This window comes from Salmo salar, chromosome 26, assembly GCF_965601325.2.
Source record: "Salmo salar chromosome 26, fSalSal1, whole genome shotgun sequence".
In the NCBI taxonomy this organism is placed as follows: domain Eukaryota; kingdom Metazoa; phylum Chordata; class Actinopteri; order Salmoniformes; family Salmonidae; genus Salmo; species Salmo salar.
This window is the reverse complement of record NC_138316.1, coordinates 15,453,843-15,595,622: the sequence shown is the minus strand read 5'-3', so window position 1 is coordinate 15,595,622 and position 141,780 is coordinate 15,453,843. Positions and strand designations below refer to the sequence as shown.

The following is a 141,780-nucleotide window of genomic DNA, read 5'->3' as shown; positions in this document are numbered from 1 at the left end:
GTTCAGTTTAAGAACATTGATAACTTAATTCATGTAACAGCGATGGTCTTGTAGCCCATTCCAGCCTTGTGTAGGTCTACAATCTTGTCCCTGACATCCTTGGAGAGCTCTTTGGTCTTGGCCATGGTGGAATCTGATTGATTGATTGCTTCTGTGGACAGGTGTCTTTTTTACAGGTAACAAGCTGCGGTTAGGAGCACTCCCTTTAAGAGTGTGCTCCTAATCTCAGCTCGTTACCTGTATAAAAGACACCTGGGAGCCAGAAATCTTTCTGATTGAGAGCGGGTCAAATACTTATTTCCCTCATTAAAATGCAAATCAATTTATAACATTTTTTACATGCGTTTTTCTGGATTTTTTTTGTTGGCATTTCTTTGGAGGGCCGCACAGCCCTCCATGTGCTCGCCAGAGGTAGCCTGACTGCCATTAGGTACCGAGATGAGATCCTCAGACCCCTTGTGAGACCATATGCTGGTGCGGTTGGCCCTGGGTTCCTCCTAATGCAAGACAATGCTAGACCTCATGTGGCTGGAGTGTGTCAGCAGTTCCTGCAAGAGGAAGGCATTGATGCTATGGACTGGCCCGCCCGTTCACCAGACCTGAATCCAATTGAGCACATCTGGGACATCATGTCTCGCTCCATCCACCAACGCCACGTTGCACAACAGACTGTCCAGGAGTTGGCGGATGCTTTAGTCCAGGTCTGGGAGGAGATCCCTCAGGAGACCATCCGCCACCTCATCAGGAGCATGCCCAGGCGTTGTAGGGAGGTCATACAGGCACGTGGAGGCCACACACACTACTGAGCCTCATTTTGACTTGTTTTAAGGACATTACATCAAAGTTGGATCAGCCGTCTTTGTATCAAAGATAATTGTGTTGTTTAGAGTAATTAGAGTAATTAGAGTAAATATCGAGGCTAGCTATCTTCGTCCTCCTAACGTAGTCAACACTGCTAGCTGCTAGCTAGCTAGTCATCACTGCTAGCTAGCCAACTTCTACCGACTAGCAGCACTGCAGAAACTATTACATTACAACGTAACGACTTGATTAGTGTGGTGTTAGTGTTAGTTAGCCAGCTACTTAGTTGTCTTTGCTGTCTCTGTATCTAAGATAATTGTGTAGTTTGAGTAATTATCGAGGTGAGCTAGCCAGCCGCGACGCGGCGCCAGACTTAGTCAACACACCTAGTCATCATTAACCCACTGCTAGCTAGCCAACCGTTACCGACTAGCAGCGCTGTAGATACTAATACTTTACAACGGAACGATTTGACTAGTGCAGTGTTAGCTAGCTAGCTACTTAGTTGTCTTTGTCATAGCTTGATAATTGTGTAGTTTATTAATTACCGAGGTTAGCTAGCCAGCCATCGAGGTCAGCTAGCCAGCTATTTCCGTCCCCCGCGACACCTTTTTTTCCTAACCCAGCCAACTATTACCGACGAGCAGCATTGTAGAAACTAAATACATTACAAGGAACGTCTTGATTAGTGTTATGTTAGCTAGCTAGCTACAAAGTTGCTTTGTATCATGACAAGGGGTAGTACTGAAACTATCGAGGTTACCTAGCCAGCTACACGTTCAAAGTCAACAACGCAGCCACTGCTAGCTAGCCTACTCCACCAGCCAGCAGTACTGTATCATTTTCGTCATTTTAGTCAATAAGATTTTTGCAACGTAAGCTTAACTTTCTGAACAATCGAGACGTGTAGTCCACTTGTCATTCCAATCTCCTTTGCATTAGCGTAGCCTCTTCTGTAGCTTGTCTACTATGTGTCTGTCTATCCCTGTTCTCTCCCCTCTGCAACAGGCCATACAAACGCTCCACACCGCGTGGCCGCTGCCACTCTAACCTGGTGGTCCCAGCGCGCACGACCCACGTGGAGTTCCAGGTCTCCGGCAGCCTCTGGAACTGCCGGTCTGCGGCCAACAAGGCTGAGTTCATCTCAGCCTATGCTACCCTCCAGTCCCTAGACTTCCTGGCGCTGACGGAAACATGGATTACCACAGAGAACACTGCTACTCCTACTGCTCTCTCCTCGTCTGCCTACGTGTTCTCGCATACCCCTAGAGCATCGAGCCAGCGGGGTGGTGGCACTGGAATCCTCATCTCTCCCAAGTGGACATTCTCTCTTTCTCCCCTGACCCATCTGTCTATCTCCTCATTTGAATTCCATGCTGTCACAGTTACCAGCCCTTTCAAGCTTAACATCCTTATCATTTATCGCCCTCCAGGTTCCCTTGGAGAGTTCATCAATGAGCTTGACGCCTTGATAAGTTCCTTTCCTGAGGATGGCTCACCTCTCACAGTTCTGGGTGACTTTAACCTCCCCACGTCTACCTTTGACTCATTCCTCTCTGCCTCCTTTTTTCCACTCCTCTCCTCTTTTGACCTCACCCTCTCACCTTCCCCCCCTACTCACAAGGCAGGCAATACGCTTGACCTCATCTTTACTAGATGCTGTTCTTCCACTAATCTCATTGCAACTCCCCTCCAAGTCTCCGACCACTACCTTGTATCCTTTTCTCTCTCGCTCTCATCCAACACTTCTCACTCTGCCCCTACTCGGATGGTATTGCGCCGTCCCAACCTTCGCTCTCTCTCTCCCGCTACTCTCTCCTCTTCCATCCTATCATCTCTTCCCTATGCTCAAACCTTCTCCAACCTATCTCCTGATTCTGCCTCCTCAACCCTCCTCTCCTCCCTCTCCGCATCCTTTGATTTCCTCTGTCCCCTATCCTCCAGGCCGGCTCGGTCCCCCCCTCCTGCTCCGTGGCTCGACGACTCACTGCGAGCTCACAGAACAGGCCTCCGGGCAGCCGAGCGGAAATGGAGGAAAACTCGCCTCCCTGCGGACCTGGCATCCTTTCACTCCCTCCTCTCTACATTTTCCTCTTCTGTCTCTGCTGCTAAAGCCACTTTCTACCACTCTAAACTCCAAGCATCTGCCTCTAACCCTAGGAAGCTCTTCGCTACCTTCTCCTCCCTCCTGAATCCTCCTCCCCCTCCCCCCCCCCCCCCTCCTCCCTCTCTGCGGATGACTTCGTCAACCATTTTGAAAAGAAGGTTGACGACATCCGATCCTCGTTTGCTAAGTCAAACGACACCGCTGGTCCTGCTCACACTGCCCTACCCTATGCTTTGACCTCTTTCTCCCCTCTCTCTCCAGATGAAATCTCGCGTCTTGTGACGGCCGGCCGCCCAACAACCTGCCCACTTGACCCTATCCCCTCCTCTCTTCTCCAGACCATTTCCGGAGACCTTCTCCCCTACCTCACCTCGCTCATCAACTCATCCTTGACCGCTGGCTACGTCCCTTCCGTCTTCAAGAGAGCGAGAGTTGCACCCCTTCTGAAAAAACCTACACTCGATCCCTCCGATGTCAACAACTACAGACCAGTATCCCTTCTTTCCTTTCTCTCTAAAACTCTTGAACGTGCCGTCCTTGGCCAGCTCTCTTGCTATCTCTCTCAGAATGACCTTCTTGATCCTAATCAGTCAGGTTTCAAGACTGGGCATTCAACTGAGACTGCTCTTCTCTGTGTCACGGACTGCTAAAGCTAACTCTCTCTCCTCTGCTCTCATCCTTCTAGACCTATCTGCTGCCTTTGATACTGTGAACCATCAGATCCTCCTCTCCACCCTCTCCGACCTGGGCATCTCCGGCGCGGCCCACGCTTGGATTGCGTCCTACCTGACAGGTCGCTCCTACCAGGTGGCGTGGCGAGAATCTGTCTCCGCACCACGTGCTCTCACCACTGGTGTCCCCCAGGGCTCTGTTCTAGGCCCTCTCCTATTCTCGCTATACACCAAGTCACTTGGCTCTGTCGTATCCTCACATGGTCTCTCATATCATTGCTATGCAGATGACACACAATTAATCTTCTCCTTTCCCCCTTCTGACAACCAGGTGGCGAATCGCATCTCTGCATGTCTGGCAGACATATCAGTGTGGATGACGGATCACCACCTCAAGCTGAACCTCGGCAAGACGGAGCTGCTCTTCCTCCCGGGGAAGGACTGCCCGTTCCATGATCTCGCCATCACGGTTGACAACTCCCTTGTGTCCTCCTCCCAGAGTGCTAAGAGCCTCGGCGTGACCCTGGACAACACCCTGTCGTTCTCCACTAACATCAAGGCGGTGACCCGATCCTGTAGGTTCATGCTCTACAACATTCGCAGAGTACGACCCTGCCTCACACTGGATATTATAAGGTGAATGCACCAATTTGTAAGTCGCTCTGGATAAGAGCGTCTGCTAAATGACTTAAATGTAAATGTAAATGTAGTGTGGTTTTCCACTTTAATTTTGAGTGTGACTCCAAATCCAGACCTCCATGGGTTGATAAATTGGATTACCATTGATTATTTTTGTGTGATTTTGTTGTCAGCACATTCAACTATGTAAAGAAAAAAGTATTTAATAAGATTATTTATTTCATTCAGATCTAGGATGTGTTGTTTAAGTGTTCCCTTTATTTTTTTGAGCAGTGTATATTTTTTTCTTCTAATAGTTTGAAGATTTTTATTAGAAATGTATCTTTTTTTTGGTATGGTATGTGAAGAATCCAATTCATACACAATTTTACACATTTTCTGTGCTTAAGATGCCGGACGTCATTTTTAAAGGACCCCACCCCAGAGGAAGTTGCCGCCATTATTTCAACATAATTTCCTGTCCTAGAGATGAAATGCACGTTTAGGTTCCACCCCTCCGAAGAATGACAAAGGCTACTTATACATATTCAACAATTGGGTGTGAGAATTTCCACATGGTGTTGATGAACATCAACAAATAGGGCACTGACAGCTGTCAGTATAGCTAGCTAGCTATCTTGATAACCTTATTTAGCTAGCTAATGTTATCTGTAGTTGCTGTTGTACACTGTATTCAAAGGATTAGCCAGCTGGCTATGGCTGATTCTGGAGCTGAATTTGTTGTAAGCATTGATTTGGGGATAACTTCGACACAGATGGAAACCACTGGCCTATCTTTGACTTCGCCATCTATTGTTATCTCCAAAGTTTTGGCATCTTCCATAAATTGCGGCTGCAAATCCGCCATAGAAATAGTTAGAAAGAATAAGATGAAGCTCTGATAATATGGATAAGTATAAAGATGGCTGATATGCATTTTTTTACATTGTAATGGGAAGGGTGCGAACTTTGGTAGGCTGCTGGCAGGCTTCGGCTGCTGTACAGCAAAGCCAAGTCAGCCTGTGCTCATGGTTTTCATAGGGGAAGTGAAATGATAGACTACAATGACTTTGCTCATGATCATGCCGCAAATGGCATGTAACTATAAGCAGTGGTGTAAAGTACTTAAGTGAAAATACTTTAAAGTACTACTTAAGTCGTTTTTTGGTGTATCTGTACTTTACTATTTATATTTTTGCTACTTTTACTTCACTACATTCCTGATGCCCAAAAATACTCGTTACATTTTGACACGAAAATGTCACAATGGTACAGCGATGGGTGGGCCTGGGAGGGCATAGGCCCATCCACATCCACATAGGAACGAGGCCTAGGCAACCATAATTCGTTTTTAGAGTGGCCTTTTATTGTCCCCAGCACAAGGTGCAGCTGTGTAATGATCATGCTATTGAATCAGCTTCTTGATATGCCACACCTGTCAGGTGGATGGATTATCTTGACAAATAATAAAATGCTCACTAACAGGGATGTAAACAAATTTGCAGTGGTGGAAAAAGTACCCAATTGTGATACTTGAGTAAAAGTATAGATACCTTTAATAGAAAGTATATTTACTTAAGTACTTTACACCACTACAAATCTGTGCCCAAAATTTGAAATAAGCTTTTTGTGTGTATGGAACATTTATTTTATTTCAGCTCATGAAACATGGCACCAGCACTTTATATGTTGTTTTTATATATTTGTTTAGTGTAGTTTTAGTCTTAGGTACAGAAAGAAACCTATGCGTGGGAAGCTCGGAGCCAGTTTTTGTTTTTTGGGATGTTACTTTTTGCCACTGTGGGGCAGTAATGCGTAAGGTGATGGGTCAGGCCATAGGATAGGTTCGGTTTAAAGAGTGACTGCCACTAACAACCAACTAATCCCTTTGAAAACGGCCCATGTGGCATTGATATGAGTTAGAAAAATGTATTATCAAAATAGACTACAAAGTGTAAATAGGATCATTTTGGTCACAAAGTCAGTCTCGTCTAAAATGGAGTTTGGAACCTGAGTGCGTCACAATTAGTAAATTAAGGTTCATACCTGTACATAGCCCATCTGTAAATAGCCCATCCAACTACCTCATCCCCATACTGTTACTTATTTATTTTTTGCTCCTTTGCACCCTCTACTTGCACATTCATCTTCTGCACATCTATCACTCCTGTGTTTAATTGCTAAATTGTAATTATTTCGCCACTATGGCCTATTTATTGCCTTACCTCATTTGCACACACTGTATATAGACTTTTTCTCTATTGTGTTATTGACTGTATGTTTGTTTATTCCATGTGTAACTCTGTGTTGTTGTTTGTGTCGCACTGCTTTGCTTTATCTTGGCCAGGTCGCAGTTGTAAATGAGAACTTGTTCTCAACTAGCCTACCTGGTTAAATAAAGGTGAAATAAATGTAAATTTAAAAAAGGTTGCGTTTAGTTAAAATGATGTCAACAAATCGCCCTTCCACGTGCAAATCGCCCCCTCCGCCCACATCACGTCCCTTCATTGAAAGGAACACGGTTGTTCCTTTGCCACCAACCAACGCTTTCAAAGGGGCCGTTTGAGACTGAAAAGCCATACACAGATTGTTTTATGTAATTACATTTAAAAAAAAATCCACCTTTGTTTGATCATGCAATGCATGCTTCCAGAAGGATACACAGCCAACAACTATGGCATGCCCTGCCAAAGGAACCTATCACGTGGAGTAGGTGGTTGGAGTTCGTTGGTCCCCAGTGGTGGTGAATCTACCAGTAGCTAGACCATAGATTGCTGGTTATGTATATTGATAATCATTATCACTAACATCGCTAGCATAGCTGACATTAGCTAGCTAGCTAGCTACCTAACTAGCTCACTAGCTAGCTGACTGTTAGCCTACCTCAATACAACTCGGATTTGGCTTGGAAACACGATAACATTTCAAAAGAAGGCAAATAATTAGTAGGGAAACCTGTTGTCATTGTGCTATGGTGGTACTAGCTAACTCATGTCTGACTACAACAGTGTACTAACTAGCAGCAACAAACTCAAACCAACCCAGGGCCATAGCAAAACATGTCACAGTTGGTTGCATAGTGTAACGGCGTCACCGGACTGAATCTAATCCAATCTGGAACAAGTCAGTCTACATCTGTAAAGCATAGAATTAGCTTCCAAACGAGGTTACATTATTTTTCGAGCTATGTTTATAATTGAGGGATGACAACAATCGTCAACAGTGTTTTTCTGTTAGACAAAGTGCACAGTTGGGTGCCAGACCGATCTTCTGGTCATGAACAGATGCCAGGACCTACCAGAGGGAGCAAAGGTTGGCATCATAACATGTCCAGCAATGTGATTGCAGTGGTTTAGCGACCTTAAACTCCTTTCCTTTACTGTTCACTAGCTATTTTCACTGCTTGTCAGGCAAGACCTCAAAATAAAAGTTTGTCTTGCAACACAAGTACCCTTAACTCCTATGAAAGTCTCCCTCGATTTCTATTAAAAGGACATGCAATCATGAGGCCTCTGATAGTGACCCGAGTTAATGCCCTGATGGCTTCATCAACAATGACAGGTAATGTGTGTTATGTGAAAAGATATTTAAAAAAAACCTGGTTCATAAACTAGTAGGCTAATTCCCCAGCTAAGCAGATACAACTAGTAGAGTCATATTGGTTGGGAAGTGCATTAGCAAAAAGCTTTGTCTTTTCTTTAGAACAAAATGCAATTTACCACTTGGCTGCCTATTATATCACCCTGTTACAGGCCCTCCCAGTCAACACCACCTCGTAAGATTCCCAAGTGGCACAGTGGTCTAAGGCACTGCATCGCAGTGCTAGAGGTGTCACTACAGAGCCGGGTTTGATCCCGGGCTGTGTCGCAGCCATTTGCGACCGGGAGACCTGAGACCCGTATAATTGGCCCAGCATCGTCCGGGTTAGTGGAGGGTTTGGCTGGCCGGGATGTCCTTGTCTCATCTTGCTCAAGTGACTACTGTGGTGGGCTGGGTGCATGCACATGGTCGCCAGTTGGACGGTGTTGGATGGGCAGTGCGTCAAAAAGCAGTGCGGCTTGGCAGGGTTGTGTTTCGGAGGACGCATGGCTCTCGAACTTCGCCTCTCCCGAGTCCGTACGGGAGTTGCAGCGATGGGACAAGACTGTAACTACAAATTGGATTTAATGAAAATTGGGGAGGAAAAGGGGTATAAAAATGACATAATAAAAGATTGCCTGTTGAAGGTGTTTTGAGATATGACCAGTTTGAAGCCGAACATGCATTATAAAGAAGACCAGCAAGATAGCCCTGTTCAGCATCATGCAGACAGGCCCTTGCTGTGAGTATTCCTATGAATAGAACAGTCAGCCACATGTTGGCAAGTATCCGGCCAGCAACCTTCACCTGTCAGCGGCAACAGCTTTCACAGGCTCATCATTTGTACAAATACAGAAGGTAACCCTCTTCATTACTTTGATACATTTGATAACCCAATTGTGAAACATAAATTATGTAACCTGACGTTATTTGTTGCTTATTTTCTACTTCTTAGTTGCATATAATGTCCAGGGCATATCTTAGCCTGGTGGAACCAGCCTGATCGCTGTTTTCACCATTCTATTTCACTTCACATTTTATGATATCTGAAGTAAAGTAAAAAGGTGATCAGGTTGGTTCCATCAGGCAATCATAACCACCTTTGATAATGTAATCAGTGATCTCTCTCTCTCTGTGTGTGTGTGTGTGTGTGTGTGTGTGTGTGTGTGTGTGTGTGTGTGTGTGTGTGTGTGTGTGTGTGTGTGTGTGTGTGTGTGTGTGTGTGTGTGCGTGTGCGTGTGTGTGTGTGTGCGTGCGAGAGACTGACCGGTATCTTTGAGGGGCCAGGAGCTGATTTGCGCTTCTATGCCCATGGCTCTGGCAAAGACCTCCCCTCCAGCCTCACCTATTGCCTGCTTACCAACGATTGTTGATGGGGAGAACAGAATTAGGTAGGTTTACTCTGACCTGTTCCAACTTCAATATAGTACCTGTTTGTGTGTCAGATATTACTGTACCTATCCTAACTGCCAATGGTAATAAAACAGTGACTATGGGTTCACAGAAACATGTATAGAGCCAGCACAGCCAAACTTGCAAGATGATGTCCAGACTGACAGACAGGCTTGATACTGATGTCTCGGAATGGAGAGAGAGCTCGCACTCGGCATTAAATTTTTACTAGACACAACTTTTATTATTGAATGGTATCAGTCAATACGGGGAGGGAGAAACCCTGTGTATTCTGGATCAGGGAACTGCTGTTGTATATGGGACTCCACACATGTAGGTATGACCACTCTGACATTTTGGCCAGCCTGGTCTCATAGACTAGACATAACATAGTAAATGTAAATCCGGGACGCTCAAATTATATGTTATGTTTATTTAATTTTAGGCAAAAACGAAAGGAGGTTGGTTGGTCATGATGGGTGGGAGTATAAAGCGAACGTTTAGCAACCCAAAGGTTGCATGTTACAATCTCATCGCGGACAACCTGAGCATTTTAGATAATTATCTACTTTGCAACTACCCTTCCCCTAACATTAACTGTAACTTTAACCTAACTCCTAACATTAACCCTAACCCCTAGCCTAGCTAATGTTAGCTACCTAGCTAGCATTAAGAACAACAAATTGGAATTCGTAACATATCATTCGTTTTGCAAAATCGTAACATATTGTCCAAATTGCAATTCATAACATATCATACGCATTGTAATTAGTAACATATTATACAAAATGGATGTTGGACATCCACAAATTAATACATACTAAATGAGGTATCTAGGATATACGTACAGAATAATACGAAATGTTTTAAGACCAAGTTGGTTTGCCAAGGTAGCCCCATTACCACCAGACAAAATGCAGATAGGCACAGTACCTGTATCGGCTGGGAATGACAATGAAAGATGAACGGTGCACATTGTTATATTAGCAGAACATTGCTTCTTTGGTGTTATGAAAAGGGTTGTTTATTTTATATGGACCTGTTACTACATTTGAAAGTTATTAAAACTCTTTGTTTGGAATATCTACAATACCAGTCAAAAGTTTGGACACACCTACTCATTCAGGGGTTTTTCTTTATTTTTACTATTTTCTACATCAGTTGTTTTGAACACGCATTCATCCTGCAGCCATCTCCTGCATTGTGGGAGGCTCTATTGTCAACCAATCATGAGGGTGTTTTGACCTATGTGAACGTGACCAAAGAGATGACAGAAACAGGAACTGTTGTGATTTATGTGCAGTGGTGGAAAAAGTACTCAATTCTCATAAATGACTCAAGTAAAAGTGAAAGTCACCCAGTAAAATACTACTTGAGTAAAAGTCTTAAAGTATTTGGTTTTAAATATACTTAAGTATCAAAAGTAAATGTAGTTGCTAAAATATACTTAGTTATCAAAAGTAAAAATATGAATCATTTAAAATTCCTTATATTAAGTAAATCAGACAACACAATTTTATTTTGTTTAGTGGGTCCGCCAGATCAGAGGCAGTAGGGATGATCAGGGATGTTCTCTTGAAAATGTGTGATTTGGACCATTTTCTGTCCTGCTAAGCATTCAAAATGTAAAGAGTACTTTTGGGTGTCAAAATGTATGGAGTAAAAAGTACACAATTTTCTTTAGGAATGTAGTGAAGTAAAAGTAAAAGTAGTCAAAAATATAAATAGTCAAGTAAAGTACAGATACCCCCCAAAACTACTTAAGTAGTACTTGAAAATATTTTTACTTAAGTACTTTACACTACTGTTTATGTGTGCAGGTTGTCGAGATTTATGTGCAGGGGTGAAAGTACAATTCATTTAAGGGACCTCCTATATGTATTTTTTATGGGCCTAATCATAGAATTACATATAGAATCCCTATGAATTCAATAGGATCTCCGTGGGCCTAGTCCTAAAGACTTGTCATTTAACTTTTAAAATGTATTACCTTTTATTGTGGCATAAACACACCCAGTCATAATGTTTTCATCTGATTCTCAAACATTCACTTCAAAGGGCTCATTTACTAGGCTACTCATTAACATTTATCCACTCGCAACATATTTCCAGCCTCCAAACTGTGGTGAATGGAAAGAGACATACACAAAACAAGTGCAATGACATTTGGCTATTGTCATTAGGCCATAATGTATGCGTTCACTGCTGTCTCGGTGTCGTCACGCATCTCTGCCTTGGAAAAATGTCAGTGTTCTCGCGGAACCACATCTCATTTTGGAGCGTAGGCTATACCACCTGTTCAAGTCCATTCCCACATTTTTCATGCCTCTGACATGTGGCAATGATAAAAAAGTGGTGTAATAGGCTACAGTTTTTGTGACATTTTGTTTTAATTATTGTGATAGGATTCCACTTTTACCGATACAGTGTACCCCCACTATTTATTTTGCCGGGACGCCGTACCGGGCCATACCGCCTTACTTTCACCCCTGTTTATGTGTGCTCTATCACTAATTCATTTTACAATGTACACACATATTATATTATGATTTCAGTTTGTGAGTGTGTAATATGGGGGTTAGATACATGTTTATTTCAAAATTATATAAACAATGGCAACACTGCCATGTTGATCTGAGTCTTGCTGTTGGAAAACCACATTGGTTTCCGACTTTCGTTCCAACTTCATTCCTCGACTTTGACTTTCGTCTACAGTCGGTGGCTTTAGCCTTTCCACTGAAACGCGCACAATATCTACAGGGCAGCCCGTGGCGTCGTCATCTCGCTGAGTCTACCTATAGATTAAGTAAATCTCAATGTGACCCGCCAGATTCAGAAGCTTGAAAACCCCATTGAAATACCCAATTTGATTTTTGCCCCCCCCCCCAAAATTAAAACTAAACATAATTCATGATGGTTTTTATTTTAGTTAGTTATGGAGTCAACGTTCATAGTTTCAGTATAGTTTTTCCAATGGGTTTGTTCATTATTTTATTTCAGTTTACTAAATTGTCATGATTCGTTTTTGTTTCAGTTTTCGTTTACTATAATAACCTTAACACGCAGACAGAAACGTGCACACACACATGGATGGGCCCTGACTATGAGTGCCCTTGCCCTGGGCCTGAAAACACTCCCTGCTACCTCCTGCAGCCCTTCTGCTCCCAGAGATAGTGGTCTCTTTGGTAGGGAGGCTGTCTAAATGCTTTATGTGTGCTATAACAGAGTAATCATTGTCAAATAGAAAAAGATTTGTCAACATGGTGATACCCAAGGCAATTTTCCAGTATATATGGATATTGGCCCATCCTGGGCCTATTTGTGGTTTCCTTTCTGGGAAAAGATAGTACTCCTGTTGATTTCTCCCCCCTCTCTTAGATTGCCTCGGCTCTGTTTTATCCTCCTCCATGCGGTTTGAAAACAATAAAAGAAAAGTGATGTGTCTTGTTCAGCCACTAAATAGCTGTCTCGTTCCCCCCCCCCCTGAGGTGGCTGCACATCACTGCCTGCCCCATTTATCAGGTCCACGCAGGGCCCTCAAACTTCCAGGAATAAAGATGATAAATACCTCACCCACTTCTGCCTGTACAGAGGTAAAGGGCAAGGAGAGATGGAGGGAGAGAAGGAGAGTGGGAGGGAAAGAGAAATGGAGATAGAGAGAGACCCTGAAAGTGGAACTAAAATGTCCTTAAAGCACACCTGCCTCCCCAGCGCTCAGCCTCCCTCTTCCTCCCCCTCCTCCCCCTTTTGATTAAATAGCATTTTCTCCCTCCTTATCTGTCGCTGTTCCTGCATGAGCGAGCTATCTGCAGCCTGACTGACAGACGCCTGGCTGCTTGCTCTGATAGGATTCCACTTTGGTTAGATAAATAGGAATTTAACTGAACTGAAACAATTTAAACAGTCTAAATGCAGAGATTAAAACTGGTCAAACAGTGACTGAGCACACGGCAGCATCATTTTCAGGGCGGTTGCAGCATTGCCCGAGAGAAACACAAACATAGATACACTCTGACAGAACCAAAACCAGAATAGCCTGGGAGACCTTGGATGTTTTTGAAGCCCTAGTGCCCCCTGATCCGGGTCCACTCCACTTCATCCCCATGCCTGTCCTTGTTCACCACCCCCATGCCTGTCCATGTCCACCACCCCCATGCCCAAACACACAAAGGGAGAGGGGCAGGCAGGATGGACCACAAGACAAGTTTCCGCTTGGACGCCCCACCACAGCCAGCTCTACCCAGAGGCCTTCCCAGACAGCCCACTCGAGTGAGCGACCTACCCTGACTCTAACACTGTGTGGCAGGGGGACCGAAAGACAGATGTTCTCTGCCACTGGCATGGTACTGGAGAGGAGATTTCAGCATGTGTGAGTGTGTGTGTACATGTCTGTGTTGCTTGGCTTTGTGCTTGAATGGCAGTGTGGTGAAGGGGGATGGTGGTGGTATAAGCAGGAGAAATAAATCAAGTCAAAGCAATTTGTGCCCAGGACGGCTGCAGTGTCATTAGAAATCCTGTCATGCAGCCTTACTGACAGATCACGCTGCTTACGCAGGTCGACAGTGGGCCAAAGAGGAATTTTAATTTCCCCTCCAACACTGCCATTCCTCTGCATTAAAGATGTCATGGGCTAGATGGATGGGGTTGTGGAGACAGTGTTATTCAGAGATATGCATCTATATATCAAAGATTGATCTATTATATATAACGCGTACGTACAAAAACCAACATACACAGATACAGGAATGCACATACACACGAACAGTACCGAAACACAGGAGATGAGATTTACCAAAACCTTTGTTCCATCAGTGCTCTGGTACTCTGTCTGTCTGTCTGTCTGTCTGTCTGTCTGTCTGTCTGTCTGTCTGTCTGTCTGTCTGTCTGTCTGTCTGTCTGTCTGTCTGTCTGTCTGTCTGTCTGTCTGTCTGTCTGTCTGTCTGTCTGTCTGTCTGTCTGTCTGTCTGTCTGTCTGTCTGTCTGTCTGTCTGTCTGTCTGTGTCTGTCTCTGTCTCTGTCTGTCTGTGTGCTCGTCCTGCATTGTGGAGGAGATTGTGGTAATGACCCTGGCCATTGCAGCACAATGCTGCATATTTCTCCTCCCAGCTGCCACTTTAATGAGCAGATAAAATGGGCGCCGCTGAATAATTAATACCCAGACCCATTAACGAGGCATTAGAATGCATTTTACCTCTTATTGATTTTCCTCTTCTTATTGAAAACTAAAAAAACGTTGACGTGGTTCGTGGTACACTTTGGGTCTGGTGCTGGGCTGGAGAGGGTTGAAATATGGCTGGTCCTGTTTAAATGTCAGCTTTGTAATTACACATAGAGCCCCAGTGTGGCGATCTCAATGCCCCCTCTGATTTATGATCAGAACTAAACGACAACCCACCCGGCTCGGCACAGACACTCAGCTCAGCCTTAGTGGAGAGAACAGGCATGACATTACACATTAAGAGGCACAGCCCATGACTCATAATCATGGACAGTCAAACAGCCAATCTGCACTAAGGCCTTTGACATTGTGAGACCCCCATAATATCCTTGCAATTTTTGGGGGGAGATAATACTACTCATCCACATGCACCAATCCTCCATGTATCCCTTACCCCAGGCCTGCCTGAGCACCTTACTGAAGAGACTGTCCTGCCCCTGGCCTTACTGGCTGTATGTCTGAGGAACAGAACACGACCGTGCATCATGCTCTGAGAGCAGGACTCATCAGTCAGATACCCCGCACAGATAGCTGCACAGAAAATCAATCCATATCTGGATGGATGAGGACGAGAGGCCAGATCAATGTACAGATATTGATTCACGCACCCATGCAAGGAGCTGCTACCTACATCCCCTGTACTCATTCTCCCTCCCTCAAATACAGATTGTGAATCTAGATTAACTGCTGAGTAAGGGAGGAACGGGTGTGAGAGAAGTAGAGAGAGAGAGAGACTCGTGGGAGATAGATGTTACCAACCCAGAGTTTAGTGTCAGAGCAAACGGGTCAATAATGAATAGCTCCCTCCCATTTCTCCAGTCAGTGTGTGCGGCGTTACTCCAGCACCTGCTGACTCCCAGATTTACCAGCAGATTTGTCCTGTATCTATTCATCAGCCAACAATGATCCTCACAGTGGGCCTCTCTGCTACACAGCAGCACACTCAGAGACCCAGCCACACAGCAGTCTAGCTTAACCACTAGAGAGAGAAACAAAATGACCGTTTCTTTCACACGCTAAAGGGATTCCACACCACAGCCATCTGCCCAGCAGGTTGGTCTGATAGAGACGCCTGTTTGTTTGTGAGGAGTTTTGATTGGACTGAAGAGGATACTGAGAGGAGAGGAGCATCTCTGACCAGGATAACTCACCTTGGGGCTGCGGTTGGGGCTGGGGATGACGGGACGGCCAGGTGTTTTATAGTATTTGTGGCTGTGATCATCCATCAGAGCGATCGATCACGCTCCCAGCAGCTTTTATTAATGATCTTGTCAGCCGCCCAGCTCCTGGGTGCCTGCGCTTGTCCAGAATGATAGATCATTAGCTAGTCTGCCTGCTATTTATTCTCCCATGACCTTGTCTCTCCCCATTGTTGAGAAGACCGAGTTATGAGTGCTGGAACATGATAATTCAATATTGATCCGTTTTGCTCCTCAAAAAGTTTGCAGCCCAGATCCTCTGTCCATTACAGATAAAAAACTGCAACGACACACACAGACACATTCGGGCACAGAGGCACTTGCATACGCACACACACAGACATACAGACAGACACACACACACACCCACTTGAATTCTCACGTATGCAGAAAGGAGAAATATGGAAATGGAAACAATTAACCTCTAGGAATGGACAATGAAGAAAACATCAAAAACAAGATAATACAATCACAGTATGTATTTTCTTCACAGTATGTATTTTTCTTCACAGTATGTATTTTTCTTTACAGTATGTCTTTTTCTCTATCATTTTCAATCCCTTATAGAATTGATAGACAATTTCAAGACATTCTTAAATCAGTTAGGACACTTTATTATTGTAATAAAGTATACTTCACATCCAATCCCCATGAGAGCTGAGCCAGTTGTAACATTGTGTCAGTGGTGACGAAGAGTCGATCGCTCTCTGTCCCTTTAAAAGAGATCCCAAGTCAGCAAGAGTTTAATGAAAACCAAGCCTTGGGCAGAGCCACAGAGGTAGAACAGAATAAACATTAGCATGCAAACAGCAGCACTGTACTGCCTGACTGAGCTGGCTTCCACAGCACATAGCCCAAGCAGACACTGGGGGGTGAGCGGGGAGGTGAGGGGTGTGTGCCCCCCACCGTGTCCCGTGGCTGGAACGAGGCTGAGGGACAACATGAGGCCTGTCATCCTTCTATCCCTCACTCCGCTACATTATATTAGCTCTGTCACATTAATCAATTAGCCACCAGCTTGGCACTCGGGCACTGCAATGTTCTTTTGAACACAGCCTTTTGTTATTGTCAAAAGTGTGTACGTGTGCACGTTTGACTATATATGTTTGCAGGCTGTTTTTTTCTCCTCCTCTCCCTCCCTCTCTCCCAGTACATACCGTCTATGTACTATGTTTTTAATACATTTCATTCCCCGACTTATTCTTTGTTGTTTTCTGTATCTCACAATTACTTCAAACAGTCAGACCTGTTTACTCTGCAGTAGGACTGTTCAAAGAAGATCCAGCATGAACCTCTCTCTCTCTCTGAATCATTTATGATGGATCCCTTTTATGTGCCGAGTGACTTAGAAGACTCAAAAGAGAGAAGTTTGAAAAAAGAAACATGGAGGGGAAAATGAAGAAACACCTTGAGCTCAACAACTGAGTGGAAATACAAAAGCTCTCAATTAGCCAGGTATCAATACAAAGCAGCAGGGCATTCTCTTTGAAAGCCCACACTCTTTCAAATATTAAACCCCCCTCGCTCATTTCAATTCAGTGTTAGATTGCGATGGCATTTGGCTTGCTCTAGTCTCCTCCCTCTCTTTCTTCTCCCCGTGTGTTAGGGGAAAGGTTGTCTGTCTTTCTGCATGCAGCTATAGCAGTATTCATCGCAGGCAGGCAGGCGTGCAGGAGACGAGATGAGCCCAGTGAAACGCGGCAGAGGCGGGCGGCGCTTGCCATTCTCTCCGCCTTCTCTCCCTGGTGGCCCCTCCGGGCCCTGGAGCCCAATAAGCAGCCATCTGCAGACAACCTCCACCACCACGCTCCAGCGGCCACACAGCCAGTGGGGTGGGTGTGTGTATCTGTGTGTGTGTTTGGGAGAGGAGGGGGGAAAAGAGGAGGAAGTAGTCCAAGGGCACAAGCACTCCATCACGCCAGAGTCCTGGGAGTGACCTCCCACCACCTGAGTGTTGGGCCCACCCTGAGTGACTGCCATGCTGGCCAGGCCCAACCACGGTGTGGGCGCTGCGAGCATAGAGCCTGTCCACTGGTGCCCCAGCAATCCTCCCAGCACATCCATCCTGCCCTGCCAGCCCACAGATCGATAGACCTGCTCTTTTAATCAGGTCTCTGGTGACTGCGGGTAGAGGAGGAAGGCTAATTCCTTCCACTCTCTCTCCCCACCTCTTTACCACTCTCTTGTTTTCCTATTTTTTTCCTCCCTTCCTGTCCATTTACTCCATACTTGTTATATTCCTATTTCTCTCCTTCTCGTCCACCCTCTCCACACTGTACTGGACCTCTCTCTCCATGCTGTACTGTAGGTGTCTGTTGTCTTCCTCTCTGTACTGGACCTCTCTCTCCATGCTGTACTGTAGGTGTCTGTTGTCTTCCTCTCTGTACTGTACCTCTCTCTCCATGCTGTACTGTAGGTGTCTGTTGTCTTCCTCTCTGTATTGTACCTCTCTCTCCATGCTGTACTGTAGGTGTCTGTTCTCTTCCTCTCTGTACTGTACCTCTCTCTCCATGCTGTACTGTAGGTGTCTGTTGTCTTCCTCTCTGTATTGTACCTCTCTCTCCATGCTGTACTGTAGTGTGTGTCTGTGTTAGCAGGTTGCCAGGTTTCAGGGAGCCAGTATCCCAGGTTTGTCCAGCAGCACCACTGGCTCCCAGCCTGATGCTGCCATGCTCCAGCCCTGCCTGCCTGCTGCTTGGCACACACACCGTAATTGTGCTGATTTATTGATTTGGAGCTGCGCCATACCGTAACATAATTTATACAAGATCATTCCCAAAGATGCAAACACAAAGAGAAGGAACGTTGGGGCTCTCATACATCGGCTAACTACACGGATCCCCCCTGCCTCCGACACCTCCAACTGAATTTTCAAGGGTGTGTACAGACTATCAAATTGTATATTAAATGATATACAAACTATATTCAAATTGAACAGGATGTTGCCTCTGGCTGCCCTTAACAAGCCAACACATCAACGGTAGGAGAACTATTGAGTCTGTCTTCCTCGGAACCCATGGAGTCTTCGCGTACAAAAATATAACATGCAACAATTTCAAAAATGTTAAGTTACAGTTCATAGAAGGAAATGAGTCAATTGAAATAAATGAATTAGGCCCTAATCTATGGATTTCACATGACTGGGAATACAGATATGCATCTGTTGGTCACAGACACCTTAAAGAAAAGGTAGGGGCGTGGATCAGAAAACCAGTCAGTATCTGGTGTGACCATCATTTGCCTCATGCAGCGCTACACATCTCCTTCACATAGAGTTGATCAGGCTGTTTGTGGCCTGTGGAATGTTGTCCCACTCCTCTTCAATGGCTGTGCAAAGTTGCTGGATATTGGCGGGAACTGGAACACGCCGTCATACACGTTGATCCAGAGCATCCCAAACATGCTCAATGGGTGATGTCTGGTGAGTATGCAGGCCATGGAAGAACTGGGACATTTTCAGCTTCCAGGAATTTTGTACAGATTGGGTCCATGTAACATGGTTCCGTGCATTATCATGCTGAAACATGAAGTGATGGCAGCGGATGAATGGCACGACAATGGGCCTCAGGATCTCGTCACGGTATCTCTGTGCATTCAAATTACCATAGATAACAAAAAATCTGTTCCTTGTCCGTAGCTTATGCCTGCCCATACCATAACCCCACCGCCACCATGGGGCACTCTGTTCACAACATTGACATCAGCAAACCGCTTGCCCACACGATGATACATGCTGTCTGCCCAGTAGAGTTGAAACCGGGATGCATCCCTGTAGAGCACTTCTCCAGCATGCCAGTGGCCCTCGTAGGTGAGCATTTGCCCACTGAAGTCGTTTACGACACCAAACTGCAATCAGGTCAAGACCCTGGTGAGGACGAAGAGCACGCAGATGAGCTACCCTGAGACGGTTTCTGACAGTGTGTTGAAATTATTTGGTTGTGCAAACCCAGTTTCATCAGCTGTCCGGGTGGCTGGTCTCAGACGATCCCGCAGGTGAAGAAGATGGATGTGAAGGTCCTGGGCCGGCGTAGATACATGTGGTCTGCGGTTGTGCGGCCTGTTGGACGTACTGCCAAATTCTCTAAAACGACGTTGGAGGCGGTTTATGGTAGAGAAATGAACATTACATTCTCTGGCAACAGCTCTGGTGGACATTCCTGCAGAGAGCATGCCAAATTAACGAGTCCTCAAAACGTGCACATTTTAGAGCGGCCTTTTATTGTCCCCAGCACAAGATGCACCTGTGTAATGATCATGCTGTTTAATCAGCTTCTTGATATGCCACACCTGTCAAGTGGATGGATTATCATGGCAAAGGAGAAATGCTCACTAACAGGGATGTAACCAAATTTATGCACAAAATCTGAGAGACATTTTTGTGCGTATGGAACACTTCTGAGATATTTTATTTCAGCTCATGAAACATGGGACCAACACTTTACATGTTGCGTTTATATTTTTGTTCAGTATAGTATATGAAATGTCACCATTCTGCTAAGGGGGAATGCTCATGTTATCCGTTCTTGACCCATGATGATGGTGTCAAACAACGAATGATGTAGTCACTGTCTCTCACAGTAGCCCGTGGGAGGAGAGATGAAAAGAGAGGAGGATGATGGAAAAGAGAGGAGGAGGAGGGTGGAGGATTTCCAGCTGTGGGAGACTTCTCTATCTAGACTCCTTCCTCTCTGCCTCTAGGCTCTCATCACACCTGTGTACCCACAGCTGCACACACCTACCTACACACACCTACACACACCTACACACACACACACACACACACACACACACACACACACACACACACACACACACACACACACGATATGTCAACCTTACAAGGTAGCTGAATATTAAGCAAGGCTGCAATCAATAAACCAAACACCAAAAACGGCATGTCCATACATCACCCATTTTATTACATTAAAATAAACTTCATTGCCAATTCAAGGGCATCCATCTGGATTGTAATTATGAACAATTTAACAATGCCCTGTATTCCCTTCTTCTTCTTCTGTGTATAATGTCAAGGATCTCTTGCTGCTCTTATCATTTTCAAGGATTCTTAATGTACTTGTGTGTTGGCATAATTATTCATGTCCTGATCCCCAGTCATGCTAATGATGGCAGCACTCAGTCTTTAAAGAAGGCACCGCAGCCTTATCGTATTAAATCACTTCTCTGTCATAGCAGCCAAACTAAATATATCTCCACAGCAGTTGAATCACGTGTAAGACAGCACTGAGCTCAGTGCCTCCAGGCCCAGCAGTGAACAGTCCGACGGTAACTCAGAGCTGAGTGGGGTCAGTGGTGTAGTTAGTGGGGTCCTCAGTGAGGTCTCTTCATTCTTCCCCAGACCACTGTCTGGTGAGTCAGTCACTTGGAGCTCATCTCGATGGTTCACTGTAGTATGAGGAGGGTCTCTGCTCCTGTTGGAGGAGAGGTGTCATGGAGGAGGTGGGCCGTGAAAGGAGGTGCAGGCTTCTCTACTAGTTAGCTGGGGAAGAAGTGCTTGACTCGGTCCTTCTTGTTGACCTTCCCCATCTGGTTCCTGGGCATCTCCTCCACAAGGACCAGGCCATGTGCTCTCAAAACACAACACATGACAATTAACACACAGGACTGAAACACCCTATAAAGGCACGCGCATATTAACTCTTCTACTGCTTAACACACACACAGGCACACACAGGCACAAAGCCACGAGACACTACTTGAGCGTACACACAATAACAATTACAGTGGAACAAAGGCTGAGCCCCTGGTGTCAGTTTGAGAGATAAGAGAACGTCCTTCATACGCACTAGAGCGTCTCTCTCCCTCGGTAATATCCCCCAGACTGCTTCAAGACATTTCCTATTTGGTTAATACAAAACAACACAATCAGCATGAAGTAAAAACAAATAGTCAAGGCAAAAACACAAGGCTGAGCTAATTAAATGTCTGCCATTTTGAATGCATGGTTGTTATGTGGAGTCGTGAAGCCTGCAGCGTTTTTTATTATCTAATGGCTGTGTTGTGGCGATAGACAGAGAATAGTAAATCAACAAATCATATTGTAGCATAGCGTACTTCTGTCCCTCGTAGCAGATGGGTCTGTCTCTCTCTCTCTCTGCATTGCTCTCTATACATGTGGCTGCATGACTGTGTCAGACAACTATGTGTGTGTGTGTGTGTGTGTGTGTGTGTGTGTGTGTGTGTGTGTGTGTGTGTGTGTGTGTGTGTGTGTGTGTGTATGTCTAATGGGGCTTGTTCACACACCCATCTCTCGGAGGCTCTGCCTGTTGTGTGTGTATGTATGTATGTATGTATGTATGTATGTATGTATGTATGTATGTATGTATGTATGTATGTATGTATGTATGTATGTATGTATGTATGTATGTATGGGTATGTATGTGTGTATGTATGTATGTATGTATGTGTGTGTTAGTGTTTGTATGCACTAGCTAGTGAGGAACACAGCGCTTGACACAGATACAGGGTGACAGCTGAAGCCGGGGCACTGAGGAGTGAGCATCCATGCACTTGTTTTCCCCCCCTCCTCCTCTGCCTCCCTTTCTGTTCATCCTCTCCATCTCCTTCACCCTGGCTGGCCCTGCCTTGGCCCCGTGCTTGCCTGTCCGCAGGCAGCACCTGTGGGTGGGGGGTGACAGGGTCATTGGCAGACAGGCAGCGCTGCTAATCCACCATGCAGGACCAGCAGGGCACAGCAGTAGGGCCTGCACACCCCCACACCATATGGAGCCCACAGCACACACACACACATACGCACACGCACACACAGGGTGGGCAGAGAGTGATAGAGAGAAAGACAAAGACAGATGGAGGGAGAGAGACTGAGAGGGAGACAGAAATATAGAATACAGACAGCGAGTAAGAGAGAGGGGGGGGGCACAAGGAGGGAGAGAGAGAAGGGGAGAGACATGGCCTGAGCAATTCCATAGAAATGGACATGTGTCTTCTGCCATTGTTGGGGGGCAAATAAAACCACAGTGACATTTAGAGAAAAAAAGAAGCCAAGACCAAAACACCAAAACAGCAACGGCTTGCCTGCCTGACAGACCTCCATCATCATCCCTCATTTCCTCATCCTCCCTCTCTCTCTATCCTCTCCTCAGCTCCCTTCATCAGTCCACATCTGCCCTTGGCCCCTTCAGTTAAATGAGAGTGGCCTCTCTCTATCTCCAGTAGTTAGGTTGCTATTGATTTTGAGGCTTCAGCAGCAGTTACTATAAACAAGTCTGGATGACTCCCCGGGGGACTGAACAGTGAAGTCTTCCTCAAATTCAATAAATGCGGTGGACAAAATTCTATTTTCAAAAACACACAATATAAGGTTTTCGCATGTTCCCAAATAGTAAAGCCACTGAACCATGAACACCAACTGGTTGATGGAATGGAGTAGCATGACAAAGCATAGCTAGCTAGCAGACATACCAACAAATCTAATATACATTAGATCTATGATTTATAAGCACCTTTATGGAGTGGTTTTGAAATAAATACCTCAACATTTATTGGGAGTTTTAATGTTTATATATATATTTTTTTTACTAATGCTGCTTCCTGGCACTATACAGTGGGGGGAAAAAGTATTTGATCCCCTGCTGATTTTGTTTGCCCACTGACAAAGAAAGGATCAGTCTATAATTTTAATGGTAGGTTTATTTGAACAGTGAGAGACAAAAAAATCCTGAAAAACGCATGTAAAAAATGTAATAAAATAATTTGCATTTTAATGAGGGAAATAAGTATTTGACCCCCCAATCAGAAAGATTTCTGGCTCCCAGGTGTCTTTTATACAGGTAACGAGCTGAGATTAGGAACACACTCTTAAAGGGAGTGCTCCTAACCGCAGCTTGTTACCTGTAAAAAAGACACCTGTCCACAGAAGCAATCAATCAATCAGATTCCAAACTCTCCATCATGGCCAAGACCAAAGAGCTCTCCAAGGATGTCAGGGACAAGATTGTAGACCTACACAAGGCTGGAATGGGCTACAAGACCAGCGCCAAGCAGCTTGGTGAGAAGGTGACAACATTTAGTGCGATTATTCGCAAATGGAAGAAACACAAAAGAACTGTCAATATCCCTCGGCCTGGGGCTCCATGCAAGATCTCACCTCGTGGAATTGCAATGATCATGAGAACAGTGAAGAATCAGCCCAGAACTACACGGGAGGATCTTGTCAATGATCTCAAGGCAGCTGGGACCATAGTCACCAAGAAAACAATTGGTAACACACTACGCCGTGAAGGACTGAAATCTTGCAGCGCCCGCAAGGTCCCCCTGCTCAAGAATACATATACATGCCCATCTGAAGTTTGCCAATGAACATCTGAATGACTCAGAGGACAACTGGGTGAAAGTGTTGTGGTCAGATGAGACCAAAATGGAGCTCTTTGGCATCAACTCAACTCGCCGTGTTTGGAGGAGGAGGAATGCTGCCTATGACCCCAAGAACACCATCTCCACCGTCAAACATGGAGGTGGAAACATTATGCTTTGGGGGTGTTTTTCTGCTAAGGGGACAGGACAACTTCACCGCATCAAAGGGATGATGGACGGGGCCATGTACCGTCAAATCTTGGGTGAGAACCTCCTTCCCTCAGCCAGGGCATTGAAAATGGGTCGTGGATGGGTATTCCAGCATGACAATGACCCAAAACACACGGCCAAGGCAACAAAGGAGTGGGTCCTGGAGTGTCCTAGCCAGTCTCCAGACCTTAATCCCATAGAAAATCTGTGGAGGGAGCTGAAAGTTCGAGTTGCCAAACGTCAGCCTCGAAACCTTAATGACTTGGAGAAGATCTGCAAAGAGGAGTGGGACAAAATCCCTCCTGAGATGTGTGCAAACCTGGTGGCCAACTACAAGAAACGTCTGACTCTGTGATTGCCAACAAGGGTTTTGCCACCAAGTACTAAGTCATGTTTTGCAGAGGGGTCAAATACTTATTTACATTTACATTTTAGTCATTTAGCAGACTTACAGTAGTGAATGCATACATTTCATTTCATGCATTCCCCCCCCCTCATTAAAATGCAAATCATTTTATAACATTTTTGACATGCGTTTTTCTGGATTTTTTTGTTGTTATTCTGTCTCTCACTGTTCAAATAAACCTACTATTAAAATTATTGACTGCTCATTTCTTTGTAAGTGGGCAAACGTACAAAATCAGCAGGGGATCAAATACTTTTTTCCCCCACTGTATAACTAGTGTGACAATAATGTCCTTTGTGTTGCCTCTTACCTGCCCCAGGTCTTCAGCTCTGACAGGGTCATGCTCCATCCCCTCTTCAGCTGCACCACCGCTGTCACCTTCTGTTCCCAGGTGGCGTCCCGAGCGCCAATCACAGCCACATCTGAGAGGTCAGGGGTCAACACACATGGACAACACCCTGAAATAAGATACACCCTGAAAGCTACTGTAATATGTCAACGAGTAAAATTATGGATGTTGTTTAAACCCAACCAATATAAAAATGGTGCTAATCTAATGGTGCCAGCCATGGAGTCTTTAGGCCAAGCACCAGTGTATGTCCCTGCAGTGGAAAAGCACCATGAAGGAGCCAATGGAGGGGGAGTTTACCTGTGGTATCAGGGTGGGCTAGCAGGTGTTGCTCCACCTCCAGAGCACTGATCGTATAGCCTCCACTCTTTATGATGTCCACAGAGGTGCGGCCCATGATCCAGGACACTCCATCCTTATAGACTGCTGTGTCCCCTGCAGGACACCATACAAACAAGGGATACTGGGCTTAGATAGGAGAAACACAGAAAAACAAGCCCACGCTAAATAAAAATTGCTTAACAGTCCTCATTTATCAAAGGCATGCACATCTACCATGTACGGAAAAACGCACACACTCCATCATTCAACCCCTACTCCCACCAGGTTGTCACATGACTTGGCATATTGTGTGTAATATAGGCTTGTGTGTGGAGGAGGGAGAGAGGGTGGGTGGCATAATAAAGCAGGCCTGCTCAGTGTGTTTGAGACTCACAGTACCACAACACAGGCCTGCTTGATTAGTGTGTCAGAGAGTCAGAGGAACCCCAGTAAACATGGCCAGCACAGTCCACAGACCACAGCAGAACAGCTGAGACTGAGAGCTCCATCAATCAGCAGGTGAATGGCAATATCCTGGACGCTACACACAGGCATGAAAACACACACACACCCAGGCTGCTGATGCATTCAACCTGCTTTGCCTCTATCTCTTGGGCAAATAGCTGAGAGAGAAGAGAGGGAAGAGAGGGAAGAGAGGGAAGAGAGAGAGAGAGAGAGAGAGAGAAAGAGAGAGAGAGAGAGAGAGCAGCTCAGCTGGAGTTCCCCTTAATTACCTCCCCCATGCCCACCACTGATTAGCAGCACAACGCCAAGACTCAGGTGTGCTGAGCTGTCTCAGTGGCACTGTAAGAACAACAGCCTATATAATATATAAAAACACAAACAACCGTGGACCATATCTGGGAGCTGGCTGACATCCAGGCCACCTGACACCTCATCACTAGGTAACACCTTCTCTCAGTGGAAACACCACACCTACCAGCCAGGGCTCAGAGAGAGGCTGAGGAGAGGAACACTGACTGACTGGCATACTGTGACCTCAGACAGAAGAGCCATGCTAGACACCTACTGGTGTTACCCCAGGGGAGTACTGGAGGTGTGTGTGTGTGTGTGTGTGTGTGTGTGTGTGTGTGTGTGTGTGTGTGTGTGTGTGTGTGTGTGTGTGTGTGTGTGTGTGTGTGTGTGTGTGTGTGTGTGTGTGTGTGTGTGTGGGGGGGCTGGTTATTGAGTGTGATAAGGTGCTGGTTATTGAGTGTGAGGGCTCAGCTGGGGCTGGGGGATGATGAGGAGGGGAAGTGGGTCATTGTGGTGGATGAGTGTGGGACTGAGAGAGGTAGAGAGGGCGAGGGGGAGGTGTGGAGAGAAGGCGAGAGTCCTGGTGGATCATTAGAGTCCCCAGCTGAGGCAGGGAAAGGGAAATGAAGGCTGTGTGAGAGGTGTGGGGGTTTATTTTGGGATGAATTGGGCAGTGTGAGCAGCGTGAGAGGTTTGGGGATGTATTGGGCAGCGTGAGAGGTGTGGGGATGTATTGGGCAGTGTGAGCAGCGTGAGAGGTGTGGGGATGTATTGGGCAGCGTGAGAGGTGTGGGGATGTATTGGGATATGTGAGAGGTGTGGGGGTTTATTTTGGGATGTATTGGGCAGCGTGAGCAGCATGAGAGGTGTGGGGATATATTGGGCAGCGTGAGCAGTGTGAGAGGTGTGGGAATGTATTGGGCTGTGTGAGAGGTGTGGGGATGTATTGGGCTGTGTGAGAGGTGTGGGGATGTATTGGGCAGCGTGAGAGGTGTGGGGATGTATTGGGCAGCGTGAGAGGTGTGGGGATGTATTGGGCTGTGTGAGAGGTGTGGGGATGTATTGGGCTGTGTGAGAGGTGTGGGGATGTATTGGGCAGCGTGAGAGGTGTGGGGATGTATTGGGCAGCGTGAGAGGTGTGGGGATGTATTGGGCAGCGTGAGAGGTGTGGGGATGTATTGGGCAGCGTGAGAGGTGTGGGGATGTATTGGGCAGTGTGAGAGGTGTGGGGATATATTGGGCAGCGTGAGCAGCGTGAGAGGTGTGGGGATGTATTGGGCAGCGTGAGCAGCGTGAGAGGTGTGGGGATGAATTGGGCAGCGTGAGCAGCGTGAGAGGTGTGGGTATGTATTAGGCAGCGTGAGCAGCGTGAGAGGTGTGGGGATATATTGGGCAGCGTGAAGGTGTGGGGATGTATTGGGCAACGTGAGAGGTGTGGGGATGTATTGGGCAGCGTGAGAGGTGTGGGGATGTATTGGACAGCGTGAGCAGCGTGAGAGGTGTGGGGATGTATTGGGCAGCGTGAGAGGTGTGGGGATGTATTGAGCAGCGTGAGAGGTGTGGGGATGTATTGGGCAGCGTGAGAGGTGTGGGGATTTATTGGGCAGCGTGAGCAGCGTGAGAGGTGTGGGGATGTATTGGGCAGCGTGAGAGGTGTGGGGATGTATTGGGCAGCGTGAGCAGCGTGAGAGGTGTGGGGATGTATTGGGCAGCGTGAGAGGTGTGGGGATGTATTGGGCAGCGTGAGAGGTGTGGGGATGTATTGGGCAGAGTGAGAGGTGTGGGGATGTATTGGGCAGCGAGAGCAGTGTGAGAGGTGTGGGGATGTATTGGGCAGCGTGAGAGGTGTGGGGATGTATTGGGCTGTGTGAGAGGTGTGGGGATGTATTGGGCAGCGTGATAGGTGTGGGGATGTATTGGGCAGCGTGAGAGGTGTGGGGATGTATTGGGCAGCGTGAGAGGTGTGGGGATGTATAGGGCCGTGTGAGAGGTGTGGGGATGTATTGGGCAGCGTGAGAGGTGTGGGGATGTATTGGGCAGCTTGAGATGTGTGGGGATGTATTGGGCAGAGTGAGATGTGTGGGGATGTATTGGGCAGCGTGAGAGGTGTGGGGATGTATTAGGCAGCGTGAGAGGTGTGGGGATGTATTGGGCTGTGTGAGAGGTGTGGGGATGTATTGGGCAGCGTGAGCAGCGTGAGAGGTGTGGGGATATGTTGGGCAGCGTGAGAGGTGTGGGTATGTATTGGGCTGTGTGAGAGGTGTTGGGATGTATTGGGCAGCGTGAGAGGTGTGGGGATGTATTGGGCAGCGTGAGAGGTGTGGGGATGTATTGGGCAGCGTGAGCAGCGTGAGAGGTGTGGGGATGTATTGGGCAGCGTGAGCAGCGTGAGAGGTGTGGGGATATATTGGGCAGCGTGAAGGTGTGGGGATGTATTGGGCAGCGTGAGAGGTGTGGGGATGCATTGGGCAGCGTGAGATGTGTGGGGATGTATTGGGTAGCGTGAGAGGTGTGGGGATGTATTGGCCAGCGTGAGAGGTGTGGGGATGTATTGGGCAGCGTGAGCAGCGTGAGAGGTGTGGGGATGTATTGGGAAGCGTGAGAGGTGTGGGGATGTATTGGGCAGCGTGAGAGGTGTGGGGATGTATTGTGCAGAGTGAGAGGTGTGGAGATGTATTGGGCAACGTGAGAGGTGTGGGGATGTAGTGGGCAGCGAGAGAGGTGTGGGGATGTAGTGGGCAGCGTGAGAGGTGTGGGGATGTAGTGGGCAGCGTGAGAGGTGTGGGGATGTATTGGGCAACGTGAAGGTGTGGGGATGTATTGGGCAGCGTGAGAGGTGTGGGGATGAATTGGGCAGCGTGAGATGTGTGGGGATGTATTGGGCAGCGTGAGAGGTGTGGGGATGTATTGGGCAGTGTGAGAGGTGTGGGGATGTATTGGGCAGCGTGAGAGGTATGGGGATGTATTGGGCAGCGTGAGAGGTGTGGGGATGTATTGGGCTGTGTGAGAGGTGTGGGGATGTATTGGGCTGTGTGAGAGGTGTGGGGATGTATTGGGCAGCGTGAGAGGTGTGGGGATGTATTGGGCAGCGTGAGAGGTGTGGGGATGTATTGGGCAGCGTGAGAGGTGTGGGGATGTATTGGGCAGAGTGAGAGGTGTGGGGATGTATTGGGCAGTGTGAGAGGTGTGGGGATATATTGGGCAGCGTGAGCAGCGTGAGAGGTGTGGGGATGTATTGGGCAGCGTGACAGGTGTGGGGATGTATTGGGCAGCGTGAGAGGTGTGGGGATGTATTGGGCAGAGAGAGAGGTGTGGGGATGTATTGGGCAGAGTGAGAGGTGTGGGATGTATTAGGCTGTGTGAGAGGTGTGGGGATGTATTGAGCAGAGTGAGAGGTGTGGGGATGTATTGGGCAGCGAGAGCAGTGTGAGAGGTGTGGGGATGTATTGGGCAGCGTGAGAGGTGTGGGGATTTATTGGGCAGCGTGAGCAGCGTGAGAGGTGTGGGGATGTATTGGGCAGCATGAGAGGTGTGGGGATGTATTGGGCAGCGTGAGAGGTGTGGGGATGTATTGGGCAGCGTGAGCAGCGTGAGAGGTGTGGGGATGTATTGGGCAGCGTGAGAGGTGTGGGGATGTATTGGGCAGCGTGAGAGGTGTGGGGATGTATTGGGCAGAGTGAGAGGTGTGGGGATGTATTGGGCAGCGAGAGCAGTGTGAGAGGTGTGGGGATGTATTGGGCAGCGTGAGAGGTGTGGGGATGTATTGGGCTGTGTGAGAGGTGTGGGGATGTATTGGGCAGCGTGATAGGTGTGGGGATGTATTGGGCAGCGTGAGAGGTGTGGGGATGTATTGGGCAGCGTGAGAGGTGTGGGGATGTATAGGGCCGTGTGAGAGGTGTGGGGATGTATTGGGCAGCGTGAGAGGTGTGGGGATGTATTGGGCTGTGTGAGAGGTGTGGGGATGTATTGGGCAGCGTGAGAGGTGTGGGGATGTATTGGGCAGCTTGAGATGTGTGGGGATGTATTGGGCAGAGTGAGATGTGTGGGGATGTATTGGGCAGCGTGAGAGGTGTGGGGATGTATTAGGCAGCGTGAGAGGTGTGGGGATGTATTGGGCTGTGTGAGAGGTGTGGGGATGTATTGGGCAGCGTGAGCAGCGTGAGAGGTGTGGGGATATGTTGGGCAGCGTGAGAGGTGTGGGTATGTATTGGGCTGTGTGAGAGGTGTTGGGATGTATTGGGCAGCGTGAGAGGTGTGGGGATGTATTGGGCAGCGTGAGAGGTGTGGGGATGTATTGGGCAGCGTGAGCAGCGTGAGAGGTGTGGGGATGTATTGGGCAGCGTGAAGGTGTGGGGATGTATTGGGCAGCGTGAGAGGTGTGGGGATGCATTGGGCAGCGTGAGATGTGTGGGGATGTATTGGGTAGCGTGAGAGGTGTGGGGATGTATTGGCCAGCGTGAGAGGTGTGGGGATGTATTGGGCAGCGTGAGCAGCGTGAGAGGTGTGGGGATGTATTGGGAAGCGTGAGAGGTGTGGGGATGTATTGGGCAGCGTGAGAGGTGTGGGGATGTATTGTGCAGAGTGAGAGGTGTGGAGATGTATTGGGCAACGTGAGAGGTGTGGGGATGTAGTGGGCAGCGAGAGAGGTGTGGGGATGTAGTGGGCAGCGTGAGAGGTGTGGGGATGTAGTGGGCAGCGTGAGAGGTGTGGGGATGTATTGGGCAACGTGAAGGTGTGGGGATGTATTGGGCAGCGTGAGAGGTGTGGGGATGAATTGGGCAGCGTGAGATGTGTGGGGATGTATTGGGCAGCGTGAGAGGTGTGGGGATGTATTGGGCAGTGTGAGAGGTGTGGGGATGTATTGGGCAGCGTGAGAGGTATGGGGATGTATTGGGCAGCGTGAGAGGTGTGGGGATGTATTGGACTGTGTGAGAGGTGTGGGGATGTATTGGGCTGTGTGAGAGGTGTGGGGATGTATTGGGCAGCGTGAGAGGTGTGGGGATGTATTGGGCAGCTTGAGATGTGTGGGGATGTATTGGGCAGAGTGAGATGTGTGGGGATGTATTGGGCAGCGTGAGAGGTGTGGGGATGTATTAGGCAGCGTGAGAGGTGTGGGGATGTATTGGGCTGTGTGAGAGGTGTGGGGATGTATTGGGCAGCGTGAGCAGCGTGAGAGGTGTGGGGATATGTTGGGCAGCGTGAGAGGTGTGGGTATGTATTGGGCTGTGTGAGAGGTGTTGGGATGTATTGGGCAGCGTGAGAGGTGTGGGGATGTATTGGGCAGCGTGAGAGGTGTGGGGATGTATTGGGCAGCGTGAGCAGCGTGAGAGGTGTGGGGATGTATTGGGCAGCGTGAAGGTGTGGGGATGTATTGGGCAGCGTGAGAGGTGTGGGGATGCATTGGGCAGCGTGAGATGTGTGGGGATGTATTGGGTAGCGTGAGAGGTGTGGGGATGTATTGGCCAGCGTGAGAGGTGTGGGGATGTATTGGGCAGCGTGAGCAGCGTGAGAGGTGTGGGGATGTATTGGGAAGCGTGAGAGGTGTGGGGATGTATTGGGCAGCGTGAGAGGTGTGGGGATGTATTGTGCAGAGTGAGAGGTGTGGAGATGTATTGGGCAACGTGAGAGGTGTGGGGATGTAGTGGGCAGCGAGAGAGGTGTGGGGATGTAGTGGGCAGCGTGAGAGGTGTGGGGATGTAGTGGGCAGCGTGAGAGGTGTGGGGATGTATTGGGCAACGTGAAGGTGTGGGGATGTATTGGGCAGCGTGAGAGGTGTGGGGATGAATTGGGCAGCGTGAGATGTGTGGGGATGTATTGGGCAGCGTGAGAGGTGTGGGGATGTATTGGGCAGTGTGAGAGGTGTGGGGATGTATTGGGCAGCGTGAGAGGTATGGGGATGTATTGGGCAGCGTGAGAGGTGTGGGGATGTATTGGACTGTGTGAGAGGTGTGGGGATGTATTGGGCTGTGTGAGAGGTGTGGGGATGTATTGGGCAGCGTGAGAGGTGTGGGGATGTATTGGGCAGCTTGAGATGTGTGGGGATGTATTGGGCAGAGTGAGATGTGTGGGGATGTATTGGGCAGCGTGAGAGGTGTGGGGATGTATTAGGCAGCGTGAGAGGTGTGGGGATGTATTGGGCTGTGTGAGAGGTGTGGGGATGTATTGGGCAGCGTGAGCAGCGTGAGAGGTGTGGGGATATGTTGGGCAGCGTGAGAGGTGTGGGTATGTATTGGGCTGTGTGAGAGGTGTTGGGATGTATTGGGCAGCGTGAGAGGTGTGGGGATGTATTGGGCAGCGTGAGAGGTGTGGGGATGTATTGGGCAGCGTGAGCAGCGTGAGAGGTGTGGGGATGTATTGGGCAGCGTGAAGGTGTGGGGATGTATTGGGCAGCGTGAGAGGTGTGGGGATGCATTGGGCAGCGTGAGATGTGTGGGGATGTATTGGGTAGCGTGAGAGGTGTGGGGATGTATTGGCCAGCGTGAGAGGTGTGGGGATGTATTGGGCAGCGTGAGCAGCGTGAGAGGTGTGGGGATGTATTGGGAAGCGTGAGAGGTGTGGGGATGTATTGGGCAGCGTGAGAGGTGTGGGGATGTATTGTGCAGAGTGAGAGGTGTGGAGATGTATTGGGCAACGTGAGAGGTGTGGGGATGTAGTGGGCAGCGAGAGAGGTGTGGGGATGTAGTGGGCAGCGTGAGAGGTGTGGGGATGTAGTGGGCAGCGTGAGAGGTGTGGGGATGTATTGGGCAACGTGAAGGTGTGGGGATGTATTGGGCAGCGTGAGAGGTGTGGGGATGAATTGGGCAGCGTGAGATGTGTGGGGATGTATTGGGCAGCGTGAGAGGTGTGGGGATGTATTGGGCAGTGTGAGAGGTGTGGGGATGTATTGGGCAGCGTGAGAGGTATGGGGATGTATTGGGCAGCGTGAGAGGTGTGGGGATGTATTGGGCTGTGTGAGAGGTGTGGGGATGTATTGGGCTGTGTGAGAGGTGTGGGGATGTATTGGGCAGCGTGAGAGGTGTGGGGATGTATTGGGCAGCGTGAGAGGTGTGGGGATGTATTGGGCAGAGTGAGAGGTGTGGGGATGTATTGGGCAGTGTGAGAGGTGTGGGGATATATTGGGCAGCGTGAGCAGCGTGAGAGGTGTGGGGATGTATTGGGCAGCGTGACAGGTGTGGGGATGTATTGGGCAGCGTGAGAGGTGTGGGGATGTATTGGGCAGAGAGAGAGGTGTGGGGATGTATTGGGCAGAGTGAGAGGTGTGGGATGTATTAGGCTGTGTGAGAGGTGTGGGGATGTATTGAGCAGAGTGAGAGGTGTGGGGATGTATTGGGCAGCGAGAGCAGTGTGAGAGGTGTGGGGATGTATTGGGCAGCGTGAGAGGTGTGGGGATGTATTGGGCTGTGTGAGAGGTGTGGGGATGTATTGGGCAGCGTGAGAGGTGTGGGGATGTATTGGGCAGCGTGAGAGGTGTGGGGATGTATTGGGCAGCGTGAGCAGCGTGAGAGGTGTGGGGATGTATTGGGCAGCGTGAAGGTGTGGGGATGTATTGGGCAGCGTGAGAGGTGTGGGGATGCATTGGGCAGCGTGAGATGTGTGGGGATGTATTGGGTAGCGTGAGAGGTGTGGGGATGTATTGGCCAGCGTGAGAGGTGTGGGGATGTATTGGGCAGCGTGAGCAGCGTGAGAGGTGTGGGGATGTATTGGGAAGCGTGAGAGGTGTGGGGATGTATTGGGCAGCGTGAGAGGTGTGGGGATGTATTGTGCAGAGTGAGAGGTGTGGAGATGTATTGGGCAACGTGAGAGGTGTGGGGATGTAGTGGGCAGCGAGAGAGGTGTGGGGATGTAGTGGGCAGCGTGAGAGGTGTGGGGATGTAGTGGGCAGCGTGAGAGGTGTGGGGATGTATTGGGCAACGTGAAGGTGTGGGGATGTATTGGGCAGCGTGAGAGGTGTGGGGATGAATTGGGCAGCGTGAGATGTGTGGGGATGTATTGGGCAGCGTGAGAGGTGTGGGGATGTATTGGGCAGCGTGAGAGGTGTGGGGATGTATTGGGCAGCGTGAGAGGTGTGGGGATGTATTGGGCAGCGTGAGAGGTGTGGGGATGTATTGGGCAGCGTGAGAGGTGTGGGGATGTATTGGGCAGCGTGAGAGGTGTGGGGATGTATTGGGCAGTGTGAGAGGTGTGGGGATGTATTGGGCAGCGTGAGAGGTGTGGGGATGTATTGGGCAGCGTGAGAGGTGTGGGGATGTATTGGGCAGCGTGAGAGGTGTGGGGATGTATTGGGCAGCGTGAGCAGCGTGAGAGGTGTGGGGATGTATTGGGCAGCGTGACAGGTGTGGGGATGTATTGGGCAGCGTGAGAGGTGTGGGGATGTATTGGGCAGAGATGAGAGGTGTGGGGATGTATTGGGCAGAGTGAGAGGTGTGGGATGTATTAGGCTGTGTGAGAGCGTGTGGGGGATATATTGGGCAGCGTGAGAGGTGTGGGGATGTATTGGGCCGGAGCAGTGTGAGAGGTGTGGGGATGTATTGGGCAGCGTGAGAGGTGTGGGGATGTATTGGGCCGTGTGAGAGGTGTGGGGATGTATTGGGCAGCGTGAGAGGTGTGGGGATGTATTGGGCTGTGTGAGAGGTGTGGGGATGTATTGGGCAGCGTGAGAGGTGTGGGGATGTATTGGGCAGCGTGAGAGGTGTGGGGATGTATTGGGCAGCGTGAGAGGTGTGGGGATGTATTGGGCAGCGTGAGCAGCGTGAGAGGTGTGGGGATGTATTGGGCAGCGTGAGAGGTGTGGGGATGTATTGGGCAGCGTGAGAGGTGTGGGGATGTATTGGGCAGCGTGAGCAGCGTGAGAGGTGTGGGGATGTCTTGGGCAGCGTGAGAGGTGTGGTGATGTATTGGGCAGAGTGAGAGGTGTGGGGATGTATTGGGCAGCGTGAGAGGTGTGGGGATGTATTGGGCTGTGTGAGAGGTGTGGGGATGTATTGGGCAGCGTGAGAGGTGTGGGGATGTATTGGGCAGCTTGAGATGTGTGAGGATGTATTGGGCAGAGTGAGATGTGTGGGGATGTATTGGGCAGCGTGAGAGGTGTGGGGATGTATTGGGCAGCGTGAGAGGTGTGGGGATGTATTAGGCAGCGTGAGAGGTGTGGGGAGGCATTGGGCTGTGTGAGAGGTGTGGGGATGTATTGGGCAGCGTGAGCAGCGTGAGAGGTGTGGGGATATGTTGGGCAGCGTGAGAGGTGTGGGTATGTATTGGGCTGTGTGAGAGGTGTTGGGATGTATTGGGCAGCGTGAGAGGTGTGGGGATGTATTGGGCAGCGTGAGAGGTGTGGGGATGTATTGGGCAGCGTGAGCAGCGTGAGAGGTGTGGGGATGTATTGGGCAGCGTGAGCAGCGTGAGAGGTGTGGGGATATATTGGGCAGCGTGAAGGTGTGGGGATGTATTGGGCAGCGTGAGAGGTGTGGGGATGCATTGGGCAGCGTGAGATGTGTGGGGATGTATTGGGTCGTGTGAGAGGTGTGGGGATGTATTGGCCAGCGTGAGAGGTGTGGAGATGTATTGGGCAACGTGAGAGGTGTGGGGATGTAGTGGGCAGCGAGAGAGGTGTGGGGATGTAGTGGGCAGCGTGAGAGGTGTGGGGATGTAGTGGGCAGCGTGAGAGGTGTGGGGATGTATTGGGCAACGTGAAGGTGTGGGGATGTATTGGGCAGCGTGAGAGGTGTGGGGATGAATTGGGCAGCGTGAGATGTGTGGGGATGTATTGGGCAGCGTGAGAGGTGTGGGGATGTATTGGGCAGCGTGAGCAGCGTGAGAGGTATGGGGATGTATTGGGCAGCGTGAGAGGTGTGGGGATGTATTGGGCTGCGTGAGAGGTGTGGGGATGTATTGGGCAGCGTGAGAGGTGTGGGGATGTATTGGGCAGCGTGAGAGGTGTGGGGATGTATTGGGCAGCGTGAGAGGTGTGGGGATGTATTGGGCAGCGTGAGAGGTGTGGGGATGTATTGGGCAGCGTGAGAGGTGTGGGGATGTATTGGGCAGCGTGAGAGGTGTGGGGATGTATTGGGCAGTGTGAGAGGTGTGGGGATATATTGGGCAGCGTGAGCAGCGTGAGAGGTGTGGGGATGTATTGGGCAGCGTGAGAGGTGTGGGGATGTATTCGGCAGCGTGAGAGGTGGGTGGATTTTTTGGGCAGTGTGAGAGGTGTGGGGATGTATAGGGCAGCGTGAGAGGTGTGGGGATGTATTGGGCTGCGTGAGAGGTGTGGGGATGTATTGGGCAGCGTGAGAGGTGTGGGGATGTATTGGGCTGCGTGAGAGGTGTGGGGATGTATTGGGCAGCGTGAGAGGTGTGGGGATGTATTGGGCAGCGTGAGAGGTGTGGGGATGTATTGGGCAGCGTGAGAGGTGTGGGGATGTATTGGGCAGCGTGAGAGGTGTGGGGATGTATTGGGCAGCGTGAGAGGTGTGGGGATGTATTGGGCAGCGTGAGAGGTGTGGGGATGTATTGGGCAGTGTGAGAGGTGTGGGGATATATTGGGCAGCGTGAGCAGCGTGAGAGGTGTGGGGATGTATTGGGCAGCGTGAGAGGTGTGGGGATGTATTCGGCAGCGTGAGAGGTGGGTGGATTTTTTGGGCAGTGTGAGAGGTGTGGGGATGTATAGGGCAGCGTGAGAGGTGTGGGGATGTATTGGGCAGCGAGAGAGGTGTGGGGATGTATTAGGCAGAGTGAGAGGTGTGGGGATGTATTGGGCAGCGTGAGCAGCGTGAGAGGTGTGGGGATGTTTTGGGCAGCGTGAGCAGCGTGAGAGGAGTGGGGATGTATTGGGCAGAGTGAGAGGTGTGGGGATGTATTGGGGTGTGTGAGCAGCGTGAGAGGTGTGGGGATATATTGGGCAGCGTGAGAGGTGTGGGGATGTATTGGGCAGTGTGAGAGGTGTGGTGATGTATTGGGCAGCGTGAGAGGTGTGGGGATGTATTGGGCCGTGTGAGAGGTGTGGGGATGTATTGGGCAGCGTGAGAGGTGTGGGGATGTATTGGGCTGTGTGAGAGGTGTGGGGATGTATTGGGCAGCGTGAGAGGTGTGGGGATATATTGGGCAGCGTGAGAGGTGTGGGGATGTATTGGGCTGTGTGAGAGGTGTGGGGATGTATTGGGCAGCGTGAGAGGTGTGGGGATGTATTGGGCAGCGTGAGAGGTGTGGGGATGTATTGGGCCGTGTGAGAGGTGTGGGGATGTATTGGGCAGCAAGAGCAGTGTGAGAGGTGTGGGGATGTATTGGGCAGCGTGAGCAGCGTGAGCGGTGTGGGGATGTATTGGGCAGAGTGAGAGGTGTGGAGATGTATTGGGTAGCGTGAGAGGTGTGGGGATGTATTGGGCAGCGTGAGCAGCGTGAGAGGTGTGGGGATGTATTGGGCAGCGTGAGCAGTGTGAGAGGAGTGGGGATGTATTGGGCTGTGTGAGCAGCGTGAGAGGTGTGGGGATATATTGGGCAGCGTGAGAGGTGTGGGGATGTATTGGGCAGCGTGAGAGGTGTGGGGATGTATTGGGCAGCGTGAGAAGTGTGGGGATGTATTGGGCCGTGTGAGAGGTGTGGGGATGTATTGGGCAGCGTGAGAGGTGTGGGGATGTATTGGGCTGTGTGAGAGGTGTGGGGATGTATTGGGCTGTGTGAGAGGTATGGGGATGTATTGGGCAGCGTGAGCAGCGTGAGAGGTGTGGGGATATATTGGTCAGCGTGAGGGGTGTGGGGATGTATTGGGCTGTGTGAGAGGTGTTGGGATGTATTGGGCAGCGTGAGAGGTGTGGGGAAGTATTGGGCAGCGTGAGAGGTGTGGGGATGTATTGGGCCGTGTGAGAGGTGTGGGGATGTATTGGGCAGCAAGAGCAGTGTGAGAGGTGTGGGGATGTATTGGGCAGCGTGAGCAGCGTGAGCGGTGTGGGGATGTATTGGGCAGAGTGAGAGGTGTGGAGATGTATTGGGTAGCGTGAGAGGTGTGGGGATGTATTGGGCAGCGTGAGCAGCGTGAGAGGTGTGGGGTTGTATTGGGCAGCGTGAGCAGTGTGAGAGGTGTGGGGATGTATTGGGCTGTGTGAGCAGCGTGAGAGGTGTGGGGATATATTGGGCAGCGTGAGAGGTGTGGGGATGTATTGGGCAGCGTAAGAGGTGTGGGGATGTATTGGGCAGCGTGAGAGGTGTGGGGATGTATTGGGCAGCGTGAGAGGTGTGGGGATGTATTGGGAAGCGTGAGAGGTGTGGGGATGTATTGGGCTGTGTGAGAGGTGTGGGGATGTATTGGGCAGCGTGAGCAGCGTGAGAGGTGTGGGGATGTATTGGGCAGCGTGAGAGGTGTGGGGATGTATTGAGCAGCGTGAGATGTGTGGGGATGTATTGGGCAGCGTGAGAGGTGTGGGGATGTATTGAGCAGCGTGAGAGGTGTGGGGATGTATTGGGAAGCGTGAGAGGTGTGGGGATGTATTGGGCAGCGTGAGAGGTGTGGGGATGTATTGGGTAGAGTGAGAGGTGTGAGAGGTGTGGGGATATATTGGGCAGCGTGAAGGTGTGGGGATGTATTGGGCAGCGTGAGAGGTGTGGGGATGAATTGGGCAGCGTGAGATGTGTGGGGATGTATTGGGCTGTGTGAGCAGCGTGAGAGGTGTGGGGATGTATTGGGCAGCGTGAGAGGTGTGGGGATGTATTGGGCAGCGTGTGAGGTGTGGGGATGTATTGTGCAGAGTGAGAGGTGTGGAGATGTATTGGGCAGCGTGAGAGGTGTGGGGATGTATTGGGCAGCGTGAAGGTGTGGGGATGTATTGGGCAGCGTGAGAGGTGTGGGGATGAATTGGGCAGCGTGAGATGTGTGGGGATGTAGTGGGCAGCGTGAGAGGTGTGGGGATGTATTGGGCAGCGTGAAGGTGTGGGGATGTATTGGGCAGCGTGAGAGGTGTGGAGATGTATTGGGCAGCGTGAAGGTGTGGGGATGTATTGGGCAGCGTGAGATGTGTGGGGATGTATTGGGCTGTGTGAGAGGTGTGGGGATGTATTGGGCAGTGTGAGATGTGTGGGGATGTATTGGGCTGTGTGAGAGGTGTGGGGATATATTGGGCAGCGTGAGCGGCGTGAGAGGTGTGGGGATGTATTGGGCAGCGTGAGAGGTGTGGGGATGTATTGGGCAGAGTGAGAGGTGTGGGGATGTATTGGGCAGCGTGAGAGGTGTGGGGATGTATTGGGCAGCGTGAGCAGCGTGAGAGGTGTGGGGATGTATTGGGCAGCGTGAGAGGTGTGGGGATGTATTGAGCAGCGTGAGAGGTGTGGGGATGTATTGAGCAGCGTGAGAGGTGTGGGGATGTATTGGGCAGCGTGAGAGGTGTGGGGATGTATTGAGCAGCGTGAGAGGTGTGGGGATGTATTGGGCAGCGTGAGCAGCGTGAGAGGTGTGGGGATGTATTGGGAAGCGTGAGAGGTGTGGGGATGTATTGGGCAGCGTGAGAGGTGTGGGGATGTATTGGGCAGAGTGAGAGGTGTGAGAGGTGTGGGGATATATTGGGCAGCGTGAGATGTGTGGGGATGTATTGGGCAGCGTGAGAGATGTGGGGATGTATTGGGAAGCGTGAGAGGTGTGGGGATGTATTGGGCTGTGTGAGAGGTGTGGGGATGTATTGGGCAGCGTGAGAGGTGTGGGGATGTATTGGGCTGTGTGAGAGGTGTGGGGATGTATTGGGCAGCGTGAGAGGTGTGGGGATGTATTGGGCAGCGTGAGCAGCGTGAGAGGTGTGGGGATGTATTGGGCAGCGTGAGCAGCGTGAGAGGTGTGGGGATGTATTGGGCAGAGTGAGAGGTATGGAGATGTATTGGGTAGCGTGAGAGGTGTGGGGATGTATTGGGCAGCGTGAGCAGCGTGAGAGGTGTGGGGATGTATTGGGCAGCGTGAGCAGTGTGAGAGGTATGGGGATGTATTGGGCAGCGTGAGAGGTGTGGGGATATATTGGGCAGCGTGAGAGGTGTGGGGATGTATTGGGCAGAGTGAGAGGTGTGGGGATGTATTGGGCCGTGTGAGAGGTGTGGGGATGTATTGGGCTGTGTGAGAGGTGTGGGGATGTATTGGGCAGCGTGAGAGGTGTGGGGATGTATTGGGCAGCGTGAGAGGTGTGGTGATGTATTGGGCAGCGTGAGAGGTGTGGGGATGTATTGGGCAGCGTGAGAGGTGTGGGGATGTATTGGGAAGCGTGAGAGGTGTGGGGATGTATTGGGCTGTGTGAGAGGTGTGGGGATGTATTGGGCAGCGTGAGAGGTGTGGGGATGTATTGGGCTGTGTGAGAGGTGTGGGGATGTATTGGGCAGCGTGAGCAGCGTGAGAGGTGTGGGGATGTATTGGGCAGCGTGAGAGGTGTGGGGATGTATTGAGCAGCGTGAGAGGTGTGGGGATGTATTGAGCAGCGTGAGAGGTGTGGGGATGTATTGGGCAGCGTGAGAGGTGTGGGGATGTATTGAGCAGCGTGAGAGGTGTGGGGATGTATTGAGCAGCGTGAGAGGTGTGGGGATGTATTGGGCAGCGTGAGCAGCGTGAGAGGTGTGGGGATGTATTGGGCAGCGAGAGAGGTGTGGGGATGTATTAGGCAGAGTGAGAGGTGTGGGGATGTATTGGGCAGCGTGAGCAGCGTGAGAGGTGTGGGGATGTTTTGGGCAGCGTGAGCAGCGTGAGAGGAGTGGGGATGTATTGGGCAGAGTGAGAGGTGTGGGGATGTATTGGGGTGTGTGAGCAGCGTGAGAGGTGTGGGGATATATTGGGCAGCGTGAGAGGTGTGGGGATGTATTGGGCAGTGTGAGAGGTGTGGTGATGTATTGGGCAGCGTGAGAGGTGTGGGGATGTATTGGGCCGTGTGAGAGGTGTGGGGATGTATTGGGCAGCGTGAGAGGTGTGGGGATGTATTGGGCTGTGTGAGAGGTGTGGGGATGTATTGGGCAGCGTGAGAGGTGTGGGGATATATTGGGCAGCGTGAGAGGTGTGGGGATGTATTGGGCTGTGTGAGAGGTGTGGGGATGTATTGGGCAGCGTGAGAGGTGTGGGGATGTATTGGGCAGCGTGAGAGGTGTGGGGATGTATTGGGCCGTGTGAGAGGTGTGGGGATGTATTGGGCAGCAAGAGCAGTGTGAGAGGTGTGGGGATGTATTGGGCAGCGTGAGCAGCGTGAGCGGTGTGGGGATGTATTGGGCAGAGTGAGAGGTGTGGAGATGTATTGGGTAGCGTGAGAGGTGTGGGGATGTATTGGGCAGCGTGAGCAGCGTGAGAGGTGTGGGGATGTATTGGGCAGCGTGAGCAGTGTGAGAGGAGTGGGGATGTATTGGGCTGTGTGAGCAGCGTGAGAGGTGTGGGGATATATTGGGCAGCGTGAGAGGTGTGGGGATGTATTGGGCAGCGTGAGAGGTGTGGGGATGTATTGGGCAGCGTGAGAAGTGTGGGGATGTATTGGGCCGTGTGAGAGGTGTGGGGATGTATTGGGCAGCGTGAGAGGTGTGGGGATGTATTGGGCTGTGTGAGAGGTGTGGGGATGTATTGGGCTGTGTGAGAGGTATGGGGATGTATTGGGCAGCGTGAGCAGCGTGAGAGGTGTGGGGATATATTGGTCAGCGTGAGGGGTGTGGGGATGTATTGGGCTGTGTGAGAGGTGTTGGGATGTATTGGGCAGCGTGAGAGGTGTGGGGAAGTATTGGGCAGCGTGAGAGGTGTGGGGATGTATTGGGCCGTGTGAGAGGTGTGGGGATGTATTGGGCAGCAAGAGCAGTGTGAGAGGTGTGGGGATGTATTGGGCAGCGTGAGCAGCGTGAGCGGTGTGGGGATGTATTGGGCAGAGTGAGAGGTGTGGAGATGTATTGGGTAGCGTGAGAGGTGTGGGGATGTATTGGGCAGCGTGAGCAGCGTGAGAGGTGTGGGGATGTATTGGGCAGCGTGAGCAGTGTGAGAGGTGTGGGGATGTATTGGGCTGTGTGAGCAGCGTGAGAGGTGTGGGGATATATTGGGCAGCGTGAGAGGTGTGGGGATGTATTGGGCAGCGTGAGAGGTGTGGGGATGTATTGGGCAGCGTGAGAGGTGTGGGGATGTATTGGGAAGCGTGAGAGGTGTGGGGATGTATTGGGCTGTGTGAGAGGTGTGGGGATGTATTGGGCAGCGTGAGCAGCGTGAGAGGTGTGGGGATGTATTGGGCAGCGTGAGAGGTGTGGGGATGTATTGAGCAGCGTGAGAGGATGTATTGAGCAGCGTGAGATGTGTGGGGTAGTATTGGGCAGCGTGAGAGGTGTGGGGATGTATTGAGCAGCGTGAGAGGTGTGGGGATGTATTGGGCAGCGTGAGCAGCGTGAGAGGTGTGGGGATGTATTGGGAAGCGTGAGAGGTGTGGGGATGTATTGGGCAGCGTGAGAGGTGTGGGGATGTATTGGGCAGAGTGAGAGGTGTGAGAGGTGTGGGGATATATTGGGCAGCGTGAAGGTGTGGGGATGTATTGGGCAGCGTGAGAGGTGTGGGGATGAATTGGGCAGCGTGAGATGTGTGGGGATGTATTGGGCTGTGTGAGAGGTGTGGAGATGTATTGGGCAGCGTGAGAGGTGTGGGGATGTATTGGGCAGCGTGTGAGGTGTGGGGATGTATTGTGCAGAGTGAGAGGTGTGGAGATGTATTGGGCAGCGTGAGAGGTGTGGGGATGTATTGGGCAGCGTGAAGGTGTGGGGATGTATTGGGCAGCGTGAGAGGTGTGGGGATGAATTGGGCAGCGTGAGATGTGTGGGTATGTAGTGGGCAGCGTGAGAGGTGTGGGGATGTATTGGGCAGCGTGAAGGTGTGGGGATGTATTGGGCAGCGTGAGAGGTGTGGAGATGTATTGGGCAGCGTGAAGGTGTGGGGATGTATTGGGCAGCGTGAGATGTGTGGGGATGTATTGGGCTGTGTGAGAGGTGTGGGGATGTATTGTGCAGTGTGAGATGTGTGGGGATGTATTGGGCTGTGTGAGAGGTGTGGGGATATATTGGGCAGCGTGAGAGGTGTGGGGATGTATTGGGAAGCGTGAGAGGTGTGGGGATGTATTGGGCTGTGTGAGAGGTGTGGGGATGTATTGGGCAGCGTGAGAGGTGTGGGGATGTATTGGGCTGTGTGAGAGGTGTGGGGATGTATTGGGCAGCGTGAGCAGCGTGAGAGGTGTGGGGATGTATTGGGCAGCGTGAGAGGTGTGGGGATGTATTGAGCAGCGTGAGAGGTGTGGGGATGTATTGAGCAGCGTGAGAGGTGTGGGGATGTATTGGGCAGCGTGAGAGGTGTGGGGATGTATTGAGCAGCGTGAGAGGTGTGGGGATGTATTGAGCAGCGTGAGAGGTGTGGGGATGTATTGGGCAGCGTGAGCAGCGTGAGAGGTGTGGGGATGTATTGGGAAGCGTGAGAGGTGTGGGGATGTATTGGGCAGCGTGAGAGGTGTGGGGATGTATTGGGCAGAGTGAGAGGTGTGAGAGGTGTGGGGATATATTGGGCAGCGTGAAGGTGTGGGGATGTATTGGGCAGCGTGAGAGGTGTGGGGATGAATTGGGCAGCGTGAGATGTGTGGGGATGTATTGGGCTGTGTGAGCAGCGTGAGAGGTGTGGGGATGTATTGAGCAGCGTGAGAGGTGTGGGGATGTATTGGGCAGCGTGAGAGGTGTGGGGATGTATTGAGCAGCGTGAGAGGTGTGGGGATGTATTGAGCAGCGTGAGAGGTGTGGGGATGTATTGGGCAGCGTGAGAGGATTGGGGATGTATTGAGCAGCGTGAGAGGTGTGGGGATGTATTGGGCAGCGTGAGTAGCGTGAGAGGTGTGGGGATGTATTGGGAAGCGTGAGAGGTGTGGGGATGTATTGGGCAGCGTGTGAGGTGTGGGGATGTATTGTGCAGAGTGAGAGGTGTGGAGATGTATTGGGCAGCGTGAAGGTGTGGGGATGTATTGGGCAGCGTGAGAGGTGTGGGGATGAATTGGGCAGCGTGAGATGTGTGGGGATGTAGTGGGCAGCGTGAGAGGTGTGGGGATGTATTGGGCAGCGTGAAGGTGTGGGGATGTATTGTGCAGCGTGAGAGGTGTGGGGATGTATTGGGCATCGTGAAGGTGTGGGGATGTATTGGGCAGCGTGAGATGTGTGGGGATGTATTGGGCTGTGTGAGAGGTGTGGGGATGTATTGGGCAGTGTGAGATGTGTGGGGATGTATTGGGCTGTGTGAGAGGTGTGGGGATATATTGGGCAGCGTGAGCAGCGTGAGAGGTGTGGGGATGTATTGGGCAGCGTGAGAGGTGTGGGGATGTATTGGGCAGCGTGAGAGGTGTGGGGATGTATTGGGCAGAGTGAGAGGTGTGGGGATGTATTGGGCAGCGTGAGAGGTGTGGGGATGTATTGGGCAGCGAGAGAGGTGTGGAGATGTATTGGGCAGTGTGAGAGGTGTGGGGATGTATTGGGCAGCGTGAGCAGCGTGAGAGGTGTGGGGATGTATTGGGCAGCGTGAGCAGCGTGAGAGGTGTGGGGATGTATTGGGCAGAGTGAGAGGTGTGGAGATGTATTGGGTAGCGTGAGAGGTGTGGGGATGTATTGGGCAGCGTGAGCAGCGTGAGAGGTGTGGGGATGTATTGGGCAGCGTGAGCAGTGTGAGAGGTATGGGGATGTATTGGGCAGCGTGAGAGGTGTGGGGATATATTGGGCAGCGTGAGAGGTGTGGTGATGTATTGGGCAGAGTGAGAGGTGTGGGGATGTATTGGGCCGTGTGAGAGGTGTGGGGATGTATTGGGCCGTGTGAGAGGTGTGGGGATGTATTGGGCTGTGTGAGAGGTGTGGGGATGTATTGGGCTGTGTGAGAGGTGTGGGGATGTATTGGGCCGTGTGAGAGGTGTGGGGATGTATTGGGCAGCGTGAGAGGTGTGGGGATGTATTGGGCAGCGTGAGAGGTGTGGGGATGTATTGGGCAGCGTGAGCAGCGTGAGAGGTGTGGGGATGTATTGGGCAGCGTGAGCAGTGTGAGAGGTGTGGGGATGTATTGGGCAGCGTGAGAGGTGTGGGGATGTATTGGGCAGCGTGAGAGGTGTGGGGATGTATTGGGCTGTGTGAGCAGCGTGAGAGGTGTGGGGATGTATTGGGCAGCGTGAGCAGCGTGAGAGGTGTGGGGATGTATTGGGCAGCGTGAGAGTGGTGTGGATGGATTGGGCTGTGTGAGCAGCGTGAGAGGTGTGGGGATGTATTGGGCAGCGTGAGAGTGGTGGGGATGGATTGGGCTGTGTGAGCAGCGTGAGAGGTGTGGGGATGTATTGGGCAGCGTGAGAGTGGTGGGGATGGATTGGGCTGTGTGAGAGTGGTGGGGATGGATTGGGCTGTGTGAGAGGTGTGGGGTTGTATTAGGATTTGTGAGGGGGTTAAGCAGGTGTTGAAGAACGGGCCCTGGCCCAGGGCTGGTGGGTGGTGACTGGTGGAGGACAAGTGGAAGGTGCAGCAGGTGACAGATCCACAAGGTCATTCAGCTTCTCTCTCTCTCTCTGTCTCTCTCTGACTGCCTTCATTAGAGATCCAGCATCAGAAGAGAACTACGACATGACCTTCTATTCAGTCTCACTTCTACCAGACGATATAGTCACCTCTACCTTCTATGACTCAGATCATATCAGTGTACATTATCATATGCATAGTACACACTTGCCATCGTATATGGTATCAAGGTAAGGAAATACTAGATAAAGACTTGAGCATAAATCAAAACCAGTTTAGTTACAGTCTCTCATCTCCTCTCTATCATTCGCGCACTTAATCATCTCAACCTCCCAAAATACATTCATCTTTCCTCTTAACTCTTCTCTACATCCCTCTATCCATCCTGCCTCTTTCAGCACGCTCCTCTTTCAGTACTGCGACTCCTCCATCCCCTCCTCTCTATCTCCCCTTTCTTGCTCTCTCTCTCCCCCCTCCCCTCTCCTTTCTACAGTGTCTCTTCCTCTCCCATTGCCTCCCTCCCTCCCTCTCTCTCTCTCCTCCTCTCTCTCTCTCTCTCTCCTCCCTGCCTCCGCCGAGCACAGCATCAATAGAGGGCCCATCTGTTCCCATACATCACGCACTTCATTTCAGTTTATTAGCCGGGATAAATCATAAATATTTCATTATACATCACGGGCGGCTGTCGCAGGGACGCCGCAATTTATCACCGCTGCCCTCTCTCCCGGCTCCGCGCCGGAGCAATAAGCTTTCCAGTCTATTAAACAAGATTGATACAGTGTGTAAATTTAGATATTGGGAATTTCTTCACAGACCACTGCTCTGCACTGATAGGCCGGGGCAACGGGGGAGGAGAGGAACTGGATGGGTGTTAACATCAGTAATAGTGTATTTACAGTTTCCCCTTCCTTCCCTTCGGTTTTAAGGAAGAAAACCCCAAAAGCCAGGAATAATTTAGTCACAGGCGTGTAGCCCCGTTCTCATGTAAATAGAAAGTAGAATGAGAACATGTTTTACATGACTACAGATGCCTGGAATGCCATGGGGTTGGAGGGGAATATATGCATAGCTTTTCACTTCACCCCTCTTTACTGCTCAATGATGTCTGAGGGGAAAGCGGTCTACACTCACAGCAGACAGACATATTACTAACATACAGTACAGTCAAACACACTTCAGCTGACTTTGAGACACTTGGTACTCACTTGACGATGGCTGTTGTGACCTTCCGTCTTTGAGGAAGGGGAAAATAAGGAGAGAGAAACAGCGCTTGTTTGGAATGAGGGACCACTGGGAATAGTGATTGGAGAAGAAACCGATAAAAATGGAGAGGGGGGGCTTTTGGAAGTGTGTTACCAGGACACACTGAAGAATACTTGTGATTTGGCATCCCAGTCTCAGTACTGTTGTGGAGGACAAGCGGAGGAGGAGGGAGATATGGACGAGTGGCTTTCTTAATTAAAACGATAAGAAGCCTAATTGCGCTGGGCTTTCATCTCCTTCGTAGGCATGGGGGGGGGGGGGGGGGAGCGATGGATGGAACGGAAGAAATGAAAAACAGTGGAATAGAATAGAAGATGGAGTGCAGAGAAAGTTCCTGGTCTGCAGTAGCATGTCTCCACTCCTCTCAGCACCTTCCCAGTGTCTGTCTCCCCCTGCCTGCCACCATGATCTCAAACCTGGCTGGAAGTCTGAGAGGGAAAAGGGCAAGGAAGTGACAGTCAGTACTGCCTAAATCCAGAAAAAACACAGAGGAACAAACATCCACCCATACTTGTCTTTGGGTGCTCTGGTAAGGTTACACCGTAGGAGGTTTTGGTGTGTGTGTGGGGGGGCTCTAGAAAGGGCAGAGTGAGACAAATGACAAAGGCCACGCTCAACGTCACACGCACTTCTGTCAACTCCAGGCGCCGCTGCTCTAGGTGTTAGAGAGGGACACATGGAAAAACGTCTGTGCCAGTTGAAGGACATCCAAGTCGGTCCTGTATCAGTCAGTCAGCATTTTCACCTCACACAAGACGCCATCAACCAACTAAGTAACGCAGTGATGAAGATAAGCCAGTAGCCATGTTCTCAGTGAGAACACTCAGCATCACAGTAAGAGGAGAAGGCCTTATCGGAGCTGGATGAATGGGGGGGAGGGGGGTCTGCTACTCTGTTCACAGTCATCTCTCTTTAAGAACAACAGTCAACACAAAGCAGGGAGACATTAATATTAATGCCAACATTAAAACCCAGGCGGCTAAATGGAACAGCTAATGAGGATGAATAACAGACAACCGCTGACAAAAATCACCAGCTCTGATGTTATTTATCATCCTTAACTTTTGTCACAGCTCCTTTTTGCGTAATTAATATCGTACAAGAAAGCGGCTTCGCACTTGGATGAGTGATCTAATTTGTTTAATACAATGCAATTAAAGGGAGAGAATTGCTTTATGTTAATGTTACTGACTATGTTGCTCGCGGTTGATTATCGTCTTGGCGAGATAGCAAACAAACTTTTACGATTGATAACCTCTCCCGGGAGATCTGGCGTGTACTTAAGCTAACTACTTGACTACAGTTTGCATGCAACTGTTCGCCATGTTTGACACGCAGAGCCAGTGCAGTAGCAAGCACCCTAGGATCTAAACCGAAACCATTTATGCCAAGACATAGCAGAGATCAACATGGCAGCACACTGCCTACACTGTGGTGGTAATGCTGGTATGCCTATCAATGTACTGTTGGCATTTCCCTGCCTTATCAGCGAGTCTAAAAATACTTACAGCCTGTTCCTTCCATCCTACCTATACCTCCATCCTCTCCTCTCACGGCCAACTCTATCAGAACAACACAAAGAGGTCCCTCCATCCCCTTCCATCTGCCATCAGCCACAGCATGCCTACAGTTGACAGCCAGCTCAGAAAATACTCACTATTTATCTATCAGTCTTTCCACTAAAAAGAGAAAATCAATGCCAAGACAAAAGTAGAGTAGGTCAATACATCTAATGTGGGCTGTCCTCCTGGAGTCTTTGTTGCTTCTTTGGGCACACAGAATGTTTATAGCATTTCAATGTAGAACTAGTGGTTTACCACATATCCTGCAGACACAAGTGCTTACTGTGTTGAATTGCAATACCTGTACCAGAGTATTTGGATGCACACGAGTCCCACATGTCAACACCTTGATTGGGACATATCATTAGAATGGACGTGTAGCCGTACCATAGGGGAAATGGAACAAGGGAAGGGTGAATGGTAGAGCCGTGAGGGGAACATGACATGGGAGGGGCACTGCATTGTGACCGGAGGTGAAATGTGACATTGGGGAGGGTGAGAGGGAAGGAATGCTTAAATCACTAGTGATGGCTGCCTGCCTGGAAAATAAGGCACACTGCTGGCTGACTGTCTGTCTGTCTGTCCTGCAGACTCTAGTTTCACCTCAGCTGAGAGGTTAAGACTGACAAAACTTTAAAACCTAACACGCACTGAGCACACACACACAAATGTTAAAAATATTTGCAGATTGAATGACAAATCCGGCCATAGAACAAACTTCACACAAAATCAACGGACCACAGACTGATTGTGGAAAGAAATCGATAAATGAGAGTATCGCAATATTATTTGGGACGATATTATATTGATTCTATAACTCCAAGTATCATAAATAAAAATCAAATATACATATATATAATATGAGGAAAGTATTCAGACCCATTGACTTTTCCCACATTTTATTACCTTACAGCCTTATTCTAAAATGTATTAAATAGTTTTTCCCCTCATCAATCTACACACAATACCCCATAATGACAAAGCAAAACAGGTTTTTAGTAATTTTTGGAAATGTATGAAAAAAAAGTAGTCAGACCCTTTAATCAGTACTTTGTTGAAGCACCTTTGGCAGCGATTACAACTTCGAGACTTCTTGGGTATGACGCTACAAGCTTCGCACACCCACTCTTTCTCCCAATCTTCTCTGCAGATCCTCTCAAGCTCTGTCAGGTTGGATGGGGAGCGTTGCTGCACAGCTATTTTTAGGTCTCTCCAGATACGTTCGATCGGGTTCATGTCTGGGTTCTGGCTGGGCCACTCAAAGACTTGTCCCGAAGCCACTCCTGCGTTGTCTTGGCTGTATGCTTAGGGTCATTGTCCTGTTGGAAGGTGAACCTTCGCCCCAGTCTGAGGTACTGAGGGCTCTGGAGCAGGTTTTCATCAAGGATCTCTCTGTACTTTGATCTGTTCATCTTTACCTCGATCCTGACTAGTCTCCCTGTCCCTGCAGCTGAAAAACATGCCAACAGCATGATGATCAATGGAAACAGGATGCACCTGAGATCAATTTCGAGTCCCATAGCAAAGGGTCTGAATACCTATGTAAATAAGGTATCTGTTTTTTATTCTTAGTAAATTTGCAAACATTTCTAAAAACCTGTTTTCCGTTTGAGGAATAAAAGCAATTTTAGCATAAGGCTGTAACGTAACAAAATGTGGGAAAGGGGTCTGAATACTTTCCGAATGCACTGTTTTTGTTTTTGTTTGTGTTTGTGTTTGTGTTGTGTGTGTGTGTGTGTGTGTGTGTGTGTGTGTGTGTGTGTGTGTGTGTGTGTGTGTGTGTGTGTGTGTGTGTGTGTGTGTGGTAAAGTAATGGTAATGAGCCTGGCTCTGTGAGAGGTTCTGCTCTCCTCTCTGCCCTGAGATGAGCTGAGGGAGAATGAGCTCCACTCCTCTCCTCTCCTCCTAGTTAACATTCTCCCCTCTCCCTCCAGTGGCCTGCACACCCACATCCAAGCCTGCCTGTTATTTACGAGCACAGCAAGGCTAATGTGCAGTCCCCAAACAGTGCTTACCCGAGCACTGGCAACTTTTAGGACGCCTCCATTATTCATAAGTATGTGCACGCAGCATTTGGAAAATTGCTAATGCTTTCCCTCCCAGCCATCTTTATTTATTGATATATTTATTTATTTAATGTTTTTCAGCGCATAATCATTCCTGGGGAAAAAGAGTGAGCTGTCCTGCTAGAGCGCTGGAGACCAGCTGAACCCCACTTCTCCCAGCCTCTCCCTCTCCCCATTTCTATCTCTGTAGCGCTACCGCTAATAAAATGAATGGTCTTGTTTACGAGGGACAGTCTTAAGGACTCCACTGGCACAATGGAAAAACCTTATTAGTAAGAGCCTAACCACACAGGCAGGCAGGCAGCCTGCACACAAACACCAGAGGCAGACGAAATCTGACCACAACAGTCAATATCTCATGGAGCGAGTCGAAGATAACGATCCATCCACAACATTGGTTATGAATGCATGATGGCGTTAGGCCTTGGCAGGATTCCTCACGCCGGCTGTGTGCGTGTGTGTCACCAGGTTGAAATGATGTTAAGATCCTGATAGAGGGATGAGACTAGTGGAGGCAAGGTTCCACTTACTACGTCCAGAGACTGGCTCATCATTAGTGCTGTACACTTGGGAGGCCATTGGCATGGTAGACCCCAGTCAAACAGTCACTAACTCTAAACCAGTGTGAATGATCTGCTCAAAAGGTGGCCTGGAGTCCCTGGCCAGTTAACGAGACTGACACACACTGTCCCTCTCCTTGGTAGGTAATCTAGCAGACACAGACGGCTGAAAGGGAGCTACTGAGGAGTACGTTTGAAAGCAGGGCAGATTGGAGGAGAGGAGAGGCCGAGTGAGTGAGTTGACACAAAGAGAAGTGAGGAAAATCAATGGGAACAAACGTGGTGTGGAGATGGGCGCAAAGTGAGCGCTCAACAGGGTGACAGCTTATCCATAGAGGTGTCAGTCAGGCTACAGCAGGGCCACACTTACCCAATTAAAGACACCGCCAGGCAAACAGAAACCATGTTGACCTCTTGGCTCTCCCTGTTCTTTTCTCTTCCTCCCTCTCTTCCTCTCTCCTTCTTCCCTCTCCCCCCCCCCCCTCTGTCTGAGGGAGTCTGTGTGTGTGGTAAAGGGTGAGCACACCGGGTCAAATCCAATCGGAGGATGAGAGGGTTAAGAGTTGAGATGGTGAGAGACAGACAGCTAGTTCAGGTGAGGGTAAAGAAAGGGAGGGAGGGATGGAGGAGTGTTAGATGGAGAAGCGAGCTGGCGGAGAGGGGGAGAGTGTAAGAGTCCCCCTCTTACACTCTCCCCCTCTCCGCCAGCTCGCTTCTCCATCTAACACTCCTCCATCCCTCCCTCCCTTTCTTTACCCATTCCAGACAATAGGTGTTTTCACAATAGGTGTGAGGGTGAAAAGGGTATGAGTGTGAGAGGACGTCGGTGGAAGTGAGGGAGAGTGTAAGTAGTGCTCGTCTTGAAACTCACACCTTTTCACCCTGCCTACCAACAGAGCCAAGATCACACACAGTGACAAACAAAGAACCATGCACTGGACAGGGAATAGCATTGTGAAAACTGACACTGTGTCATGAGTTTAACATTACAGTAAGGCCCTCAGCGCACATTCTCCAGCCTCCCTATTCAAATACATGAACTGGCCACAAGCCAGCAGAGGAGGTGACATCAGATCTGACACTCCTAACACCTAGATGGGCAGCAGAAAAGAGTGAACAGGCCTGGGCATATAGGGTATGTCAAAGTAAATGTAAAGTAGTGCTGTAGTGAGCAGAGGAGGCTGCTGGGACAAGCTATAGGAGGACAGGCTCATTGTATTGTCTGGAATGGAATAAATGGAACAGTATCAAACAAATCCAACAAATGTTGGACTCCGTTCCATTCATTCCAGTCCAGCCATTACAATGTGCTTATAACTCCTCCCACCAACCGCAGCTGGTAGTGAGGATATAGCTCCCAATGGAGCTGGTGGATGCAGGGTCGCCATGGCAAGCAGGCTGCCTGAGGTGATGGTGCGTGTGACTGTGTGTGTGTGTGTGCATGTGTATGTAGGATGGAGCAGGCAGGCGGGTGGGCAGGCAGGCAGGCAGGGTGCTTGGCAGTAGCAGTGGCTGGCTAGGGGACTGACTGGCTGGCTGGTCTGTCTGCTGGGAGCTGATTGTGCTGGCTCTCATTATCCGGCCAGTGGGCCTAATGGAGTGTGACAGCAGCGTGCGGCGCACTGGAACTCTGTCCTTCCAGCCCTAAAAGCCAATTAAACCCACTCCACCCTGCCAGCTCTCCCTAACTCTCTCCCTCTCTCCCCTGCAGCCCCCTCTCCTTCCTCCCTGCCAGCTCTCCCTAACTCTCTCCCTCTCTGCCCCTGCAGCCCCCTCTCCTTCCTCCCTGCCAGCTCTCCCTAACTCTCTCCCTCTCTGCTCCTGCAGCCCCCTCTCCTTCCTCCCTGCCAGCTCTCCCTAACTCTCTCCCTCTCTGCCCCTGCAGCCCCCTCTCCTTCCTTCCTGCCAGCTCTCCCTAACTCTCTCCCTCTCTGCCCCTGCAGCCCCCTCTCCTTCCTCCCTGCCAGCTCTCCCTAACTCTCTCCCTCTATGCCCCTGCAGCCCCCTCTCCTTCCTCCCTGCCAGCTCTCCCTAACTCTCTCCCTCTATGCCCCTGCAGCCCCCTCTCCTTCCTCCCTGCCAGCTCTCCCTGACTCTCTCCCTCTCTGCCCCTGCAGCCCCCTCTCCATCTGTACCTCCCCCACTCTTTCTTGCCCACTTCTCTCCATCCTTTATCCCTGCCCATCTCTCTCTCTCTCTCTCTCTGAGCAGCTCCTCTCTCCCTGTAGCCCTGTTCTAAAGCAGGGCTCCTTGGGGGAATGCACTGGGCCAGAGAGGGCCTAGTCGGCCTCTGCACCACTGACAGCTCTGCTCTTCTTCTCCCCAACCCACAGAGGAGTCACAACCACTTAGAGAGGAGAAATGCCTCCCAGCACCAAAAACACACATCCTCCATTTATCACAAGCCAGTCACTGAAGGGGAGCGAGATGCCTTCTTCCTAAATGTTTAAATACAGCTCCTGGAGAAAGAGAGGTCATGACAAGCGTAGTTCTGACAATGTGCCTCATCCAGTGTTCTGGGTGTGATTGGTGAAGCAGAGAGAACATGGTGAACCCTAGCCAATATTTCACATGAGCTAGTGGTCTTTCACAGCCCTCTTGTAGTATTGTATCATCAGGCTGTCCCTCAAGTTATGAGCCTGTGTCCTGTAGCTGCATACCAGTCAATAAATCATGAGATGACAGTGTGTTCCTGACAGACAGTGTACTGTACTGTACCTGTTTTGAACCAGCAGTCCTCAGTGAAAGACTCCCTGGTGGCCTCTGGTTTGTTCCAGTACTCTGTGAAGACCTGGTCTCCTCGCACCATCAGCTACCCCTCCTTCACCTCCAACGCACCTAAAGAGACAAACACGCACACACACACACACACAACTCACACTCACACACACACACACAACACACACACACACACACACACACACACACACACACACACACACACACACAAACACGCACACACCTCACACACACACACACACACCTCACACACACACACACACACACACACACACACACACACACACACACACACACACACACGCACACAAACACGCACACACACACAACTCACACACACACACACACACCTCACACACACACACCCCCTCACACGCACACCCGCACACACACACCTCACACCACACACCCACACACACACACACACCCACACCCCCCTCACACACACACACACACACCCACACACACACACACACACACACACACACACACCACACACACACACACACACACACACACACACACACCTCACACACACACACACACACACACACACACACACACACACACACACACACACACACACACCTCACACACACACGCACACACCCACACACACACACACACACCTCACACACACACACACACACACACACGCACACACACGCACACACACACACCACCTCACACACCCACACACCTCACACACCCACACACACACACCCACACACACACACACACACCACACACACACACACACACACACCACACACACACACACACACACACACACACACACACACACACACAACAGTGGGTGGCTAAGACAGACAGGGTCCTGGACATGCTAACTGTATATGTTTTTTAACAACATGAACATTCTCCTTAGACAGATATTTTTTTTCTACCGAATCTGGAAGTTCTACTGTATCTATGGATGTGAGTGTTTCTGACTGCTGAATACCTGAGTTTCTCTGCTGTTTCCCTCGGCGACGGTGCTGCTGGCTGCTTTCGTCATGACGATGCAAACCTCCACTCCTGGAAGAGGGACACCGACTGCACCTGCACACACACAAACAATGCTAAATACTCACATCATGCATACACAATGGAACTAATTACACTCTCACAATTAATGCAAATGGTTTTAAAGAAAACCATTTTCACGCTCAAAATATTTGCATCAACAAATACAACTGAAAATATAGTGATTTAATGACAATCCTTCTCCTACACATATGAATGCACACACATTCCCCTCTCCTGAGGCATTTTCTCCTTCTGTCTGACCTATAGAGCGATAAGCTCTAATGACTGCCTCCGCCAAAAGAGAAGGAAACCTTTGTGCAGCCTGCTCTCTCTCTCTCTCTCTCTCTCTCTCTGTGTGACACTGTGCGCCATGTCATTTCACAGGCCACTGCTCTCCCAATAAAGAGCAGGGCAGACAGGCCATGATTACAAAATAACTCCCTGCTTCATATTGATCTAATCAACTTTAGCCCTGATTGGCAATGCCAATCAAACACACTCCGTTTCCACTTCATCAGCAGAGCGAGAAGCACAGAGATACAAACTCTCTTCCCATCGTTTCAAAACCAGACCAGCCTAGTTTATCTCTGTCAAGTCAGTCTTCTCTCTAAAGCCACTTCCTGTCCTATCCCTCCTGCCACCGTCCCCTTCATTCAAGGGTTTTTTTTTGTGTGAGAGGATGACGTCCATCTCAGTGCCTGTCTTTTTGTTTTTCTCCCAGGGTTGTTTCCCAGTGAGCTGGGTAATCGTCAGCGTGTCCTCATTCCTCCTCACCCTCCAAACACAGCAGAAAGCTGCCAACGACGGGGTGATAAAAAGAGCTTTCTCCCCTCAATCACAAAACTAACCAAAATCCATTTATACTTGAGCCCGAGCAATCTCTTGCTCTTCCCCTCTTGGTCTCCCTCGCTTTTTCTCTCCATTCAGGAAGGAGGCCAGACATATTTTGGAGCCATGTAACATTCAAGTCACCGTTACTTTACTGAGAATTGAGATTGACTGCCACTTCAAAGGCTACAGGCAGAACAGAAAGACTGGAGGGGAATTACAAAAAAGGGACGAGGGCTAAACGAGTGACTAGAAACTCAAAATAGAAGATAGAGATTACAGAGCCGTGTTCTACCCACATTCCACACAGGGAACAATTACTAACCATGCAGGGGAATGAGGACAGCATTGAGAGGGACATAAGGTCGTTGAGTGACAGCTGGAAATGGCTAATGAACTGATACGGCCAACATCAGCCCTCTGCCGAAAATAGCAGAAATAATCAATTCAAACAATAACAACAACAACATTCCAGTGGTATTAGGAATAAGATAACATCTTATTATGATGATGTCCTCATTACTGCCCTTTTCTTCATGCCTATTAAAGCAGAGTTGAATTAATATAGCTTTATAGATATACAGTAAGTGTGTGTGTGTGTGTGTGTGTGTATGTGTAGTGGAATGTAGCCGGCCCTGTGGCGACAGCCCTGTCAGAAACACAATGGCTCCCCTGACTGCACAGAGGCCCATTAACAAGGCTCCATCAGTGGGCCCATCTGAACCTCTAATTACGACTGCAGCATCAGCCATGCCAGCCAGCCACACACTCAACCAGCCAGCTAGAGTTTTCAAATGAGACCAGCCAGGCAGAGAGGAGGAGGAAAAGGAGAGGCGAGGAGGGAGGGAGGGAGGGAGGGAGGGAGGGAGGGAGGGAGGGAGGGAGGGAGGGGAGCAGAGAGCCGTGTGCGGTGCAGCTCCAAGCCTGCCTTCCACATGCATAATTCAGCAGCCTTCCTTCACGCTGTGCTCTCTCTGGGCTGCCCTGGGGAGCTGACAGCCCTGCGCCCCCTGGAGCCCTGCTGGAGCACTGCTACTCAAACCCCCCAACAACCTCCCCACAACCTCCCCACAACACAAAGCACAGGGAAGGGAGAAAGTGAGATGGAGTGGGGAGAGAGAGGGGGAAAGGGGAGAGGAGAGAAGGGGGAGGGTGAAAGGGTGTGAAGTGAAAGGGTGGGGGTTGAGATGCTCAAAGTCATTCTGCTGAAAGGGGACATGTGTCTCCTGCCAGGGCTGGTGTTAGAGGGGGAAAACAAAAGAGGGGGAAAAAAACAGAATGAAAGAAAAAAATACAAATGAGATGGAGATGAATAGATTAAGAGAGAGACATAGCTTTAGGGTATAGCCTACTCCTCAGTGTGAAGCCAAACATGAATCAAATTACAACCACCAACATGATACAAATATGACCACTATTCTTGTATTATTACACAACTGTGTGTATACTCACTCATAAAATAACGATACATGTCTTTAATAGATTGTCATAAATAAAGTCATAATAAAACACAAGTTGATTAGTTAGCAGTTGACAGTTGTTTTGAAGGGGTGGACTGCCATGGAGGATGACGGGGGGGGGGGGGGGGGGGGGGTGAAGGGGTGGACTGCCGTGGAGGAAGGGGGGGGGGGGGGTGAAGGGGTGGACTGCCGTGGAGGAAGGGGGGGGGTGAAGGGGTGGACTGCCGTGGAGGAAGGGGGGGGGGCAGGAGTGTTCTTTTCTGAGAGCTCTATGGTTGTTATTGATTTGTTTTACCTACTTTAAAAGGAGACGGCATCGCACCCGCTTTTCCACAAGTGTCTCATAGACTGCTGCTGGAAAGACGTCGATACGACTGCAACGTCTCAGAGCTGGTCTTAATAACCACCTCCCAGGATTAAATAGAACCTGCCTCTTTATTTCAATACAAGCGCTCACAACAACAGACACCGCATTAGCTGGGCTACTGACAGTCAAATTACCCTGCCTTGTCATAACGCTGCTTTGAAGATCCTCCACTCAAAAGACTAGAAGGGGAATGGAAAGACTAAAGAAAGGAACACAGCCCCCAGTCACCTGAGGATCGAACCAGAAACAACAACAACAGCATAGAGCTTTGATACTAAACCACCTGGAATAAGAACATAGGTAAACCAGACAGAAATAGTCTGATCACAACCATGTTCCTCAGACAACTGAGACAACTGTCAGACAGGGCAAAAAGATAGCGCTCCAACAGAGCCTAATGACTATCTCTGCCTATCTCTGTCATGCCGTAGCGCTCCAACAGGGTGTGTCCTGTGATCTCCTCCCAGCGTAGCAGGGTAGGCTGAGGCAGGGCGGACGAGCCAGACAGCATCAGCCTGGGGTTAGAGGGGGCAGTCTGGGTCACACTCAGTAAAGGACCAGGCTCTGATGAAGTCATCTCTTTTCAATGCCCTTAGCATTGACTTGAGTGGCTTCAGGTGGGAGTAGGGTTGCAAAGGGAGGGTATATTACTATAAACTTTCTAAGTTTACCAGTGAACTACCAGAATTTTGGTGACTTTCAGGTTTTTGGGTGAATTTTACAAGATGACATCTAGTGGCCTTTTGGGGTATTTCAGATTATTACATGTGTCTAATTATCTCTGGCCCTGTGTGGCCTTATCAAATTATGACAAAGCTGTAAAACATGATCCTAAATCAGGATTCCCCAACTGGCGGCCCATGAGCCAAATTTGGCCCGTGGGTGGTTTTATTTGCCCCCCACAACCAAGGTTTAAAATTATTATGTTTTAGTGAAATATTATATCTTTTTGGGTTACTTGCGGTCAATTTGCAGTCTACAAATGATTTGTAATTATGTTTCCGCCCCCCAACCATCCACAAAAAAAAAAAATAACAGCCTGTGGCCTAAATATAAACCATCAACTTAGTAAATACCATTGGTGTTTGAAGAGCGACTGCCCCTGAAAAGCAACTTCTCGCTTTGAAAACAGCCTATGTGGCATCAATATGAGTTAAAAACATTTATTCTAGTGTCAAAATGTACTACAAAGTGTAAATAGGATCATTTTGGTCATAAAGTCAGTCTCATCTAAAACGAAGATTTGCGAGATGATAGGATAAAATGGTATGTTACAGAATGAAGGGTACTGTACGAGTTTTCCGTGGGTTGGATTTATTTTAATCCTGCCCACATGCCCACAGCTGGCAGCACCCAAGTAATCATCAATTCAGAGAACAGCTGCACGCGACCCAATCATAACGCCCATGGCCAATTTGGTTTGACGTTCAATATCCCTATGGGGCTAGTGAAGGAGCATCAATAAATTACATGGAACAATATTTTAAAATGACAAAAGCTCCAAATTTCAATTACTTAAAAACCTCAAACCAACTATAAATTGTAGAAATACATTTACAATATTGAAAGCATTTAATGTGCCACATGATAATATTGTCCTATTTACATTGTGTAATTTATTTGAAGATCCCTAACTAGCCTCAGAGATAGTCTATCCAATGTCAAACCTTCAATATGTCTTTGTTGTAAATGTTTTGCCGCCAAACTGGTGGCAACTGTGAAAAAAGTCAATAGTTTGAAGAGTCGCAGAGTTAAATGAAAACAATGCCATTGTTGATTAGATGCTTTTTCCATTAATTAGGCAATTTTCTCTTGAGCCATATGGTCTATCCACTAGAAACATAAAACATTTATATTTTATATGAACAGTTTTTAAAAGTTATTCAATTATAAATTATAAAAGTTACCATACATTTCCTGTTAATTACCAAAATTACCGAAGATTCAGGTCACTTTGGTAATTTACCGGTAGCTTTGCAACTGTAGGTTGTGGTAACATAAGTGCTAGGCTTTACATAGAGTTTATAACTCTATTCCATCTGTCGCGTCCCACTGCTTTCTTCACTCTCTCGAGCATAAGCCCTGGTACATTTGGAGAAAGCATCTGTCACATCTCACTACAAAGCCCCGTCTCTCTTTAAAACCCATCCCTTTCATCTGACACATATCCCTTCCCCTTCAAACTATCTCTTCACTCTCTGACGGAATGAGAAACCACTGTCCAGATTCATGAGAACCCATTCGCTCTGAAGATGTCTTGTCAGAGATTTTAAGAAAGAAATTTCATCACAATAGATAAGCAATGAGCTTGTTAAAGATATTCGTCCAGTTATATGAATATTATGATACTGCTAATGATGGAGATCTACTCATTTCCTGTGGTATTGATACCTGTATAATTAGACTATAAGGTTCTTGCTGCCTGATTTACTCCTTGCAGACAGCCCTGACAAACTCCTGGTCGCGTGGCTGGGTGAAGTGCTGCTCATAGTGCTGGATCAGCTCGGAGTAGATGGTTGGAACAGCCATGAACACATTCACCATAAGAGCCTTGGAGCTGAGCAGGACCTCCCATACCTGAGGGGGAGGGAGTCAGAAACAGTATTTTACATTGTACGTAGATGGAATATCTACCCCATGTTAATGCAAACAAAATCATTACATCCAGATCACAATATGTAAAGCAGATGGAATAGGGTGCCATGGTATTGTGAGATCACAATATGTAAAGCAGATGGAATAGGGTGCCATGGTATTGTGAGATCACAATATGTAAAGCAGATGGAATAGGGTGCCATGGTATTGTGAGATCACAATATGTAAAGCAGATGGAATAGGGTGCCATGGTATTGTGAGATCACAATATGTAAAGCAGATGGAATAGGGTGCCATGGTATTGTGAGATCACAATATGTAAAGCAGATGGACAGGGTGCCATGGTATTGTGAGATCACAACATGTAAAGCAGATGGACAGGGTGCCATGGTATTGTGTGTACATTATTTACAGTGAATGAGGAGCGATGCGAGGGCCTGGTTGAAGATGAAAACTGTCAACAGGCTAGTTTATTCCAAAAACGTTGACAGGATCGGGTAAAGGTCTGTCTAACAGCTTCCTAAAGAGGAATTCAACAGGAATGTTATTGAGGTCAGTCATAATGCTGGGGCACGTTGCCTTTTAAAAATACCTTTGGCCTGCTATTTTTTGTAATATATTTTTTATTTTTACAAAATGTGTTCCAAGAGCATTTGTGAAGGAGCCAAAAGCCAGTCGCCCTCCTCCTCTTTCTCAGTCGTACACAGAGACGGATGCACATAAACAGAGACTGACACATGGCTACACATTTATACATAAGCGCTTCGCATACACTCACGCAAGGACAAAGCTACTTTCACAGTACCCACACATACAAACACACACACACACACACACACACACACACACACACACACACACACACACACACACACACACACACACACACACACACACACACACACACACACACACACACACACACACACACACACACACACACTATTACGAGTCCCTCATACACACCCCCGGCACGCCTGGCTGCACCCCCAACACACTGTGGGAGGACAGTGTGAATTAATTGAAGGTGAACGACAGATTCTCCTTGGCTCCGTCCCCCCTGGGAGGCACGCGCACGTCTCTCCCTCCTAGAACCTCCTCCTTTATTCTCCCTCATCCTCTCTCACACACCCTCACTCTCTCCATTTCATAATTTCCTGCTTCACTGCCCCTACTCTTATCAGTCTTCCTCTGCCTGTCCCTCTCTCCATCACACCCCACACCGATTCCCTCCTCATCTGCTACCCATTCCTCAACTTCCCCTCCTCCCTGTCCTCTTAAATCACCCTCTTTTACTGCCTACTCCCTTTAGCTTTCTTCCCATTCTCAATTTACCTGCTTCGTCATTTTATCAACCCCGCCCTTTCGCTCCTCTTCCCTTCATCAAGCTCCAAATATTGCAATATCAAAATAGATTAAGGTTTAAAAATGATGTGTCTATTAAATAAACAGGCAGAAGCGTGGACTATCCCACAGAGACTCATCTATTCACACAAACTCACAAAACTTTATCTATCTGCTCAGCCACACACATCCACAACCGCGCGCACACACGGACAGACTAGATAGCGGGGTTCAGAGGGGAATATTATTTCCTGTGTCTGTTCTGGGCATTCTGGGCCGTGTCTATCAAGCGCAGTGGAGCGCTTCCCCCAGCAGCCACTCAGGAGGGGGGAAAAGCCAATTTATGTCCGTCAAAGAGCTGCCCTCCACCTGGGGGAGTGTATGTTGGAGACCCTCGGCTGCAGCCTGCATCCCAAACAGCCCTTAACCCAGCAGCATCCAGCTACTCTCTACTAGCCCTGTAGCCAGTACCTTTTCTCCACCACCACACAATGATGCAGTTCAGTTTTGTGAGGATGGATCATGAACTCCCAGCCATTAACCTCTGGTCCTCTGCTCTCCTGGCCTTTGGTCCGTGACTCCAGTCCTGGTATGTTTCGTTATCTCTCCTACTGTACTCATGGCTGGAGCCCATGGACATTAAAACCATTAGATAGTGATCGCGTTGACGTCATCCACGTATTCCTATGGAAAACTCCCGATGGCGCGTGAAGCTGGAAGTATTTGAAGCGCGCATTATTGCTGAATGAGACTGAATGGTACCCACCAAAAAATCGATAAGGATCATGGTTAAAGTGGCCATAACTAGCAAAGGATCATGGCCGATGTAATCGTTTTCATCTTGCCCGAGAGAGTCAACCTTAATAATGTCTACGGCATGAGGGCGCGAGCCTCCTCATAGCCTGCCAGCCCATTGGTCTGTCAGAACGTGATCCTGTGTGCTGACAAATGTAGACGTCAGAATATAAATATATCTCGATTTGTAGCGAATTAAAAAAATGATTCACCGTGGGGGTCGGAATTGTTTTTGTTTGGCCGTTCTGGCGATCGTAATTTACATAGGTTGTCTAAGGCAGACCGGGGCTTTTGGTACTGCTAGGTTGCTACACAGTAGCCGACCAGCAGATCTCGAGATTTCACGCACCAGACTGGACACTGGGGGCCTGCTGGAGCCACACACCCACTCCTCTGCTTGATCGACCGAACAGAGCATTCCTTCCTCTGGGGTCAGAGACAGTCATGTACAGGGACCTCCAACCATCCCTCCATCAACTCACACAGACACACCAGGGTTTCCGTCAGGAACATGCTGCGCAGGACAACGTAACTGGGATTATTTGTATTTACCCACCATTTGAGAAATTTACCAAACCCATATGCATTTGTTGCGTAACCCATTAGGTCGTCCACCCACGGTGCGCAGAATGAAATAAATCACATTTAGATTATGGTAATCCAAACAGAACATGCAACTCCTGTAATGAAGCAGCCAATGCAATTCGTCATAAAACACCATTCTAAACAGTTCACCTGATGAGAGCTGTTCCGTATATCTTAGAAACTTAGAAAGAGGGGGAATCTAAAGATGCAACAACTAGGATGGTTTGCTAATATGACTAGGATTGCACCTTTGACTTCTGCATGGACAAGGAAAGAAGGTTGATATGAAAACAAATACATTTGCCAAAATTAGGCTATATAGGCCTAATTACTCCTGTCTATACAGCCATAAATAAAATCATTCAAAATCATTAGCTTTTTCAAAAACATTTTTTATGTGAATTGTTTCAAATCACAAGCTTATAAGCCTATGCCTATTTGAGAAGCCCGCAATTTGGGCAGCGCACATGGCAATAGGCCAATTTGATAAATGAGTTGCGGCTGTCAGTGAAATCATCTAAAATATGTGTGAAGATAATGTGTCTTGAGTATAATTTAAATGTTGAGACAAGAAGGGAGAAGTGTGTTGTGAAGATATAGGCGAGATCCTTTTAACAGGTACATTTGGATTGCCACACTTGTTTCACCCTCATGTTGGTGCTAGCGAGCAGGCTAGGTAGTGCTAGGTATCAACAGCCAATCCAGTATTCTGGAAACTATAGTGAGCTTCGATTGGTCAATAGCAAGGCGATTTCTCTGAGTATTAGTATAAAGTTCAACATTCCCCAACTGTTGTCCCCCCAGTTTTATCAATGCAATATGATACAAAATGTGGCAAAGGTGTGCTTCAGGACCATGCGGACGCCTCACAGCGGTCGACTGGATTTCGGACCGTGTGGACACCACAGAGCAGGCTTGAGTAATGTTCAGTGTGTATGTGTTGCGCTCTTTCACCAAGTTGTAAAAGCCTTAACCTGCCTTAATGACTACCGACCCGTAGCACTCACGTCTGTAGCCATGAAGTGCTTTGAAAGGCTGGTTATGGCTCACATCAACACCATTATCCCAGAAACCCTAGACCCACTCCAATTTGCATATAGCCTCAACAGATCCACAGATGACGCAATCTCTATTGCACTCCACACTGCCCTTTCACACCTGGACAAAAGGAACACCTATGTGAGAATGCTATTCATTGACTACAGCTCAGCATTCAACACCATAGTGCCCTCAAAGCTTATCAACAAGCTGAGGACCCTGGGACTGAACACCTTCCTCTACAACTGGATTCTGGACTTCCTGACGGGCCGCCCCCAGGTTAGGTAACAACACATCCGCTACGCTGATCCTTAACACGGGGGCCACTCAGGGGTGCGTGCTCAGTCCCCTCTTGTACTCCCTGTTCACTCATGACAGCACGGCCAGGCACAACTCCAACACCATCATTAAGTTTGCCGATGACACAACAGTGGTATGCCTGATCACCGACAACAACGAGACAGCATATAGGCAGGTCAGAGACCTCCTGGCCGTGTGGTGCCAGGACAACAACCTCTCCTTCAACGTGATCAAGACTAAGGAGATGATTGTGGACTACAGGAAAAGGCGGACCGGGCACACCCCCATTCTCATCAACGGGGTTGCAGTGGAGCAGGTTGAGAGCTTCAAGTTCCTTGGTGTCCACATCACCAACAAACTAGCATGGTCAAAGCACACCAACACAGTCGTGAAGAGGGCATGACAAAACCTATTCCCCCTCAGGAGACTGAAAAGATTTGGCATTGGTCCTCAGATCCTCAAAAGGTTATACAGCTGCACCATCGAGAGCATCCTGACTGGTTGCATCACTGCCTGGTATGGCAACTGCTCAGCCTCCGACCGCAAGGCACTACAGAGGGTAGTGCGTACGGCCCAGTATATCACTGGGGCCAAGCTTCCTGCCATCCAGGACCTCTATACCAGGCGTTGTGTCAGAGGAAGGCCCTAAAAATTGCCAAAGACTCCAGCCACCCTAGTCATAGACTGTTCTCTCGGCTACCGCACAGCAAGCGGTACCAGAGCGCCAAGTCTAGGTCCAAGAGGCCCCCCCCCCCCCCCCAGAACAACAGCAAAGGACCTTGTGAAGATGCTGGAGGAAACAGGTACAAAAGTATCTATATCCACAGTAAAACGAGTCCTATATCAACATAACATGAAAAGCCGCTCAGCAAGGAAGAAGCCACTGCTCCAAAACCTCCATAATAAAAACAGACTACGGTTTGCAACTGCACATGGGGACAAAGAAAAAGTACTTTTTGGAGAAATGTCCCCTGTTCTGATGAAACAAAAATAGAACTGTTTGGCCATAATGACCATAGTTATGTTTGGAGGAAAAAGGGGGAGGCTTGCAAGCCGAAGAACACCATCGCAACCGTGAAGCACGGGGGTGGTGGCATCATGTTGTGGGGGTGCTTTGCTGCAGGAGGGACTGGTACACTTCACAAAATAGATAGCATCATGAGGGAGGAAAATTATGTGGATATATTGAAGCAACATCTCAAGACATCAGTCAGGAAGTTAAAGCTTGGTAGCAAATGGGTCTTCCAAATGGACAATGACCCCAAGCATACTTGGAGAGTTGTGGCAAAATGGCTTAAGGACAACAAAGTCAAGGTATTGGAGTGGCCATCACAAAGTCCTGACCTCAATCATATAGAACATTTGTGGGCAGAACTGAAAAAGCATGTGCGAGCAAGGAGGCCTACAAACCTGTCTCAGTTACACCAGCTCTGTCAGGAGGAATGGGACACAATTCACCCAACTTATTGTGGGAAGCTTGTGGAAGGCTACCCAAAACGTTTGACCCAAGTTAAACAATTTCAAGGCAATGCTACCAAATACTAATTGTAGTGTATGTAAACTTCTGACCCACTGGGAATGTGATGAAAGAAATAAAAGCTGAAATAAATCACTCTCTACTATTATTCTGACATTTCACATTCTTAAAATAAGGTGGTGATCCTAACTGACCTAAGACAGGGAATTTGTACTAGGATTAAATGTCAGGAATTGTGAAAAACTGAGTTGAAATGTATTTGGCTAAGGTGTATGTAAACTTCCGACTTCAACTGTATGTTGACGCTAATATGATGTACAATATTCCATTATGTTTCTATATGATAACAATAGCATAATATATTTAATATTAGAGGTCGACCGATTATGCTTTTTCAACGCCGATACCGATTATTGGAGGATCGAATAAAAGTCGATACCGATTAATTGGCCGATTTAAATAAAAAAAATGTTTCTTTGTAATAATGACAATTACAACAATACTGAATGAACACTTATTTTAACTTAATATAATACATCAATAAAATCTATTTAGCCTCAAATAAATAATGAAACATGTTCAATTTGGTTTAAATAATGCAAAAACAAAGTGTTGGAGAAGAAAGTAAAAGTGCAATATGTGCCATGTAAAAAAGCTAACGTTTAAGTTCCTTGCTTAGAACATGAGACCATATGAAAGCTGGTGGTTCCTTTTAACATGAGTCTTCAATATTCCCAGGTAAGAAGTTTTAGGTTGTTGTTATTATAGGAATTATAGGACTATTTCTCTCTATACGATTTGTATTTCATATACCTTTAACTATTGGATGTTCTTATAGGCACTTTAGTATTGCCAGTGTAACAGTATAGCTTCCGTCCCACTCCTTGCTCCTACCTGGGCTCGAACCAGGAACACATCGACAACAGCCACCCTCGAAGCAGCGTTACCCATGCAGAGCAAGGGATACAACTACTCCAAGTCTCAGAGCGAGTGACGTTTGAAACGCAATTAGCGCGCACCCGGCTAATTAGCTAGCCATTTCACATCGGTTACACCAGCCTAATCTTGGGAGTTGACAGGCTTGAAGTCATAAACAGCGCAATGCATTGCGAAGGGCTGGTGGCAAACGCACGAAAGTGCTGTTTCAATGAACGCTTACGAGCCTGCTGCTGCCTACCATCGCTCAGTCAGACTGCTCTATCAAATCATAGACTTAATTATAATACAATAACACACAGAAATACGAGCCTTAGGTCATTAATATGGTCGAATCCAGAAACTATCATCTCGAAAACAAAACGTTTTTCCTGTCAGTGAAATACGGAACCGTTCCGTATTTTATCTAACGGGTGGCATCCCTAAGTCTAAATATTCCTGTTACATTGCACAACCTTCAATGTTATGTCATAATTATGTAAAATTCAGGCAAATTAGTTCGCAACGAGCCAGGCGGCCCAAACTGTTGCATATACCCTGACTCTGCGTGCAATGAATGCAAAATGACACAATTTCACCTGGTTAATATTGCCTGCTAACCTGGATTTCTTTTAGCTAAATATGCAGGTTTAAAAATATATACTTCTGTGTATTGATTTTAAGAAAGGCATTGATGTTTATGGTTAGGTACAGTCATGCAACGATTGTGCTTTTTTCGCAAATGCACTTTTGTTAAATCATCCCCCGTTTGGCGAAGTCGGCTGTCTTTGTTAGGAAGAAATAGTCTTCACAGTTCGCAACGAGCCAGGCGGCCCAAACTGCTGCATATACCCTGACTCTGTTTGCAAGAGAAGTGACACATTTTCCCTAGTTAAAAGAAATTCATGTTAGCAGGCAATATTAACTAAATATGCAGGTTTAAAAATATATACTTGTATTGATTTTAAGAAAGGCATTGATGTTTATGGTTGGAGCAACGTGTACCTAAGCTATTATATGCAACGCAGGACAGGCTAGATAAACTAGTAATATCATCAACCATGTGTAGTTAACTAGTGATTATGATTGATTGATTGTTTTTTATAAGATAAGTTTAATGCTAGCTAGCAACTTACCTTGGCTTCTTACTGCATTCGCGTAACAGGCAGGCTCCTCGTGGAGTGCAATGTAAAGCAGGTGGTTAGAGCGTTGGACTAGTTAACCGTAAGGTTGCAAGATTGAATCCCCGAGCTGACAAGGTAAAAATCTGTCGTTCTGCCCCTGAACAAGGCAGTTAACCCACCGTTCCTAGGCCGTCATTGAAAGTAAGAATGTGTTCTTAACTGACTTGCCTAGTTAAATAAAGGTCGAAAAAATTTAAACATTTTTTAAAAATCGGCCAAATCGGCCTCCAAAAATACCGATTTCCGATAGTTATGAAAACGTGAAATCGGCCCTAATTAATCGGCAATTCCGATTAATCGGTCGACCTCTATTTAATATGCAATATACTATTTTTTAACAGTTTCACTCATTAATTTTAATTAACTTAATCATTATGACACACCCCTCACCACTGTCATTGGTTACACTAATTGCGGTGTGTGTCTACATAACCTGGTTCAAGTATCCTGAGGAAGGCACAGTGATGCTAAAACGTTGGTAAATACCCATTAAATTGCTGGGAGATTATACTTGGAGTGTGCGACTTTCTTTATTTTAATAGTTTATAGTTTATTCGCCGTTAGCCAGCACCTCCACACAAGCTATTATTCTGGGTGGGCACCAGCTCATGTTTTTTTTAAATCTACTTATGATAAGATAAAATGTTAATGTTTCTGTCTCCACATGATATTGTAAATATATCCAATGCAAAAAACATCTACATTTAAATGCTATTAATATTAATTTGCATATATTTCCATATATTCCCATTAATTCCCATATATTCCCGTTAATTTTCACGGAACGGTTCCACCTCTGAATATTCCCTGAAATGTGACAGGTGCACCTTGTGCTGAGGACAATAAAAGGCCACTATAAAATGTGCAGTATTTCTGTCTGTAATAAAGCCCTTTTGTGGGGAAAAACTCATTCTGATTCCCTGGGCCTAGCTACCCAGTGAATGGGCCTATGACCTCCCAGGGCCACCCATGGCTGCGCCCCTGCCCAGTCATGTGAAATCCATAGATAAAGCCTAATTTATTTATTTCAATTACTGATTTCCTTAAATGAACTGTAACTCAGCAAAATTATTGAAATTGTTGCATTTATATTTTTGTTCAGTATATATCATTGTAATGGCTGGAATGGAATACATGTGGTTTTCATATGTTTGATACCGTTCCACTTATTCCATTCCAGCCATTAAAATGAGCGTGTCCTCCCATAACTCCTCCCACCAGCTCCAATAAAAATATTTATATTCGGGATGGGAAAATGCTTTCAGATTAAACTTAAAACAACTAAAACCAAATATAAAAAAAATGTGAAAATATAAAGGGCATATATATTTTTAAATAAGATCCTCTTTGAGAAGTAACAATCACCAAAATAAAAGCTGGACAGAATCCAAAATGTTATGCAATTGTGCATTCAGGAGTGTTTTTGTCATGGCATGGGGCCCCCAATGATTTTGTTATAATGTTTGAGTCACTCAGATAGCATAAGCCATGGCCAAATATGTAGAATTTCTGGAAATGTGCTTTAAAAATGCTAAAATAATTCTCAGCCTCATGGCAAAACGTGTAGAATTTCAGAAAATGTGATTTAAAACAGATACATTTTGTCACTGCGGCCTACATGAGGGCCTCTAAAATTTCCGATCAGTGACCACACCATTGGCCACTTCCCCGCAACACCCTCCACCTAAGCCCCATTATTATCCAGAAAAAACCCTGCACACACAAACACACACTACCTAGAGTCAGTCAGCACTCAATTTCCATGTCTATCCTCCCTTCTGTCTCCTTGTCTGTACTGGTTATCCTTCATCTAGTTCACTGGAGGATTCCAACCACAGGTATGTCCATTAGAGGCAATAATAAACATATTTTTCAAAATTATCATCATACACTACATGACCGAAAGTATGTGGACACCTGCTCGTCGAACATCTCACTCCAAAATTATGGGCATTAATATGGAGTTGGTCCCCCCTTTCCTGCTATAACAGCCTCCACTCTTCTGGGAAGGCTTTCCACTAGACATTGCTGCGGGAACTTTCTTCCATTCAGTCACAAGAGCATTAGTGAGGTCGGGCACTGATGTTGGGCGATTAGGCCTGGCTCGCAATCAGCGTTCCAATTCATCCCAAAGGTGTTCGATGGGGTAAGGTCAGGGCTGTGCAGGCCAGTAAAGTTGTTCCACACCGTTCTCGATAAACCATTTCTGTATCGACCTCGCTTTGTACACGGGGGTATTGTCATGCTGAAACAGTAAAGGGCCTTCCCCAAACTGTTGCCACAAAGTTGGAAGCACAGAACCATCTACAATGTCACTGTATGCTGTAGCATTAAGATTTCCCTTCACTGGAACTAAGGGGCCTAGTCTGAATCATGAAAAACAGTCCCAGACCATTATAATGTACCACCTCCACCAAACTTTACATTTGGCACTATGCATTGGGGAAGGTAACGTTCTCCTGGCATCCGCCAAACCCAGATTCGTCTGTCGGACTGCCAGATGGTGAAGCGTGATTCATCACTGCAGAGAACGCATTTCCACTGCTCCAGAGTCCAATGGCGGCGAGCTTTACACCTTTCCAGCTGACGCTTGACATTGCACATGTTGATCTTAGGCTTGTGTGCAGCTGCTCAGCCATGGAAACCCATTTGATGAAGGTCCATACTAACATTTCTTGTGCGGATGTTGCGTCCAGAGGCAGTTTGGAACTCTGTAGTGAGTGTTGAAACAAAGGACAGACGATTTTAACGCGCTACATGCTTCAGCGGTTCTGTTCTGTGAGCTTGTGTGGCCTACCACTTCACAGCTGAGCCATTTTTGCTCTTAGATGTTGCCACTTAACAATAACAGCACTTATAGTTGACCGGGGAAGCTCTAGCAGGACAGAAATTTGACGAACTGACTTGTTGGAAAGGTGGCATCCTATGATGGTGCCACGTTGAAAGTCACTGAGCTCTTCAGTAAGGCCATTCTACTGCCAATGTTTGTCTATGGAGATTGCATGGATGTGTGCTCGATTTTATACAATTTGAAGGGGTGTCCACATACTTTTGTATATATAGTGTACTCTCAGTACAATTTCCAACCGGTCTATTAGACAGTCACTCAGAAATAGCCTAGAGCTATATTAATATATTACAGTACATCGATTTATTTCTCATTATGACTTCAAGAAAATGAGAAAATAAATCTACAAGGCATTCTCAGGGGTGAGAGTAAAGCGTATGCTGTCTGTTTGGTACACAAGGTCAGGTTAGGTACAAAGAAAGTGAAATGCTCTGATACTACAGTAAACCTCCTCTTTATTGGTTGTCCTCTACAGCCCTTACCTGTCAATCATACCCTTGACTCCCATTAAGTTCTCCTAGACCTTAAAACCCCTCTGACACCACCCCCCTTACCTACTCCACCACCACCTCTCCAAACAAGCACTATCATCCTTCAATGTCACCTCATCGATTGATCTGGCTCTAAAGCCTGTGCTGTGAGTTGGCGTGGTCAGATACAAAGCCACACAGGGCAATCCATCACCCAGCTCCAAACGCTTAGTGTGACAGTCTGGGGGGGAGCACTGCCTGCCAACCTGGAGCACTGCCTGCCTGGCTGCCAACACCCATGACCCCCAGCGGCCCGGCGGGATGAGACAGAGGGGGCATCATGGACCTGTCCGTGTCAGCCCAGCTCCAGGCTCTGTTATTGACACCCCCGGCCCGGTGCTTTCAGCACAGCAACGCTGCCACAATTAGCGCCGATGGCTGACAACTTGCCGATAAGGTTGAACAGCAGCCCCCTTCTACTCACCACCAGCCTCCCGCCCCGGTGTGTCTCCATTGTTCAGGTCTGTGGAGTGGATCCCCGCAAGAGGAGGACAGACAGCCTCCACTGAAGTCCCTTACAGAGCACTACTTACTGCTAACACACACAAGGCAGACTGCAGTAGAATACCTGACAGCACACAGACAGGACATGAGGTGGGAGTCAACTGAAACAGCATGTTACAAGTAGTAGCAGTAGTAGTGTACGATAGTTGTAATGTACCTTCTGAGGCTGGAAGGTAGGCAGCATGACGGTGGTGGCACCCACCCAGAGAGGTCAGAGCAGCTTGTTGACGATGCCATGGACGTGGTGCAGGGGCAAGGTGTGAAGGATGACATCATCTCTGGACCAGCCCCACTCTGACACCAGACCCTGAACCTGGGAGAGAGGGAGACAGGCCTGAGAGATCCACTGAGCTATTTGGTCATACAATGTGTTCCTACCAATTCTTTGGACATTTCCTTTCTATATAATGATGGGTAGCTCACTCAAAAGCGTTCATGGTGGTCCTGCCTGAAGGTTTCGTTCTGCCACTCCTTATCAAACATACTTAATGTAACCACCGTGCAAGAAGAGAGTAAACCCCTGTCTTTAGTGAGCAGGGCCAGACAGCTGGAAAGAGCAGAGGGAATGGATAGTGTCCCCAAGCCCTCAACCTTCCAGGAACCATCTCTTCCGTGTTCCCTCACCGAGCTCCCTCCCTGGGCTTGTCGTTTCCAAATTAATCTCCTTAATTGAGGGTGATCTCATTTTCCACTCTATTGGACATGCAGGTCAATTGTGGTTGAAAATGTACCGCCCCCCCAAAAAAAAATCCTCCATAGCCTGAAGTGCCCCATGTAATGAAATAATTTGGGTGATTATTCAGAAAGCTCACGCAGAAGAAAAGCAAAACGACACTCTGTCTGTCGTATGTGTAACCCCCGCCAACAAACCCTTACATACTACCACTGGGCTACAGAAAACTGTCTCAACAGAACCTCTATTAATACCTCAAGAGAAAAACACTTCTGAAGTTCACAGTACCGACAGCAGGAAATCAAAAAATAACTATGTTTCCATCCAATTGGCGACAGGTTTTCATGCGAGTATTATAAAATCCTTATAAAAAACAATGAGTTGTGTTTCCATCTAATTGACTTGTTGCAGATAAAAGGCTGTGCGTGAGGACGTAGTGCATATAAAAATATTTTTTGCAGTTAAACTCCCATGTACCAAATAAAAAATTAAGTTAAATGGGTTTCCATCGCATTTTCAACTCTACTGACGTTCGTCTCAAAAAATGTTTCCTTCACGATGAGATTATTATGGAAAAAAGAGCGAGATTTATTTGGATTTGTCAAACGGCAGCCAAGCATCGATGATCATGTCACCAGAATAAGATCCTCGATATTTATTGGAAAGCAGCATCAAGATCATCACCTTGCACTTTCACCACCCTGTGAAGTTCAGCATCATTTATTTCATCTGTAGCCTAATAAACTGCATGCTTTCCCAACGAGTTGTAGTGGGATGACCACACAACATGTCATCACGTGACTCCAAGTTTACTTTGATATGATGATTATTTATATCAGTATTTGCTTATAAAAGCGTTTCCACCTACATTTCTTGCATAATTCATTTTACGACACCTTTACCGAAAATAAATTATGTTTCCATCAGGACTGTCATGACATTTTATTATCCGATATGTACTTTACTCTAAAAAGGTTGGCTGGAAACCTGGTTAGTATCAGTAATGAAAAAAAGCTGAAGTTTAGCTTTCAAAATTCAGTCCAACCTTCAGACTGATCAAATATTCAACATGCCTCAGTACATCATTATGATAAATAGCAGTGTACAGAATAACACCAGTATTCATCTTATGCTCACAATTCATGCATATAACAACTGAATAATCCATTTACCATGGCCTGGATGTTGCTGTGAGTATGGAGAAGCCCTTTGGGCCTGTCTGTGGTGCCGCTGGTGTAAATGATCATGGCAGGACGCTGGGCCCAGTCTGTGATGCCAGGCTCAGGCTGGGTCTCTGGGGCTTCCAGCAGACAGCTGAGGCTGGAGTTGGTGGGCAGCTGGACGCCCACTGGGCTACCGTGTACAAGGCATTGTTGGCACACAGGAAGGAGATGCACTTTCCCTGCAGGTCCCCAGAGGGACAGTCCAGAACTGCCTTGATATGCCCAGCCAGGCCCCTACTACTGCCATACAACACCCTGTAGCTGTGGCTCCCACTGTCGTCCACAATGGCCAGCTTGTCCCCGTACACTCGGGCTCTGGAAAACACAGGGGCACTGTCCCATGCTGCAGCCTGCCTTGCTCTTGTGGAGGTGTAGGCTCTCCTCAAGACCTGTCCCAGCAGCCATTTCCCCGGCCCAGAAGCCATTTCCCTGGCCCAGCAGCCACTCCCCTGGCCCAGCAGCTATTTCCCTGGCCCAGCAGCCATTTCCCTGGCCCAGCAGCCATTTCCCTGGCCCTGCCTCACACTGTAACCAGCCAGCAGTCAAAGCAGAGAGCCAGAGGGACCAAGTGACATACTGCCCCTGACAACATGATGGGAGACTATGCTGCTCAAAGCTACCAATGTTATCCTCATAAAAAGTCCATCCTCATGATGTCAAGCCACACAATGGTCACATTGGAGTACCTGTTAATTTTGAGAGATTCATAATTAACATAGGCTAAGTTAAATTGTTATAAGAATAGTGATAAGACTGTATTTCTGACAGGCTTGCAGTTAGCCTTTATCTGCAGTGACACCTCTATGAATACTGTGCAGGCTAGACTGCTGGCAAATATTTTGCTATGCCACACTGTTTATTTTGAAAGGACAAATCATTCAGGGACAGGCAGTGGCACAGAATATAATCAGTTTGTGGTGTGAGCGCAGTGTTGGTTTTTGCTTCAAGTCACTTTGGTATAGTCAAGCTTTTACAGATACAGTGAAGTAGCTCTGTAACTTCAGCAAACAGTCTGTCACCTGACTTGATCTTTGGACTTGAGGGTTTTGGTGCAGCAAACTGGCTAACTAACGTAACACCAATCAATGAATATGCTCATAAATAGCAGCTAGCTAGTTCATGCTGGTGAAGACTGATTTTAGCGAGAAACGCCGACTGTGGTTTACATTCTAACATGCGATGTTAGTATGCTTAAACGATATCCGTTTTCTCAAAGAGCGCAATGTTTGCTAACCTGGTAATTCAAACCTACTGCTAATGTAAATATTCACCTTACCCAAACACCGGTCATTCTTGTGACGGTGCGTCAGAATAAAATTACCGAATGGAAACTGGAGCTAGAGTTTAGGGTTCTGGTTGTGAAACACGGAACAAAGCAATCTGAGACTGAAAATCCAGGTGAGTGAGTTTTGTTAAATTGGAAGGATATATAAACAATAGTACAAACAAGTAATTTTCATACTGCAATGCTTGACTACTTTAAAACACAGATGTATCTGTGCTTTATTATGATGTTAGGCTATACTTTCCAGGAAAAGATGTGGAGGAGGAGGAGATGCTACAAAAGAGTCAATAACCTCTTGCTAGATTGTTGTACATTTAATTGATTTATGTTTATGCAATATGATAATTCTATTATTATGTTATTATTACTATTTTCCTGGATCAAGAGTGGTGAGGAATCAAGTGGTAGAAGACTTCACAGACCTCTTAATATAACCTCTATGACTGCGAGTAACCCATTCATTAATGTAAACTATGTCAAATCTCAATGTGTGGAGTTTGCAAACTTGAATCTCTTTCCACCTCCTCTTGCCTCAACCTGGTGGCATCTGTTGTTGAGAATCTCACTAAGACTTCTGTTGTGAACACGTATCAATTCAAACTGAGACATGGGGCATGAGGGAGATGGAAGAGAGAGGAGAGAAAGTGGGATATGCACCACACAGAGTTGTTTTGGCATTAGATCACTCTATGCCACTTCTCCAGCGTGCCAACTAGCTTGGCATCATCTCACAGAGCTGGGCACATTCAGCCACCAGCTGGCAGTCGCGGGCCTCAGATAAGAATTGTTCAGAGATGGCACTCATTCAAAAAGTTTTCACTTCCCTGAACCCCTACATTACAAACGAGGATGGCATGTTCCTATGAAACTGGAGGCTTTGTCTCAGAAAAACTCCCCTCCAGTTTCAGAAGTAGTATCGTCAAAGGGAGAGCCATTCCATTCGCAGAGGAAACGTCAGTCGAGAAGATGCCACCAGCAGCTATATCATCTTCATAGAGCATCCCTTTATCAGAATATTGGCTCAGTAATTATTCATACAGATGACACCGCTATACTGATACTACCTAAACTGTCGAATGTGGATACATATTTTTGTTTTCTACGTTTGTACTTTGGTCACAAATACCATGTTTGTTTGGATTAAAACGGCTTATTTGCGGCTGTCGAGGTCAGCCATGTTGCTGACACATAGCATAAGGCAGATCTGGAATTCCAGCCACTCAGCACTAGATATGGAGCTGCTCTGGAGAGACGCACTGGGATGGATACAATGGGGGGCATGGTGACCTGGCGAACAGACGCTTGGCACTCCGCTCTCCTCTCAGGATGCCAGCCAGCGCCTGCCATTTTGACGGAGCTCCGGAGCGGGCGTGCAACTTGGCCGGCAGCGGGCGACAACTCCCCTTTCGGTTGGCACAGGACAAACATATAAGACTTCAGACAGGAGAGAGCGCATGAGAGCGGGAGAGGACCCCCCCCTCATATCTGAGGGAAGGAGAGGAGCGAGCTGGGAGAAGAAACCTTCGGGAGTGCCAGAACATGTGTCAGGTTGGCACCATGTGAGAATGATCTTGGCAAGCGCCTCTACTCTCCCCCTCTTGCCCCACTTGGAACACATGGTACGTCGGCAGTGGCATCTGGCCGCGTTGACTCTCAGCAGCTGCGCTTTGTCTTCGCCAGTTGGGACGCTTGGCACTGCCACTTCATCAACTACCTGTGGATCCTCCCGGCCGTGGAGGGGGTGATGAATTATTCCGTGCTGCAGCTGCAAACTTGACTTCCATCCAAGAGATGCAGCACTGTAAACATATGACTATCTCACGCCACCCACATACTAACCACCACGGCCGGGACCACTGCGTTTGGGCTGTACCCAAGCGTACTGGGATATGTTTCCTTGGGCAATGGTTTATTCTAGGCGAAAGACGGAGATACTGCTTTTTTTCTTGTTGGGAGAAGTTGTTGATGCTTTCAAAAGCCAGCTGAGGATTTTGCTGTACAAAGCGAACAAAATGCATTCAATCTTTTGCTATGGAATGATTACGAGTGAATGGATGACCTTTCCACTCTCTTTTGAGTCTTCAAAATGATCGATGCGGAGGCACCGAGGTCATTTGTTAGAAAAGCTCTTAGAAATATTTTCAACTCAGAAAGGAAATAAATAACAGAACAAGAGACACTCTCTTTGGTTAACACAGTGTTTATCTTCCTGCAGAGCTGTCTGGAGAGGAATTGTATCACATTCTTTGCTATGACTGGATAGCTGTGCTCCATACACTCTTTGGAACTTGACTGGGACCTCACTGATGCCTAATGCTCCCCATCTGTGCAAAAACATGTTTGGTTTATGCTGAACCGTTAATTAAAATGTCTACTATGAAAGGCCCACATGCTAGCTTTCTGGGGCAATTCCCTGAGCTTTACTACTGTACCCTTTTCCAAAACGTCAGCACTTCCATCTCCTACAGTGATTAGAGTACTCACACCAGTTGTAAGGAAATACAGTGTCTCTTCTCAGGATAACTCGCCGTGTTCTTTCAAAGTAACATGAAAAGAAACCTCTCGAGTCTCGACTGTAGTGCAAAACAACTTTTTTTTCTCCTTCAGGATTTTGCATTAACCATGTATTTGAGATCTGACATCAGGTAGAGGATTTTGACAAAAGCACATCTTCTATTATATTTAACAGATCCAGACATCCACATGACTTTGGAGCCTGGGGTTCGCCCCTAGCAAGATAGGTGACCTTATTTGGATTTCAAGTGCTTGTTTCGTTCTGGATTTTTATTTTTAAAAATTACAGCGAAAAATACTTTGTAGCCGAACAGATAATTTCTGTCAAGATTCAAAGGCAGTTATTTTTCGTGTTCTGCTGATAGTGACCCACTGGGAGTTTGGCTCCATCTGTGTCGCTCTGACCCAGTTTAGCCCTCGGCCACGTCCAACTGTTCCGCATCCCAAACATATGTGCTGTGGCAGGGGGATAAGCGATCATCACCACTCGGGACTCTGAAACACACACTGCAGATATGACACTGGACCCATCTCCTGTCTGCCCATCTTCCCACAGCATATGTCATCAATGCTGGCCCCCAAGAATCACACTCACTCTGGAGGTGGATTTGGAAAAACCCTCCTCCTTCTGAGGGGTATTCCTTTGTGTGGCAATTGCTAAAATCAGGTTATGGTGTGCGTGTGGTGGTGGTGTATATGTGTCTTTTTTGTACAGTATGTGTTTGTATGTTTGTGTGTGTTTTGCCAATCCAGTATCGGCTATAATGTGTGCATTGTCATTGGCCCAGCTGCTCAGTGCCTGACCTCTGACACCCCCCTGTCTCCCCACCCTCCAGTACTGAGCTGGCCAACAAACAACCATGGGGTTGGCAGACTAGCCATGCAGCTCACAAGCCAGGTCAGTGGCACTAGAGACTTTAAAAATGCCCTTTGATGGCAGACAAGCATGCAGACAGTATCATTGCACAAGGCTGAGGCCCACTGGGGACCTTGGTGTGTGAGGCACATATGGAGCACCAGGCTGGTGATGAGCTGCTTATGTGAGCTGCTGATGGCCTTGGAGAGCTGCTCCGTCTGCATGGGGGATTAATGGCTCTTTAGCCTACTACCTGTTTACTGTATATGAGCTTGGACTCAATCAAAATACTTGCCGTAAGCTCTGGACCTTTGCAGCGGATCATCGCTGCTAGCTAGCTGCTACCGAGTGGCTATAGTGGCTAATGCCCCTGCCTCGACGCTAGCACCAGTTAGAAGCGAGCCAGGCGCATCTCCCGGCTAGCAAATGAAATTACTACAACTACAATACCTCTTTCGCCATCTGGCCCGGACCCTTTGCCGACACGGTGCCCCGCCGTACCACCACGACTGGTCCACAGACGTAATTCCATCCGCTCTGCCCTCAACCGGTCGTTGCCGGACGTCGGAGCAGACGCTTCTACTTACCCCGGCCTGCTAACTTTAAACGCTGTGTTTCCTGCGTAGCAACGACTACCCCGCGGCTTCCCTGTTCCATCTATTGCTGTTCATTGGACACTTGGCTACATAGCTGATGCCTGCTGGACTGTTCATTTATCACGGTACTCTATTTTGTTTATTTTTTTGTTTATCTGTTGGCCCTAGCCCCGAACTCAGGCCCTGTGTGTAGTTAACTGACCCTCTCTGCCCATTCATCGCCATTTTACCTGTTGTTGTTGTCTTAGCTGATTAGCTGTTGTTGTCTTACCCGTTGTTGTCTTAGCTAGCTCTCCCAATCAACACCTGTGATTGCTTCATGCCTCGCTTTATGTCTCTCTCTAATGTCAATATGCCTTGTATACTGTTGTTTAGGATAGTTATCATTGTTTTAGTTTACAGTGGAGCCCCTAGTCCCACTCTACATGCCTCAGATTCCTCCTTTGTCCCACCCCCCACACATGCGGTGACCTCACTCAGTATAACCAGCACGTCCAGAGATGCAATCTCTCATATGTGTAATCCGGTTTCACTCAGTGCCTGGGCTTACCTCCACTGTACCCGCACCCCACCATACCCCTGTCTGCACATTATTCCCTGAATCTATTCTACCACGCCCAGAAATCTGCTCCTTTTATTCTCTGTCCCCAACGCACTAGACAACCAGTTTTGATAGCCTTTAGCCTTACCCTCATCCTACTCCTCCTCTGTTCCTTGGGTGATGTGGAGGTTAACCCAGGCCCTGCGTGTCCCCAGGCACTCTCATTTGTGGACTTCTGTAATCGAAAAAGCCTTGGTTTCATGCATGTTAACATCAGAAGCCTCCTCCCTAACTTTGTTTTACTCACTGCTTTAGCTCACTCCGCCAACCCTGATGTCCTTGCCGTGTCTGAATCCTGGCTTAGGAAGGCCACCAAAAATTCTGAGATCTCCATACCCAACTACAACATTTTCTGTCAAGATAGAACTGCCAAAGGGGGAGGAGTTGCAATCTACTGCAGAGATAGCTTGCAAAGTTCTGTCATACTTTCCAGGTCTATGCCCAAACAGTTCGAGCTTCTAATTTAAAAAATGAATCTCTCCAGAAATAAGTCTCTCACTGTTGCCGCCTGTTATAGACCCCCATCAGCTCCCAGCTGTGCCCTGGACACCATATGTGAATTGATTGCCCCTCATCTATCTTCAGAGTTCGTTCTGTTAGGTGACCTAAACTGGGATATGCTTAACACCCCGGCAGTCCTACAATCTAAGCTAGATGCCCTCAATCTCACACACATCATCAAGGAACCCACCAGGTACAACCCTAAATCTGTAAACATGGGCACCCTCATAGATATTATCCTGTTCAACTTGCCCTCCAAATACACCTCTGCTGTTTTCAATCAGGATCTCAGCGATCACTGCCTCATTGCCTGCATCCGCTATGGGTCCACGATCAAATGACCACCCCTTGTCACTGTCAAATGCTCCCTAAATCACTTCTGCGAGCAGGCCTTTCTTATCGACTTGGCCCAGGTAACCTGGAAGGATATTGACCTCATCCCGTCAGTCGAGGATGCCTGGTCGTTCTTTAAAAGTAATTTCCTCACCATCTTAAATAAGCATGCCCCTTTCAAAAAATGTAGAACTAAGAACACATATAGCCCTTGGTTCACTCCAGACCTGACTGCCCTTGACCAGCACAAAAACATCCTGTGGCGGACTGTAATAGCATCGAATAGTCCCCGTGATATGCAACTGTTCAAGGAAGACACGAAATGTTCATCCTGTAGCTCTAACTCCAAAAAGTTTTGGGACACTGTAAAGTCCATGGAGAACAAGAGCACCTCCTCCCACTGCCCACTGCACTGAGGCTAGGTAACACGGTCACCACCGAAAAATCCATGATAATCGAAAATTTCAACAAGCATTTCTCTACAGCTGGCCATGCTTTCCTCCTGGCTACCCCAACCCCGGCCAACAGCTCCCCCCCCCCCCCCCCCACAGCTACTTGCCCGAGCCGCCCCAGCTTCTCCTTCACCCAAATCCAGATAGCAGATGTTATGAAAGAGCTGCAAAACCTGGACCTGTTCAAATCAGATGGGCTAGACAATCTGGACCCTCTCTTTCTAAAATGATCCGCTGCCGTTGTTGCAACCCCTATTACCAGTCTGTTCAACCTCTCTTTCGTGTCGTCCGAGATTCCTAAAGATTGGAAAGCTGCCGCGGTCATCCCCCTCTTCAAAGGGGGTGACACTCTAGACCCAAACTGTTATAGAGCTATATCCATCCTGCCCTGCCTTTCTAAAGTCTTCGAAAGCCAAGTTAACAAACAGATCACTGACCATTTCGAATCCCACCGTACCTTCTCCGCTGTGCAATCCAGTTTCCGCGCTGGTCACGGGTGCACCTCAGCCACGCTCAAAGTACTAAATGATATCATAACCGCCATCGATAAATGACAGTACTGTGCAGTCGTCTTCATCGACCTGGCCAAGGCTTTCGACTCTGTCAATCACCGTATTCTTATCGGCAGACTCAATAGCCTTGGTTTCTCAAATGACTGCCTCGCCTGGTTCACCAACTACTTCTCAGATAGAGTTCAGTGTGTCAAATCGGAGGGCCTGTTGTCCGGACCTCTGGCAGTCTCTATGGGGGTACCACAGGGTTCAATTCTCATGGCGTCTTTTTTCTCTGTATATATCAATGATGTCGCTCTTGCTGCGGGTGATTCCCTGATCCACCTCTACGCAGACGACACCATTCTGTATACATCTGGCCCTTCTTTGGACACTGTGTTAACTAACCTCTAAACGAGATTCGATGCCATGCAACACTGCTTTCATGGCCTCCAACTGCTCTTAAACGCTAGTGAAACCAAATTAATGCTTGTCAACCGTTCGCGTGTCCGCACCTGCCCGCCCGACTAGCATCACTATCCTGGACGGTTCTGACCTAGAATATGTGGACAACTACAAATACCTAGGTGTCTAGCTAGACTGTAAACTCTCCTTCCAGACTCATATTGAACATCTCCAAAATCAAATCTAGAATTGGCTTTCTATTTCGCAACAAAGCCTCCTTCACTCACGCCGCTAAACTTACCCTAGTAAAACTGACTATCCTACCGATCCTCGACTTCGGCGATGTCATCTACAAAATGGCTTCCAATACTCTACTCAGCAAACTGGATGCAGTCTATCACAGTGCCATACATTTTATTACCAAAGCCCCTTATACCACCCACCACTGCGACCTGTATGCTCTAGTTGGCTGGCCCTCGCTACATATTCGTCGCCAGACCCACTGGCTCCAGGTCATCTATAAGTCTATGCTAGGTAAAGCTCCGCCTTATCTCAGCTCACTGGTCACGATAACAATACCCACCCGTAGCACGTGCTCCACCAGGTATATCTCACTGGTCATCCCCAAAGCCAACACCTCCTTTGGCCGCCTTTCCTTTCAGTTGTCTGCTGCCAGTGACTGACTGGAACGAATTGCAAAAATCGCTGAAGCTGGAGACTTATATTTCCCTCACTAACTTTAAACATCAGCTAACCGATCGCTGCAGCTGTACATAGTCCATTTGTAAATAGCCCACCCAATCTACCTACCTCATCCCCATATTGTAGAGATATTTACTTTTCTGCTCTTTTGCACACCAGTATCTCTACTTGCACATCATCATCTGCTCATTTATCACTCTAGTGTTAATCTGCTAAATTGTAATTACTTCGCTACTATGGCCTATTTATTGCCTACCTCCTCACGCCATTTGCACACACTGTATATAGACTTTATTTTTTTCTATCGTGTTATTGACTGTACGCTTGTTTATTCCATGTGTAACTCTGTGTTGTTTGTGTCGCTTTGCTTTATCTTGGCCAAGTTGCAGTTGTAAATGAGAACTTCTTCTCAACTAGCTTACCTGGTTAAATAAAGGTGAAATAAACAAAGTGACCCAGGCCAGGCCAGGGCTGAAATGATAGCCTTGTGGCAGGTGGGAGTTGCTTCCTCCAGGTCACACAGTGACAGTATAGTGACTGTACAGTTAGGCACCAGGTAGAAAGAGTAAGAAATCTGATGAGTAGGAGGAGTGTGATAACTAGTGAAGGTGCCTCCAGCAGGTATCCTCAACCAATCAGACACTGAGGGGCTTGCTCCACTGGCTTTATTATAAGCTTCATAGAGCAATGGACCGGCTGATGGTTTCCCACTAATGACTTATAGATTCCCTTCTTTCCCTTTCAACATCCTTCCAAGAAAATGGAAACAATTGAGCAGGACCGACAATCAGGACTTTTCCCAATTGTACTCCCAGACTAACTCTAACTTTCAGAGAGATATGTCATTTAGCAGACGCTTTTAGAGACGAGGACTCACCGCAAGCCACCAAACAAAATGTCTTGCTCTGTTTGTGGTTTGCATTTGGAAACGTTAAAGTATTTCATTCATCTGAACGTGCTGTTATATTACATCCAGATGTCAACTTTGATTCTTTAATCTAATCCATATACGTCCTCTTTCACAATATGTTCCCAATTTAAGTAAAATTACCAAATTCCTTCCTAAATTCAAATGGAGGGATTGTGTTTATTATGTCTAAGGCATTGCATGTGTTTGCAATACATGATGTTTATGTGGACATGAGAGAAATAAATCACCTGAAACATACATCCTCCTCTTTTAACACTGAGCACTGTTTTTATTTCCCCTATCCTATTTCTCTGCACAAAGCTTGACATCCGTCTGTCTTCCGCTTCACTCTTCTCTCATTACATTACCCACCTCCTCCCCTCTCTCTCCCCCTCTATCTGAGACTGGCACTCTGCTTGGGTGGTGTGTTCACAGAGAGACAGTGCCATATGCTGTCTAGCCTCCCAGGGAGAACGTAACAGTACCAGCTCTGCTGCAGTGCTGTGGCTGGGGCTGTGGCTGTACATGGAAGAGTCTATCATCACAGAGCTTATCGGCTCTCTGAAGGCTCATACATGCTTAACAAGTAATCAAGCATTATAACTTTTTTACTGTAAAATGTTAACTCAAGGGTCTTTTTGTAAGGGGAAAAGTATAGTCAATATTTCTTGGTAATAATCTGACATAATCAGTCAGACATCGTTAACTTGTCCCTCCGCCTCTCTCTAATCCCACAGTGGATCTTCATCATTGTCTAGTTCTGTGTCCTCACCTTCTCTCTGTGGCTGAGAGCAGACTCCTCTGTGTATTGTGACTGCACCCTCAGCTGTTATTGTCTTCATTCTGTGAGCTGCCAGCTCCTGACAGACCTGTCCCATTTTTCAACAAGGGAGCCTCAGAAAGCCCTCCATACTAGTGAACACTTCACGCCTGTCGTTAACAACCAGAGAGCTGTTGGGATTGATTCTTGAAAATGGTCGACCTTGTAGCGAGTGGACCTGCCAATGCCTCCCCACAGCTGCAAATATGAAGTCTTCAAAAATTCATCAGAGGCAGTGATGTGAAATGTGAAAAGCTTTTGTTCAGAGGCGCCGTATCTCAAGTCTTAAAGAGGCTCTGAACTTTTTTTTCTTTCTTCCTCTGTGTACTTTGAGTGGTGGTGGTGGGGGAGGAGGGTGTGTAGGTAGAGGATGTGAGTTTGGGCGTTGAGGGGGATGCGTGTTCAGAATTCATCTTGTCTGTGTATTCATTACCACTTTGCATTTCAAGCAGAGGGGTTCAGTGCTCCACTAAATCGCAGGAAGGATTGTTAGGCACGCGTGTTATTAATTTTTTTCAGGTCCCGTGGCATCTGTATGAATCTTAATGCTGCTGACTGGGCTAGTGCGCTATCGACTTTCTTTAAAATATGAAGAAGCTTGCTGGAAGCGCCCAGGGTCATTAGCTGAAGAGTGGGCGCAAATCCCTCTCTGAGGCAGTCTGGCTTCACTGTGTTAAATGTGCTCTTAAAATATTCATAATCATACTCGTGCACACACACAATGCACTGGGGAGAAAGGGGGCGGTGAAAATCAATATTAAAATGTATTCATGTTTTCACGTCTGGTTAATTAGCTGTGGTTCTTAAGCCATGAAGTTTGTGAAGAGATTAAGAGTATCTATTTCAGTGACAAGATAATATGTATTCCATCAGAGCTGACCCTGTTGAATTAGATAGCAGTAGTTGTGTTGATCAAAACGGATGATAATATAAATGGTATGAATTATATAGTTTATAGTCTCTTCAGATAATAGGTAAAAACAAACTGTTTTCCACAGAATTATGCGTACACAGACACATTAGTGCGGTTTCTAATGCACTCGTTTTGTTTTTGTCTGTTTTTGTGTAATTTGTAATGTACTGTAAAACTGCATGAAGTAATCACAGATTGGGTGTGTCTGTGACAAGCATACTTTATTATTTGTCCCTAGGATATGCCATCATAAACTTAACAGAAAGGTATGTCATTCTGAAGAGGTGGAGACTTGTGTTGTCAGGTGAATGATCCTTTTAATGCTGATATGTAGCATGCTCCAAACTGTGCTGTAAATAATAACAATGATGCTTTTATCGTATGATGGTTATGGTCCTTTGTTGTTGCATCCTCCCCACATTGCACTTAAACAACAAAAAAAAAGGGTTTCATAGGGGTTCTTCGGCTGTCCCTATAAGATAACCCTTTTGGGTTCCAGGTAGAACCCTCCTGTGGAAAGGGTTCTACCTCGGCCCAAAAAGGTTTCTACCAGGAACCAAAAAGGGTTCTAGCTGTAACCAAAAATGGTTCTACCTGGAGCCATAAAGGTTTCTTCAAAGGGTTCTCCTATGGGGACAGCTGAAGAACCCTTTTAGGTTCTAGAAAAAAAGGTGCCACCTAAGAGTAGGTACAATAAATCCTTTGGTGATAGCTTATCTTATTACATATTAATTAACCTTATGTAGTGACAACAGTTGGATGGATATGGATATCTCTTAATACTGTATACCACTGGTTCAGTTATTTATTTATAGTCTCTAAAAGCACTGTGATGGCAAACAACAAGAAAACCCTTCGCTTTTCATGTGACATGCTTGTGTGTCAGCCACACGTTGTTACATCGCGCGCACACACACACACACACACACACACACACACACACACACACACACACACACACACACACACACACACACACACACACACACACACACACACACACACACACACACACACACACCACACACACACACACACACACAGAGAGAGAGAGAGAAATATGCTCCCTTGAATTAACATGACATTCTTAGGCATGTCTTCCCCTCTATTTGCCGTCTGTCTGTTATTGTTAAAGGGCCAACATTCCGAAGTATCCCTTTATCTACTCCTCAACGTCAGATGAACTCATGCATCCAGTATGAAGGAAGTTAGAGATTAGAGAGTCAGAGAGTTTTTAGTGAGCCAATGCTAACGAGCGTTAGTGCAATGACTGAAAGTCTATAGTATCTAGTAGCATGCTAACAGTTACCATAGACGTCCAGTCATTGTGCTAATGCTAGTTAGCAACTTCCTTCAAATTGCACGCAGAGACATAAAAATGGTATCCACGACCATGAGTTCATCTGACTCTGAGGAAGTAGAATCCTGAAATTAAGACGTTTGTGGTGGTGAGGCATTTGAAAGGGCCTAATGAATTGGCCATTAATGGGTCTTCGATGGGCTGGGTTAATGAGGTCACTTGTTTCATCTCACCACCCTACAGGCAACAGGGTTCCGTGGTAATGGCCTAGTCACAGCACCTTGACATGTGGCAGCAACTGAGGGATCAGGGGTCACAAATGCAGTCCTACTGGTGAGGAAGGGTTCCAGCAGTGACTTACAGGAGAGGAGGGCTCATAGGTTCTCATATAGAGGTACATAATGACATTGCAATTCAGCAGTGTAGCGTGTATTGTGTACTATTGTGTGTGAGTGCACATGACTCTTTCTGTGAATTTGTTGTGTGTGTGAGTGATTGTATATATGCATGTGTGTGTGTCCCTTGGTGAATTTGTGTTTGAGGAAGGGACTACCACATGGTTCCTCTTTAAGAAGATTGGATCCTGCCCACTGCCTGGCTTTCATTATGCAATCACCGCTCTGTACTTCCTGCATCCAACCCACAGACTGACTAACTAGCCGTTGGGGACTTCCACTTCCAGCCGCAGGACACCTGATGAACCAAGAGATGGACCGGCCACAGCCTGAACAACAATGCTCTTTTCTGGGATACAAACTTGGGGTGTAAGGCATGATGCTCCAGTCGTGCCCTCTCTCATTAAAGATCCTCATTGAGGATATAGAATGTCAAACGCAACAAAAGAGAGGGTGTCATTTCCATCTTCCTATCTAACTGTTCATTTTAAGTATTCATGAGATGAGCCATTTTTTTTTCTTCTAGGAACTAGGCATGTGCGGCGTGTGCTATTTATATGGTAATAATTTGAGAGGGGTGAAGTTACAGGTCCATCAATGGGTTGAACATGTGTGAGACAGGTGCTGCGATGGAGATCTGGCCAAAACAATCACGTTGCTACAGAAAGAACGTCTGCCTAATTGAGCTCTGATTGTGTGGCATGGCGCTGAACAATGGCTCGTGGCTGGCAGATGCAACAGGGGGCCAGTAATATCGACAAAGCCCACAGAACAATACCAGCAGGAGGACAATGGAGGGTTACTGCAGAGAGCAGAGATGACAGGAGGAGAGGAGACGATACAGGAATTAAATAGGAAATGGCAGTTTTTCACGACTGCCTTATCGCCAGTGATGGCCTGCAGCAATTTCTGAGATACTGGTATTCTGAGTTAATGTACCTGTCTGGCTCAAGGGGGAAAGTCGTGCCGTAGTTCTAGACTTTACTCACAGACTATGGGGGGAAACATGTTCTGTTTCATTTGACGAATAAAGAAGGTCCGCAACTCTGGTATTCTCCCTTGGTGATTTGTAACAGATGCACAAAAAAGACAACGTATTGATCCGAATTGAATCTTCGTCAGGTCATACGCCACTGTGAAACACACCTACTTAAATGGCCTCTAGAGGCATGTACATCCGGTCAATTGAATACGTCAAAGTGACAATACATATTACACAGTAGACATATGGAAAAACCTGAATACATGTTGGTTTGTTTATCCATATCAAGTAATATAGGTGTGCAATAGATTAAAATCAGGTGAGACAAATGTGTCAATCATTTTGTATACAATACTGTATTATATAGGGAAAATGGAAACCCTGTGAGCGGTTTTGACTAGAATAGATACAGCTTATGTCAGAATTGACTTTTCATAGCAGGTTAGGAGAACTTACGAAGCAGGTTAGGAGAATTAACATGGCAGGTTAGGACAATTGGGTTAAGTTTAGGGTTAGCTAAAACGCCCCAAAAATCTACTTTAGACGTCAAATTGACATAAGCTGTATCTTGTATGGCCATAAACCCTGTGAGCAGAACACATTTTATAGAAAAGGTTTTGTATTTAGTTCCTCGTTTATACCTCTTGGAAACAGTGTTGAGGGAATGTATCCTAAAGGACTCTTGTCTCAGGAGGAAATTGTCACCTCGCTAGAGGTTATTTAAGTAGGTGTGTTTCACAGTGGTGTATGTAGAAGATCCAACACGGATCAATACGTGGTCTTGTTTGTGCGTCTGATTAAATCACCATGCCAGAGTTGCGGCCATTTCTTTTTTTTCTTTGATACGTTCCTCTGTCCTGCACCTAAGTGCATATTTTTCAAAAAGAAATTCTACTGTTTCATTTGAACCCCATCTACAGTATGGTGGAGTGGTGAACATGAACACTTTGTTAGAACTCTACTCCCTGAGGCCAGCACTTACATCCCCCTCAAATTGTTTTATCTCGCTATATATTGATCTAGGTGTATTTTTTTATGTTAGTCGTTATGGCGAGTTGCGGTCAGGCAGCCTTGTGAAGGACTACTTACTTACTCCAGGGCACTGCCATAACAACTTTATCAATCCATTACTTTAGATGTGTACTGAAACTGTGGTCACTTGCCCCTAATGATTATATATGGCTATAGATTGAACAATTTAATTTGCAAGGCAGTTATGGGATCATGTTAACCTCAGATAGAGATGAATGTCTTCTCTTCTAGTCATTATGTGTTACTTCCATACATTAACATGAAAATGGGACATTAGGCTATGAGTCAATTAAAGACCATCCAAAACAGCCAGGGTGCGGAAGTCAGTGAGGGGATGTGTACGTGCCTGCCTGGCTGTATGTATGTATGTGTGGTGTGTGTGTGTGTGTGTGTGTGTGTGTGTGTGTGTGTGTGTGTTCGCTCTCACACACAACTGGCTCAGAGCCTGGGAAAGAGGGAGCATGTTTGGTTTGGCCTCCTGTCTTCTGTTCCGGGGGACTGTGAAATCTGAAATTAAACGCATTGCCATGGTGAAGCAATTCAGCCTTATAAGTCATCCTCACTTGTAATTGTTTGTTTATTGGAGCTTGTTCAAAAGCAATATTGTTGAGGGAGCCAGTGTGTGAGTGTGCTGGAGGGAGGTCACGCTGTTTCAGTTAGAAAGGGGAGGATAGAAAGCAGGGATAGAGAGAGAGGACGTGAGACTGAACTAGACAGGCAGACCGTCAGGGATGGAAGCGAGGGAGATGGGGAGTGCTGGGAGATGGGGGGGGGGGGGGGGGGTGGACGGCTGGTAGTCTAGTGGTTAAGAGCGTTGGACCAGTAAAGGTCACTGGTTCGAATCCCTGAGCCAACTAGGTGAAAAATGTGTCTGTGTGCTTGAGCAAGGCACTTAACCCTAATTTCTCTGCTAAAGGATGAAAATGTAAAATGTAAATATATGGCCTGGCGGGGCTGAGAGGTCGGGGGTCAGCTGTGTGTGGTCAGACCAGACAGATGTGAGAGGAAGGAGCTGAGCAGCAGCCTCAGAGATGGTGCCTAGACAGGGCAGGTACATGCTAACTGGCAGATAAGGTCATGACCCCACTGACCCTCTTTTATGCCTGGTCTGTCTTTTCATTCTTACCAGTGCACACTGGGAGACATACAAAGACCCAAACCATGTAGAGACTTAACACCATGATTAATGAGTTGAAAGGGGTTGCGATCTGTTTCGATCAGTATATATTACGGCTGCCTTCTCATGAGCAACACACAAAGATCAAATGCAAATGCTAGAAGTTGTAATATATTATTTTTGGTAGTTGGCAATATGGTTTATTTGAATAGGGACAGAAATCAACACATTGCCACACTAACAAAACATAATCAGGTACGTTGTCGCGCCACAGTGTGAATGCTTACGCTCACTTTCAACAGCCAATGCCTGTACAGTATGTGGCTTTATAGTGCAGAATGTACTGCTAGTGTGCCGTATTCTGACCCGTAACAGTAGAGTGACATGGTGAGAGGGGGACTGTGGCAGTAGGAGCTGGAGGGGGGAGTAGTATGAACCATGAGATGGACCATCGCTGCTGAGGTATTCATCTGGTTAATGTAATCCCAGTCAGACTGCCCAGGCCCTGCCCAGCCAGGGGTATGGTCTATTTAAAAGCACCCCTGTCTCCCTCTGCCCTGACAGAACACGCTCCATATGCCATCTGTCAATCCCCTCCCTCCCTCCTCCTCCTCCTCACCTCCCCCCTTTCCCCACGCGGTCTGTGAAGCCCAGTAATGAGAGGATTAACCGTGTGTGTGCTGGAGGAGGAAGCAGCACAGCCCTGGTAACTGTAAAGCAGGTCAGCGGTACTGTAGTCTTGTGAACAACAGATGGAGAGAGGGAGAGAGAGCTGGGGCAGAGAGAGAGATATGGATTTTATCCTCTGTATCGAGGCTCCATTGTTGCCTGGCGGGGGCAGCGTGTGTGTGTGTGTTGACAGGGCTGACTGACAGCTGCAGGGTTGGAGAGCAGGTGTGACGGCAGAGCAGATCAGGGGAGACGACGGGGCCCAATTTAGCCCTACACTTTTGGTGCTAACGAGGACGCGCCCACTGCTACCCGCCCTGCTCGCTACTATCATCTGTTTGTGTGTGTCCAAACCTCTGGCTCCTGCCTGTGTTGCTACATAAGGACACACCCAGAGAACTGCCACTCACAGCCTGGAGAGGATGTCAATGACACCATGAATACATCAACTGAAAAATGGTGTTTAGGGGCCTGATGATTAAACTGTAATCTGATTTTATACAGTGATCTGGCGTAGTACTGTACACATCTGAGAGATGGACACTCCGTCTGAATGTCCAGATTTTGGACAGGGGTATTTTCCCATTGCGTATTAACATTAGAAACTGATTTCACCCATACAGTATGTGAGAATGAAGCATTGCTCTGACAACTAGCATGTTTGTAAAACATGGATGATTCTCACAGATTATTTTGGTTGGGCAAAGCGTCATTTACACATCCTTTTGTTTTCACTTCCACATCCAACCATAACACAATCGGTCTTTCATGGTTACAGAGGAGTCACAGAGAAAGATGTATGAGACCAGGGAGCAATTTTCTTCCAAAAACAGATTCAAGGCAGCAGAGTGAGCAGATGTAGGGAAAACAATCTGTCCAAGTATTTCAAGTTTTCAATCAATGTTGAAAGTAATTGGCAATAAGTTGCCAAATTTGCTGTAATAGGAATAGAAAACCACTTCCCTCCATGATTGTGGCTTTATCAATGAAGCGTGTCTCCTGAATATCTCACTTGAATAAGCAATTTAACAAGCCAACAGTGAACTAAAGACCAGAATGCATATTGATGCAATAGATCAGCCAAAATAAATCAATGCCCTCTAATTATCTTGCAGTGTTAAAACCAATGCCATCCATATTCATTCAGTGTCATTCATAACACCCAAGGCCACGCATGTTAATTAGTTATTGTATCACACAGCCGCAGCCTTTTGAGCATTAAACCATATTGTTCTTGGGTCTGTGTTGGATAATGCTGTAGAAACCAGAGCAGACAGACAGACAGACAGACAGACAGACAGACAGAATGCCTGACCCTGGGGCTGTGATCCCATAGAATACAAACAGGACTCAGCGAGCAGGAGAGGTGTTACACTGTAAACGCCCGCGTGTTTGTCACTGTGTGAACGTAGAGTTTGGCCATGTGTTTTACCATACGGCATCCATTGTGTTTATTTATGTGTTGTGGTTGGCAGTTGTTTGTGTGTTTGCTTGAATTTATGCAATGTGTGTGTTTCTGGGTGGTTGTGTTTAGATGAAGATGTGTGCGTATACAGTTAAAGTCGGAAGTTTACATACACCTTAGCCAAATACATTTAAACTCAGTTTTTCACAATTCCTGACATTTTAATCCTAGTAAAAATTACTTGTCTTAGGTCAGTTAGGATCACCACTTTATTTTAGGAATGTGAAATGTCAGAATAATAGTAGAGAGAATGATTTATTTCTTTCATCACATTCCCATTGGGTCAGAAATGTACATACACTCAATTAGTATTTGGTAGCATTGCCTTGAAATTGTTTAACTTGGGTCAAACGTTTCAGGTAGCCTTCCACAAGCTTCCCACAATAAGTTGGGTGAATTTTGGCCCATTCCTCCTGACAGAGCTGGTGTAACTGAGTCAGGTTTGTAGGCCTCCTTGCTCACACACACTTTTAAGTTCTACCCACAACTTTTCTATAGGATTGAGGTCAGAACTTTGTGATGGCCACTCCAATACCTTGACTTTGTTGTCCTTAAGCCATTTTGCCACAACTTTGGAAGTATGCTTGGGGTCATTGGCCATTTGGAAGACCCATTTGCGACCAAGCTTTAACTTCCTGACTGATGTCTTGAGATGTTGCTTCAATATATCCACATAATTTTCCTTCCACATGATGCCATCTATTTTGTGAAGTGCACCAGTCCTGCAGCAAAGCACCCCCACAACATGATGCTGCCACCCCCGTGCTTCACGGTTGGGATGGTGTTCTTCGGCTTGCAAGCGTCCCCCTTTTTCCTCCAAACATAACCATGGTCACTATGGCCAAACAGTTCTATTTTTGTTTCATCAGACCGGAGGACATTTCTCCAAAAAGTACAATCTTTGTCCCCATGTGCAGTTGCAAACCATAGTCTGGCTTTTTTATGGTGGTTTTGGAGCAGTGGCTTCTTCCTTGCTGAGTGGCCTTTCAGATTATGTCGCTATAAGACTCATTTTACTGTGGATATAGATACTGTTGTACCTGTTTCCTCCAGCATCTTCACAAGGTCCTTTGCTGTTGTTTTGGGATTGATTTGCACTTTTCGCACCAAAGTACGCTCATCTCTAGGAGACAGAACACGCCTCCTTCCTGAGTGGTATGACGGCTGCGTGGTCCCATAGTGTTTATACTTGCGTACTATTGTTTGTACAGATGAATGTGGTACCTTCAGGCATTTGGAAATTGTTCCCAAGGATGAACCAGACTTGTGGAGGTGTGCAATTATTTTTCTGAGGTCTTGGCTGATCTCTTTTGATTTTCCCATGATGTCAAGCAAAGAGGCAGTGAGTTTGAAGGTAGGCCTTGGAATACATCCACAGGTACACCTCCAATTGACTCAAATGATGTCAATTAGCCTATCAGAAGCTTCTAAAGCCATGACATCCTTTTCTGGAATTGTCCAAGCTGTTTAAAGGCACAGTCAACTTAGTGTATGTAAACTTCTGACCCACTGGAATTGTGATACATTGAATTATAAGTGAAATAATCTGTCTGTAAACAATTTGTGGAAAAATTAATTGTGTCATGCACAAAGTAGATGTCCTAACCGACTTGCCAAAACTATAGTTTGTTAACAAGACATTTGTGGAGTGGTTGAAAAACGAGTTTTAATGACTCCAACCTAAGTGTATGTAAACTTCAGACTTCAACTGTATGTGCGTTTTCCAGAGAGAACGCAGGGTGTGTGGGTGGGAGTAGGCAGTCTGTCAGAGAGGGTAGTGTAGTGAGTGGGCAGCAGATGTCAGACCTCTCAGCCCTCCCCCGCCCAGGGAGCACCTGTTGGGCCGGGGGCCATCTGGAGGTTGAGGCCTATTACTTTGTGTGTGCGTGTGTGCGTGTGTGCGTGCGTGCGTGCGTGCGTGGGTGCACACATGCGTGTGTGTGTGAAAAGGGGGTTGGAGGCGTTTTGTCCCGCAAGGCCACACCCCAGTGATACACTCTACACTGACCTGCATGACGCTGCACTTCTCCAGACCTCCACGTCCCTCTCTCTTTTGCGTCATTTTCCATCAACCCCCAAAACATCTCTCTCTCTTTGTCTTTCCATCTAAAACATCTATCTTCCATTACATCTGGTCCTATCAGAACGCTTTGGAGGCGCTGCTGTACATACATTAACCATTCTCACACTGCCTAATAGAAAAGATAAGACGTATAGATCAGACATAGCGTCAGTGACACCCCAGGTAGAGTGCAGCTGCAGCTCTGCCACACCTTGGATGGTGATACAGAGGTGTGTATCACTGGTAGGGTTGCAATTCTACCGGTAATTTTGGTAATTCACAGAAAATGTATGGCAATCTAGTTTAACTTTGGCAATTTAAACTTAAAGAAACATTTTTTAAATTATTAATATATAGTATTCATTTATTATATCTGTGTCCATGAGTTTCTAGTAGATAGACCATACGGTTCCAGAGAAAATAGTTTCATTCATGAAAAAAAAACTATAGCATTATTTTCAATTAACTCTGCAACTCTTCCAACTATTGACTTTTTTTACAACTGCCACAAGTTTGACGCCAAAACATTGACAACAAATACTTATTGACATAGTAAAATAAATAACTTTGTAAAAAAATTAAATCATAATATATATATATATATATATATATTATATACTGCTCAAAAAAATAAAGGGAACACTTAAACAACACAATGTAACTCCAAGTCAATCACACTTCTGTGAAATCAAACTGTCCACTTAGGAAGCAACACTGATTGACAATACATTTCACATGCTGTTGTGCAAATGGAATAGACAACAGGTGGAAATTATAGGCAATTAGCAAGACACCCCCAATAAAGGAGTGGTTCGGCAGGTGGTGACCACAGACCACTTCTCAGTTCCTATGCTTCCTGGCTGATGTTTTGGTCACTTTTGAATGCTGGCGGTGCTTTCACTCTAGTGGTAGCATGAGACAAAGTCTACAACCCACACAAGTGGCTCAGGTAGTGCAGCTCATCCAGGATGGCACATCAATGCGAGCTGTGGCAAGAAGGTTTGCTGTGTCTGTCAGCGTAGTGTCCAGAGCATGGAGGCGCTACCAGGAGACAGGCCAGTACATCAGGAGATGTGGAGGAGGCCGTAGGAGGACAACAACCCAGCAGCAGGACCGCTACCTCCGCCTTTGTGCAAGGAGGAGCAGGAGAAGCACTGCCAGAGCCCTGCAAAATGACCTCCAGCAGGCCACAAATGTGCATTTGTCTGCTCAAATGGTCAGAAACAGACTCCATGAGGGTGGTATGAGGGCCCGACGTCCACAGGTGGGGGTTGTGCTTACAGCCCAACACCGTGCAGGACGTTTGGCATTTGCCAGAGAACACCAAGATTGGTAAATTCGCCACTGGCGCCCTGTGCTCTTCACAGATGAAAGCAGGTTCACACTGAGCACGTGACAGACGTGACAGAGTCTGGAGAAGCCATGGAGAACGTTCTGCTGCCTGCAACATCCTCCAGCATGACCGGTTTGGCGGTGGGTCAGTCATGGTGTGGGTCTGGCATTTCTTTGGGGGGCCGCACAGCCCTCCATGTGCTCACCAGAGGTAGCCTGACTGCCATTAGGTACCGAGATGAGATCCTCAGACCCCTTGTGAGACCATATGCTGGTGCGGTTGGCCCTGGGTTCCTCCTAATGCAAGACAATGCTAGACCTCATGTGGCTGGAGTGTGTCAGCAGTTCCTGCAAGAGGAAGGCATTGATGCTATGGACTGGCCCGCCCATTCCCCAGACCTGAATCCAATTGAGCACATCTGGGACATCATGTCTCGCTCCATCCACCAACGCCACGTTGCACCACAGACTGTCCGTTGTAGGGAGGTCATACAGGCACGTGGAGGCCACACATACTACTGAGCCTCATTTTGACTTGTTTTAAGGACATTACATGAAAGTTGGATCAGCCTGTAGTGTGGTTTTCCACTTTAATTTTGAGTGTGACTCCAAATCCAGACCTCCATGGGTTGATAAATTGGATTTCCATTGATTATTTTTGTGTGATTTTGTTGTCAGAACATTCAACTATGTAAAGAAAAAAGTATTTAATAAGATTATTTCTTTCATTCAGATCTAGGATGTGTTATTTAAGTGTTCCCTTTATTTTTTTTTTGCAGGATATATATATATAAAGGATAGTTCATGCTGAAACCCTCATATTTAACACCAATGGTATTCACTAAGTTGATATTTAGGATCATGTTTTACAGCTTTTTTATCGTCTTATTAAATTACTTCATATATTTTACATGTGATACGGCCACACAGAGGGCCAGAGATCATAACAGACACCTGTGATCATCTGAAGTACCCAAAAGGGCCACATTGTGATAGATTACATCAAATCCTTTAAAAATTCTGGTAGTTTACTGGTAAACTTTGAAAGTTTCCAGTAATATACCCTCCCTTTCCAACCCTAATCACTGGTTATTGTATCTCTGCTCTGGTCTGTATCAATGCTGTTGCATCTTCTCTCCTGCTCCAGCAGATGTGAATCCCCATGGTGACAGGAGAAAAACACCAGAGAGCACTGCAGATGGATGAGTTACACATCACAAAGAGGAGGAGACAGAATGACAGAGTATGTGTTGGTGTTGCTGTGTGTGTGGTGTGCATGTGAATGTGCGTTTGTAAAAGCAGGTGTGAGAGCACACATACAGCGTGTGCATGACTCCATGTAGTCAAATGTATATATCTGGGCCTGTATTTTCCTAATAGATGGGTGTCAGAGTGAGAGACAAACAGACAAAGGGAGAGAGAAAGCTCTCAATTCAATATTTCTTCATGCTGAACAAAAATATAAACGCAACGTGCAACAATTTCAACAATTTGACTGAGTTACGGTTCATATAAGGAAATCTGTCAATTGAAATAAATAAATTTAGGCCCTAAACTATGGATTTCACATGACTGGGCAGGGGCGCAGCCATGGGTGGGCCTTGGAGGCCATAGGCCCACCCACTTGGGAGAAAGGCCCACTCACTGGAGGGCCAGGCCCAGACAATCAGAATGGGTTTTTCCCCACAAAAGGGCTTTATTACAGACAGAAATACTCCTCAGTTTCATTAGCTGTCCGGGTGGCTGGTCTCAGACGATCCCACAGGTGAAGAAGGCGGATCTGGAGGTCCTGGGCTGGCGTGGTTACATGTGGTCTGGGGTTGTGAGGCCGGTTGGACTTACTGGCAAATTCTCTAAAAGGACGTTGGTAGAGAAATTAACATTAAAATGAACATTCAATTATCTGGCAACAGCTCTGCTGGACATTCCTGCAGTCAGCATGCCAGTTGCACGCTCCCTCAAAACATGAGACATCTGTGGCTTTGTGTTGTGTGACAAAACTGCACATTTTAGAGTGGCCTTTTATTGTCCCCCGCACAAGGAGCACCTGTGTAATGATCATGCAGTTTAATTATCTTCTTAATATGCCACACCTGTCAGGTGGATGGATTATCTTGGCAAAGGATAAATCCTCACTAACAGGAATGTAAACAAATTTGTGCACAAACTTTGAGAGAAATAAGCTTTTTGTGCAAATGGAACATTTCTGGGATCAAATTCAAGCAACACTTTGCATGTTGCGTTTATATTTTGTGTTCAGTAATAGTACGATAGGTCTCAACACCTAATAGCAATACTAGTGTCTATGTGAGAGGAAAATGGAAAACGTTACCGAGTATTGGTCGTCATGGAAACCAAATTGTCGTAACGCCGTATGGCTGCCGGGAGAGGTGAATTATGAGATGTTAGGGAGATGTTGAGGGTGAGCCCATGGAAGGTCATGGATTTGCAGTTGTATGTACAGCCCTGAAGGTGGCTTTGTATTGTATGATAGGTACTATACATTACCAAGCAGATTATTCTGTCATATTTAGTCACTACACATAAACCAACAAATACTATTTTCGATACTTTACTCTTTCTATTCACCCCTTTCCCTTTTCATCTGTACACAGCATGTGAGGATATCATAATGGTTGTAAACCATATGGTTTGAAAACGCAACAATACCATAGATTATCATCATCACTTTCGAGCCAGCGTGAGTGGCACAGAAATTAGACAGGCATGCCGTTATGTGAGTTTTATCAGAGCACACAGTCAAATGGAGAGTGAAGGGGCATCATTCTCACTGGGGCTTAATGTGTTTGGACTCACAGGGCTAAGAGTAATGACAGCTTCGCCAGACAACAGAATCCTCCAGCCGTGCCACGCCTGCTAAAACAACCCCATCACATGGTATCCTAGCAGCACCCAGGGCAAATAGACACGACTCTGTCAGAGGAGGAATTCATACCCACAAAGCACTGCTGCCAGACCCCCTCTCTTCCAGTCTCCCCCATCGCGCACAATCATCTTTAGGTGTCACCATGTCCACACACCCACTCAGGACCAGAGAGGGTGCGGTGGGGGCAGACGAGGCGCTGGGGGAGGTAGGGGTGTGCAGAAGCCTGTCTATTTTGAGGTCATGTTTGATAAGCCCTTCCTATGAAGTGACGAGATGAAATGACAGTTTGCCAAAAGCGGGTCACGGGGCAGGGTGAAGGCAGCCTAGCATGGTCGTCTATGGACATAATTAGGCATTCATTATCATATCAGTTAATTACTGGACTACTGGGTGTTTTCTCTCAGGAAAGATCCCTTCTGGACACCAGCTCAACATAGGGAACAGATTTCTGATGCATACATATTTTGTTCCTTTTTCTCTCCCGTTCCCTTATTATAATAGTTGTGATGGTAAAACAATGGCTTTGCTCTTATTCTAGCTGCAGGCGCCATCTGGGAGCGAGACGTGCATTACAGGAGCTATCCATATGGTCGGGGCATCATGACTTTGCTCATCTCATCTCCCGTCAACATCTCTTTCTGCTTAAGTCCTCTCTCAAATTATCCACATACACATTCTTAACAGAAAGACAACAACATGCATGTGTTTATGTATTTTTGCAGAGATTATACGAATTTACACATATCAGTCGGTATTAGATTAAAATGTTAAACTCATGTCTTCAATACTCTTAAAATGTACATTTCTTCATTAATCAGGTGCCATAGATCGACTCTTCATACTATCTGATTATAACACATTTATTATAATACAGAAAATGATTTGCCACCTCAATATCATCCCCACCCCCAGTCGTTGTTCAGTGTCGGGAGCTGGGGGCTTTTTTAGACCCATCTGCTGTCTCGCACCTTCTAATCTGCACCCCCCCCCCCCCCCCCAGAACCCAACTGCACCGTACTCCTCATCCTGTCCCCATCCTACCCACCCATCACCCAGTGCATAATATATTCCCCCTGTAACCAAATACTACAGCTCACATTGTATTAAGCCACATTGCATATGCTTATAACACGCACAGTGATGTTTACAGACCTGTCATCTGGAATGTACTGTAGGCTAGATGTAAGATAAGTGTATCTATGTATATTTAGAAATAAAGAGTGTCGATATTAAATCAGTATAAACCTCTGTGTGTTTACTAATTAGGACAAATTCTTATTCTACTCAAAATAAACACTTATTCGTCCCAATTACTTTTTTATTGTCATCTGTTTTGTTGATCAGCTTTCTTTATGTTTACAAGTGGAAAACATTTTCTGTCCAGTGACACTTCTCAATGTGAGAGAGAGAGAGAGAGAGAGAGAGAGAGAGAGAGAGAAAAAACACAGTCTCTCTTTCCTTTCTTTCTTATGTTGAAACTCAACCTTGACTGTGTACATCAGACCTCCAAACAACCGATGCCCTCTTCCTATCGTGTGTCCACGGGCCAGCCGGGAGAGTGTCCTAATCCTTGTAATTCCACAGAGTGAGATGCAGAGGGTATGAGCTGTTGAACAAGATAAAGAGGAGAGAGGGGATGGAGGAGAAGAAGATGAGAGAAGGAGAGCAAGGATTAGGGGAGGAAGGTGTGATAAGGAGATTCCGAGTAGATGTAGAAGCATGGAAAAATAAGAAAATAGAAAGGGGATGCAAGGACAGCAAGTGAATGAGAAAATCAATTTGCTTGTGGGAGATAGAGAGAGGGGAAGAGGACAAAGCTGAAAGCTGTGTGAGATAGGCTGGTTATCCCCCCATCTCCATCTCTCCTAATCTCACTCTGCCTCCTCCATATCTCTCTCTCCATCTCGCCAAATAGTCAGAAAATTCACCGCCAGTGTGGTTGTGGTTTAATTGGCTTTCAGTATTCATAATTAAAACAATGCCTTGACGTGCAGCTCCTACATTGTCTTCCATTAATTTCAGATTGCTCTTGTCATTTGCACATTACCCCATGCAAAAGCAAATTAAAGTGTTTCATTTTCCCCCTTCAAATTCAGCGTCATCTTCCCCAGCTCTCTCTGATTAGACTGCTATTTACCAGACCGCTATCACACAATTCTACAGTACATAAAGCAAGCTCAGAGTAGGACCCAGGGGATGCTGGGAATAAGGAAAACAAAGGACTCTGGGATGTCCAGGGCAGTTAATGACACTTTCATGAGAAAATCAAAATAGCTCTTTAAATCTGGATGCTATTTACCCTGGCAGCAGATCCTGTTGACTGGTTGCTGATGGAACAGAAGAGAGCGGTCCCGGACCGTATGGACAGACTAGCATTCAGCAGGCCAAGTGGGACCTTGATTGTTTACAGGATCAGCTGAACAAAAGAGAGGGGAATCATTCCCTTCTAGCCTCAGGCTGTGTGGAGGACCTTGGCCTCCTCCCCCTCCTCTTCTTGGCCAGGGACAGTTTCAGGGGAGGCTATCCTGGCTCCTACCCCTAATGCCAAGCCCAATCAATCCTCTGGCCCCCAGCCTCCTGGCCCCCATCCTTCTGGCCCCCCAGCCCCGAGCTGAGGAGAGCAGAGGGAATTCTGGACTGACAGTCGCCCCCAGGGCCGTTCTGACTGTGCCCCAATCACAGCCCAGAGTGACAGCTGGGCACTCTCTCACCTCCTGATCTGGCCTGGCCCTGCCTCATGGGGTCAGTCTCCGCATCAGCCAACCCAGGACCACAGGGCTGGAGGCTGGAGGACACTGCTGTTCTGGTGCTGCTGGGGGAAAGAGAACTCCACTGATCCAGCTCCACACACTGGGTTCTAATAACTACCCTTCTCCTTTTCCACTGCTAACTTTCTGAGAGCTTGAGTTAGAGTTGGGAATTTGACAGCAGTGGCTGTACGTCTTGTGCAGTTCCTTTTTTTTTATCATACTGGCTGAAAGGTGTAATTATTTGCCCCCTAAATATCCTGACGTGTTCACTAGGCCTTCCACTCAGCACGTATAATTTAATTTGAATTCATTACTCCAGTCAGTTAATATATTCATGACTTCCAATTCCCTGCGCTATCCTGCCACCTGGAGTGTCCTCCCTTATCTGTGTCACGCTCCCTCCTCCTCTCCCCCGCTGTGTCCCTGGGGGGCCATGAAGGGGTGTTAGGGCTGGGGTCAGAGAGGCCCACTGGTCCCCACCGTCATTAGGCTGCAGTGGAATGTGTTAGAGCAACCAGCTGGGACCAGGCTGGCCCTCTCTGGGGGAGTGGTGGGGACAGGGGGGGCACCTGCACCGGAGCCTGACTGGATGGGCTGGCAGGGCAGAGGGGTGAGAGAGGGGGTCATATAAGTCTGGCAGCATTGAGAGAGGGAATGAGGAGTCAGACTAATAGATCAGAGACTGTGTTCTGAATTAGAGTGTGTGATTTTGGTAACACTTTATTTGGATAGTCCATCTGTAGATGCTCTGCAATCTATCAGTAACATGTCTACAGATGGTGTGTTGAGCATCTATAGATGGACTATAGACTAACTTGTTGAAAATGATGAGATACAGTTGAAGTCTGAAGTTTACATACACTTAGGTTGGAGTCATTAAAACTCGTTTTTCAACCACTCCACAAATGTCTTGTTAACAAACTATAGTTTTGGCAAGTCGGTTCGGACATCTACTTTGTGCATGACACAATTAATTTTCCCACCAATTGTTTACAGACAGATTATTTCACTTATAATTCACTGTATCACAATTCCAGTGGGTTAGAAGTTTACATACACTAAGTTGACTGTGCCTTTAAACAGCTTGGGCAATTCCAGAAAATTATGTCATGGCTTTAGAAGCTTCTGATAGGCTAATTGACATCATTTGAGTCAATTGGAGGTGTACCTGTGGATGTATTTCAAGGCCTACCTACAAACTCAGTGCCTCTTTGCTTGACATCATGGGAAAATCAAAAGAAATCAGCCAAGACCTCAGAAAAATAATTGTACACCTCCACAAGTCTGGTTCATCCTTGGGAGCAATTTCCAAATGCCTGAAGGTACCACGTTCATCTGTACAAACAATAGTACGCAAGTATAAACACCATGGGACCACGCAGCCGTCATACCGCTCAGGAAGGAGACGCGTTCTGTCTCCTAGAAATGAACGTACTTTGGTGCGAAAAGTGCAAATCAATCCCAGAACAACAGCAAAGGATCTTGTAAAGATTCTGGAGGAAACAGGTACAAAAGTATTTATATCCACAGTAAAACAAGTCCTATATCGACATAACCTGAAAGGCCGCTCAGCAAGGAAGAAGCCACTGCTCCAAAACCTCCATAAAAAAATCCAGACTACGGTTTGCAACTGCACATGGGGACAAAGATAGTACTTTTTTTGAGAAATGTCCTCTGGCCTGATGAAACAAAAATAGAACTGTTTGGCCATAATGACCATCGTTATGTTTGGAGGAAAAAGGAAGAGCCTTGCAAGCCGAAGAATACCATCACAACCGCGAAGCACGGGGGTGGCAGCATCATGTTGTGGGGGTGCTTTGCTGCAGGAGGGACTGGTGCACTTCAGAAAATAAATGGCATCATGAGGAAGTAGAATTATGTGGAAATATTGAAGCAACATCTCAAGACATCAGTCAGGAAGTTAAAGCTTGTCGCAAATGGGTCTCCCAAATGGACAATGACCGCAAGCATACTTCCAAAGTTGTGTCAAAATGACTTAAGGACCACAAAGTCAGTGGCCATCACAAAGCCCTGACCTCAATCCTATAGAAAATTTGTGGGCAGAACTGAAAAAGCATGTGCGAGCAAGAAGGCCTACAAACCTGACTCAGTTACACCAGCTCTGTCAGAAGGAATGGGCCAAAATTCACCCAACTTACTGTGGGAAGCTTGTGGAAGGCCACTCAAAATGTTTGACCCAAGTTAAACAACTTAAGGCAATGCTACCAAATACTAATTGTAGTGTATGTAAACTTCTGACTCACTGGGATTGTGATGAAAGAAATAAAAGCTGAAATAAATCATTCTCTCTACTATTATTCTGACATTTCACATTCTTAAAATGAAGTGGTGATCCTAACTGACCTAAGACAGGTAATTTTTACTAGGATTAAAATGTCAGGAATTGTGAAAAACTGAGTTTAAATGCATTTGGCTAAGGTGTATGTAAACTTCCGACTACAACTGTATACTGTTAAGATGCTACTGAAATGCTAAAGCCATGATGTTGAAATGCTGCTGATGGTCTACAGATAGTGTTGAACATCTATTGATGGACTATAGGTACATTCTTGTTGAAAGTCAACAGACAGATGTAGACCATCTCCAAATCATTTCTACCTCTTGATGCTTGGCCACATAGCCAGACTCCAGAGGGGAGGCCCAAGGCAACATCCCGACTGACTGACTGAATTGATGGGACTTCAACCAGGCAGAGGCACACATAGACACACTAACAATCTCCTCCAAAGTGTTGGTTGTTTGTGGTGTGCCTCATGGTAAAGTTATGCTTCATCCACACCGCATAGAAACAGAAACATGTTTGCCTTTAATCTAACTGTGCATTTGATCAAATAGCAATGACAGTATGGTTATAATCTTTTTGGTGGGCAAATATATATTGCATGCTCGTTTTAAAGGGGCAATCTGCAGTTGCTTCATCAATTATTTGACTTATAAATGCATTACATGTTCCCATTGATTCTTGAAGAATACAACTTATAAATGTCTCATGCGCTTAGTTCAGGCAGAGGCTGTCGACCCCATCAGAACCTAAAATGCATGTTTGTTTTACTCCAATGTTTGTAAACAAACAGTATTGGTCACCTAATACCTTTTTTGCACTATTGGTTAGCGCCTGTAAGTAAGCCTTTCACTGTAAGGTCTACACCTGCTGTATTCGGCGCACATGACAAATACACTTCGATTTGATTATATAGGCTCAAAACATGGTTAAAACTGTACTTTTGATATCAGTCCTTGCATCTATACCTCTGTCTAGGAATTTGAGTGTGGTTACATGTCTCCAACCCCATCTATCAGCTTAGTTATTGTTTAAACTGCTGATTGACGCAGTTTAAATAAATATTGCATCTTTAAAATCAAAAAGCAGTATTATATTCTCTGTTATATGGAAATCTGACAGACACTGTGAAGCTGTTGTAGAGATAGGAACCACTATAACTCACACTGGGTTCAGAACAAGGATCAGAGACCCTCTCCTCTCCCTCCTCTCCCTCCCATAACTCCTCTCCTCTCCCTCCCATAACTCCTCTCCCTCCCATAACTCCTCTCCTCTCCTCTCCCTCCCATAACTCCTCTCCCTCCTCTCCCCCCCATAACTCCTCTCCTCTCCCTCCCATAACTCCTCTCCTCTCCCTCCCATAACTCCTCTCCTCTCCCTCCCATAACTCCTCTCCTCTCCCTCCCATAACTCCTCTCCTCTCCCTCCCATAACTCCTCTCCTCTCCCTCCCATAACTCCTCTCCTCTCCCTCCCATAACTCCTCTCCTCTTCTCTCCCTCCCATAACTCCCTCTCCTCTCCTCTCCTCTCCTCTCCTCTCCTCTCCTCTCCTCTCCTCTCCTCTCCTCTCCTCTCCTCTCCTCTCCTCTCCTCTCCTCTCCTCTCCTCTCCTCTCCTCTCCTCTCCCTCACATAACTCCCTCTCCCTCTTTCCTTGTTCTGCTCTTTTGTTTCCTTCCCGACTCCTGGCCCACATAGACTACTAGAATATGTCCTTTCTGTCTTTTCAATATTTCATATGAGGAGCAGCTCCAAGCTTGATCATTGCGGGGTGCCAGTGGAGGAGTTCAAAGGCATTGGAGGTCCCCTGACAACAGGCAGGAGCAGGGGTTGGGAGGGGGGAGAGGTGGAGTGGGAACAGGGGATGGTGGAGGGTGAGAGGGGGTGTCAGCCATCAAACAGCCTGACTCTGACAGAAGCTCAGCCCAAAGCAGCCCTACTGTACACCTGCCCTGGAGCAGGAAGAACGAACAACTGGCTCCTGCAGGAGAGGTGCAGCATGGATTGATAGATGGGGGAAGGACTGTCTACTCTACTGACTGCTGTAGGTAGATCACACAAAGAAATCCTATCTGTAAAGGGTTGGGTCACACACTCTTGAAAGTGACTCATTTTGTGTTCAGCACCTCCATGCTGTGGACAGCTCCAGCTGCCTCTCAGCAACTGGATAAAACCAGACTAGTCTGTAGTAAACAGGAAGTGGAAGACAAAGGGCGCTACTGATTGGGCATTGTTCTCATGGAACAACTGGGACGGTTTTCTTTTCCCCCTTTCTCTTTGTCTTTAGCCTCTTCTTTTATCTGAATATATTCATTTTTAGAGTTGGGTATTTTGAATGTGATCGTGTATGGGATGAGCGTGTGTTTGTGTGTGTTTGCGTGTGTGTGTGTGTGCGTGTGCGTGTGCGTGTGCGTGTGCGTGTGTGTGTGTGTGTGTGTGTGTGTGTATTAGACAGGAGGGGGCTTCATTATTAATCAGGGCCCTTCCCTGTGTGAGTGCTGCTCTCTCTCTCCATAGTTTAATGACTGAAAATGAGCCATAATTATGGGTTGTCAGTCCGATGTACGGCTCCCCTCCGCTCCTCCATTTCAGAGGTCCATGTCATCTCCTCTGCTGCCTGGCTGCTCTCTCTGCTCCACCACGCCCAGACCCCATGCCCCCTCTGCTGCACACCCTGTGCCCATCACCCATCATCTCTTCTGTCCACCTCCACCATGGAAGGAACATGCTATTCTGTCAGCATCACTCTGCGTTAGTTGGTATCACCGAACCACATGGCAGGAAGTGCACCTGAAAAATCCACTCTGTCCCTATGCGAAGGGAGGCAGGGGTAGTGGGTGTGGTCAAAAATGAAATACAACAATGATATGCCAGTTTCACCATGGAAACCTGAATATCCCACTTATTACATGCATACTTTCTATTACTACAACTATCCTTGCACCTTTCAGCATTTAAAAAAAAAATCTCCACCTTACTCAGATTGAACTTCCCCTCTCCTTTGCTCTCTAACCCCCCTTTACTCTCCCTCCCTCACTCTCTCCCTCCCTCCTTTCTTCCATCCCCCCTTCTTCTTCCCTCGCTCTGCACTTAAGCTCATCTTTATGCGGTGCGTGGCTTGTCAGGCCTGATGATGAATCTGTTTATGAGTGGAGAGAGCTCATTTCCCCTGAGTGGCCTCTCTCTCTGTGCCTCAGCCCAGGGAGGATCCCTCCAGCTCTGCAGCCTGGGGTTGACTGGCCCTGCGGCCCTGCACCAGAGACCCCACTAACACCACACCATCATCATTACAACCAATCACAGGCTGGAGAGGCCAACACCAACACACCGTGTCACTGACCACTGACACTCACAGTGGGCCGGAGAAAACAACGCCACACAGTAACATGGATCTTTATACCTCACTGACTGTGTTTAGAAGGAAGCAAATACACTGCCTTACTCCTCCACAGCAGCTGGTCCGTAATGCCTAAGGAGTAACAAAACATAGCATACATATATATAGCTTAGGTTTATGGTTATGAATGCCTTGTAGTTACCGGTTCTCTACTATAGTGGATGCTAACTTTTGAAACATCCACTGTAATTACGTGCAAGTTGAGAACAGATGCTATATATCTAACTTCCTTTTTTCAGATGCCGTATCTGAATTTGTCCATCCTGTTGCAGGAACTTTCCTGCACAGTAGTGTATTTGAGGTTTCCAATTTAAAATGTCACACTTGATCTGCCCTATTGAAAAACGTATCAACCCCTACAACAAAAATTCCATTCATTATAATCCACATAATTCCTGTTAGTGCATTATTTTCCTGCTGTAGAAAAATGTCTCAAATTAAGATCCTACATATATATCTATTTTCTTATCACATCTATTAGCAATACAGTATATGTAGAGGTGGGTGTGGTTCACAGGAGGCTGGTGGCACCTTAACTGGGGAGGACGGGCTCGTGGTAATGGCTGGAGCAGAATTAGTGGAATGGTATCAAAGACATCAAATACGTGGTTTCCATGTGTTTGATGCCATTCCATTCGCTCCGTTCCAGCCATTATTATGAGCTGACCTCCCCTCAGCAGCCTCCACTGGTGTGGTTCCATGCTTTGCACAGACACAGACAGACACACAGACACACAGACACAGACAGACACACAGACACATACATGTCCCACTGTGCTATGAGCGCTCACACTTTCTTTCCCTTTCTCTCTCTCTCTCTCACACGCGAGGGATTTGCTGCTTGTTTAAGTCTTCAGCATCACTTTCAATATGGAGAGCTTAACAAAATCAAGAAAGCAACGTTATCAACATAGAAACCATATTGTCTGGTATTGGCTGTTCCCTCCTGGGTTTTTGAGTATGAGCTCGCTGTTAAAATTCCGCCAGCGTCTACAAACCCCTGTTGGAGGTGGTGAAGGAGCTAGCTATTATCAATTAATCTTTGCTTTTTCCCCTCTTCCAGAGACTTGTACCATATGGTTCTCTGTCAGCGCCTGCTTTTAATTTACTCATTGTGTCTGCTGCGAAAACAGACCAACAATTTATCTGGATTGCTGATTTAATCAGGAGAGCGAGGAGCGATGGAGGAGAGAGCTACACTCTAGCAGTCACACACGCACACGCACACACACACACACACACACACACACACACACACACACACACACACACACACACACACACACACACACACACACACACACACACACACACACACACACACACACACACACACAAAGGCACACCAATACATACTGCTTACTCGCACACATACAAAAAAAACACAAAGGACTGCACTTTAGATTTCATCATTGAAACTACAGTATAACTGTTTACATGTTACATACAGTATATATTATGGCAACACAATCTACACAATGATACTAAGACACAGTCCTGCATACTTACCGTACCCTTTTGTGCACACACCCCTACAAAACCGCCTACACACACCCCTCCACTTGAGCACAAACCTGACCCCAGAGGATAGTTATGTTGACACATGGAAAAGTCATTGGCTTTGGTTGTGCATCTGAGCAGTAAAAACCATTGTGTTCCGTTTGCTATTCATCAGAAGGTGCTGATATGCCTGTCGTGACCTTTAGAGGACGAAAGTGATTTGTCCAGCCAAAGAGACTGTCTGTCCAAGTCCACTTTCTAGAAGACCTAGCAGTTACTCATCCTTCTTTATGTCAGCCGTTTCATGATCTAGGGATGCAAAGTGCCAATAATACAGGAGTACTACCTGTCTGCAGTAGATGAACATATGTTTCTTACAAGGCTGTGAAGCACCTTAGACTAACACATCGCCAACAGAAGTCTGGGAAGGAAAATAATGTGTGTGAATGCTGTCTGCTTGCTGTTATGTTCACACAAAAAATGTGGTGTTAAAAACAACCCAATTTGGGCTATTTGGTAACCCAGCGCTGGGTAAATATTGGACAGAACACACGCTGGGTTGTGTGAATAAACCAACATGTTGGGTTGATGGAATTCCTTTAACCATCATTTGGGTTGTTATATACTTTCATGCTGGGTTGACCTAGCAGCTGGGTCTTTTTTAATGTAATCCTTAGGCGTGCCTTATTAGGGACGTAGCTTTCAGGTAGTTCTTTTTGACCACCCGTGAGAGTAAATGTAATTCCTATTCATCATGTTAAGTTTGTGCAATTACAAATAAAAAAAAATATTGAATATTTCTGCACATTACATATTCTAATATAATAATAATAATAACATTATTATTTACATATTGTAACAAAGTGTTAATTATCCCAACATTGGGATTTACATATGCTTTTAAGGAACTCAAACACTTGTGTAAGCCTCATTGAAGCTTCAAACTGTCAGTGTTCAACCAAAACATATGTTAACAATACAACAGAACAGGTGAACCGGAATGACACTGAAGTATCTGAACTATCTAGAGATAGAGAGAGAGAGAGAGACGTGGGTGGTATGGTTCGTCAGCTGTATGTGAAGGTCTCAGGTGGAGAGTGAGTGTGTGTGTGTGTGTGTGTGTGTGTGTGTGTGTGTGTGTGTGCGTGCGTGCGTGCGTGCGTGCGTGCGTGCGTGCGTGCGTGGAGGGAGGGAGGGAGGGAGGGAGGTTGGATGATGGATGGAATGATCTCATGTGGTCTCTCACCACAGATTCTCAAATACATTATCCATCGCTGTGTTTTACAGCAGGGGATTCCTACACCCTGATCATTTCTCTGTACAGTACAGTACTACACAGATCAGCATGTTCTACTGAGTCCTCTTACATAGACCACATATCTCATCTACATCGAAATAACTAAAACAGCTAATGCATTCAAACACACGCCTAGAAATTGCTGTTATATGCTCACAAGCAGCTGTTTCAGGGAGACCCTCGGATGCGTGCTATTGTCTGTATGAGGAGCTCTTAAAACACACACAGGTGTCAGCTACTTATAGATGCCTGCCAATGAATTCATGCTGAGTCCCTGAAAAACCTGGCAACAGTGTGACACTGGGAGAGATACCCACACATTAAACATCTCATGTTGCAGCTGCGTCTGCTGAATTGGGTCTCCCAGAGTCACATCCGTACACATCAACCGCCTACCGTTTTATCAGAGGACGCCGAATAACGCTTTCAGTGAAACACAGACTGCGCAAATGAGCGTTTGGATTGGTGGGGCGGGATTTGACACGAGAGTGAAATGGAAAAGGAATGTTGTCCTTCTAACAGATAGTGTGTCTGTGTGTGTCGCTATATGATAAACTGCTTTAGAATCAGCATTGTGCATAGGGACCAACCTACCTCCAGAGGGACTATTGGGTAGGTGCCCGTGTGTGCACTCAACTGTGCCTGTGCGTGCCTGTGCCTGTGCGTGCCTGTGCACATTGCCTCCAGTGGAGCTGGGCGCTGTGTTCAGTGTGGATGAGGGATGGGCAGCAGCTGTGTGGAGGAGAGAAGAGGAGAGTGGTGCTCAGGTGGTGGGTAGTGCAGGCTGATCATCACACCGTTGGGTCTGCCTAATGAGGGGACCTCTGTGAGCACACAGGCAGGACAGGCTGCCCTGACCTCCAATACCCAGAGCGATCCCTACCCCAGGCTTTCAGCAGTGCCTAGGCTCCTCTAGCACAGGCAGAGTAACCAGGGCAGTCTAAATGAGAGATTGTCCAGCCACAGTAAGATCCATTTTATGGACATAGATGACCCCACTGAACTCAGAAAATAGCCCCAAATACTGCGCCACTAGCTCTGTCACTTTATATAATATACTCACAAACAGGGCCATTACTCTTCATATAAAGATTGTACTGTACCATTGTACATGGACACCAATTAAACCAATCTAAATAAAACATCTTCCGCTTTATGAAAGCATTCCCCCAGAGTACAAGGTTGCCAACTTTGTTTTAATGTGAATCATGACATTATTTAGTTATTTGGCAGGGAAAGTGGTTGACTGAAGCGTACTACAGGCCTTGAGATGCTACTTACAACATAAGAAGGGCTCCATTCAGTTTAAAAGCTCTCTGACACAAAAGACTCAGAATTAACCTCACAAGGCTTGAAGATCTCCAGAGTGCAGAAATGGGTGAAGACAAGAACAAAAAACAATTGTCTTTGAAGAACAGAAGAATTCCACTGACAGGGGAAGACAAAACATAATTTGCTTAAGCAAATCCAATGCTTTTTAATGAGAGTGAAAAAAAATATTTTGAAATAGCCCCACAAAAATCCATTCTCCGATCCTCAAGCAGAAAACATTTTAAATAAACATTTCACCAAGTCAGACTAATTGCACATGCCCGCCGGCTGTATCTCAGTGTTTCAAAACAACCCTCTCTCCTGCTCCTATGAAGTTTATCTAAACTAACAAGCATCCCAACAACAGAGCATATGCTATCCCAACTCAGAGACTGTGCCAATAAAGAAAGGGAAAGGAAACGATATTTGGTCAGCCTCCCATATGTAACACTCAGGCATTCAAATAAACATTAGACCAAATATCTTTTGCAATTTCAATCTACCGGAGATAATGAGAGAGAGATAGAGAGAGAGTGATATGTAGAGAGCGGGAGGGAGGGAGGGAGGGAGGGGGAGGCACTGACAGCTGTGTGATTCTCATCCCTTGGCTCTTGGCAAATATAAGGTCATAGATTGAGGTGGCCAGGAAGCCACTCCACACACCCTCCATACACAAACAGCTCCATGCCTATATAACAATATCCCACTCTACATCTGTGCTGCCACCAGTCAACAGGAAGGGGGGTGGGGGAGGGGGGTGAACGAGGAGTGAGAGTGAGAGAGGGAAAAATAGAGAGACAGCAGTGCAGAAACAAAGAGAGGTGGATGGAAATAGAAAATAAAAGATGATTGGTTAGATGATGTTATGGAAGAAACAGAGAAGATGATTGGCTAGATTATGGTATGGAAGGAACAGAGACAGAGCGAATGCAACATACAGGGTATTTTGAGAATAGTGTCCTACCATCATGTTGACAGGGAACTCAATTCTAGTACTGATGGAAAAACTGCTGCTGTACCTTTTTCTGATCATTACAGCTCCATCCATTTGTTTAACAAGGTAGTCACGTTCTTATTGATCAAATCAAATGGAAATCAATAGCCTCAACGACTACCATTGTGCTCTCTGATTCTGCCCGTGGCTGTGTTGTGTGTGAGATTGAAACATCAGAAGACACCGTCCACAAAGTCAACCTCTTCCTCACCTCATATCCCTCCTTTTATCTCCCACTTTAAAGATGAAGACTGGATATAGGATATAGGTGTGCAGTTCAGAGCGTTTCATCTTTAAATGGATGACCCTTGACTTCTGTCATCAATAGCCTGAGTTGCACCCACCCCTCTGAAACAGTCATTGAACCTGACACATTACTCCAACACAAGTGAACATGATGATGCTAGCTGGTCAGAAACTCAATGGCCAACGACCAATAAATATCCAGTCAGACCCTGGCGTCCCAATTTAATCAGAGACGGAATGTTGAGATAATAGAAGCAGAATTAATTGATACTGTAAAATGTAGATTTTGTTGCAGAGGTAGACTATTTGCTTGCTGATTGAAGTACCTGAATACTGAGCACAGTTTTACCTTATAGTGATAATTAGGGCCCCCTTAAACGTTCCACCTCAAGTCATAGAAATGTAGGGAGAGTGCTCTCAGCATGCGATACAGTGTACAGTATCTGAAAGCAAGTAGCGTTGACTAACAAATGAAGCGGAAAAGGACACATCTTCTTCTTCACCTTAATGCACTCTGTCACACTGATGGGTACTCAGATAAATGAGAAATCTTTCATGATCCAGTGCAATTATTCCATACTACAGTCAGTCTGGTCCCGTGTGGCTCAGTTGGTAGAGCATGGTGTTTGCAATGCCAGGGCCACAAGTTTGATTCCCACGGGGGATCAGTACGGGGGAAAAAATGTATGAAATGTATCCATTCACTACTGTAAGTCGCTCTGGATAAGAGCATCTGCTAAATGACTAAAATGTAAATGTAAAATGTCAGTGACGTGTATTCATGGATGCCAAGGGAAGCCAGGCTTCTCCCAAAAATGTAGCAACAAAAAAACAAAAAAACATACAAATTGATATATCTTTCGTCTCTCTGTGTTTCCTTCAATTCGCAAGAGGCTGAACGTAAATGTATCTCAATGAAGAAAACATCAGAGCGTCCGAAACAGCGCCCCTCTGTCTCAGTATGTGTAAAGTATCTAACTGATTCTGTCTGAACAGAAAGAGTATGACATTGTTGCTGCCCTAGCTTTGAATGCAAGGGAAGCCAGCAAGCATTTGGCCTCCCTTGATAAAAAAAAAAAAAAAATGTATAATAGCCATTCAGCGTTGAGCTAAACTGAGTAAACTCAATGTGAATGGTCCTGGCGCACCAGTGTCAAGGGAAACCAATTTGGATTTGGCTTCAGACCAATCACATCAATCAGTTAAATAAAGGTTAAATAAAACAATTATTTAAAAAATCACGAGCAAAACAACAGAAAAAATATGGAATTGTTGCATCTCATTGTGTTGTTGTCTTCTGGTGGTTAGCTAGCTATAATCGGCCCTTTCCTAAATTAGCCATGGATGGAGATAGAGATTTGGGCTTGTGGTTTTACTTAATTCTCTGTACTGGCCAATGATTATAACTGCGATTCTGATCCAACTATAAATTCATACATTGTGCCCTTGGCCTGAGGGGATGGACGTTCAACATGTAGCTAGATGTAGTAGGCTAATGTTAACTAGCTGGCCTGGCGTATCATTACCTACGAAAGGAAGTTAGGCTAGCGAGCAAGTATTTTAGCCAGGTAGCCTAGGATGACAAAAATGAAAAGCGTATACCGTATGACATTGTCATAGACCGTTTAAGCAACATGAAAGAGTAGGATGGCATTGGCATTTCTCTACAAGTAGGGTGAGTCAACATGTCTTTCTACTTGCACACACACACACACACACACACACACACACACACACACTAGTGGTGTAAAGTACTTCAGTAAAAATACTTTAAAGTACTACTTAAGTCATTTTTGGGGGTATCTGTACTTTACTTTGCTATTTATATTTTTGACAACTTTTACTTTTACTTCACTACATTCCTGAAGAAAATAATGTACATTTTACTCCATACATTTTCCCTGACATCAAAAAGTACTTGTTAAATTTTGAATGTAAAATGGCCCAATTCCCACGCTTATCAAAAGAACAACCCTGGGCATCCCTACTGCCTCTGATCTGGTGGACTCACTAAACACAAATGCTTAATTTGTAAATTATGTCTGTGTTGGAGTGTCCCCCTGGCTATCAGTAAATAAAAAATTCATAAAAATGATGCCGTCTCTTAATATAAGTAATTTGAAATAATTTATACCTTTACTTTTGATACTTAAGTATATTTTAGCAATTACATGTACTTTTGATACTTAAGTATATTTAAAACCAAATACTTTTAGACTTTTACTCAAGTAGTATTTTACTGGGTGACTTACTTTTACCTGAGTCATTTTCTATTAAGGTATCTTTACTTTTACTCAAGTATGACAATTGGGTACTTTTTCCACCACTGACACACACACGCACGCATGCACGCACGCACACACACACACGCACACACACACACACACTCACACACATCAGAACCATGGCCAGCCATATCATATTTAGCTTACGTTGATTGGACTAAATCGTTTTTGGTATCTTTTAGTTGTCACTGTATTAGACCAAGCATACAGTCGTTGGTTAGATGATGTTGAAATGTTGAAGTTGAAATGGTGCTGGAATATTGGAGGCAGCTCCTGTTTTCTTTGCGACTTGCGGTAACTCTGGTTCTAAATCAATAGTTGTTTAGTAGTCTGAAAATGTCCGAAACATTTCCTTGCTTGACCATGCTGTAGGTCACGTAACTGTTTGTTACATGCAATATGTTTTGTTTAGTTCACCGGACAGATGTTGCTCTCCGGTTTTGTAATGAAACAAAGGTGTGGTTGAATTTATTCTTCCACTGTGTCTTCTTAATGTCTCAGCCTTAGGCCTATATATCACAGTGTCAAAGCATATGAACTAGCAGGTTATAGAGCAAACAACACAATTATCACAACACATAGGTTATAATATGGCTTTTTTTTCTGGATTGGCATCCCCGGTGATTATACACATGCACCACTACAGACTACAGTAAGCGTGAATATGTCCCTGCAGTGTGCTTGTGTAAGCTTTAGTGTGAGATGGGAGTGTGTGTCTTTTGGTTCAATCACCCCCTGCTTTAAAGCTCCAGTGCCTGGACCTGGCCAGTTACAATGGACCAGGTCTGTCTCCACACAGTAGCAGAAGCACAAGGCCGCTGTCATTGTACACCGGTGCACTCTGCCGCATTCTGCCACCGTCCTTATGCTGATGACAGTCCCATTCTTTCCCTTCTCTCCCTTTATCTCTCTTTCTCCCACTTTCTCTGCTAACAGCGCTCCTCACACCTGAGTCAAGGCTATTGAGCTCCCTCATCACAGTTCCCCACTGCCATCTCTGTCTCCCACACAAACTCTGTGGAGGTGGACAATAAGCCATTCAGCCATGGACTCCCATTACTCACACACTCATTGAGCCCATTCAATACGGCCCCTCGAGAAAGGCGGCAAAAACGCAATAAACCCTCCAATAGGCAGCTTAGGACTCCACACTTAAAACAGAAATGCAAACCTAATTCTCAAAAACACCAATAGTATGATTATGAAGCTGTTTTGAAAGAAATAATGAAGCCTGCACATAATGTTTTGCCTCATCGAGAATTTACCAACACAAGCTTAAAGAAACAATAGCATCGGTTGCCTTCCGTCGTTTTTATCAGCTTTTATCGTGGCTAGTGGTGTTAAAATCAAATTAGCAAAACAAATCAGCCATATGATGCAAAGGTCTGCTCATAGTTCTTTTATTGGCAGTTTTTTTCTCCCGAAGTTGAAGCTTTCTCGCCACAAGGGTCCCTGTGGACCACACCAGATGTTCCAGGCAGCACACTTCCCCATTCGCCTCCTAATGTAATATTCATGGGCAACCAGGCACTGACTTATTTATTTATTTCGTCATTCTGCACAACAACAGGCCACGTACAAAGCATTTTCTCTCCCTCTTCTCACTTCCTCCTCTCCCTCTCACCCTCTTTGCATCCCCATTTCTTTTTTTCCCTGAAATTATTCTAGCTTTTTTTCTAATTTCTTATTCCGTATCTGTAGCGTAGCCATCTCTCTCTCTCTCTCTCTCTCTCTCTCTCTCTCTCTCTCTCTCCTCTCTGTTTTCCTCTCAGTGTTTTATTAGGCAGATGGGTGGGGAGTGAATGGGAGTGTTGACTAACTGATTTCTGTCTGTGAAACTTAATGGTGGCTCTTAAATACATTGAGGCATAATTTACTACCTTCTCTAATGCATTGGAACACTTCACATTCTTTGTTTGGTCTTGATAATTGGGCTGGATGTTGTAATGCATTTCTACACACATCCTGTTTGGGTGCCAGCATTTCTATGACAGATTGGCTTGTTGTTTTGTTCAGGGTTGAAGCCTATTTCTTCTCAGACACACTCTGGAATTGGGCAGAATACAACATGTCAGTTGATAGGTCAGACCAGTCCCTTTCCTACTCACCCACTCAACCCCACACCCTCAGGGTTCCATGTGTCCTCCTCTTGCTCTGTCCATAAATGGATCAAATACGGCCAAGGAACCACAGACCCTCATGTTAGTGCCTGGCTAGAGCGAGGAGGTAGTATGGAAATCTAATTTCTCAAACCATAACATCCTTGATGACGCTCTACCATGACAGATCTGTAGATAAACAAGAGCACCTTGTAAGTCCTCAGGGGGTCGAGGGCTGACAGTGAGATTATGTCACATTGTCTCTGAGCAGAGACCCGACCCAGCCTGGCTGTCTTCTCCACAGAGAGAAGAGGGCCCGTCCCCCTACGGACACACAGAGCCCTGCAGGGAGCTGAAACAAACAGCGTCGGCACTGAGGGAAACACACAGGGAAACACGGAGGCACAGAGCCACGCTGCTCTCCTGCTCCACTTGACTACGGTCCAAGCCGACAGCTGATGGCAGCGGCGCTGAGCTCACATCATGGAGGAGCAGATGTGGAAGCAGCTTTCCAAGTGCAGCAGCACCGCCGTCCGCCACCACTCGCTTCCTCCCTCCACTTTGTAAACTCTCTCTCTACCGTCGCCATTCACTCTGTACAGGGTTGGAGTCAATTTGGATTTCAGAATTTAATGAAATTCAAACAATTCATTGAAATTGAATTTGAATTGGCCACACCCCACGAGAAGCAGAATTTGAATTGAATTTGAGTTAAAGGAAGTAGAATTTAATTCAAATCAATTTAACTGAGACATGAAACATTAAAGTCTCATTCATTTGAAAACAATTTTATTAAAAGGATATGCCCCTTATTTATGCAAAGAACACACATACCATTTCAAATATTAGTTTGATTATAACTCAAATATGTCAAACAGTAATTTTCTTTGTCGTGAAACATTAGATCAGATGTTCCCACACTTTGATTGCACATGACCCTAAATTGACACCAGAATATGCAGGGGACCCAACTTGGAAAAATGATATCCCCTTGTTAATGCTGTGTGTTCATATTCACAACATTTTAGGTCCCGCCAGCTGTCCAGACACATAATAATGACAATAAAGCGCATTCTAATAGTGTAAGAGTTCCTTGGTTGACACTAAAAGCTTGTATTCTATACTAAAAAAGTTCTTAATTTGTTTCATATGATTACAGATTTTCTCAGGGGACCCCATTTCAATTTCGGGGGACCCCACATGGGGTCCCGACCCCAAGTTTGGGAACCACTGCGTTAGATTGTTCCCTTCCATACTGTAGTGTTTGATCGAATGCATTCTGGGACATGTATCTTATTCTGATATTTAGAAACATTATGAAATATTATAGATAACCCACAACCTGATCTTAGAATACATCCAGACCACTAAAATGATTTACAATTATTTTAGGAGAATGAATTAAAAAAATGTAATGATTCAACCTCATGCTACAGTGAGGGAAAAAAGTATTTGATCCCCTGCTGATTTTGTACGTTTGCCCACTGACAAAGAAAGGATCAGTCTATAATTTTAATGGTAGGTTTATTTGAACAGTGAGAGACAGAATAACAACAACAAAAAATCCTGAAAAACACATGTCAAAAATATTATAAATTGATTTGCATTTTAATGAGGGAAATAAGTATTTGACCCCCTCTCAATCAGAAGGATTTCTGGCTCCCAGGTGTCTTTTATACAGGTAACGAGCTGAGATTAGGAGCACACTCTTAAGTGCTCCTAATCTCAGTTTGTTACCTGTATAAAAGACAGGTAACATAAAAGAAGCATATTAAGGTCCTGGAGTGGCCTAGCCAGTCTCCAGACCTTAATCCCATAGAAAATCTGTGGAGGGAGCTGAAGGTTCGAGTTGCCAAATGTCAGCCTCGAAACCTTAATGGCTTGGAGAAGATCTGCAAAGAGGAGTGGGATAAAATCCCTCCTGAGATGTGTGCAAACCTGGTGGCCAACTACAAGAAACGTCTGACCTCTGTGATTGCCAACAAGGGTTTTGCCACCAAGTACTAAGTCATGTTTTGCAGAGGGCTCAAATACTTATTTCCCTCATTAAAATGCAAATCATTTTATAACATTTTTGACATGCGTGTTTCTGGATTTTTTTGTTGTTATTCTGTCTCTCACTGTTCAAATAAACCTACCATTAAAATGATAGACTGATCATTTCTTTGTCAGTTGGCAAACGTACAAAATCAGCAGGGGATCAAATACATTTTTCCCTCACTGTACATGGTATTGGTAACCATATCTGATGTCAAAATAAACATTTCTATGGTGATGTGTAGAATAAATAAGCCATTTGAATTTTGTTGAATTTAATTCTACTTCCTTTCATTCAAATGCAATTCAAATTCTGCTTCCTGTGGGGAAATTCAATTGGAATTAACGTGCAATTAAAGAGCAATTCGCAACACAATTCAGAATTGACCCCAACACTGACACTATACTTACATGACCATGTCATATTATGCTTTCAACCAACCCTGTTCCTGTCTCACCACCTTCCTCCTCTCACCTTACCACTCTCCACTCCATTCATCACTTCCTCCATCACTTCCTACCTCACTCGTTCCCTTCTACCCTCCAGTATCTGTGTCAGTGTTTCTGCCTAAACATGGCTTCTATTTGGCTCAGAGACCGTCTCCTCCCTGTCTCTCTTTCCCCTCCACCTGTTGCAGTACAGAGCCTCGTCTCCTCAGCCAGCCAGACAGTCTTCCAGTCTTCTCCCACCTGAGAAGCACCTGATTACACTGTAGTCCACATCCCGCCCTAATCCTCTCTAATCACATTCACTTTAAATTACCAGCTAATTAGAAACTAATAAGTAATTACTCTTCATACGGATTGGGAATTGTGGGGTCCTGGTTGTCTAATTTTCTATCTTGGCACCAACCTCATATCTGGATAGTTTATAGTTATGATGGTATGCTCATTCTGTATGAGTATATTGAATGAGCATACCTGAGTAGAGTATGTACATGAAAAAAAGTATGCACATCATTTATAGTGGGTGTGTGTGTGTGTGTGTGTGCGCGTGCGTGCGTGCTTGTGTGTGTGTATGCATGCTTGTGTGTATGTGTGTATGCATGCATGTCGTGTCTGAGTGAGTGCTGCATTCCCATCACACTCTGTTTGTCCTTAGCTGTAACCCTGGAGACAGTAATCTCCATACAGGCAGTGGGGGAGGGAGGACTTTCAGTGGGACGAGTATATCAGGTGTCTAGGTCAACTGGGCCAGTTAATATGGCTGTTATCTGAGCTGGAGGGTGGAGGAGGGAGGATAAATCAGCTGGTGGTACAAAGGGAGCTCTGCCCAGAGAGAGTGAGTCCTGTTGGGCCTGCAGCGGGAAGGCCAGGTGGTGCTGCCAGGTGGAGGGGAGGAGGTGGTGGTGGGGGCAGACTGATATCTGTCTCACTCCTACCCCCCCTTTGCCTAACACAACAACACAGCTATGCAAGGCCTGCCATCTTCAATATTCTAGTCAGCCAACTGCAAGAATACCAAAACAACCTGTCTGGGAGGCTGCAGATGCTCCAGCCTCTCCTCTCTTCCTCTCCTCTCCTCTCGCTGCTATGTTCATCCCTCTTCTATTCTCTCACATATGCTCCTGTGTCTTTATTCCTCTTCATCTGATCCCAAAACAAAACAGACTTTTTTTCCAATGTGAATGCGATGGCTTATAAAATATTTAGACAAAACAATGTTTTCATGGTGCTCTGGTCATTGTGTGCTCGGGCAGATTTACCTGAGCATACTCTTTAGTACAGTGTCAGTTTTGCTAATTCAAGTATAACGTCTATGCAGGTTCTATACTGTAGTTGAAAGAATTTTGGCAAATAGCTTTCGCATTGGATCCTTCAAAGAGCCAATAAATAGAGGAGAGACATACCATAAGATATACAGTAGCTACAGACAGTACTGTACCTTGCACAGACAAAAGAAATGGGGACGGCACCATTTAAAAAGGAAAGAAATTCAATCGCCTAACTCAATTTGAAATATTTTTCAGGCTGCGGATAGAGCTCATGTCTTTTCATTGTCAGTTCATATTTTTCCTTCCTTTTCTCACATTTAGACAAACATCAAGTAATAAGATATGCGTGTAGTGTTGAGAAGAAGGCATGCTCCGCAGAACAAATGGTGTTAATTTGCCGCACGTCTCTGAAGCTGCACATCTGAGAGAATCCTTCAGGTAGAGAGAAAGAGAGGGAGAGAGATGGAGGGAGGCGGGGGGGGGGGGGGGGGGGGGGGGGGGTGGTGGATGGGGAAGAGAGAGAGGAGGCAGCAGCTGTGCTGGAATTAATGTCTGCATGCCAAATTAGAAACACCATGCATCTCCGTCAGAACCACCGGGGGAAAAGATAGGAGAAGGGGGGAGGGAGGGAGAGGCTCAGACAGAGAGACAGACGGACAGAGATATAGACAGGCAGAGAGAGACAGACAGATGTGGCTAGACAGATATATTGATAGCTACATTGATAGATACTGGCGTGTATTCATGGGTGCCAAGGGAAGCCAGGCTTCCCCCCAAAAATGTACCAATAAAAAAATTAAAGAAACGTATAAAATAATTTTCTTTCACCTCTCTGTGTTTCATAACTGTCCTTAAAATTTCGTAAGAGACTGAATGTATCTCACCAGAGAAAGCATCAGAGTGAGGGAAATCTAGCTGAATTCAATAGCAAGGGAAGCCAGCGAGCATTTGGCATCCCTTGATATAAAAAAAAATTATGAATAGCCAATCAGCGATGAACTAAACTGAATGAGCTCAACTGCAAATGGTTCTGGTGCAGAAAAAAAAAATTGTGTCAAGGGAAGCCAGTTTGGATTTGGCTTCACACCAGTCACATCACATCAAAAGCAAAACGTCATTGAAAGAAAAAATTTGAATTGTTGCATCTCGTTATGTCATTGTCCTCCTGTGGCTAGCTAGCTAGCTACAGTAGCTAAAAGCGTCCCTTTCCTAAATTAGCCATGGATGGAGATAGGGATTTGAACTTGGTGTAACGGCCAATGATTGTAAAGGCGATTCTGATCCAACCATAAAGTCATACATTGTGCCCCTGGCCTGAGAGGATGGAAGTTCAATATGAAGCTATATGTAGTAGGCTAAAGTTAACTAGCTAGCTGGCTCATTGTTGCCCATGAAAGTAAGTTAGGCTAGTTAGTCGACTTTAGGACAACGAAAACTAAAAGTGTGTAGGCAACATGAAAGAGAGTATGGTATTGGTGTTCCTCCACAAATAGGGGGAGTCAACATGTTTTTTCTACTTGCCCACACACACACACACACACACACACACACACACACACACACACACACACACACACACACACACACACACACACACACACACACACACACACACACACACACACACACACACACACACACACACACACACACACACACACATAAATCAGTACCAAGAACAGCCACATGATACTTAGCTTACACTGATTGGACTAAATTGTTCTTCGTATCTTTAAGTTGTCACTGTGTTAGACTAAGGGTTAGATGTTTTTATGATGTTAAAATGGTGTTGGAATGACGTTCGCGGAGGCAGCTTCTGTTTTTTGCGACTTGCGGTAACTCTCCGTGGTTATAAATCAATAGTCGGAAACACTAACTTGCTTGACCATGCTGCAGGTCATGTAACTGTTTGTTACATGCGATATGGTTTGTGGACTTCACCAGACAGATGCTGTCCACTGTGTGACTGTCGTCTTCTTGTTGTCTCGGTCTTATACATCAAGGTTATAGAGAAAACAACGCAATTATCACAACACATGTAATATGCCTTTCTTCCTGGCTTGGCTTCCCCATTGATTTTACCCACGTACCGTTACTTTTATCTTGCCCTCTCTCTCCCTCTCTCTCTCTCTCTCTCTCTCTCTCTCTCTCTCTCTCTCTCTCAAACCCCCAGGATAAGTGAGTGAAATCCACAGTGTTCATCCCCACTCCCTATCCTTACCACTGCGCACTTGTCTCCTAAATCCTGAGCGTGGACCGCTCCTTTAAGTGATGAACATTCTGATACGCTCTATCAACAAGCCTTATCTCTCTTTCTCACCACTCCGTTCCACTGCTCATCCTGCTATTACTTTAGGGAGGAAGAGAGGGGCCTTGTCTCATGTCTGTAGGGTGGCTTTAGGTTTAGGTTTAGGTTTAGGGAGGAAGAGAGGGGCCTTGTCTCATGTCTGTAGGGTGGCTTTAGGTTTAGGTTTAGGTTTAGGGAGGAAGAGAGGGGCCTTGTCTCATGTCTGTAGGGTGGCTTTAGGTTTAGGTTTAGGTTTAGGGAGGAAGAGAGGGGCCTTGTCTCATGTCTGTAGGGTGGCTTTAGGTTTAGGTTTAGGTTTAGGGAGGAAGAGAGGGGCCTTGTCTCATGTCTGTAGGGTGGCTTTAGGTTTAGGTTTAGGTTCAGGGAGGAAGAGAGGGGCCTTGTCTCATGTCTGTAGGGTGGCTTTAGGTTTAGGTTTAGGTTTAGGGAGGAAGAGAGGGGCCTTGTCTCATGTCTGTAGGGTGGCTTTAGGTTTAGGTTTAGGTTTAGGGAGGAAGAGAGGGGCCTTGTCTCATGTCTGTAGGGTGGCTTTAGGTTTAGGTTTAGGTTTAGGGAGGAAGAGAGGGGCCTTGTCTCATGTCTGTAGGGTGGCTTTAGGTTTAGGCATGTAGGCACACAGAGGAGGCTGGTGGGAGGAGCTATAGGAGGAAGGGCTCATCGTAATGGCTGGAATGGAATAAATGGAACAGAGTGGAACGTGTGGTTTCTATATGTTTGATGTGTTTGATACAACGTATTCCAATCCAGCCATTACAATGAGCCCATCCTCCTATAGCTCCTCCCACCAGCCTCCTCTGCGCTGCACATACCTAAACAAAGCCACCCTACAGACACGAGAGAAGCTCCGAAAGCTCCTCCCACCAGCCTCCTCTGGTGTGGCGTCACACGGCTGTAGTGGCCCGTGGGGAGGCATGACGTGACACAGTGATGGAACACCCTCATTGCAGAGGTGCAGGGGCCACCAGCCTCAGCCCCCGCCCCCTGGGGACGGTCACGCATATCATTAGCAGGCAGGGGATCAATAATGACTTTACAGGCCCACTCTAATGATACCTGCAGGGCAGGAGGGCAGGGGCCTGGGGGCATGGAGCTGGGAGTACAGCATTCATGAATACACGATGAGACAGTGTGTGTGTGTGTGTGTTTGTGTGTGTGTAGGCCTATGTGTATCTATCTGTATATATTTGTGTGTATATATGATTCAGTATGTGTGTACGTGTGCGTGCGTGTGCTTGTACTTGCGGGAATATGTGTGTATTTGAGTGTATGCGCACGTGTGTGAATGTGTACCGCTGTGCTTTTGCATGCATATGTGTGTGTGAGTGAGCTTGTATATGTATGTATGTGTGAGCGTGTGCTGGGAGGACAGAGCAGAGCAGAGCGGGTGAGGAGGATGTCAGATGAAGGACACAGAGCAGATGGTGGAGCGGGTTCATCTGAATGCCTTGCAGTGTTTCTGCTTCTCCAGGCCGTTTGTTTTTCCACTGCAGCAGGGCCAGCCAGACAGCAAGGCAGGATCCCTCACAGCTCGGCTCCCTGACACAGACCTCCACAGGACCACGAGCCACAGTAGGACCCAGTCAGCTTACATACCGTAGTGCCAGAAGCCTCTAGTCATATGTAGATTCATTCGACTATGTTCCACACAGACATAAACACCAGGAAGAATCGCGGTGGCTGCTATCATTTCATCTGTAGCCGCTATCTATTTAGGCCATGCACGTAAACAGCTGTACACGTGCTATCATCATATATAACACTGGTATAATGAGAAAATGTGTAGCTCTGTAGACGATCTAAACCCAATTACACACCATCCTCGTACACAAATACTTACATTGTTTCCTGCAGTTCACAGTAAACACACCCCTACAGACATAGAGTAGTCGTACATAACTGGTGTCTGATGGTGGATGACTGTAGACACATGCTGTAGCAGGTCACAGAGTTAGAATACCCATTGACTCCATAGAGAGGAAAAACAAAAATGTTCTGTTCATTAGCCATTTAATCTTCTATCTTTTTCCCCCTGCGAAGCTAAATTAGGCGTGCCATTCTTTGTGTCCTCTGCAGAGACAAAGCACTGTATCTCCCCCCCCCCCCTCTCCTCTCCTCCCTCCTTCCTGTCATTGTGTGGTGTGCATCTCCTGTCTGACCAACGGACCCCCTCCCTCGCTGTGCCCCCTTCCCTACACCCCCCCGGGAGGTGACATCTGCCGGGACGCGCTCCGCTGGTTCCAGATGCACTGCCGCCAACACCGGAGCGCTCATTTCAATTCCATCATCCTCTCCCAATCATCTCCACTCTCCCCTGTGCAACATTAACGAGCCTCTTTCATTTGAATACATAATTAGCCGCCCGAGCACTCTGCTTCACTAATTTTGAGACAAAAGGATCGAGGAGACGAGAGAGTGAGGGAGAGAGAGGGGGTGTAGGAGGGGGGGGGGAGAGTGAGGCAAATAAAAAATAAAACATTTGCATTCTAATTTGGAGGAGAGGGGACGGAGGGAGGATTTTCCATGTGCAGTTTGGTGCATCTCCTCCTCTCTTCTTTGTCTCCCCTCTTTCTTCTTCTGTTCTTATCTCTTTCGGTCTGTCTTCCTGTTTTCAGGCACATACTGTAGCTAACTGTGTCAAGGAGGAGATGTGAGTAGGGTTGTCCAGGCCTTTTCTGTTCAACACACCCGGGCCTCTCATCTCAGAGTGTGTGTTTAGTGGATCTGTACTGCAGCCCTTGGGGGCATTTGTGCACCCCAGCCAAAATAAAACACACTCCAAGATAATAAATCACTACTCTCAATGAGCTGCAGCCAGCTGAGACACTGCACTTATCACACGCACACGCACACGCACGCACACACACACGCACACACACACACACGCGCGCGCACACACACACACACACACACACACACACACACACACACACACACACACACACACACACACACACACACACACACACACACACACACACACACACACACACACACACAGACGAAGGCAGCAGTTCATAGTACTTTAATATCTAGAAATCAGCTCTTCAATATTACTTTGCCATTTCATATTTGAATGTGTCTACTACAAAAAAAATGAATAATTATATGGTTGTACATCATTTTACAGACGAGAAGGATTGAGAGGTTATTTTTATTTGTAGCACCTGAAAACATCTAGTCATCTCTAGCGTTTAGTTATTCCAAATGCGTTTGAGGACTGACTGCAGTCGGTAGCTGTCACATACAGAACTCAAACGTATCATGGAAACATTTTCTACCCGTTCTGGCTCATTTTGATGAAAAGGTTTATATGGAGCCCTCATACAGTATATGGATAACCACGTTCAAGAGAAACATAGACTCAAGTACTGTCCATGTGTCTTCAGCACCACATTCCTGTATCCTAAAGATGCTGCATATCTAATATTTCCACTAACTGTGTGTGTGTGTGTGTGTGTGTGTGTGTGTGTGTGTGTGTGTGTGTGTGTGTGTGTGTGTGTGTGTGTGTGTGTGTGTGTGTGTGTGTGTGTGTGTGTGTGTGTGTGTGTGTGTGTGTGTGTGTGTGTGTGGTGTGTGTGTGTGTGTGTGTGTGTGTGGTGTCTGTGTGCTCGTCTCACTTCCTCTCTGGTCTCCTGCCAACCCTACACCGCTGTCAGTCAGCCGGGAGCCAATTGGGCGCTTTGATCCTATTAGGACGCGTGCCAAATCAACACTTTCCTTCATTAAGGGGCGGCACGCGCCAGCTAGCCACGTGCCCGCCCAGCTCAGAGCTGTGCCAGTCAGGCCCTACAGGTGCCCGCCTCACCTGCCGCTATCCCCAAGGGGCACCTCTGTCCTCTGTGTGATATGGGGCGGATCCAGCACCAACACTACCAAGTCCTATAGGCCCTCTCTCTCAGTGGTAACAGTATAATAACAACAACATGCACAGTGTAATCCACCACCCCCATGAAACGTGATTACATGTTATACCCCCCCATCACATCACGTCTCAGGCCTCATTCCACTACACAGTATATACACTAATGAGCATGACTGCCGCATTCTGTATGTTGGCAACGTAGACACCAATCCCAGTCAGACATGCTGATGAGTTGAATACTGTAGGCAGGTAGAGCCACCTTGATGTGTGGGGAATGTTCAACATGAATATAGTAGTACCAGCAAGTCCAGCAGTGCTTCTCATTGTTTCTCAATGATTGAGTTGAGCGGGGTTTCAGGGAGGATCGGCCGTTACCGTTCAAGCTCATTTATCATGTATTGACTGGGTGGTATCTACGGAACATAGTATTCTGACAGTTCTGACTCTGTCCTGTGTATGAATGCAAAAGCCCTGTCTACATTGGCAGGTCACAGGGGTCGGCGGGGGTCACAGGGTCAGGGCCGTGGCTCAGGCGGAGGGCCCTCCAGGAATAAGTCAGCACAGAGAGGAGATAAAAGCTCAGCTCCATCTCATTTACTGCACCTACATGACCTCTCCACATGACCCCTGACCTCTGGTCGGTGGATGGCTATGGATCTACAGGAGGCCAGTTTCACTACACTACACTGTCTGGCTTATTGAGCTGTGGACATCACTGCCCAACGAGGGATTCTCAACAGCTAAGTTCACGTTACATTCACCCATCCATGCACACTGATTGTTAGCTGTCATTAAAATGTTGTTTACTGTTTTTGTTTGTTTGTTGTTGTTGTGGTCTCAACTTAGTGTTGCAAATTAGAATAGTAGAATACACAATGTGCAATTTCTAAATGTGGTTGTGCATCAGCAGTTTTTCCCTTGTGATGTCAGTCACTGATAGTCACTCCATTAGCCCATGTCAGATTTCTTTGGGAAGGGATTGGTAAATTAATCTAGCAGCAGATGTACGTACGCAGACTCACGAGTAACTTCAGATCGCCATGATGACTTCAGATCCCCATGAAAGTTGCCCCTCCCTGCGATGGTTGGTTAGACTGGGTCAGTATGAAACAGTAAACTACAAAGCGGCATATAAGAGTTCGGTCATATGGTGAGATACTCCCATTTAATACAAAATGTGGTTTTCTGCAAACAATAAAAGAGCTGAATAAATTCAGTCATGGAAATCAGCAGATAATTTCAAAGGCATCAGTTTTTCAGACAGTAGACATACTCCAAACAAATGGACTAGTCCACGTATTCCATGTTGCTTTGGCTTCTTTGTTCTTATTTAATGAAGCCAGGCTCTAAGGTGGCAGACACAACACAATAAAGTCACAGAGGTGGAAGTTAATTCAGCATGCCAAATCACCAGAGAGGCCTAGCAGTGACATACCAGTTCCATCTCTCAGACCATCTCCGGCATCAAGCAGAGCTAAGCTGATGTTATTGTAGATTTGATGAACAACGCCATTTCCACATTCTGGTTGTGTAGACCATAAGACAGACCTTTTTATTTACACAACATTGGCGCGGTTTCTCTCTCAGTCAGGGAAGGGTTAAGTCCTCTTCCAGTGTGTTGTCTCCGCATCGATGTACATTATGTACTCCTCATTTGCATACTGCAGCGCGAGCTCAATTAAAATGAACTTTTAATTTCTTACAAGTAAATTAGTTTTGCATGTGATGCGTGCAAATGTCGGGATAATGGGTGCTTTTTAATGAGCTCCGAAGCTGAGCGCATCCGATAAACTCCCAGGGAAGAGGAGGGAAGGGGAGCGGCACGGCACAGCACAGAGCGACCAGGGACACAGCACCCTGCCAGCCTCGCTCTCACCCCTTCAATCCCTTTCTCTACCTCCCTCACTCCCGCCAGCTCTCTCCCCCTCTGTCCTCTTGTCTATACCTCTCTCTCACCCTCTCTCTACCTCCCTCCGTCTCTCCCTCTATCCCTCCATCTCCCTCCACTCCAGGGGTCAGAGGTGGTCTTTGTGTAGTGTGTCTGTGTGTGCTGGTGATGTCAGGGACTGGGAACAGGTGTGCTGACAGAAAGAGGCCCGTTGTTGTAAGGCAGCGGCTGCGTAAACAAACCCACCGGTGGCTGGCCGCCTGCGCCACCATCGTCACCCCCTCCTGACAAACGCAGGTTAGAGATGCTCAGCACTACATAGGGCGGATCACAGGAGTCACACACACACACACACACACACACACACACACACACACACACACACACACACACACACACACACACACACACACACACACACACACACACACACACACACACACACACACACACACACAGCTGGCTAACGTCTCTATTCTGAGTGCGGAGGGGCATAGCAGTGTGTGAGGTGGTGGAGGACGTGGCATACTGGACCCACATGACAAACAGACAGTCACACACACACACACACCATTAGAGCAGAAAACCCACGTTCCCCCTGCTGCAGGTGTTCCCAGCATGAGTCGCCATGGGCCAGAGAGCCAGTGAAGGATTATCTGAGGGAGAGCTGGGGCCACTGCACACACACGTCCTTACTGCTAAACTACCACCCAAACAACACACAATACAGTCAAACTCGTGTATTACCTACTATATGCCTGTTTGTGGGGGTTTTCTGCATGTTTTGCTATCTTAGTACTGTGTGCGTGATTATATTAATGTGGTGCCATGTGCTAGCTCCTGTTGTGTTGTGTGTGTGCGTGTACAGGAGGGGCGCTGCCATGGTGAAGGGCCGGTCATGGGGACTGACATCTCTCTCGCGCTCGCTCTCCTCCTCTTCTCTCCACCTCTCTCTAACCCCCTCTCCCAACACAGCTGCACAGCTCCAGATTAGCGTGGCTGTACCTGAGAGGCAGAGAGAGGCGCGGCAAGCTGCATGCTAAAACCCAATCAGCTAATGTTGATAAAGGAGGCGGGGTGCGGACATCTGTTCACACAACACAAAACTCATTTGAATCACAAGATTAAATGACTCACATCTGGTGAATTGGAAAATATATTTTGTTGGCCTCCTCATTTTAATTTGGGTGGTGGCGGTGGGCAGGCAGACTCCAGATGTAGACCTTTCGAGTGGTGGGGTCTTGTAGCGAGAGAGGGCGGTATGTGGGTGAGGATGATGTTAACCTGAGCTACTGTCTGTCTGCGATTCTCAGTCATTAGTTTAACAGACGGAAGCAGGATCAACTGGATTTAGCCCAAGTCTTGGTGTAAATGAAACAGTCCCTGGTTGTAAACCCTCCGGGCCACCTGCTTCCTCTCCCATGAACAGGGAATGGAAGCAGCTGCTGGAAGGAAGCAGGCAGCCGCTCTGATAAAGGTGCCACTGACATGCTATGGCCGTGTTATAGCCCCACTAACAAACACACTCTCGACACTTAACCTACGACCTGAAAACCACTTGTAACGGTCGTCGTACGTAGTGGACCAAGGCGCAGCGGGTTGAGTGCTCATAGTGACTTTTATTGAACACAAACAAAACAAGACAAGAAAACGATCGAACGAACAGGATTGCAGGCTACACACACAGCTATGCAAACAACAACTTCCCACAAAGGGACAGGTGAAAACAGGCTACCTAAGTATGACTCCTAATCAGAAACAACGATGTACAGCTGTTCCTGATTGAGAGCCATACCAGGCCAACAAAGAAATACACAACCTAGAAAACCATAGAAATACAAAACAAGAACATTACCCAAAAACCCCGGAACACATAAATCAAACACCCCTCTTACATAAATACATATCCCATTAAACCCCGAACCACATAAAACAAATACCCCCTGCCACGTCCTGACCAAACTACAATAACCAATAACCCCTTATACTGGTCAGGACGTGACACCACTAGGAGACACTTAACTGCATCTTGATTGAACCAGAAAAGGGGGACACCTAGTCAGTTGCACAACTGAATGCATTCAACATTTAACCCAACCCCTCTGAATCAGAGAAGACTGCCTTAATCGACGTAATCAATGCCCGAGGAGCAGCTGTTGGGGGTTAACTGCCTTGCTCAAGGGCAGAACAGCAGATATTTCCACCTTTCTGGCTTGGGGATTCAAACCAGCAACCTTTTGTTTACTGGCTCAACACTCTTCACCACTAGGCTACCTGCCACCAGGTAGTGATAAGGAGAATGAATACAAGTCTGACTTATTCATTAGAACTTTAGAGAAATGGAGATAAAGAACCGAGATTCCAAGATTCCAGTAGTTTTAGACATGATGGCCCATTTCATGTTCCATCACTGAGCAACTCAAACATTTAAAAATGCTTTGTCCTTTTGTTGTGATAGTAGAATAGAAATTGGCTGAGGGAGAGAGAATGGGCAGAAGGGGTCAAGGCCCTGAAGGCAAGAAGCTGAGAAGTCTATTGTGCTGCCATTTTTTCTGCTTCCAAAACACACACACGCGTACACGCACGCACACACACACACACGCCAAGCCCTCTGCTCTCTTTTGCTTGAGTGAGTTTGGAGCAGGGTTGCTGGGGGGACTGTGAGAGGCATGACAGCCGTGTTCAGGGCGGCAGAGGGCTATGGCCACACTGGAGTAATCAACCACTATACCGCTACTTGGCTACAACGGCAGTGAAGGAGACAATTACTGTAGCGTACACACAACAAGGCTGCCCCACTCCACTCCCTCAACAACACTGATTCAATTCATTTCTATCAACAACAGAAAAACAAAAAACAAAACCAGGTTCAATAATGATCCCGTTGTGTTGTTCCTCATTGCCATTTATTTTTGTACATCTAGAATATAAACAGCAGTCCTGGTGTGGCGTGGCTTTCTCTTCTCTCACCACGTTATGTGAACATACATACAGGACATAATGTATGTACCTAATGCTGTATATGTCTGTGGGGATTCCATATGTGCTGAGCCAGTGAAGTGGAAAGGAACTCAGGTAAAGGGACAGGTGTGTACTGTAGTAGGAAGGATCTTTCTATCCATCCCCAGGCTGTTCTGTTTCTCCCTCCCTGGGTGGACTACTTCCCTACTCCTGCTCCTGTGATGATCAGAGCTCCTATGTGGAAGGATGCTTTATGAATTATGAATGGCCCAGGCAGGCAATCTCTGTTTTAGTTTTAAAACAACTATCCTCTCCTCCTCTCCTCCTCCCCCCCCCCCCCCTCTCTCTCTCTTCTCCTCCTCTCCTCCTCTTTTCCTCGGGCGGCAGATCTGGGCAGCCCAGTATAATTGCATCCTGGACAGCTGGTGTGTGGTGCAAGAGGGAGTTTGTCTCCATCTGTGACGACGGGACTACTGGGTACATGTGCGAGGATGCTCAGCTGAGGAGAGAGGTGTGTGGAAGGGTGGCGGTTATAGGAACACACACAAATATAAAATGAACACACTAATATATGCACACATTTACACTGAGTGTACGAAACATTAGGAACTGCTCTTTCAATGACATAGACTGACCAGGTGAAAGCTATGATCCCTTATTGATGTCACTTGTTAAATCCACTTCAATCAGTGTAGATGAAGGGGAGGAGACACGTTAAAGAAGGATTTTTAAGCCTTGAAACAATTGAGACATGAATTTTGTATGTGTGCCATTCAGAGGGCAAGACAAAAGATTGAAGTGCCTTTGAACGGGGTAATGTTTGCTCACATTGTACATAGACGTATTTTTCTACTGTATTATTGACAGTATGTTTGTTTATTCCATGTGTAACTCTGTGTTGTTGTATGTGTCGAACTGCTTTGCTTTATCTTGGCCAGGTCGCAATTGTAAATGAGAACTTGTTCTCAACTTGCCTACCTGGTTAAATAAAGGTTAAATAAATAAAATAAATAAAAAATGTAGTAGGTGCCAGGCGCACCAGTTTGTGTCAAGAACTGCAACGCTGCTGGGTTTTTCACACTTGACAGTTTCCTGGGTGTATCAAGAATGGTTCACCACCCAAAGGACATCCAACCAACTTGACACAACTGTGGGAAACATTGGAATCAACATGGGCCAGCATCCCTGTGGAACGCTTTCGGCACCTTGTAGAGTCAATGCCCCAACGAATTGAGGCTGTTCTGAGGGCAGAAGGTGTTCCTAATGTTAGGTGTATTCAGTGTATACTCATGCTGTGTCAAAGAACAGCAGCATGTCAGGATTGGAAGATTGCTATGGGGAATAAAAATAGCATGTTTGTCTGAACATCGTGAAACAAATACATAAAAAAAAAAAGGTTTTATTTATGTACGGAACTGATATATAAGCAACCTACTTGGCCACCGCTGGGGATCTGTGGGTTTAAATAAGTGGAATATGGATTCATGTTATCTTAGAATTAATGTTATACTATATGCCTGTATGGTTAGTGCTGGTGTTAAAATGCCACTGTTTTACAAGTAGGTGTTTGTGAACGCGACTGTCAGTGTCAGTGCACCTGGTGACTGTGTGTCTGTTGACTGTATGTGTGCGTGTCAGTATGTGTGTGTGTGTGTGTGTGTGCGAGGCTGCATGTGTGTTAGTGTGTGTGTTTGTGTGTGTGTTTGTGTGTGTGTGTGTGTGTTAGTGTGTGTGCATGCTCGAGGCGTGCATATTTTCTTTGTACATGAGTGGTGATTAGCACAGCTCTGCCAATCACTGAAATTTACATTAAACCTGAAATTAATTTCATACTTTTTTTCTCTCTTTAATTATGCCAACATCTGCTGCGAAGCCGAGCTGCACACATGAATTTTAATAACTCTGTTTTTTTTCTAATTCCCTCTGAACTCTAGGGAAAAACAGCTTGGTGGCAAATTTCTCCGTAAACCACAAAGAATTGTTGGTGGAGAAAATAGACTTGATCAATTAGTTTCCTCTGGCTCTATTTCTCACTGCTGTTGTCACAGCCCCTCAAATAAATACATTACCCAGAAACACTGTGCCCTTCCTCTTTGTTAGAGAGCACACAGACACAAAGTCAATCTTAATGTCTGGGAGGGCTCCACTTTATGATTAGAAATGATACATAAATCCTCAACCAAACCAATGAAGCTAATAACAAAAGGACTACATGTACCCAGTGCATGCAGTTCAATAACACCCTTCAGGATTATTGCACCAATTGCCCCATTTAAAATCACTGCAATAAAATAACAGCTCGTAATATCTTTAACTCCATTGTAAACACTCATACACCGTTCATATCATTTATCATCATAGTGCGTCAAGCAGAGAGCGGAGGCTTTGCAGACTGCTGTCTGTGATGTTTTCCTCTTTATATCCATGTCATCTCCTAACAAGTGTTTAAAGGGGGCACCTGCCAGTCCAGCCGTTGCAGTGTTTTAACAAACCTCCTCCAACCAGCCGTGGCCCTCCATGAGATCTCCACCCCGCTGGGTAGTTAGTCATTCATCAAAGGCCCAGAGAGGAAGCAGGGCCTGGGGTCAGGGCTGGGCCAGTGGAGCAGCCGCCTGCAGACCCGACTCCACACAGCAGGACACTGAGCCATCAGCCCTCACACACTGGAGCACGAGCCCTGCAATTACACAGCCATTCAGACCCAGTCCACAGCCCTAGTAACAACCACCCATAGGCCCAACCCACTGTCACTACAGCAATCAATGAGCAGGCACAAGTGCACAATATCAACACTGATAAATAGTGATTGCTGAAATGACTTTTGAATATCTAGTATGTCACACTCCTGACATTCCTGATGAATGAAAAAATACAACGTCTGGTAAGTCAAGATTCTGCGAGACTCATCAAAGACAACTGGTGTTAGTGCGCTTCCCCTATGCAGCCTGAGGTGGCGCTGTGTGCTGTGCTGTGGTGTGATGGAGGGATGGGGAGGCCATGAGACAGCACTATGTAATGTCTCCTCAATAAGAGGCTCAGGACTGAGGGGTCCCACCACACACTGGTCCTGCGTTGTGTGAAGTCTATGGGCTGTGGGATGGGAGAGGGGTGTGGAGGGGGAGGGATGGAGAGGGAGGGAGGGGAGAGAGAAGAGGAGGGGGAGGCAGTGGTAGCAGTAATTGGGATGTGTGAGAGGTAGAGTGGGAGTGTGTGTGGGGGGCGGGGGGGGGGGGGTGATGGGGGTATGGAGGGAAAGAGAGAGGGGTTGTAGGGCTGCTTGTCAGTGGGGTGTCTGTAAATACGTTTCAGTTCACGGTGGGGAGCTCTGGATGAGCTATACCCCCCCACCTCACCCTCCCACCCCACCACCCCACCACCAACCCAACAACACACTATAATTAATCCCTCTGAAGACAGATGAAAGAATCGACTGCACAAAAAGAATAGCAGCCCTGGCACCGCACGGCAAAACAATCTTATCTCACCTCAGACTGTGGCGGTGGCTCAACTCAGAGAGAAGGGAGGGACAGATAGAGAGACAGTGGAGCAGAGAGAGAGAGAGAGAGAGAGAGAGAGAGAGAGAGAGAGAGAGAGAGAGAGAGAGCAGGGTAAAGCAGGTCTCAGTGGTCCCAACTAGACCCACTCAGATTGATGTGTTTTAAAAGACTCGTCCTGAGAGGATGATGCAGAGAGGGAGGGAGAGAGGGAGGAGGGAGATGCTTGTGTGCATGTGTGTGTGTGTGTGTGTGTGTGTGTGTGTGTGAGAGCTGGTGATTGTGTGGGGGGGGTTGATGGGAGTTTGATGATGAATTCAGCAGGTCTCCACAGCGTGAGCCTGCCTGCCTACCGCTGACGGCTCAATCGTATCCAATCACACAAAGGATCTATTGATTAGCGGGGTAAGAAAATGAGCTCTCCCCTGTGCACGTCGGGCTCGGCAGGCCACCTCATGTGGACTAAGCCCAGGTGATAATGAGTGGCCCTGCTTTCTCCTCTCTCACTTTATTCAAATTTCCCCTGGCTCCATCGTCTCGTTGTCTCCTCCCCATGCCTTTCCTCCCCCACCCCCCTCCCCCACACTGCAGCCCCCCCCTCCTACCCCATTAGTTACACTTATTTTCACAAAAATAATGCATCAAGAACAATGATGCGTTCCCACTTATAGCAGGGGTGCTTGTTTTCTAACAATAGACAAATCATGTTGCCAGCCAAGTGCAGGAGCAGGGAAGACTTTGTATAGCTGATCTCCATGTGTAATTGTTGCCATATAAAGTGTATCGTTGAAGAGTGCAATGGAGGTGAAAGGAATGGAGCTCCAGGGATGCTTTTGTTAGATGGTGTTTATAGCGTTTAAAAGCACCTCTTAGCTATTTCTCCAAGTTTGATGTGCATTTGAATGAGACACCGCATTAAAAAGACAAAACACCACAAATACCCAAGGACAATCTGACCAGAACATTACCTACGCCATCTCCTCAATAGCTCCTTATGACATGAAACACTTTTCCTCTCTCTAGAAGGGGATTATGAAATACTCTGCATTTTGAACACAGGTTAGTGTTCAAAATGCAGGCTCCGTCCAACAAAGCAAAGGAGCTGATCGTGGACTTCAGGAGACAGCAGAGAGAGCACACCCCTATCCAAATCGACAAGGCCGCAGTGGAGGAAGTGAAAAGCTTCAGATTCCTCAGCGTGCACATCACTGACAGCCTAAAATGGTCCATCCACACAGGTAATTTTGGGAAGAAGGCGCAACAGTGCCTTTTCAACCTCAGGAGGCTGAAGTAATTTGGCTTGGCACCTAAGACCCTCACAAACTTCTACAGATGCACCATTGAGAGCATCCTGTCGGGCTGTATCACCGCCTGGTACGGCAATTGCACCGTACGCAACTACTGGGCTTTCCAGAGGGTAGGGTGGTCAGCCCAACCTATCACCGGGAGCACTCCAGGACATCTACAGCAACCGGTGTCACAGGAAGGCCAAGAAGATCAACAAGAACCGCAGCAGCCCGAGCAACGGCCTGTTCACCCCGCTACCATCTAGAAGGCGGGGACAGTACAGGTGCATCAAAGCTGGGTCCAAGAGACTGAAAAACAGGCCATCAGACTGTTAAACTGCACTGTTGGAGCTAGAAACACCAGCATTTAGCTGCACCTGCAATAACATCTGCAAAATATGTGTACGCGACTAATAACATTTGATTTGATTTCATGATTTATATGTAGCAATAAGCTGACAATTTCCATATATTTTTTAAAATAAAATAAATACCATAGAGCCTCCCGAGTGGTTCAGTGGTCTAAGGCATTGCAGTGCTAGCTGTGCCATTAGAGGTCCTGATTCGTCTAGGCTCTGTCGCTGCCGGCCGCGACCGGGAGACCCATGGGGCGGCGCACAATTGGCGCATCGTCGCCCGGGTTAGGGGAGGGTTTGGCTGGCAGGGATGTTCTTGTCCCATCGTGCTCTAGCGACTCCTGTGGCGGGCCAGGCGCAATGCACACTGACACGGTCGCCAGGTGTACGGTGTTTCCTCCGACACATTGGTGCGGCTGGCTTACGGGTTAAGCGGGCATTGTGTCAAGAAGCAGTGCGGCTTGGCTGGGTTGTGTTTCGGAGGACGCATGGCTCTCGACCTTTGCCTCTCCCGAGTCCGTACGGGAGTTGCAGCGAAGAGACAAGACTGTAACTACCAATTGGATACCACGAAATTGGGGAGAAAAAAGGGGTAAAAGTAAAAAAATATATATATATATATAAAAATAAATACCATAAATGATATTTATTTAAAATATATAAAAAATGTAATAATTATGTCATAGAATCTAAACAGTATTATAACTGTAGGTAAAATAACAATGTAGATGGCAGTACCACATAGGTATTCACAGACAGACACTGTCGTGGTTCATCAATTCAGTACAGCTGGTTTCCTTGGAGATGGGCTTCTTTAGTACTGGCATTTTCCATTATCTTATTTGCAACAAATGCCTTTGCTTGTAACTGTCAGTCCCTCAAAGACATATGGGGCTCTACATGGATGGAATCACTTTATACAAGTTTAAGGGGTTGTTGGAATGCTTTTAGAGGTACCTTTGGAAAGAGGGATGTAGTGTTGGCTAAAAGATATTTTCCGAACTGATGTAGGCATGCACATCACAATGTATCATTGTGTGGTGCTCCGAATGTAATGGCATCAAAATAACCAACAAGATACTTAAATTCACCCCTTTAGAGTGGCTATAAAAGTCTCCTACACACATATGCACGCACAGAGAGAGAGAGAGAGATAGGAGGTGAGCGAGAGAGGCACGAGCTTCATTTTCTCATTAGCTGATTCAGGCGAAATCCCTCGCTGCTCACTGGCCTTTTCACATCCACCTGTCTCCATTGTGAGTCCCAGTGCTCCCCCTCCTCTTTCCCAGAGCCCCAGACACTCTGCAGGCCACCTGATCCTAAAGTTGTCAGCATTCCGCCACACACAATTAAACCCATTCCTGCTCTCCATACGCCGGCCCTAGTCCCTACACACACACACACACACACACACACACACACACACATACATTCACACACGCACGCTCACAAGGACACGCAGACACACGCCGCACACAGACACACACAGGGCTTAGGCTAGGGGTGAGACATCAGCCCTGCAGGTAGCCACATGAGGGGGTTCAAATACCACTCAACCTCACAGGGGACCCTGATGACCTTTACCACAATACCGTCACTCCTCCTCTTCCCTCCCTCCCTCCCTCCCTCCCTCCCTCTCTCTCTCCAGGCTGCCCGTCACACAGACACAGGGGCCTTTATCTGCCCATCCGTCTGTGTCTCTCTCTCAGATCAGCAGGAGATTATGGGGCCGTGTCACCAGGCCTGACGGATCCTCTAGCACACAGCAGGGGCCCGTTCTGTCTGTCAGGGGACGCCCAGCGCTCCTCCTCTCGATCTGGGGATGGGAGAGCTTCAAACACAACCATTCCTCATCCAATCCAACGCGTCATTATCTGAGTATTAAGTGCTGCTTTTGTCTCCAACACCATCAGACCAAAACATCACACCGCAACACTCAGGACACTATATTATATTATCATTTATTCATAAAGATGACACAATGGAATCTGTTTCCCAAAGATCCAGGGAGACCTGAGAAGAGCAGTGAGATAAACCCTGTATGGGTGTTTCTCAGTGTGAGCTCCAGTCAGATAATAACCCCCTGAAGCCTGAAACACACACACACACACACACACACACACACACACACACACACACACACACACACACACACACACACACCACACACACACACACACACACACACACACACACTATTCATGAGCTGAAGAGGGGCGAAGCCAGGGGAGGTGAGAGAGGGAGAGTTCCACCTGGTGTACTTTACAACCAAGTAGGGGGGAAAAAACGACAAAATAATCATAAAACGTAGTCGCACTGCCTTCTGTTCCTGACAGGAGCTGTGTCTGTGCCCTCCGTGTGCGAGTGTGTGTGATGAATAATGCATGGGTGTTCATTAAGCAGAGTGTGTGTGGTGTGTGTGTGTGTGTGCTCCCTTCCTTGCGCTGTGCCGCACCGCCTGCCTTGTGGCTGCCATCTGGATTCACGCCACCGACTGCCAGCCTTCAGAGCCCCAGCTCCAGCAAACATGGGGGGAGAGGGGGACGGAGAGACAGAGAGACAGAGAGAGAGGAGACGTCAACTTAACCATTTCCAAGTGACGCGGTGTGTAGCGTTAAGAGGTGGAATGAGGAGAATCAAAAGGATAAACTAAACTGGATCGAAAAGTCGTTTATTAAACCACATTCGGAATTTTTCTAATATACTAAATGACTTGCCAGTTATCCCATATGTAAAGCAGTACTTAAGTACCGGTCGTACACACTCCTTTACAAATGAAGGAGTCACGTGACTTGGAACATCTCCTGTGTGTATCCGCAGTATCCACCGATGCAGAGATGTCTACTAGCACAGCATGAACTATCCCACCGCCTGAAGTCTGGGTGGGATACATTCAAATAGAGCACTGTACCGTAACATGTGTAGAGGTTATATGTAGTAGTAACTATATTGCAGGGCAGGGGACTTACTGGATGGGGGGAGAGGATAGGGGAGAGGATAGGGGAGAGGATAGGGGAGAGGGCCTTAGTTTGATGGCTTCAGCATGAAGACATTTTACAACATGACACAATATGTTATGAATTACAACAATGCTTTAAATAGCGACAAACACCCACTACGCCATACTATAGACTATAATAGCCCATACAGTGCATCCGTTTCAATGGGCTTTGATAAATGTGTGATCTTCTGAGAAACACATTACAGTGTGTTGCTTTCCAACCAGTCCTGTTCCATGATGTCATTTCTCTTTCACACTTTCCAACCAGTCAGCTTCCCCGGTCATGACGACAGTCTATGGTAGTAGATTACCCGTGGCCTCCAAACCAGAGAACGGCTATAAAACATTAAGGGTGGAGGGTGGGCACACCAATAAATCTCACACATCACACGTCGACTTCATGGTGCTCGCTGTGCCCGCACTGCATGCGCTCACACTGTAAACCGCTCCTCTGAGGTGGTCCATTATAACGTTGGACCATGCAGCTCCGCGGTCGGTCACCATGCAGACGCTCCGTCACCGGTCTCATCTGAGACTATAGTGAGGTGCAGCTAAATATAGAGACTCAACACGGAGACAGAGGAGAAATAGAAAGAGCGGCTGTTATTTCCTGGCTAAAGTCTTCTATTGTGGGACACAATCGGATGATTTTGCTTTTGTCAGCATTTTGTGTTTCACTGAGGATTCGAGGCCTTTGTATATCTGTGTTTCTCTTCATCTCAAGAGTTTTAGCATGTCAAGTTGAACCTCCAGCTCTATCTCTCTGGGACAAAAACACACTTGCTTCATTTTGATTATCGAGCCCTTTGTATGAATCAACTACAGAGGTTGAATTGTGACAGTTCTTTTGCCAGTGGGTACATTCTCCCATTAACCTTTTACTACAGTGGGCTAAATCAGGGTCACACAGAGTGTTTCTGGGTAGTCTTAAACAAATCACTTTGAAACAAAAGTAAAACACCTCACACACATGGGCTTAATAAAGAAGACCCCTGTACCATGTCACATATAGAGTCGAAATGTATTACATTTTGAGTTTGCATCCCAATATTACACTTAATATAAATCACAGATGACTGAAATATAACAAAACCATTTGACATAGAAACACCGGACTCTCGGCATCTTTAAAAAAAATCATGTTTATTGATTATGAAAAATATGAATAATATTCCACCCATGAGGCCACCAGGTGATTTGACTACAGGAAAGAGGCTACCTATCAGCCTGCGTGTAGCACAGCCAGGTCTGAGACACATAGCAGGGAGTGAGTCAGAGTGACAGAGCCGGTTGGCAGGGTGGTGGCTGGCAGGGACGCTGTGAGGAGTAAATGTGTGGGTGGGTGTCTGTGGGCCGCTTCATTAACACTCCTGCTGTTGAAGGTACAGCTACACACACATTCCTCTGGTGAAATGTTCACCTCCTGCTCTCCCCTCCAGCTGTCTACTGCTGCTGCAGCCCACCCGCACTGCCTCCTCTGAGATGGCAAGGAGATGGGCACAAAGGAATGTGTGTATGGGTGTGTTTGTACGCAAGTGCTTGTGTACTGTACATCCATGTGTGTGTGTGTGTGTGTGTGTGTGTGTGTGTGTGTGTGTGTGTGTGTGTGTGTGTGTGTGTGTGTGTGTGTGTGTGTGTGTGTGTGGTGTGTGTGTGTGTGTGTGTGTGTGTGTGTGTGTAACCTAACCAAAGAGCGGCATGGTAATAATGGAGCTCCTTAAAAGGAGTTCGCCAGCTGGGAGAGCGTCCATCTGGAGGGGGCTGCAGGTCACAGTAATCTGGCACCACCCGTTCTCACCATAACGATCTCAACGCTGAGCAGGTGGGCTGCAGGGAGAAAAGTTTGAATACATTTTCAACTTTCCAGGAGGAGGCTACTGATCCATAGAGTTATACGAACAGCGTTGGTATGTAGATGGAGAAAGGGATTTATTCTACACATTTATCCAAATCCTTAACACCTGTTTATGGTTAAGTAAATCAACATGGCAGACATTATTTGTCACTGATTGAGTGACTGTAGAACTGTACTCACATCATGTAGACACGTTAGTCACCACTAGTACATCGAGATTCAGTGTCAACAAGATATCACAGTCTCACGTCTTGACGCCCTTGGACAAACGTCTATTTTTGACTAGTAAACTGACTGCCTCTCCCGATGTCCTGTATTTAGACACACAGCCTACACATGAGCTCCAGACGATTTAGGCTCACAGAAACAACTCTACGGTGAAGGCATTCACTCTGACTGGGTTAAATTAAGGGTTAAGGTTTGGGATAGGGTTATAACAGAAAGGGTTAAGTTCAGGCATTCATTTCCAATTGGTTATGAGTACAGGCATTAATTGCGATTGGTTAAGTTAAGGAGTAAGGTTTAGGATAGGGTTCGGGCATTCATTCTGATTGGTTAAGTTCTGTATTCTCCCTGGTTCCTGTTTCTACTACAGGGAAGTGGTATCCAGAACTCAATAACTTGGCTTTTATAAGAAATCTAGCTCTTATCATTCCACAGATGGATAATGAACTTGTAGATTGTATGCGTGTATGTGTGTGTGTGTGTGTGTGTGTGTGTGTGTGTGTGTGTGTGTGTGTGTGTGTGTGTGTGTGTGTGTGTGTGTGTGTGTGTGTGTGTGTGTGTGTGTGTGTGTGTGTGGTGTGTGTGTGTACACTTGTGTGCGAGTGTTCCTGTTTTAACTCAAGAGGACAGGCTGTGTTTGGCTCCATAGTGACGAAGGATGCTTGGTTATCTCTA

At 46.9% G+C, this 141,780-nt stretch overlaps 1 pseudogene across 1 annotated transcript; it reads right to left on the bottom strand.

Annotated features, from left to right (window-relative positions):
* Positions 1–20,483: 20,483 nt before the first annotated feature.
* On the bottom strand, positions 20,484–74,612 carry LOC106587161 (malonate--CoA ligase ACSF3, mitochondrial-like; annotated as a pseudogene). Its single transcript, XR_014382891.1, has 8 exons — positions 73,266–74,612; positions 71,578–71,733; positions 59,728–59,882; positions 57,705–57,820; positions 53,601–53,720; positions 25,182–25,316; positions 24,843–24,954; positions 20,484–21,172 (listed from the first exon to the last, which is right to left on the bottom strand). The product of XR_014382891.1 is annotated as a malonate--CoA ligase ACSF3, mitochondrial-like (transcript).
* Positions 74,613–141,780: the final 67,168 nt, after the last annotated feature.